General features: G+C 40.4%; 4 protein-coding genes across 9 annotated transcripts; 1 reads left to right on the top strand and 3 right to left on the bottom strand.

Moving 5' to 3' along the window:
- Positions 1 to 10,807: 10,807 nt before the first annotated feature.
- Positions 10,808 to 46,637, bottom strand: mcamb (melanoma cell adhesion molecule b). Of its 4 annotated transcripts, none has more exons than XM_058634653.1 (17): positions 46,425 to 46,637; positions 21,577 to 21,701; positions 21,253 to 21,484; positions 20,434 to 20,504; positions 19,723 to 19,810; positions 19,408 to 19,584; positions 18,716 to 18,846; positions 18,369 to 18,507; positions 18,151 to 18,266; positions 17,733 to 17,874; positions 16,848 to 16,975; positions 15,872 to 16,013; positions 14,599 to 14,655; positions 13,859 to 13,885; positions 13,251 to 13,374; positions 12,590 to 12,701; positions 10,808 to 12,478 (listed from the first exon to the last, which is right to left on the bottom strand). In XM_058634653.1, the coding sequence occupies exons 1-17, from the start codon at positions 46,486 to 46,488 to the stop codon at positions 12,476 to 12,478; spliced, it is 1,878 nt and encodes a 625-aa protein (XP_058490636.1). In that variant the 5' UTR covers positions 46,489 to 46,637; the 3' UTR covers positions 10,808 to 12,475. The 4 variants fall into 4 exon arrangements, with proteins under 4 accessions (XP_058490636.1, XP_058490637.1, XP_058490638.1 ...); XM_058634654.1 differs by having other exon boundaries at positions 13,859 to 13,882; XM_058634655.1 differs by lacking the exon at positions 13,859 to 13,885.
- Positions 46,638 to 58,174: 11,537 nt separating this feature from the next.
- Positions 58,175 to 61,620, top strand: rnf26 (ring finger protein 26). Its single transcript, XM_058634803.1, has one exon. It carries the CDS (start codon positions 58,683 to 58,685, stop codon positions 60,033 to 60,035), a length of 1,353 nt encoding a protein of 450 aa, XP_058490786.1. The 5' UTR covers positions 58,175 to 58,682; the 3' UTR covers positions 60,036 to 61,620.
- A 6,496-nt stretch (positions 61,621 to 68,116) lies between these two features.
- c1qtnf5 (C1q and TNF related 5) lies at positions 68,117 to 72,332 on the bottom strand. Of its 2 annotated transcripts, XM_058633232.1 has the most exons (4): positions 72,176 to 72,317; positions 71,138 to 71,188; positions 69,860 to 70,116; positions 68,117 to 69,176 (listed from the first exon to the last, which is right to left on the bottom strand). In XM_058633232.1, exons 3-4 carry the CDS (start codon positions 70,101 to 70,103, stop codon positions 68,656 to 68,658), a joined length of 765 nt encoding a protein of 254 aa, XP_058489215.1. In that variant the 5' UTR covers positions 70,104 to 70,116; positions 71,138 to 71,188; positions 72,176 to 72,317; the 3' UTR covers positions 68,117 to 68,655. The 2 variants fall into 2 exon arrangements, with proteins under 2 accessions (XP_058489215.1, XP_058489214.1); XM_058633231.1 differs by lacking the exon at positions 71,138 to 71,188 and having other exon boundaries at positions 72,176 to 72,332.
- A 2,473-nt stretch (positions 72,333 to 74,805) lies between these two features.
- Positions 74,806 to 112,480, bottom strand: kmt2a (lysine (K)-specific methyltransferase 2A). Of its 2 annotated transcripts, none has more exons than XM_058634511.1 (34): positions 112,159 to 112,480; positions 103,099 to 103,171; positions 99,665 to 102,969; positions 98,880 to 99,057; positions 97,975 to 98,203; positions 97,175 to 97,857; positions 97,001 to 97,074; positions 96,658 to 96,894; positions 96,404 to 96,550; positions 93,940 to 94,038; positions 93,567 to 93,687; positions 93,276 to 93,389; positions 92,841 to 93,025; positions 92,567 to 92,743; positions 92,297 to 92,407; positions 91,848 to 91,921; positions 89,513 to 89,727; positions 89,312 to 89,406; positions 89,091 to 89,228; positions 88,837 to 88,995; positions 88,637 to 88,748; positions 88,458 to 88,536; positions 88,176 to 88,336; positions 87,924 to 88,070; positions 85,118 to 87,779; positions 82,428 to 85,007; positions 82,023 to 82,091; positions 81,719 to 81,942; positions 81,396 to 81,470; positions 81,095 to 81,269; positions 80,626 to 80,733; positions 80,364 to 80,444; positions 80,078 to 80,207; positions 74,806 to 79,645 (listed from the first exon to the last, which is right to left on the bottom strand). In XM_058634511.1, the coding sequence occupies exons 1-34, from the start codon at positions 112,402 to 112,404 to the stop codon at positions 79,370 to 79,372; spliced, it is 13,539 nt and encodes a 4,512-aa protein (XP_058490494.1). In that variant the 5' UTR covers positions 112,405 to 112,480; the 3' UTR covers positions 74,806 to 79,369. The 2 variants fall into 2 exon arrangements, with proteins under 2 accessions (XP_058490494.1, XP_058490495.1); XM_058634512.1 differs by having other exon boundaries at positions 89,513 to 89,724.
- Between the last annotated feature and the right edge of the window lie 481 nt (positions 112,481 to 112,961).

Below are 112,961 nucleotides of genomic sequence, written 5' to 3'. Positions count from 1 at the left end.
TTGACTGATTTTGGACGACATACTATACTATGACTTTTTTTTTAATTTTTGGACGTCATACTATACTATGACCTTTTTGTCTCATTTTGGACGTCATACTATACTATGACTTTTTTGAGTCATTTTGGACGACATACTATACTATGACTTTTTTGACTGATTTTGGACAACATACTATACTATGACTGTTTTGACTCATTTTGGACAACATACTATACTATGACGTTTTTGACTCATTTTGGACGACATACTATACTATGACGTTTTTGACTCATTTTGGACAACATACTATACTATGACTTTTTTGTCAATTTTTGGACGACATACTATACTATGACTTTTTTTTAATTTTTGGACGACATACTATAGTATGACTTTTTTGTCTCATTTTGGACGACATACTATACTATGACCTTTTTGTCTCATTTTGGACGTCATACTATACTATGACTTTTTTGAGTCATTTTGGACAACATACTATATACTATGATGTTTTTGTCTCATTTTGGACGTCATACTATACTATGACTTTTTTGACTGATTTTGGACGACATACTATACTATGACTGTTTTGACTGATTTTGGACGACATACTATACTATGACGTTTTGGACTCATTTTGGACGACATACTATACTATGACTTTTTTTTTAAATTTTTGGACGACGTACTATAGTATGACTTTTTTGTCTCATTTTGGACATCATACTATACTATGACTTTTTTGACTGATTTTGGACGACATACTATACTATGACTTTTTTGACTGATTTTGGACCACATACTATACTATGACTTTTTTTCTCTGACTTTGGACGACATACTATACTATGACCTTTTTGTCTCATTTTGGACGTCATACTATACTATGACTTTTTTGAGTAATTTTTGGACAGCATACTATACTATGACTTTTTTGACCACTTTTGGACAGCATACTATACTATGACTTTTTGTCCATTTTTGGACGACATACTATACATTTGACTTTTTTGACTGATTTTGGACGACATACTATACTATGACATTTTTTGACAGATTTTGGACGACATACTATACTATGCCTTTTTTGAGTCATTTTGGAAGGCATACTATACTATGACTTTTTTTCTCTAATTTTGGACGACATACTATACTATGACTTTTTTCAATTTTTGGACAACATACTATACTATGACTTTTTTTACTGATTTTTTACGACATACGAGTTGTTGACAGATTTTGGACGACATACTATACTATGACTTTTTGTCTCATTTTGGACGTCATACTATACTATGACTGTTTTGACTGATTTTGGACGACATACTATACTATGACTTTTTTTTTAATTTTTGGACGACATACTATACTATGACCTTTTTGTCTCATTTTGGACGTCATACTATACTATGACCTTTTTGTCTCATTTTGGACGTCATACTATACTATGACTTTTTTGAGTCATTTTGGACGACATACTATACTATGACTTTTTTGACTGATTTTGGACAACATACTATACTATGACTGTTTTGACTCATTTTGGACGACATACTATACTATGACGTTTTTGACTAATTTTGGACGACATACTATACTATGACGTTTTTGACTCATTTTGGACAACATACTATACTATGACTTTTTTGTCAATTTTTGGACGACATACTATACTATGACTTTTTTTTAATTTTTGGACGACATACTATAGTATGACTTTTTTGTCTCATTTTGGACGACATACTATACTATGACCTTTTTGTCTCATTTTGGACGTCATACTATACTATGACTTTTTTGAGTCATTTTGGACAACATACTATACTATGACTTTTTTGACAGATTTTGGACGACATACTATACTATGACTGTTTTGACTGATTTTGGACGACATACTATACTATGACTTTTTTGACTGATTTTGGACAACATACTATACTATGACTTTTTTGACTGATTTTGGACCACATACTATACTATGACTTTTTTTCTCTGACTTTTGACGACATACTTTACTATGACTTTTTTTTTTATTTTTGGACGACATAATATACTATGACCTTTTTGTCTCATTTTGGACGTCATACTATACTATGACTTTTTTGACTCATTTTGGACGTCATGCTATACTATGACTTTTTTGAGTCATTTTGGACGACATACTATACTATGACTTTTTTGACAGATTTTGGACGACATACTATACTATGACTGTTTTGACTGATTTTGGACGACATACTATACTATGACTTTTTTGACTGATTTTGGACGACATACTATACTATGACTGTTTTGACTGATTTTGGACGACATACTATACTATGACTTTTTTGACTGATTTTGGACGACATACTATACTATGACTGTTTTGACTGATTTTGGACGACATACTATACTATGACGTTTTGGACTCATTTTGGACAACATACTATACTATGACTTTTTTTTTAAATTTTTGGACGACGTACTATAGTATGACTTTTTTGTCTCATTTTGGACATCATACTATACTATGACTTTTTTGACTGATTTTGGACGACATACTATACTATGACTTTTTTGACTGATTTTGGACCACATACTATACTATGACTTTTTTTCTCTGACTTTGGACGACATACTATACTATGACCTTTTTGTCTCATTTTGGACGTCATACTATACTATGACTTTTTTGACTCATTTTGGACGTCATACTATACTATGAATTTTTGAGTCATACTATGACTTTTTTGAGTCATTTTGGACGACATACTATACTATGACTGTTTTGACTGATTTTGGACGACATACTATACTATGACTTTTTTGACTCATTTTGGACAACATACTATACTATAACTTTTTTGACTGATTTTGGCCCACATACTATACTATGACTTTTTTTCTCTGATTTTGGACGACATACTATACTATGACTTTTTTGAGTAATTTTTGGACAGCATACTATACTATGACTTTTTTGACCACTTTTGGACAGCATACTATACTATGACTTTTTGTCCATTTTTGGACGACATACTATACATTTGACTTTTTTGACTGATTTTGGACGACATACTATACTATGACATTTTTTGACAGATTTTGGACGACATACTATACTATGACTTTTTGTCCATTTTTGGACGACATACTATACATTTGCCTTTTTTGAGTCATTTTGGAAGGCATACTATACTATGACTTTTTTTCTCTAATTTTGGCCGACATACTATACTATGACTTTTTTCAATTTTTGGACAACATACTATACTATGACTTTTTTTACTGATTTTTTACGACATACGAGTTGTTGACAGATTTTGGACGACATACTATACTATGACTTTTTGTCTCATTTTGGACGTCATACTATACTATGACTGTTTTGACTGATTTTGGACGACATACTATACTATGACTTTTTTTTTAATTTTTGGACGTCATACTATACTATGACCTTTTTGTCTCATTTTGGACGTCATACTATACTATGACTTTTTTGAGTCATTTTGGACGACATACTATACTATGACTTTTTTGACTGATTTTGGACAACATACTATACTATGACTGTTTTGACTCATTTTGGACAACATACTATACTATGACGTTTTTGACTCATTTTGGACGACATACTATACTATGACGTTTTTGACTCATTTTGGACAACATACTATACTATGACTTTTTTGTCAATTTTTGGACGACATACTATACTATGACTTTTTTTTAATTTTTGGACGACATACTATAGTATGACTTTTTTGTCTCATTTTGGACGACATACTATACTATGACCTTTTTGTCTCATTTTGGACGTCATACTATACTATGACTTTTTTGAGTCATTTTGGACAACATACTATACTATGACTTTTTTGACAGATTTTGGACGACATACTATACTATGACTGTTTTGACTGATTTTGGACGACATACTATACTATGACTTTTTTGACTGATTTTGGACAACATACTATACTATGACTTTTTTGACTGATTTTGGACCACATACTATACTATGACTTTTTTTCTCTGACTTTTGACGACATACTTTACTATGACTTTTTTTTTTATTTTTGGACGACATAATATACTATGACCTTTTTGTCTCATTTTGGACGTCATACTATACTATGACTTTTTTGACTCATTTTGGACGTCATGCTATACTATGACTTTTTTGAGTCATTTTGGACGACATACTATACTATGACTTTTTTGACAGATTTTGGACGACATACTATACTATGACTGTTTTGACTGATTTTGGACGACATACTATACTATGACTTTTTTGACTGATTTTGGACGACATACTATACTATGACTGTTTTGACTGATTTTGGACGACATACTATACTATGACTTTTTTGACTGATTTTGGACAACATACTATACTATGACTTTTTTGACTGATTTTGGACCACATACTATACTATGACTTTTTTTTTATTTTTGGACGACATAATATACTATGACCTTTTTGTCTCATTTTGGACGTCATACTATACTATGACTTTTTTGACTCATTTTGGACGTCATGCTATACTATGACTTTTTTGACTGATTTTGGACGACATACTGTACTATGACTGTTTTGACTGATTTTGGACAACATACTATACTATGACTTTTTTTCTCTGACTTTTGACGACATACTATACTATGACTTTTTTTTTTATTTTTGGACGACATAATATACTATGACCTTTTTGTCTCATTTTGGACGTCATGCTATACTATGACTTTTTTGAGTCATTTTGGACGACATACTATACTACGACTGTTTTGACTGATTTTGGACGACATACTGTACTATGACTGTTTTGACTGATTTTGGACAACATACTATAGTATGACTTTTTTTCTCTGATTTTGGACGACATACTATACTATGACTTTATTGGCCATTTTTGGACGACATACTATACTATGACTTTTTTGAGTAATTTTTGGACAACATACTATACTATGACTTTTTTGACCACTTTTGGACAACATACTATACTATGACTTTTTGTCCATTTTTGGACTACATACAATACATTTGACTTTTTTGACTGATTTTGGACAACATACTATACTATGACTGTTTTGACTCATTTTGGACAACATACTATACTATGACGTTTTTGACTCATTTTGGACAAATTACTATACTATGACTTTTTTGTCAATTTTTGGACGACATACTATACTATGACTTTTTTTTTCAATTTTTGGAAGACATACTATAGTATGACTTTTTTGTCTCATTTTGGACGACATACTATACTATGACCTTTTTGTCTCATTTTGGACGTCATACTATACTATGACTTTTTTGAGAGATTTTTGGACAACATACTATACTATGACTTTTTTGACCACTTTTGGACAACATACTATACTATGACTTTTTGTCCATTTTTGGACGACATACTATACGATGACTTTTTTTTAATTTTTGGACGACATACTATAGTATGACTTTTTTGTCTCATTTTGGACGACATACTATACTATGACCTTTTTGTCTCATTTTGGACGTCATACTATACTATGACTTTTTTGAGTCATTTTGGACAACATACTATACTATGACTTTTTTGACAGATTTTGGACGACATACTATACTATGACTGTTTTGACTGATTTTGGACGACATACTATACTATGACTTTTTTGACTGATTTTGGACAACATACTATACTATGACTTTTTTGACTGATTTTGGACCACATACTATACTATGACTTTTTTTCTCTGACTTTTGACGACATACTTTACTATGACTTTTTTTTTTATTTTTGGACGACATAATATACTATGACCTTTTTGTCTCATTTTGGACGTCATACTATACTATGACTTTTTTGACTCATTTTGGACGTCATGCTATACTATGACTTTTTTGAGTCATTTTGGACGACATACTATACTATGACTTTTTTGACAGATTTTGGACGACATACTATACTATGACTGTTTTGACTGATTTTGGACGACATACTATACTATGACTTTTTTGACTGATTTTGGACGACATACTATACTATGACTGTTTTGACTGATTTTGGACGACATACTATACTATGACTTTTTTGACTGATTTTGGACAACATACTATACTATGACTTTTTTGACTGATTTTGGACCACATACTATACTATGACTTTTTTTTTATTTTTGGACGACATAATATACTATGACCTTTTTGTCTCATTTTGGACGTCATACTATACTATGACTTTTTTGACTCATTTTGGACGTCATGCTATACTATGACTTTTTTGACTGATTTTGGACGACATACTGTACTATGACTGTTTTGACTGATTTTGGACAACATACTATACTATGACTTTTTTTCTCTGACTTTTGACGACATACTATACTATGACTTTTTTTTTTATTTTTGGACGACATAATATACTATGACCTTTTTGTCTCATTTTGGACGTCATGCTATACTATGACTTTTTTGAGTCATTTTGGACGACATACTATACTACGACTGTTTTGACTGATTTTGGACGACATACTGTACTATGACTGTTTTGACTGATTTTGGACAACATACTATAGTATGACTTTTTTTCTCTGATTTTGGACGACATACTATACTATGACTTTATTGGCCATTTTTGGACGACATACTATACTATGACTTTTTTGAGTAATTTTTGGACAACATACTATACTATGACTTTTTTGACCACTTTTGGACAACATACTATACTATGACTTTTTGTCCATTTTTGGACTACATACAATACATTTGACTTTTTTGACTGATTTTGGACAACATACTATACTATGACTGTTTTGACTCATTTTGGACAACATACTATACTATGACGTTTTTGACTCATTTTGGACAAATTACTATACTATGACTTTTTTGTCAATTTTTGGACGACATACTATACTATGACTTTTTTTTCAATTTTTGGAAGACATACTATAGTATGACTTTTTTGTCTCATTTTGGACGACATACTATACTATGACCTTTTTGTCTCATTTTGGACGTCATACTATACTATGACTTTTTTGAGAGATTTTTGGACAACATACTATACTATGACTTTTTTGACCACTTTTGGACAACATACTATACTATGACTTTTTGTCCATTTTTGGACGACATACTATACGATGACTTTTTTTCTCTGATTTTGGACGACATACTATACTATGCCTTTTTTGAGTCATTTTGGAAGGCATACTATACTATGCCTTTTTTGAGTCATTTTGGAAGGCATACTATACTATGACTTTTTTTCTCTAATTTTGGACGACATACTATACTATGACTTTTTTAAATTTTTGGACAACATACTATACTATGACTTTTTTTACTGATTTTTTACGACATACGAGTTGTTGACAGATTTTGGACGACATACTATACTATGACTTTTTTTACTGATTTTTAAAGACATACTATACTATGACTTTTTGACAAATTTTGGACGACATACAAACACAAAAATGGTCAAAAAAGTCATAGTATAGTTTGTCGTCCAAAATGAGACAAAAAAGTCATACTATAAGTATGTCATCCAAAAATGGACAAAAAGTCATAGTATAGTATGTGGTCCAAAAATGTACAAAAAAAGTCGTAGTATAGTATGTCGTCCAAAAATGGTCAAAAAAGTCATACTATTGTATGTCGTCCAAAAATGGACAAAAAATCATACTTTAGTATGTCGTCCAAAAATTTACAAAAAAAATCATAGTATAGTATGTCGTCCAAAAAATGGACAAAAAGTCATACTTTATGTCGTCCAAAAATGACAAAAAAGTCATACTTTAATATGTCGTCCAGGAATGGACAAAAAATCATACTTAAGTATGTCGTCCAAAAATAGACAAAAACGTCATAGTATAGTATGTCGTCCAAAAAGGGTTAAAAAGTCATAGTATAGTATGTCGTCCAAAAAATGGTCCAAAAAGCCATAGTATCGTACGTGGTCAAAAATGGTCAAAAAAGTCATACTATAGTATGTCGTCCAAAATGAGATAAAAAAATCAAAGTAAAGTATCTTGTCCAAAACTGGTAAAAAAAATCATACTTTACTAGTCGTCCAAAAATTGACAAAAAAGTCATAGTATAGTATGTCGTCCAAAATTTGTCAAAAAGTCATCGTATAGTATGTCTTTAAAAATCAGTAAAAAAAGTCATAGTATAGTATGTCGTCCAAAATCTGTCAACAAAGTCATAGTATAGTATGTCGTCCAAAATCTGTCAACAACTCGTATGTCGTACAAAATCAGTCAAAAAAGTCATAGTATAGTATGTCGTCCAAAATCAGTCAAAAATGTCATACTATAGTATGTTGTCCAAAAATTGAAAAAAAGTCATAGTATAGTATGTCGTCCAAAATGAGTCAAAAAAGTCATAGTATAGTATGCCTTCCAAAATGACTCGAAAAAGGCATAGTATAGTATGCCTTCCAAAATGACTCAAAAAAGCCATAGTATGGTATGTCGTCCAAAATCTGTCAAAAAATGTCATAGTATAGTATGTCGTCCAAAATCAGTCCAAAAAGTCAAATGTATAGTTTGTCTTCCAAAAATGGACAAAAAGTCATAGTATAGTATGTCGTCCAAAAGTGGTCAAAAAAGTCATAATATAGTATGTCGTCCAAAATTTGTCAAAGTCATAGTATAGTATGTCTTTAAAAATCAGTAAAAAAAGTCATAGTATAGTATGTCGTCCAAAATCTGTCAACAAAGTCATAGTATAGTATGTCGTCCAAAATCTGTCAACAACTCGTATGTCGTCCAAAATGAGACAAAAATGTCAAACTTTAGTTTGTCGTCCAAAAATTGACAAAAATGTCATACTATAGTATGTCGTCCAAAAATGGTCAAAAAAGTCATAGTAAAGTATGTCGTCCAAAATCTTAGAAAAAAAGTCTTAGTATAGTATGTCGTCCAAAATGACTCAAAAAAGTCATAGTATAGTATGACGTCCAAAATGAGACAAAAAGGTCATAGTATAGTATGTCTTCCAAAATCAGTCAAAAAAGTCATAGTAAAGTATGTCGTCCAAAATCAGTCAGAAAAGTCATAGTATAGTATGTCGTCCAAAATCAGTCAAAAAAGTCATAGTATAGTATGTCGTCCAAAATCAGTCAAAAAAGTCATAGTAAAGTATGTCGTCCAAAATCAGTCAAAAAAGTCATAGTATAGTATGTCATCCAAAAATGGTCCAAAAAGTCATAGTATAGTATGCCGTCCAAAATGAGTCAAAAAAGTCATAGTATAGTATGTCGTCCAAAATCAGAGAAAAAAAGTCATAGTATAGTATGTCGTCCAAAATGACTAAAAAAAGTCATAGTATAGTATGTCATCCAAAAATGGTCCAAAAAGTCATAGTATAGTATGCCGTCCAAAATGAGTCAAAAAAGTCATAGTATAGTATGTCGTCCAAAATCAGAGAAAAAAAGTCATAGTATAGTATGTCGTCCAAAATGACTAAAAAAAGTCATAGTATAGTATGTCGTCCAAAATGACTAAAAAAAGTCATAGAATATTATGTCGCCCAAAAATGGTAAAAAAAAATCATAGTATAGTATGTTTTTCAAAATGAGTCAAAAACGTCATAGTCAGTCAGTCAGTCATCATCTACCGCTTTATCCTCAACCAGAGGGTCGCGGGGGGTGCTGTGCCAATCTCAGCTACATCGGGCGATAGGCGGGGTACACCCTGGACAGTTCGCCAGTCCATTGCAGGGCCACACACAGATAGAGACAAACAACCATTCACTCTCACACTCACTCCTATGGTCAATTTAGAGTGTCCAATTTACCTAATCCCCACTTTGCATTGAAAATTGCAGTCAAAATTTGACAAAAAAGTCATAGTAAAGTATGTCGTCCAAAAATAAACAAAAAAGTCATACTTTAGTATGTCATCCAAAATGAGACAAATAAAGTCATACTATAGTATGTTGTCCAAAAATTGACAAAAAAGTCATACTTTAGTATGTCGTCCAAAATGTGACAAAAAAGTCATAGGTTAGTATGTCGTCCTAAATGTGACAAAAAAGTCATACTTTAGTATGTCGACCAAAATTTGGAAAAAAAGTGATGGCTTAGTATGTCGTCCAAAATGAGACAAATAAAGTCAAACTTTAGTATGTCGTCCAAAAATGGACAAAAAAGTCATAGGTTAGTATGGCTCCTACAGTGACACACTCTGCTGAAATCCGGCCCGCGGGCCAATCAGGGCCCTCAGTGAGATTTTGTACAGTATTATTTATGGCTAGGGAGGGACTTGGACAAAAATCGGCCTTCATAATGTGTTCCGCTGGTAAAGAGATGTTTTTAGGAATCAGAGTCATGGGTTTAAAAGCAACCTCCGGCAGTTAGAATACTTTTTTCTTTTTCTTTTCTTTTTTCACTCCTGCTGATTTTGTTACATGGACATTTAAAATTGATAATTGTGACAATGAAAATTACATTTTTAATTAAACAGTGCATTTGTATGTAAAAGTTACTGTTAAAAAAGGTGTCAATTGACCGTTGGCCCCTGAGCATCTTCAAAGTATCAAATATGGTCCTCGTTAAAAACAACTTTGGTCACCCCTGGTCTAAATACTTCAAGTTTTAAAGGTGCAGTCCACCCAAAATCGGCAGCAAGAAATTTCGCCGCAGAATTTTCTAGTTATTATTATTGTTGTGTTTGGCCTTACACTGTGGTGCATTGAAAAAATTCCCTCAACATTAAACAAATAACTACTGATGTTTATGTTTATCAGTTAAACAATGCTCCAATTGAAATGACATACAGTAGCTTTGGCTGTAACCGATATAATAAAGTACATAAGTCTTGGGACCACCAGTTTCTCTTTTCATTTAACATTCAATCTTTATTTGGTATACTTTTCAAAACTACAAACAATGACTTTGTTGGTAAAATGGGTTTGATTGCCATCACTGACAAGAATTAAAACTCCATGGTATTAAAACTGCATTTTTAACAGATCTCAAACAAAACAATTTAAATAGTGGTAAGTTCATGAAAACAGCAAGAACAGAAAACTGACAGACGGAGGACGGGATGGGGGGAGTCTGAGAAGCTGCACGCAGCATGTTGATTGTTTATTGTCGTCCGACTTGATTTGCATATTTTGAGTCCCATTATTCTCCACTCCTCAGTAGTCGTCTATGTTAAGGTGACACTCGTGTGTCGACACGACGTTACATTTAAATGAGAGTAGAGTTGATGTAAGGCCTGAGGGTGACGCTCTGTCTTTGATCCAACAGATTATTTCAAGTTTCAGTCAACACAAGGAAATTCATTCAACAGAAACAGGTCAACTTCATGCAATGAAACATACTCACCCTGGACCAAATCTGTTCTGCCCTCATCACTACAGTAATACTTTTCGTTCACATACAGTCACATTACATAAAACAACCCTTTCACATTAAAGAAACACAACTGCATGTCGGATAATAACAAAGGAAATCAGTGCACGGAACATTAAACATGACCCAAGTACAAAAATGGAGAGTTTCTACACAACTGTCATTTCTAAGGCATCTACAACTCTTTTTTTTTTTTTATTTGACTGTTGGCAAAGCTTGAACTCAAAACACACACAGAAGATATCAAAACTAGATTGTGAAGGAAAAAAAACAACAACAACAACAAAGTAACAAATAAATGTTAGCCCTTCTAAGGCAAATCCTAAACAGAGAATTCACCTTTTTTTTCTTTAATATGCACAAACTGGGGGCGTGGAAAAACCGGAGTATACGCTGTAGAGGACAAAAACAAATATAAGGCAAAACTTTGGGCAAGGCTGGATGTGGCGTATGAGGGGGACATTGTTGTGTGCCCAAAACTTCAGTGTGGAGACTTTAGCAGAAAAAAAGAAAATACAACACAATGACTAAAACTACCTCAGCTCTCCCTGCTCTCTATAAAAAATACCAGAACAAAATAAAACACTATCTGCTCATTTATCTGTGGCGGTTTTTCTGTTTTGTTTTTATTTTGTTATTTTAAATAAAGAAATATATATACACGGATTATATAATATGTACACTTTTGATAAAGAGCGGCTTCAGGCTGTGGTTGCTCTGCCTGAGGTGTTGATGCTCAGTCAGGTATAAAAAAAACAGTTGTGCTCTAATGTTTGTTCTACAGTCGGTCAGCATTGTACGAGGCTCACACAGTTTAAGGTCGGTCGTTGGTTTTTAACGAGTCGGAAGATTTATTAGCGGGGGGCCCTGTGTCGTTAAAGCTCTGGGTGCATTTCAAGAGAAATGTGGCGGGAAGTGAAAGCACAGTGAGCAGAGGTCGCAGCTTGTATAACTGGAGTCTCTTTTGTTCCGTCAGGACGTTGACGGAGCATTTTCCATGACATAGGTGGAGGAAAAGAGTTCCCGGTGGAAGCTTGAAGGCATCGGCGGGTATGAGCCTGAGAGGGAAGAACAGGGGCAGCACTGGGTGCGTCTGAAGTCACCTCCTCACCTCTGCACATCCAGGTGCTTACCACCCTTCACTCCAGAGCGTAAGCACAGACAAAGAGAGGAGAAGTGGAGGAGGTTTAATTATGTTATTGGCATAATCACATCGGCACAGACAGAGTTATTATCGAGAGCAGATGTCCTACCTGGTCGCTGGGAGGTTGTTTTTCTCCGTTGACCCCGAGGAGAATCGCCTCCTCCGTGTTGTCGCTTTTCATCTCCACCACGATGTTGTCTTTGCTGGACTTCTCTTTGGAGCTGCAAAACCAACAACGCGTTTCAAGTCAGACACACACACAAGTGACATTCTGCTCAACCCTAATCTGTCGCGACTTAGGCTAGAAAACAGTATCATCTTGGAAAAAAAAACATCACAACTAAATGAAGAAAGCCCTCGCCCCTTATGCTTTACATTATGCCTTTTAAAAAATCATCATTTAAAATTTTTTTAAAAAAAACATATTCATATGAACGACTCAAGAAACAAGTACAGGAAAAAGAAAAGAAAAACATTTAGGTTGACATGACATGATCTACACGCCCTGTGTCATCATATAGTAATAATTTGGTTTGATTGTCATAAAAACATAGACATAGCCTTCCGTTTTGCCAGGTGAGGCTAATTAGAAAGTAGGAATTTATTTATTTATTTGAACTCAAAAATGTGCCTATTTCTCACTTGCTTTATAGCATAAGTCAACATTTTCCTCCAAACACATAGTCAACTTTCTAAATGATAAAGCACAGCTACTATTCCACAGTTTGACCACTGTGATCACGTCCAGCGACTCATCTCGTCACACTCACAGGTCTTGTTTGCCTGATCGGCCGCAGATCTTGCCCTTCTTATAAAGGAAGTAGAGCACACTCCCCAGGATGGCCAGCAGCAGGATGCAGACGATGATGACCGCAATGATAACGCCACTGCCCTCTGGTGGAGAAGAAGCACAGGAACAAGCACAGGGGTTATTAAAGCGCTCTCTTGAACACAGAAGAGAGAGAAACACGGGATCGCATTTGGCAGATGATGCAGCATTCCACAGTGTGTGAGAAGAGAAGAGAGCATTTCCACAGTGCAGTGCAGGACATGCATGATTCACTGTGAAGGAGGAGAGGCGTGCGGTGGCAGAGCAAGTCGTCTTTCAACTGGAAGGTTGTGGGCTTTGATTTCCGACTCTGCAGGTTTGCATGCCTTGTGTGTCCGAGCATGTGAATGTGTTTACAACAGCATGACAACCTGCAAAGGGGAAGGTGTTTTAATCATCATCATCATCAGCAGCAGCAGCAGCAGCAGCAGCAGAGAAATGGGGAGCGTGTGGAGAAAAGGAAGGTGCAGCAGAGGAGAAGAAGGTGGAAGCTTTTTGCCTCTGAGGTCGAGAGGTGAAGGAGGATCTGCAGCAGCGTCTCATACAAACCTTTCTTGAGTTTCTTTGGTGCTTCTGCTTTAAGTTAAATAAAAAACAAAACCCACAAGAGCACAATATTATCAGTGAGTGACTGGGTTAACTCGTATCAGGACACCTAACACACACATATATTCACACAGGACAATTAGAGCTTCAGCAGACGCCCCAAACTGCTTATAATAGATGTTCAACTTATCATCCGATCTTTTTTTTTGGCATTTGACGCTGATTTGTGGCTGTGTGTGTTGTGTATATCTGCACGGTATAATGCAAACAAAGATACCCATTACGGTTTGCGGGCGGTCAATCATGTTGGGGATCTTTTTCTAATCTAATCTAATAATTCATCTGATTACTTTTGTCCCGTATAAGAACAATGAGTGCAATTATAACCTTAACGAGCAGAAAATAGAAAAAAACACACAAGGACTGCGCCTACACATGAGTCAATATAACGCCTTGCAGCATTTAAAAGGTCTCGGTTATGTTACACGTTCAAAGTTATAAAACACAGAGATTTTAATGAGAGCAAACACTGATTCTAGTTTGTTTTTTTTCCTCCTTGTCTCTGTGACTCACTGAGGAGGAGGATCGACGTGAAAATATCCTTTGCTAAAAACTAAAGCACCGCGCTCAATACGACTGCTTTCTTCCTCGTTTACTCATGGCATCTTAACTACGGTAGCAAATGTATGAACATTAAGTGATGGATTTCAGGCTTGATTTGTTAAGACTGACTATCGTCTTACCTGTGTTGGAGGAAATAGTACTAGCAGTGGTGGAGGCCTGTGTGGTGGTGTGTATAGCTGAAAAAAGGTAGATGCACAGAGGGGAGGACATTCCCTGTTAACAAACTGGGGGGGAAGGGGTGAACATGGACAAGCCACACAGCTGCGAGACACGACATTGACAAATGAAACGTCCAAAAATCAAAGGCAAACACTTTAGAGGTCAAGGTCATTCGACAAAGTAAAAATAACCACGACGACGACAACAAGGAGGGGAAAAAACAAAAGGAAGGACAAAAGGGGTCTGATGATCCAAACTAGGATCAGGGATTAAGCCGGGCTATGTTGTTTATCCTGGCTGAACTTAGCCTCAAGTCGGTTGCACGAAATTAATCATCACACAGCACAGAGGAGTGAACTCGCCACAGATGATCTGACAGGGATGACATCATTATTATTATTTTTTACATTTTCATATTGTCACATTTAAATAAAGGCATGATTTACTGCACTATCACAAGTGTACGTGATAAAATCAGTGGCTCATGTATTTGTGATTTCTCTGCATATCAATACAGGAAACTTTATCTTTTCACTCAGCTCTCTTCGGTAACTGTATGCAGAACACCCAATAGCACCTCCTACTGGCCATAAACTGCTATAGCACACAAGTCACTCAATAAGAATATGAATCGGTAACTTCACATATAATCACGTTGTCTAACAGTCCCAGTGGGGAAACTTGTGTTGTGTTACTGTTTTCTGGCGTGTGATTGGTCACGTGACTGAGCGAGGAGCTCATTAGCAGAAGTTGTTTGTGTTGTTTTTCCTTTTTTAAGTTTTATTTGTAGGATACCTCTGCTTTGTTACATGAAATCCTGATGTATCCAACCTCAGTTTACAGTATAGAACAGTATAGAACAGTACAGAACAGAGAACAGTATAAAAACGCCTACTTTGCTCAAATAAGCTCTGTAAGTATTTACTTTTTCTCTGATCTTAGTAAAAGCGACTGTATTGTATTTTTTACACATCAAGTGTTTCACCTTATCATAAGTTTCCAGTTCTGTATCAGTAAATCTGTGATCGACCTCACGGTCTACTTGAACGTGAACGTGCACGTGCCAGGATAAATTACACCTGGGTTGACGTTCGTGCAACCGACTAAGTCAGGATGAAGTTAGTAGCATAGGTCAAGATATCCTGGATATCTTAATTCTACCAGGTAGAGTCATACACATACTATACATTAACAAAAAGGTCAGTGACAGGAAGGAGACGCAGCGGGACTCACTGGCTTTGATGCTGAAGGTCAGCGCTTCCGTGCCGTATTCATTGGAGGCATTGCACACAGCAGTGATGTCGGACATGACCTTGACACTGACCACACTATTGACACTGTCCTCAGTCTCCTCTTGGGACACTGTCTTGAGGACCTGGCGCAGAGACACACAGGTGAAGACAAAGAGAAATGTTCAGGCACAGACAGAAGAAGAACAGTGTTAGTTTAGGTCAGTCAGGGATTTAGTATAGAAAATTGGTCACATGATCATGACTAAGCCTGATTTATACTTCTGAGATCAGATTGTGTAATTTCTATGACTCGGCAGTTTCCTTCCACGTCGCTCACCTGTTTTTCTCACTCATACATATTTTGTCATTTTGTTTTGACTATTAGACAAGTTTTTTTTTTTTGTTTTTTTTTAATCTTTCAAGAATAATGTCGCACAATCTCAGATGATCAGCTGCAACCTGCGTCAAGATGACAAACGCGGAGCATTTCGTGAAGTTACATTTTGATTGGGGCTTCACAAATAAAAAATACTTAATAATTCTGGCACATTATCATGCTTTATTCTCCTAAAATTACCACTTTATTCTAGTAATATTATGACTTTATTCTTGTAACATGACTTTATTAACATTACACCTTTATTCTCCTAAAGTTAAGACTTTATTCTTGTAATATTATGACTTTTTTAATATTACGACTTCATTCTCGTAATATTACGACTTTATTGTCGAAAGATTTATTTAATATTTTGTTTCTCTTCAGTATGGCCCTTAATATAGAGGTTGTAGGTTAGAACCTTTTGCTGAAGCATTAAAAATTGACATGAACATCACAGCTGAATCAAGATCTAATTAGATAAGATAAGATAAGATAAGATAAGATAAGATAAGATAAGATAAGATAAGATAGCCCTTTATTATTAGTAAATTATAAAAATCTGCAGATGCATGAGTTTAATGAGTTCTTGTTCTTGTACCTGTCCATCAGATGTGGTCCAGGTGATGCTGGGAACAGGGAAACCTCTGACCATGCAGTTCAGGTTGACTGACTTCTCAAAACTCTCCTCTATGTCTGTGTTATCAGGCCTGATGATCTGTGGTTGTCCTGCAGAGACAGAGAAGCGAGAAATAAGGTTAACATGTTCTCCCATGACAACTCCGCTTTAACTACTGCTACTGCAAACATAGTGCCACACTAATCTAAAAAATAAAATGTTGATAATAGTAATAAAGTCCTTTCAAAGGGCTTTACAATAAAAAGGAAAGAAATACAGCAGCGGTGGCAGCATAAGGGACATAAAAGACATAATAAAACACAATAAAAACATATAAATGGAGAGGTAAAAGAAAGAGAGAGAAAATTAAAAGTTGCAGTTATGGCTGAGGTGCTCATAGTGCAAATATTTTTTGTTTTTATTTAAACACAGTGGTAAAAAGGTAGGTTTTCAGGCTCGATTTAAAATAATTAATTGATTTAGCAGGCACATTCTCTCCTGGGAGCTTTCCCATGTTTAATCCTGGTTCTGGGAACACAGAGCAAGCTTGACCCAGTTAACCTTAGTGGTCTAGATCTCAGAGCGTGAGTTATGGGCTCCATTTTTTTTTGGTCTTAGTGAGAACACGAGCAGCAGCGATCTGAATCAGCTGCAGCTGTCTCATGGAAGCAGTGTTGCACTACACGGTTTCTGTGGTCACACTTAAACACTCATCTCGAGTCAGGGATCCAAACAAAATGAAGTAAAACTCAAAACAAGAAAAGGAAAACCCATATAAATCCATGTACACAAGTTACATTATAACATGTTAAGCATCTTTAATTGACTTGAAAGCAGCGCATTGTCAGTGTTGGTGATCAGACTTACCTTTGACTGTGACGCGTAGTGTGCCACTGGTCTCCATTCCCTCAATCTCAGCAACAGTCACCACACACACATACGTCCCTGCTGTGCTGAATGTAGTGTCCTTCAGCTTCAAAGTGTGACCCCTGGATATCTCCCGCCCATCCTGCACACACCAAACAGGAAGAGGCACACTTTTAACCCACACACACAAGAACGACTACCGCTGTAATAGTTTTTAGTAAATTATGATCACAAGTGAACCAGTTTCTCTATTTTAACAGATGTGTGGCATTACCAATTATCATTAATCAATGATCGAGTACATGAATGAGTAGGACAACAGTTTTTCTACATGCATATTGCAGTGATTAAAAGAATGTTGCTGCTGTTTCTGAAGTCATATTGTGTGTGTGTGTGTGTGTGTGTGTGCATAAGTGACCTTAAACCACACCACTGTGTGCGTCAGGGGAGAAGAGAGGGCATTGCAGGTGGCCACCAGCTCCTCTCCTTGTATCACGACAGTGTCATGAGGAATCACCACAGCAGGGTCTAGATCTGCACGCGCAGCAGAGGAAAAGAAATGACAGGGAAATGACTGCACACACTGTGACACCACGAGTAAAACTGTAGGTGTTGTCATAGTCACAGATTTCTTACAGTTGACAAAAACGGTGGTATTTCCTGTGACCTCCTCATCGGATTCCAAGTCCAGAGAGTTGCAGTGGTAAACTCCACTGTTTAGACGAGTCACGTTACTCAGCACCAACCTATTGTCCACCAAATTCTCCTCAAGGCCCTACAGAAAGCCATTGTAATCTGATTAGCACATAAACAAAACGCTTTAACTCAACAGGAGCTCTTGAAAAGTCTTTCCGTCGACTGAGGAATTTGAACGACACAGTCAAAAGCTGCAGAACAGCGACTAATGGATGTTTATGCGGCGAAAGACAACATCGTTGTTGAATGAATCGTGGGATCAAAAGTGCTGGTAAGTGCGTTCTTACGGCATCGTGATTGATTGTTAAGACAGAGAATGGAGAATTCCCGTCGCCGTGGCATTGCAACTCAATCGTGTCCCCTTCCTTGATTTTGCCTTTCGGTGACTCCACCCACACCTTCACAGCAGTGGAGGGGTCTGAAACAGAGAATGAAGAGCACAAACTTGTTGACACGTTAAGGTCCTGACTTGGTCAGCCTGATCCTTAACCTGAGATCATTTCGTTTTCTGTGTTGTTCTGTGGTTATTCAGGTACCATGGTACTGCTGTTCCTTTGTTTTTATAAAAGAAATCAAACACAAGACGTTTTCAGACAAATGTCAAAATGTCAGGAGATTGAAGTTCATATTTGGGAAACACGTACAAAAGCAATATTCAGAAATATTGCAGAAAAGGGCAATCAGAATTCTAAAATTTCCAGATCTGATTCAGTTTAAAGCAAATAATATTCAAAGCAAGAAATCATTTACTTCCAAATAAAATAAAGACGTGGTTTTGAGAAAAACGACACAGGGAATATAATTTAAAAATGCAGTGTGTGCCAGGACAACTTTAAAAAGTATGTGTGTTAAATGATGGAACAGTCTCACAGATGAATTGAAGCAGAATAAAAACATAAAACAGTTTAAAAAATATCTATCTACAGAAAGGAACAGGAAGAGAGTAACGATATTCAGCAAAGTTCATACGTGAACTCACAGTTCACGGTGATGTTAATACGGTTTGTCTCCGTCATGCGTGTTCCCCCGGGAACAAAGTAGTTGACCTCGCAGTAGAACTTGGCGTCTTTGTCCTCCTTCGTGACCATCATGCTCACTTCGCTCTTCACCGAGATCAAACCCGAGGATTCGGAGGTGATTCTGGTCACCACCGACACTGGAGGACAGCAACGTTTACAGAGCACACACGACGAGGGATGGAGAGAAAAGAAACAAAAAAATCTCATTCAATCTCATTAAGTATGATTCAATAGTGGAGCACTGGGTGGCAAATGTTGGCGTGAATCTGTCTCACCGCCATGATCATTGCGCAGCGGCGTGTTCTCTCTGTACCACGTGATGTTTGGCTTCGGATAACCATTGGTCACCTCACAGACTCCGATCTATGACAGGAGAGAGAACGAGAGTAGAAACATATTCATAAACAAGTCAACGTGCGTCAGTATGAGTCATATTTCAGAAAACGGCCTGTTAATGAGAGTTAAGAATAATCTAATATGACAGCTGTCTGTGTCGGCTGTTTATCTTGCCACAAATCTTACTACTAACAGTCACAGGAGAAGCAGGGACAATGATTTTCACATTTAAGTTTTTTCCATGATTTATTTTTGTATTTTTTTTCAATGTTCAATGTTTCACTGTTTAATGTTCAATGTTAACGTCTTTATATACAACAATAAATAGACTCATAATAAAGCAGTGTTTTATTGCTTTTTAGAATAGCAGCTGAATTGCATGTCTTACAAACCACAGTATTATGATAATGTGAATAAACTTATGTTGATAATAATTTGTTGGCAAAAAAGAAATGGCAATTACATAACCCTCACAGCTACACAACTAAGTAGTTTGCTTTTTATAAGTACTTTGTTTATTCATTTTACATGAATTAAGCTACATATTGTGTTATTAAAGCCTGATTTAACTTTTTTTTGCGCCCCTGCCCCTCTATAATCATGTGCACGTCCCTGATTCCAGTGATGTTCTTTATTTAAAGTTTGTTTACCTTGGCTTGCTCGAGGTCATGGACTGAGAACGCTGTTTCAACGCCCTCGATCGTTGGAAGGTCTGGTGTTTCTGCATAGGAATCAAAAACTGAATCATGAGCTGAAGAGGCAAAAATGACGCGTGTGTCCTGACAATTCTGGCATTAATATGTTAGGATGTTTGTTGACAAGCAAACAGTGAAAGTCAGTCAGGTTTTAGCCGACTCTTGGAGACTGGTGGAGAGAAAGGAAGCAGATGAAATTCTGGAAGTTGCTCCAATAAATAACTTCTGTTGCCTTCCCCCGCAAACAATGAGTGCAAGGAACAAGCATTTTGTATAGTATTTAAACTATTAATATTTCAATCAGCATTTCTAGCTCTTAAATAAGCAGCTGGAAGTAGAAACAGACGTGAACTGAGCTTCTGCTGACAGAGATGCTGTACCCCCGGGCTCTGGAGCCTCATGTGGCTCTGCAACACCTCTCCCTGTAGCTTTGAAAAAAATGATCTTTATTTTCTTTCTTTTTCTTTCTTTCATTATTTCTTTCAAAGTGAACATTTGTTTTTCAGGGACCAAGGCAATGAGTACCACATCATGTTTATGTGTGAATATGTATTTTGACATCATTCAACGCAACGTCTGAGTTGAAAAGACAAAAGATAAGGAAACGAGGGCGGGGTGAAACCTCAAGAAGGAGACAAAGTAAAAAAAAAAGAAAGAAGAAGAATTAAGAATATCCATGAAAACATACAACAAGACAGAATATACTGTAAATCCAGAGCTTTTGCGAAACATCTACTGGTAACTTGTATATGTTAAAACATGACAGAATCTTACCAAACACCCTTAGCTTTGTCCGCCCCTCCCCTGTCCCGTCTGTCAGACTTTTGATGAAACAGATAAATTCCACTTCGTCCTGCAGCTGCACGTCATTGATCGTCAGCACCACTACTCCGTTGGCTCCGGTTCCGTTCACACTGATCCGGTCTGAGTACGGTGTGCCTTGCTCTGTGATCTTCATGGTGGAGTCCTGGAAGTAGATTTGCTTCCTCTCACCCGTTCGTAGCATCTAAAGGTCAGAGGTCGAATCAAACATCACTTTCATGTCAACATCCAACTTCTATCTGTGTGTGTGTGTGCATTAGGCTTCATGAGACTCACATAGAACCACATTATGGTCACGCCACCGATGCCATCGGCTGATGTAAACATGCAGGCGATCTGGGCAGTGTCTCCCCTGAACACCTCCACTCTGTCCTCCATGTTCACGTCCACCGCGGCCCAGGCTGCAAGACAGACACGGAACACGGTTGTTGAAAAGGTGAATTTTCAGGTTAAAGCTTCTGTCGTTTGACCGGCCAATGTCAATGTCCCATAAAATGCTTCATTTAAAAAGTCCAACCAACTGAACGAATACAGATGGATGAAAATATCCATCTGTTTGTCCAAAATATCCAATAGTCATTTGACAAAGGTCTTTATTTATTCACCAAACCAAGGCTTCAGTCGAGGACTTTCTTCAAACTTCTCTAATTCACAAATTAAAAGTGAACGTGTAGTAATGAATGAAAACATACTGAACAAAATATTGCAGATGACACATTTGCGCAAGCACACTTTGCATTACAGTAATTATCAGCAAAATTCCAAAGGTTTCTGAAAGCTGAGAAGTTGCAAGTCAAAGTCAACGTGTGGTTATTACGGTAATTATTACGGTAAAAAAGTTGGAAAAACATAAGTTCAAAAATTCAAACAAATGTTATTGTAAATAACGTTTTATACTGTTCAAATTTCAAATTGAACACACAAAGAAATCTATAGTGTTTTTTCGAAATAAAACTTTTAGTTTTTCTCCATTTTAAATTGTTAATACACTATTTTAACATACAGTAATTTGTTAATGACTGCCAGATATCGAAAGTTATTCTGGAAAAAATGGGAAAAAGCACTTCGTTTCAGGACATAGTGCATCTCGAACACTGGAGAGGGTGATTATTTATCCAGTGACTCACATCTTCTAATAATTAATGGCATGTGATATTTCATCCCTTGACCTTATTTGTGTGTCAGTGCATTCTATTAATTGTCCATGTAACTTTAAACTGTTGTAAATGATGTATACATATACATATATATATATATATATATATATATATATATAAATATTTATCACAGTAATTACAAATACTGTTATACTATATCCCTGTCCTTGAATACATTAAATAGATTTAATGTAGACTTATAAATCGCAAACCATGTCATAAAGAGTAATGAATCCACTGTAATACATAAGATTATATAGTACTTAACAAATATATTAGACCAAAACGTATTATGCCACAGCTGCCCTAAATTAAAGGGCAGTTTTACCTATTTTTTCCCACTAAGTCAAATGAGGAATAAACTTAAAATCATTATGATGCTGCTGTGTTTGTTTAATTCACATTCAATTACAGTCGGATCAAAAATAAGATTATTTTCAGATCTTATACTCATAAAACTTGACCGAAACACAGTAAAGAGCAGTGTAGGGCTTTTATTTTCTTTGATGGAGATGATTCGACGTTGACTTTTTGTCAATTGTATTAGATTTTTTTCAATCCGAACGTCCTCGGCTGTTAGAACCGAGACTTGTGTCTCCGATCCACTGTCTGATGATCTAATAACATATTTATCTCTGGGAATCTCTGGGAAAAAAAAAAACTGTTTGTTGTTAGGGTGAAGTGGGGATTTTTTATGTTTCTGTAATGCTTAGTACACCAGTTTTTAGAAGAAATTATATTTTTGAAGTTTAAAAATAGTAAAGCACATTATTATTTTTTGACTAAGATGTCAAATTATAGTTATTTACTTGCATTCCTGAACAGAAATGCTAGTTTTAGTGGTTGAATGTTATGCTTGATTTATTTCTGACTTCTCAGATAACCAAATTTGGGAATAAAAAGGTGAATTCAGTGTGTTATTTGCCAAATAAGTAACAATAAAAGTTTCTCAGAGATTTCTAAAATATTTGTTTTCTCGTTTTTATGACACGTGGTCTAATACATTCGTTAAGCCGCGTCTATTTACCTGACCGTTCAAAACCCAACGCCAATAAAGCTGCATGGCACTCTGTTAATGAGAGTTAAGAATAATCTAATATGACAGCTGTCTGTGTCGGCAGTTTATCTTGCCACTGTTGCTGATCCAAAATATCTTCTATCTTCATGACAGAACCGGACTTCTGCATCCATACATCCTGCTCATACAAAGTCAAAGGAGACACGCATATGCAGACAGACGGAGCCATGTTGTGTCAAAGGGAAGAAAAAGATGCTATGACAGGAATGAGGAGCCCACCCATGTCCACATTAATGTGCTGCATTCCAACATGTCACCCTCTCACAGGAAGAAAGAGTCAATTTACAGGCGGCATAGTAGCTCCACTGTTCCTCCATTATGTGTTTCTGAGGAATGAGTGGTTTTCCCCTTCAAGGGTTTCTCACCACAGCACGTCCTCCCTCTAGTCTATAGGAAGGACCTCCAGTGACATGCTACAGACCACGGCTGTAGCTGCCAGGATGGATTTAGCTTTTCCTGAGTGTCAGTGTGAATGCAGCTTTTCTTGTGGCAATATGACAAGAAATATCCGAGTTTATGTCAAGTGCTGCTTGAGGAAATGTAAATGTGAGTCGTCCTGTGTCCTGCGTTGACCTTTATTTACTCATTTATTTTTACTTCCACACTCATATATACTCTGAAGACCCATCCAATCAGACAGTGTCTACCTCTTTATCCTCCACATGAGGGTCGCGGGGCTGCTGGTGCTAATCCCAGCTGACATATAGGAACAAACAACTCACACCTACAGGCAATTTAGAGTGTCCAGTTAACCTCTGCATGTTTTTAGACTGTGGGAGGAAACCAGAGAACCCAGAGGGAAAAAAAGAGAGAACATGCAAACTCCACACAGAAAGAAAGAAAGAAAACGAGCAGTCTTCTTAAGACAGGCCTAATTAATCCTCACAACACATTATATAGTCTCATGTGTTATCTACATGTATAATTACATCATAAAAACTGATTTTTAATAGAAACGTCCCAATACCACTTTTTTTGTGTCAGATACCAATACCGCTATCACAAACTCGAGTTTCTACCAATACATACCGATATTATTCCGATCATTTATGAACTATGAAGCTATTGACAACACATTTGTGCTCATTTCAAAGACAACATTCTCCAACTGTGTAACAAATATTGTTCTCCCAAAAATAACAAAAATAAACAGCCCAAACATGACTCAGCTAAAATGTTTTTGCTAACTTATTTACATCTTCACACCCTGTGGTGCACGCAATATGTAGATGTAGGATTTTTGGGTTGTATCGGATTCTACATTTTTATCCGTCTGATATCCGATCCAGTGATTTTGATCAGTACCGGGCCAATACAGATTCCCATCCCTAATTTTAAATGAATAATATTTTTTGTAAGTTTCAGAACAGAAACTAAATTCAAACAAAATAAGCATTCATGATCGAAAGCTTTCAACTGCATCTTCAGCAAAAACAAGTTTGCTCAGTTGTCATGACAACACGAAACACATCCACTGAAGAAGAATATGTTTTGTACGTTTGATAACAGTGGGCAAAAAAATAAGCCTTTATTACACTGGCTCAATTTCCTGACCTGAAAAATGACAGAATCTCAAATGTCTAATCAATGACTGTGGGACACAGAATTGATAAAAAAGAAAGATAAAAAAAAAATAGCTCTTATTATCTTATACTATTTCAATCCGGTAAACTTGTGCATATGCAGTGTGTATACGAAGATATCCAGACTTTTGTTTACGATGTACTTATTCACTATCTACCAGAATCCCACCACCTATAACTGAATGAAATAAGCAAAGAAAAGTGAGCATCATTTGTTTTAAATGTTCATTTGTGTACATTTTTCAGCTTTATAGAATATAAAGGAGCTTCTCTTTCAGATATCATCAGGTGCCTCTGCTTCACTGGTGACATTTCATTTTATTCTACATGTTTACTCCTCTGCACAGAATGATAATGATGCAGCGGTTGCTCGTTCACAACAAAAGTGTGACCTCTGTCTTATTTCATCCCCTCCTCACTATCTCCTGCATCTCTACCTCTCTAGTTATCTCCCTGCTGCCTCTCTGCTCTGTATTGCTATTTACCACTGGCTAATGGAGCTGGACAGATGCCTTCCTGTCAAAGAAATCCAATTAGTCTCTCCAACATACGTTTTCTGGCCATTAGCGATGGAAGGACAACGCTGACTCACTTGCACAATCCTATCCGCGTTCTATCTGCAGTGAACGAGAGGCACAGCGTGTAGTCTATTTTGGCATTCAGACCAAACATTTCTCAGACTCTTCGCTGTGTTGTCTAACAGCTGAAGTACTTTTGCTCCTGGGAATCTCAATCAAATTTCATTGGTAATTTGATCAGCATTCATCTCCACAGTGCATCATTCAGAGACGCTGGCACTCCAAGGCCTCAGATCGATCCTTCCAGATAATGATAGTGCAAAGTCCATGCTCGCTGGATAATTGCCCTAAATCAGTATGACAGAAGATATGCTGAGCATGCTCGCTGACAGCTGAGAAAACTCTCACTGAGACAACAATTTTACAAACCCTGTTTATGACAAGAGATGGCAACGGATGCTGTACATTTGCTGGTTCTTGAAAGAAAAGGAGATAAGAGGAGATATAAGCCATATTAATGGAAAATGAATGGAAAATAATAATTCACACTACTCTTGCTTTCACAGTAAGAAGATCTAGGTTCAAGACCCGATCAGAACAAGGGCCTTTCTACATGGCGTTTGCATGTTCTTCCTGCGTGTGCTGTGTTTTCTACAGGTTCTCCAGTTTCCTCCCACAGTCCAAAAACATGCTGAACAAAAAGATCTGCTTCTACAAAAAGAGTCCCACACCAAAGGAAGAGGAAAGTCCTGCATTGTTTATGTTCCCACAGAAACACAAGGAAATGTCAGAGAAAAAGTTAAAAGGGAGATTTTTTTATCTGATTGACCCTAACACAAAGCTATTTTCTCAGGTCAGCCTAAACAAAACATGATACCTAACCTTAACCATGACCAGCTTCTCCCTAAACCTAAACCTAAACCTAAACCGGTTCCTCAGCAATGAGGTTCTGCCACATTAGCACCAGGTTTAATGGTCCTGACAAGGTCAGTGTTTAAGCCAGAAAATGAGCTTGAGCCGAGGGTGCAGGTTAACTCTTAGTTCAGTTGTTCCCTCCTTAAACCCAACCCATAAATAGCGTGTACTGCAAATAGATGCACTTGAAATTAAAACAAAATAAACCCCACAACTCGTCCTCGAAGCAGAACAGAGCAGATAGGAAGAGACCATTTTTTAGGGGGGCGGGGTCAGGGTCGTATCAAAGACATTGTGTATCCTGACAAAATGGCTTTGATTTCATTGTAGACATAACAATCAGTTTGTGTCTGTGGAGTGCGATGATAATAAAACTTCCTGCCAGACGCTGAGCTGCTGTGGCTGCTGATCCAAAATGTCTTCATCGACACATAAAACAGTCCAACAGTCTTCACGTTGGACAGCTATTGTCAGGTGAAGAGCAGACGTTCTGGAAATCAGGACAACTTATTTTTAAACATGTGCGTGAGCACATACTTCAAACAGATGCTTGGGTCATCTCTCTCTGACAGGTACAGTAGAAAGATGAGACATAGCGTGCGTTTGTTCAGAGGCTGGAATCTGTTCGGACTTTTTAACTATGAGAGGTACTCGGAGGCACAGCAGAGGTGCCTTCTCATACCACAGATGGTCATCGTTGAAGGAGACAACGTCTACCTTCAGCACATGGACTGACATTCAAAACAGATTGTGCTCTCCTCGACCTGAATCTGACTATGACCCCTAAAATAAAGTGGGAATGAAAGAATGATGACATTATAAGGAACTGCACTGGTTAAAACAAGAAAAGGGTTGTGTTTTGAGTTTTGGTTAAATGACATTAAAGTCAGAGGTGGAAAGTAATGAATTACATTTACTTCACCCAATTTTAAATCACATCTGTTTAAAATCAAATTAAAAAAATATATATAACATAAAACATTATGTTCTTTGCCGTGAATGATGAGAAGAGGAAAAACAATTCACCCCAAGAAAAAACCCCAAGCTTGGTAAATTAGTTAACTACTTTTTTACTTTAACTTGAGTATATTTTTAGACCAGTACTTTTACTTGTACTGAAGTAAAAAATGTTTCCCACCTCTAAATTAAAGTTGCCTAAACAAACACGTTATTACTTTGCTGTCAGCTGAGATTGGCACAGCAACCCCCGCGACCCTCCGGTGGAGGATAAAGTGGTAGATAATGGATGGATGGATGATGCTCACACTACTATAACTAATTCACTCTAACACACTCTGACTGTATCCTCGTTTCAAACCAAAAAATCTATTGTTGCAGATTCGTGGAGAAACTACTTCCACAGGGTCGCCTTTAAGGCCTCACCAGCTGCCTCAAGAGAGTTTAATGTTCAATACACCATACAATGTGAAAACACTCCACAGGATACAGAGGGGCTGAGCAACAGGAAAGGTAATTACAAAAGGGATGTATGTCCCCTTCAGCAAATTCCACAGCAGTTTGGTCATCACATTAAGAAACATCCTGTGTGTAAACTTGACATCTGACCTGATGGGAACGCTGATGGACTTTCTGAAAACACTGAATTAAGATCACGACTGAATCTGTTGATTGGATTAAAAATGACCTTTTGGTGGAAAAAAGTGGGGAAAACTACCTGATACTGGTGCTAAAGGAAAGTTCAGAAGGTCAAAGGTCACACTGGGAACGTCGCCTTTAACGTCAGACGGCCCATTATCAGTTTCCTTAGGTCCTGCTGCTGGAGGAGAAGAAGCACACTCTTAAATCTGAGAAAAGCTCAGATCAAAGCAGCAGCAGCAGCAGCCACTGGCAGGATGATCAAGAGGAAACAGACACCTACACATAAATAACCGGCCAGTTTTCTGTCTGTCTGTCTGTCTGTCTGTCTGTCTGTGGAGTGTAAGGTGAACACACACTGTGACTATGCTGTATCCAGCTCATACATACCAGAGGCCCACGACTGACCTGAACTCAAGATTAACTACAACACGAAACACATTTGCAACTGTCTCAGAGCGCAGCGATCACATGATCTCAAGTCATTTCATTCACGACTTAAAAAAATGTACAGTATATAATCTGTGTCTTCTATTACTTAGGTTAGATTTCAAGGTAGTGAATTAATATATCTCCTCCTGATTTAGTCAGTATGTACTTAGTTGTTAAGTCGTTACAACCTACTGTTTTCTGGCAGAAACACCGACCTTGTCAGGACCAGTGATCCTGATGGAGAAAAAAACCTGATCCTAATGAGCAAAAACTTAATTTCTGAGGAACTGTTTTTTTTTTTTTAATTGTGGTTACGCTAGGTTAAGTTTAGGTTAGTTAACACTTTGTTTAGACTGTCTTAAGAATACTTATATTGACCAATTGTCAAGCAAACCTATATTAATGAGGACATTTTGGCCAATCCACACAACTTTAACAGGCTTTTTGAGGATTAAGACCTGGTTTTTGGGTTAGAGTTAGAATAAAGTTTAGGTTAAAGTTTAAATTTAGGACTTAGGTTAAGGTAAGGGGCAAGGGGAATGCATTATGTCTGACACAAATAATGCCAATGTGTGTGTGTTCCACAAACGTCGTTTTATTGCCTGCCACTGGCTTTGTAATTGCTAATCACCTCACAGGACGTCAGGTGATCAGCAGTGCTGAAAGAACGCTTGGACATGAGGGCAGCAAAAAGGCAGGAAACACGAGGGAGCGCGATTATAATCCTTTTAAAAATAATTCCGCCCGTATTGCATTTGATTAGAACGAAATAAAAACGACACAGTTTCATACTGAAACACGCGGCAGAAACCTATATGTGTGTGTGTGTGTTTCGTGGAACCAAATTTCCTTCAACCAAACACTACTGTGGCAAAATGAAATGACAGCTCGGGGACACGATTCCAGACATGTCACATCTAAGAATAACAGCGGCCTATCAAGCTTGTTTGCTTACATGATACAGCAGAATTACAGTGCCACTGACCTGAGTGGCACCATAAATAGCAGCTCTTCAGGCCAGAGTGTGACAGAGAGAGGGAGCATGAGAAAACACAGGGCCCTAGCCAGGCTGCTAAAGTTTTGGATGTATATAAAGAAAATTACGGTGAATAGAACCTGGAACAGTAAATGTATTACATTAATTATTTACTGTTACAGGTTCTATTCACCTTCCTAACCTTCCTAGGAAGAAAATATGGAGGTAGAGGAGAAATTGATGTGGCATGTTGTTTATCTAGTGTTTGGGTCTCCAACACTTGCTTTGGCCTCTGACATTTATCATAATGATGGCTTAATGGTGCACTTACAGCATCTTGTAGAGAGAAGGTAACATTATCACGCTCTTGTGTGGAGAGAAGAGAAACACGGAGAAGTTCACAAGCTCCAGGCTGCACGATTTATAAAAGCAATGCCACACACAAATAAATTTAAAGGCTGCATTTGGTAAATAGAGACATTATTATCATTATTATTATTATTATTATTATTGTTGTTGTTATTATTATTATTATTATTATTATTATTATTATTATTATCATGATTATTAGTACTATTATTATTATTACTACTACAGCCACAGAAGTGTAGTTGTTTAACTGTATAATTCTCCTGCAAGCTAATAACAAAATTATCATCACAGCACGTCACACTACTTATACATGGAACATTTTGTTTGAAATTCTTTTAAATATTAATATAGTTTAACCACTGTATACATTTAAAAAGCTGGACTGTCAGGGATTTTACATCCACCACCTTCAAGCTGCACAATCAACCTGTCTCAGGTGCAACTTCAGCTTAAATCTCTGAAAAATCCTATAATCAGTTCCGACCCACTGATTTCTGAGTAAGTATTATTGTATGCATTTAATTCCAATTCATATATACATATATAGCAGAGACGGAAATGTGTCAGTGCATCTAATCCATCAGTTAATCTACAAAAAAGTTTGGAAATGTTTATATAATTGTGTTTTACAAATTAGATTTAATTTAACATTTTCAGTTGTTGAGAATTGAGGTGATTCACAGCAAATATATTCATTTTGTATGTTTGTATTTTGTCCTTAAAGCGTCTTAGAAGAATTGAAGAATTAAAAAAATGCAGGACACATGGTGGAGTAGTGGCTGGCACTATTGCCTCATAGCAAGAAGGTCACCAATTTGAATCCTGTGTGCGTGGGTTTTCTCCAACAGTCAAAAGAAAAAACATGCAGAGGTTAATCACGTACTCCAAAAGTGACTGTAGGTGTGAACGTGAGAGTGAATGGTTGTTTGTCTCAATGTGACCCTGCGATGGACCGGTGACCTGTCCAGGGTGTAACCCACTTTTACACCCTACGTCAGCTGGGATTGGCTCCAGCTCCCTCACAACCCTCATGTGGAGTATACGGTGGTAGACAATGAGTGAGTGAGTAAGAAGAATGCATCAAAATATGCCTTCTATAAGAAAATAGAACACATCGAGTTGCCTTTAACTTTGTTCTTATAATTTCTCCAGGAGGACTGAGAAGAAACGATTTCACTCTCTTGCACAGTCCCAAAAGAATGTTACAGGAAGCTCTTAAAACACTTGAGGTTTTGTCACTTCTTCATCAATCACATTATTCCTGTGACGCACACTGAGGCATGTAAACAAAAAAAAAAAAAAGACTCACAATACGAGACTCTGGGATTGGATTTGACTTATTCATGAATCCCCCGCACAGCTCATGTCACCACAGACACACTCCATGAACACACACACACACACACATACAGCACAGTGTGTAATGCCACAAATATGTCACACAAACAAAACAAAGACTGACTCATTTTTATATGAGAACCCACTTTTTAAAGATGGTAAACTATTGCCAGCCAATTCGCAACACGAGCGAATATGTGCATAACATTTTTAACATAGCATTTCTGTAAGACTTAGTTGTAATTATGCAGTAATTTACTGCTTAATCATGATAATACAGACACAACAACTGTAAAGTTACAGTTAAATACTGCCTTGTAAACCACAGACTATGTTAGGGCATAACTACTGTGAACTTACAGCAAACAGCTTGTGATTTGCAATCATTTATTATAGTAAATGTTATAGTAACTAACTGTGAAAGTACATTATATATGACACGGTAATTTGCTCTAAATATACAACCAGCATTGCCGTGAACAATGCCATAGCTATAGTTGAATAAATAAATGAATAAAATAATAAATACAAGATGCATATGTTATTAAACACATATACAAATAAGTCTTGAGTAGACGGCTGAAAAACAAATTGCACATTTATCATATGGTGTCATACCCTATATACATAATGCATTAATATTCCACAAATAGCAATTGTAAGTTTTTGCTTAATCTTGAGAGATTAATCACTGGCAATGTTGAGACAGTTATTTAATATTCTCACTATAGTCCACATATTTGCTGGTTATTTTCATGTGGAGAAAAGCAGCGAGTGCGTCACTCTTCCAGGCTTAATCCACTATTTTCTTTGGCAGGAGGAGGGACAAACTATCTGTGAAATCACGGGGTAAAACAGCCGCACAGCTGTCACAGCATGTCATCTAAAAATGAAGGTAAGATTACTCGTCTGCATTTGACAAAACTGTCATTTCTGATATGCCCTGCTATTGTGACGACCTTCTCCCAGTGGATTGATAATTGATTTAGACTGCTAAAGCCGCACTGTGCCTAATGTGTTTAATCGTTTTTATCACGACCAACTGAGAGAGGAATACAGAGAAGTCATAAGGAGATACTGTGGGTACAGCTCTAATGAGATATTGTTCATTTAGCCGAGTATGTAGTCCTGATGTGAGTATATCTGTGGCCCAGAACAACTCTGAAAGTCTCCAGTCTGAGCGATTGGATCACAAATGCGTCTCGGTTGCACATGTGATCAGATTACCCAAGATAGTCAGAACATGACCAAGACATGAACCATTAATGTGCACTTGCATGTACTGCGTGTAATTGGCCTACACGACACTGAATGACACATTGTGCTGCAGCAGGAGTTGTGCCTGGTCTAACTGTCTTGTTGCCAGGCAACCCCAGATTGTTTTGTTGGGGCCACATACATTAGCAACCGTTGAGTTGAAAGTAAAGACATGCATTTCAACTTGGCTTCAGATTGGACAATTTTCTAACACATTCTTTCATATTTCTCTGGCACACAGAGATTATGTGACGTGTGACAAGGGTCTGAGCTCCGAGACAAACCACTAAAGTTGCAGCTACAGAATTATTACTCACTTGCTTAGAATACAGAGTGGTAGAGTAGAATACAGGGAGCCTTTGAGCAGTTCAGGTGATGTTTCAACTGCTTTGTGCAGACAATGAGACAGACAGAGGCAGCTGCAGCACGCAAACTGCACATTCCCACAATGCCTCAGAGAAAGCGAGGTCAACTAGTCTCTCGCTGACCTGCCAGACACTTTCCCCAAACACAGGGAGAACGAGAGAGTGTGAGCTGGAGCTGAATGCCAGCAGTATCCTCTCAACATGCCATCGATATTAACGATTTCCAAAAGGGAATGGGAGTAAAGTATACAAAGAATGTAAATACAGTGGACAAGATCAGAGTGGACCACACAACAGGGGAGACAGGGAGAGAGTCACGTAGCTCTCTGATTTCTCCTGGTGATTCAATGCTGTATTCCATTACAACAGACCACCTGTTGCAGAGATCAACTCCAGTTAGACCTGGCTCGATCCTGAGCTCACCAGGCTCCAGTCAATCCATCATTCTTGGGGACTGTGTTGATTCACAACAGTTACAACAAGTACATTAGTCTGACTGTGTCTCTTACAAAGGTCCCCTCTAACAGCAGTGGTGGTGGAACATAAGATGCAGGGCATTACAACCCTAAAGTTACGAGCAATAAGGTTTTCCAAAAGCGTGTTTACATGTTTTCAGAAAAAAATGATGACAACACTACAACAATTAACTCGGATGCAAGAGAGAACAGACACAGTCAGACTCATCGCTATTATGTGAAATATGGCAGGGCAAAGAATCCAAAACATAGATCATCTTGAAGTGTTACTGGTGGTCCAATAGCTATAGCTCTTATCCATACAATAATACTCAATCACTGATGGTTTCTTTCCTCCCCTCTAGGAATACCATGAAAGATCTCCAGATCTTGTCAAAGACAGGATATTTACCCTTCATCATGAATGCTCATCAAAACGTTTTTCATGCACAGTTTGGCACACTTCAATGAGCAAGAATAAAGAAGTGACGTAGGGGGGGGGGGGGGGGGGGGGTGACCATGACCATGATACTGTGTGTAAATATGTGGTGAAGCGCTATCCAACCCCGATCTGATCACAGATAACACTTTCTAATGCCAGGTGTGACAGGTCACCCAGAGCATCCAATCCATCTCTGAAATGCTCTACCTGGGCATGTGAGTGGGAGTGAGTGAAGAGCAGGAGCCGAAGGGTTTCTGACTGGAGTGTGGAGCAGTATACAAAAATGTCTTGCTTTACTATCACTCACACTGGCATTTGAAGTATGTGTCAGAAAGAGTTGGTTCCAAATCTTTTATATGGATCAAATCTGTCCTGTGCTTCTATAAAATCAAAACCAAGGTAACTCTTGAGATATTGCCTTGTTTTCTGTTGAGTCTTTGGTACTTTTAAGTTTCTCTGAAGTGATATTTTGTTGTATAGATGCTGACTATAGGAACACGATCAGGTATAGCTGCTAACTGACCTAATGAGACTTGCTTACGCAGTAATGGTCACAGGGATGTTGGTAATAAATAGCTTTATACATTTAAAGGTGGACCAAAAAATGGGTTTTAATTTGAGTAATACCGAGTTCTGATTATCCAGAGTGTGTGATTGGGATTTTCAAAATGTAAAAGGCACAAATATCATTTAATAACCTGTCAAGATGTGCGCCTCCAATGTGATCTCTGGCACGGACCCCAAGTTGGGAACCATGGCTCTAGAGAATATGCAGAACTGTCATCGATCAATCATGCAGGAATTATTGATCGATAATTCCAAAGAAACTCCTGCCTAAGGTTACTTTAATGAGTCAAAACCCTGTTAGGCAACAATTGCAGTCTTTCGCTATGTCTCTAGAAAATTAAGATGTATAAACCACTGAAATACTAAAACAGAAACCATTTGAGAGAAGTTTCAGGACATAAATGATTAAAATATATCCACCCACAGACCCTCAGGAGAGTTTTTTCTAACCTGATGCTAATTCCTAATTCCTCTCTGATAAGCAGTTCTTTGGTCCTCGCTCAGCAGTTGGATTTCACAGGGAAGTCACTCTGTTCTCAAGCCTTTTTTGATGACTAGTTGGCAACAAAAGTGCCCCCTCCCCTCCCCTCCGCTCAAAGTTTCCACACTCCACCATTGTGATATGCCGACACGCAGAGAGATAATAGGCATTAAATACATGACGACGTCTGACTTCACACAGGATGCAGTCATGGTTCCCACATCCGAGCCTTAAAAAAAAAGAAAAGACTCTCCTCATTTTAAAACAAAACATTTCGAAATGATTCACAGTGTTTTGTGCACGTATTGTTTGTATAAGTGTGTTTTATAAGTGAGTCTCTGAGGGCCGCCCCCGCCTTCCTCTTTCCCACGTCCATTTACTATAAAATTGTGTCCACTAAGGCCAGTCTGTGAGCAGGCAGTAATGAAAAAAAACACAGCGTGGAAGTATGGGAAAGGCCACTGGAGACTGGGTCATTTTGTCTGATTGTGACCATACAGAAACACAGAGAGAGAGAGAGAGAGAGAGAGAGGGCGAGGGGGGAGAGAGAGGGAGAGAGAGAGGTCCCATGACATGGTCTCACAAGTATGAGATGTGCATTGCTTGCTGTTGGCATATTATGGCTAAAGATAGATTGCAGATACACAGACTGAAAGCTTTTTACCCATTGACGCACAGGATAAGGTGCTCAGCAGCAGCTCTTTTCCTTTTTTGGTGGCAACAATGAAAAAAGGAAATACTGCTCATTCATAACAAGACATTCATATCGTAACTTGAGTGTGTATCACGAGCGGATGAGGCTTTTGTTAAAGATATGTGTGTGTGTGTGTGTGTGTGTGTATACTTACAAGACATTGTACTTATACACACATTGTACCCAAGCCTTAGATTAAACTAAAATGTCATTGTTTAAGTGCCAGAATTATCAAGACGAACAGTTTGATGGATAAAGGGCAGAACACTTGATGCCGAGGTAATAGTATGTCAGGAATGATGTATTTTGCATAAATGAAAAATGTCCCTCGATACATTCCTTCCATGACCCGATGTAGAAGTTTAAAAAAAAAACTCATCATCAGTAAACTTAAGTTCAGTTAGTTAATTTCATTAAATCCATCCATTAACCCATTGGTTATTGACTGGACACGTATTATTTGTGTTCAGGTGAAAAGCTGATGGTTGCACATTTTTGGATGTGCATTCCTTTATACACATATTAAAGATATCTCTTTGTTTACTTTTGAAAGAATGAATGAATTGAACTGATCTGTCATCATTGTGTATTGTATCAGCCACGTGTCCTGTTTCATCGGCATCACTGGAAGTTCTTAGAAAAAAAATGAATCTCTCTCTCTCACATGCTTTATTCATCAAAAATCTTGCCCACTGAATACAAGGGTTGATTTTCAATTTCTCACATGCTGTGTGATGTGACATCCCGGGTGATTATGCAGCAACCAGGCAATGAAAACAATGACACACTTTCACTGCATCAGCTGTTCCTGCTTGGAAACGGTTCATTAAAATGAGGAACTGACCTAAATCTCTTTTTATTTTTATTTTATAACCCTAACCATTTTACTGAATATCTGTTACATCTTGGATAGAGAGAATATTCCAGTTTCATAGGGTAAGCACAGGACTAATGATCTGCCATATCAAAGAACCATATACCTAACTTTGAGATATAGGACTATAAAAAAACAAAGTGAGAGAAGAGCAAACCATAAACGTTAGCTGCCAACCGTGATCCACTGTAACTAAACCCTGTGAAGCCACAGCAAACACAGCAGCCTGTTCTATGGAGGCAGTGGTCATAGTGAAAGGCGGAGGGGTTGCATTAGGTTAAAAGGATCCTAATGTGCATTAGATCAGCACAAAGCATTTCAGGAAAACAGCATCTATTATTAAGCAGGGTGTTGAACAACGAGAGAACAGACAGAAACCCTGACAGGACTCTAGTCTCCACTCCAGCTCCCTGAGGACAGGTTCAGATCTAAGGCTCAACAAGGATCCATGCTCCTCCAGCTTCCAACTCTTTTTAGCACTCTAGCACTCAATCAAGTTTCTTCACAGGCTCCTAGACTTCAATGATCTGCAGCCTAAGTAAAAACTCACATATGATCGACAAATCCTCAGCAAATTAACAAGAAACAAGATGGAGATTTTACATGAAAACAAAATTCTACGAGAAAAAAGAGAAATATTAAAGATAAAACCTCAAACCTGCTTAGATTTTGTACAGGTTAGCATAGCCTGCATTACACCTAGTCAGTCACTTACTCCACTAATAGCACTGTTAGCATGTGTTATGCTGTGTAAGTTCTGGTTGTTGGTTGTTCTGCGGAAGTCCCGAGGGCTACTGTAATGACAGGTAATATGGGAGCTGTTTCGCTGCTTTCTGGTATCCATCCATCGAGGGTCACGGGGGGTGCCGTGCCAATCTCAGCTGACATAGGGTGAAAGGTGGGTTCACACCCTGGACAGATCACCATAGTTTTTGAATTTTCTAGATATCACAAATGGTCCAGGAGTTACGGCGATGCCAAATCCTGTCTGCGATTATTATTTCAATACAATTTTACACTAAAGTAACACGCTCATGGGAAGTAAACCCTCCTAAATGTTACACTGTGACTGGACCTGTAATTGAGGTGTTGCAGTCTCAGGGCTACAGCAGTTTTAGGTTCTTAAACCCTGGAGCTGGAGCCACTCGTGTCTTTTTTGTTGATCACTTGATTTGTAGTGTTCAACTGCCAATATCCACAGAGTTTAAGGCCGGTCTTTTTTGTCTCAACTGCATCGTCTAGCTTCATTTCTGTGGACAATTCCCCCCACAAGAGGAGGCACGGTGATACATCATACTCATCTGAGCCCTGTGCAGTAATTAGCTGGAGTCTCATCTTTATCACACTAAACAGCAGAAGAGACAGAAGGGGAGAGGAGAGGAGAGGAGAGGAGAGGAGAGGAGAGGCGCCTCGGCCCAGCAGTGGGTATATTTCTCACATTGACAAAACTTAGCAAAGGGACAGAGAGGAGTCTGTGAGAGTTTGACCTCAGAGCAGGGACGGGATGTGGAGAAGGACATAAATCACAGCATCAGAGCAAAAAACAGTTCATATTAATGTATGTGATTATTCTGCAGCCACTTATCAAATATTTGTATTCACACCAACAAAATTGCACTTTAAAAGCAGAGAAACAAAAACAAACGCTTAATATCTTGTTGTCCCGCAGTTAAACACCAAAGCAACAAACATCAAAGGGAGCCCAGAAAGTTTGAAGTTTGAAGTCCTCTTGGCTCTGGTTACAAAATAACCTTTTGTAACTCAGTTTATCATCTGAAGCATGAGGTCTGGATGTTTTTTCTCGTCAGGGCTGTGAACTGTCCTCATGAAAACACCAGTGCGACTGTAGATCATACTGGATGAAATCAAATAACACGCTGTAACAGCCTTTCAAATGTGATTAATGCTCAAGTCAGGAAACCACATCTCTTCTGGAAAATTATGATTTGAGTCCATCTTTGCAGCCGGATGTTGTTACAATCTGATCAGTATAAGACACAATGTCCACAGGTACCGTCTTTGACCCTTTATTTGTACCCGCACATAGGTACATTTAGGCGCCAGAGGCATCCTTTAACATCTTTAAAGAACTTCTCACAGACTGCACAATTCTTTACATCTCAAAACTATAAGCTTTCGTCCAAAGGGAAGAAGCTCAAATTCACTGTAGCAATCCTGAAATCAGCTGTGACTCACCAGTCACCAATTTCAGATGTCACTTTAGTGCCGGTTTGTCCTGCAACTCTGTGAATGCTCTGCTTTGACGTGAAAAAAGAGATAAAGACCTGGAAATGACGCATGAAAACGTAATAAAATCCCCCATCTTTTATCTGAACATTTGTCAATCCAATTTAAACGATACAAGGAAATCCATTATTACATGACAGACGTGGGTTTTAAGACTCCTGGAGTTAAGAAATGAAGAAAAGTGGCACTGATTACTTAATATCGAGTCAGCTTAAACTTGTGTGCAGGTATCTGTGCCTGATCGTCTGTGTAGCTTTTGAGGCCCAAGCTGTGGAGTTAACAACTATTATTATTTAATTTAATTTGGCTCATGAAATCTCTCCACATTTTATTCCAAAAATAGTCTGAGGCAAACAGCATCGGCTCTAATCGTGTTGGTGGAGAACAACAGTGGAGACATTTAATGCAGCTGGTTTCAGGACGACGATGCATGAACAACTTTAAACAGATTTCTTCCAAACTTTGAGGAAATGTGTCACAAATGAGTCACAAAAATCCCTGTGGAAAAAAGAGGTGTAAATATATGTGCATTTATTGCAACATGAGGACATAAATGATTTGTTTTTCTAACCAATGACGGAAAGTGTGAGTTTTAAAACGTCACTGAAGTTGATGAAATTTGGGACAGATGCCTTTTCTATTAGTCATAAGGCTCCATGCATCATTCCTCTGACATGATGGTGTCAATTTCAACATTTTGGGCAAACTCCACACCCATGTAACGCCTTGTAAAGAATGTCAACCATTTCGCAAAGCCTAACGACCATGAAGAAACCACCATTCTGACACTGGAGTCAACGTGACTGACACGATGGAACAACTGGCTCATTTGACTGGGGGCCACTGAACTACCTATGGTCCAGAGTGAGAGAAAAAACCTGAGAATTTACAAGTTAAAAAAGACACCAGGTCCCAAAGAAACTACCTAAAACTGGTCATACAACCAAAACCTTGTAACTGGGCATCGATTTGTGAAGTAACCCACTGTTAATGTGCAAATTACAGAAAGATGCAACATATGGCAATTGCTTTTATACACATAAATACAGTTTTTACTGGAAAATAAGACTTAAATATTACTGTGTACTCTTACTGTAGCAAGGCAAAACATAAGAGCATGGAAGTAGAGAAGTGGAATCTACGTATGACTCACTGAGACAAATTGTAATATGTTAATAATTTAGCATCATTTATTTAGTGGAGTTCTATTTTGCAGCTAAAAAATACCCCATCATTCTCTTCCCAGAGTGTTAAAAGAACATATATAGCCTTCAGTTACCATCAAATCTCCAAAAATGTTAAGTTTATCCATAGTGAGCAACTGTAAAACCATGGCGTTGACCTCTGCAGCTGATCTGGCTCCTGATATAAATATAAAAGGTTAATTCTGGGGTCATAAAAAACTATGATAACTAATAATACAAGATGACTGTACACTTATATAATACAAAGTATATTTTAAAACTTTAAAGCTGCCTTAAAGTTTGAAACTAATTTTAGATTTCACCCCTCTTACATAAGAGTTAGGGTTCTTCACCCACAGAAGAGTTTTCTGAATTACTTTCATTTGTTTGCCATTTCAAATGTGACCAACGTTTAACTTTGCAAGTCATCCCACAGAGGAGAGTTACACTAAGTACAGTAGCCTCAGTGAACCTACTGAGCAGAAGTCAGGCAGATAAGATAAAATAATAATCCATTTAATCCCACAGTAGAGAATTGTGCAGTTACAGCAGCAAAACAAATCAGATTCCAGCACAGTCGGGTGGGGGAATGTATAAGAGCAACTGTTCACATTGTAGGAGAACAGACCAGTAACTAATGTTACTAATTATAAAACAAGTTTATTAATAAATAATTGTGAAAGAAGTGAGAGAAAAAAAGTTCAGGTTTGATAAATAATACTTGTTGTCCATATATGGTCAAAGCTGCATGGACCAAAACTCTGCCCTGTGATTCTTGTCCAGTGAGAACTGAAAACTGACGACACGCAGATGATTTGTTTTCAACTGGATTTTTTTTTTTTTTTTTTTAAACAGCACACTGATCTCCCTTAATATACCTTCTTACTGTAATAATAAATGTCTGAGGTCACTGCAAAAAAGTACAGGGGGGATTTTAGGGATGTGCCCTTGCACAGAGGCAGAATCAGAAAAGGGTTTTAATGCAGAAGTTCAGTTCACGGATCAGCAAAGGTACCCAGAAATAACACAGGCTGAGTAAGAACATGACGACACAAGAGAGGAAAAGGGAAAAAAAAGGAACACAGAAACGATACGCGTCCCATCAGTCGTAGAAGGAAACAATTAGGAACAGAAGTTACACTAAACAGACGCACAGGGAAGAAATCCCAGAAAGTAAAACAGGAAATAAACAGACAAGCTCCAAAAGAAATCTGCCGTGATAGTGGCTGTGGAACACAGTGTATAATCAAATCCTTTTCATTTGTTATTAATGAGATTACTGACTTTATAAATACTTATAGTGTGGCCACAGAGACATCAACTTTTTATTAAAGATAATATATTATACCAGCCTCATCACTCAGAGTAAAACTTTGACCAAGAATGGAACTCACTTATACTCAGCAGTTAACAAAATAGTCAGAGTTTTATTGTGTGTTACAATGTAGTAGTAATTACAGTTTGGTCAGGAGAGGGTTCCTCCCAGTCCTTGATGGCATTTTAGCGATTTACCCACTTGAATGTAACCAACCTTTTCTCACAGCTCATTAACAACCAGTTTGTGGGCAGCTGTAAAAGTTATGCTCTGCTGCTTCATTTATGATGAAGGAAGGACCAGTAAAGCACATGAAAGCACTAAAATTAGTGTCTTTCCACCAAAAAGAAGAGAAAAAAGAAAGAGAAGTCACAGAAAATGTTATGTTATATGGTTTTAGTGTTGTTGGAAATGGCACATCACTGGCATTATCACGTTCTCCCAGGTCTTACACCAAATTTCTACTACCCCATTTAAACCTGGGATACAACTGTTTTTTTGACCACCTAGAAACATCCCAACATTCCTCTTTCAGAGTCAACACTGAATCAACAACCTTGCTTTAAAGATACAGTGTGAAGGATTTATCCCTCACCTCACCCTGGTCTTACAGGCATGTGGGAGAACCTATAGTAGCCTTGAGTTATCATTAAAAGTCAAAGGTCTTTAGTTTGTCCATTGTAGGCTACACTGTAGAACTATAGTGCTCCAACATGGAGTAAATATAAATTCTATGATGAAACATGTCATCATACATGCAAACGATTGCACACATATTTAAAAAAACCAACAATTTAACCTAAAACTTTCACACTGGACTTTTAACAGAAGTAACACACACAGGGACAAAAGGCCATGTTTGTGTTTACATCATGTGTCAGTGAGTCTTGGTGGGGGGGGGGGGGGGGGGTCCTGCTTGGCAGTGTGTTGTCACTGTAGGGGACTGTAGGGGAACTAATAAGTGTACTCAGCTGCCCATCTGATCAGGGAACTTCAAAGCATGTTGGAGCAACAGTGAGTGGAAAGAGTCAGAGGGGAGTTGCCTCTTTAGCCGCTGTTGTAGCTACAATTGATCTCTAAACCCTGTGATACAAGTGGATTTTCCCTGCAGCCAAATCAGCAAACTGAGCTGAGGCTTCCAATGTGATTCACAGGTGAAATCCACAACAAGCACATCTATATATATAACAGTGCATATCACTGATGAATATCAAGCTGTACCTAAGGATGTTGCAAGAATATTTTTTTTCGCTTTAAAGAAACATTTTATTCCTTCTGATACACTATGCATTAAAAGTCATGTTGCTATGACACCATTAACAGAAATGCAAACCCTGCAGATAGCTTCTTTGCTCGAGCTACTTTAGACAAACAATCATTTGCTGTTACTCGGGGAAAACACACACAAAATGGCCCCCGATGACAACAACACAAAGACCTGTCAGCTTTTTCCGCCAGAAACAGGCCCGACCTTCTCCATCACTGCTTGGCTTTATTGACCCAAGTAATGGTGATAATGGATGTTATTCACATCAATAGGAAGATCAAACAGTAAAAGGAAACCTTTTGCTTCTGCAGTGTGTGCTCCCAAGTACACAGCTTCAACCCATTACTTGTTCCTGCAGGGAGTTGCTGTTCCCATAAAAACACTCGAAAATGTGGATTTTTCTGCTGCTTTCATGGTCCATCACTCATCGGACTAATCTGTTATGTGTGTGTGTGTGTGTGTGTGTGTGTGTGTGTTGTCATTTAGCTCACATGGTGTATGCAGGGCTAAGCTAATACGTTACTCAGTGGAAAAGAAATCAGTGGATCTGATATGATCTGTAAACACTAAATGTGTCATCAAAGCTTCACTAAACAAAAACAACACGCTGTAAAGAAAGGTGGCAAAGAGTGAGTGTTGTGAGCCACACAATTTATATTGTTATGTATTTCAAATGCCTGGTTAAAGCTAGGTGGTAAACGGCTTATTAACAACTATAGTTGGATATTGGAGTGATATTGGTATAAGCAGATATTCAAGGTCGGAAGGCTGTCCTTAACCTGAGAGAAGCGGAGTCAAGTTTCATGTCCTCTTCCCTGACGCTCACTCCATCCGTCCACAATGTTCTTGGAAAATCTGTACTCTAGTTTTACCCACAATCCCACTAACCAACAAACATACCAGCAGATAGAAAACATAACCTCCTTAATAAAGGGTAATGTACAAACATGTGATGACCATTCATACCATACTAATGCTGTTTCTCTCTCTCCATCAGAACACTATACGTGTCCCAAACTTTGCATATTTCTGTTTGGTTTGCAATTTTGCTTGCATTCATGATGATGAACAGAGAACGCTGGGCAAACCAACACCAACAGTATCTCACCTTTGCTTTGGTTCAGTTTGGTGCATTAAATGCTTCCAAAACTATTTCTTTCTTTGCCTTTAAGGGTCATCGTACTACAACATGTAATGGCACAACACTAATGTTCACTGGGCTTTGTATGTGTTTCCTTTCCAGGTTTCACTGGGGCTCTGGATAACGTTCCACTAATACTAACAACAGTAAATTCACCAAAACAATTTTAGACAATCTCCAGATTGATGTAGCACTGTCACGGCAATGATCACAAACAGTGGTGGACTGCTCCCTTTTCTGTGGGTCGTCCACTCACCAGTCTGGGAACACAAACACAGAGTGCTCGAACAGCTCAGGGCAAAGATAAGACACCAAGTGTCCCATGCCAAACTTTCTCGGTAATGACCTGGTTCTAGAGCACCATCAATATTTCTATCTCCTGGTTATTAAAACATTTATGTACATTTTCTGCATGATTCTGCTTCCAATGAATAACTTTTGTGAGAGCAGGAAAAAGAGGAATATGTCAGAACAACCAAAAACATGAAAGGCCCCCACACCACACCATATTTTACAAAGTCCGACATAACCTACCAGCTGTTCATAGACGTGGAAATGAAAGAGTCACAGTCTCAGGCCTGCTCTGCTCTACTGATCCTCTCCCAGATTGCTGGGCCTCAATTTTCTATGCTGTGGTCGAGACACAACAAGGACGTGTATTGTCTGTGACTAGCTCACTTCTTCTGAAGAGCACCAGTTGATGAAGCTAAGTCTCAGCGCCTCAGCTGCGGCCGAAAGTGGTGACCTTTAAAATCGAGCGAGGTCTAATGTGGCTGCTCTTTGGCTCGGCTTGATTAGCTGATGTCACAGAAAATGAATAGTATCCTTATCGAGGGTCAGTGGTGCGGCCCAGCAGCATGTCCCTCTCTCCTTTCATATGCCATCACAGTCTGGAGACAAGAGGGCTGGCACCGACACAATCGCCCTCATTTGCACCCCCATGTTGCACATACATGTGCAAGTATTCAGACAGAGCGTCTATGCAGTCCCAACAGTGACTGAGTGGGAGTTCACCAACATCATCAAATGCTTGAGATAATAACTTCTGAAGGTTTTGGAGAGCGACAAACACTCAACAATAAATCTGCTGCGATTTCTAATGCAAATAAAAACTGTTGCAGAGTTTGCAACTCAAATGTTTACATATTGCGTTGGTAGGGAAGAACGCAATACGTGGAATAAGTGAAATATCCATAAAGACTCTGCATTTATTTGATGGAGATTAAATGTTATTATGATGAAATTCTGGAATTCAACGGCCCAAAAATCTTGTATCACTGTTTTACTGTATTGTGTAGCTCAGAGTTCATCTCATGTTCATATCAGACATGAATCCTTTTTACGTAAATTATTTTTAAAAGATTAATCCAAACTATTAGTTACAACCATACAATCAAGTGACACTGGTCTGTGTTGTTGACACACTCCTTCACCAAACATATAAACCCAGCACAGTGGAAACAGCCTTATATAGAAGAACTGATGCCTAATCTCTGATATGTTCCAACAGTGCAGTGTAACACAATGAAAGGCAAGGTCAAACTTGTGAAGGCGAGAAAGCCACAAGTCCAGGATGTGAAATTGACTGAGGTGCAGAGCGAGCTGGAAGAGATCACAGACAATAGTGGGGCTGAACATTAAACAGGAGATCAACACAATACACAGAGGTAAGGAAGTGAAGTGGTCAGTGACAAACAGGAATAAGGAAGGGAGAAGAAGGGTTGTGGGGTGTAAGAGGAGGGAAGTGAAGCTCACAGGAGGGGAAAGGTGGGGAAGTGAGGCGGGAGGGACACACACTGACCTGAGTGAGGAGCAATTCAAACACCACAGAACTTGTTTAAAATAAAGCTGGAGAGCAGAGGCAGAGTTGTGCCCCTGCTCACCCGCATAGCACCTCATATATAAAACTACACTCACACGTCACCGGAGCATAAACATGCCCTACATCTGCATCTTAACATGCATCGGAGAAAGAACTCCTGTCATCTCGTTAAACGTGTGGTCTTTTTAGAACATTCCCTGCATACGTTAACATTTTTACACATTAAATACAAATATCTCAGTGTGGTCCTGTGCAGTCAGAGCTCTGTATATCTCACTGAGACCATGTGTTTGACTGCGTGTGTGTGTGTGTGTGTGGACAGAAAGATAAAGCTGAAGTTTTACCAGACAAGAGCTGACAGAGAGCAGAGGGTGAGCTCCTTCACTACAACCGCACCTCTATGCATGTCAGGAGCTAAAAAAATACAAACAGCAAACTATTCAAACTAAAAAAGAAAAAGATAACTTAAAGTGTAACTAACTTACTCTGACACGGCGGATGGTGCTCATATCTACGTCACTCATATCCTTGTGAGGTCTGAGCACCGTGGAAAGTAGCAAAGTGTGGCATCATGTTATTTCAATTAGAAAGTCTCACAAAAAAGCTGCCCACGTAAACAAGATAACACAGTCAAACTGAGGCAGAGAGGGAGCAAAATGGCAAAGCCGCTTTCACACTACAGGCCAATCATGAAGGGTTTGATAGAGATTCTTACCACTGTGTGTAATATGCAGCCTGCATGTGACTGCAGTCACCAGCCACTGTTGGTTTTAAGTGAATCATAATGTAAGCAAGAGGAGATGGTCTGTGTAACATCACATCTTTGCAGATTAGCAGCTGCTCCAGTATCAACTCTGCACGGAAGTGAGATTTCACCACACTTTTCTCTATTAGAGCAGTACAAAATAGAACAGTTACAACTGTTCAGAGACAAAATACATTTCTTCTAGCACGTGATGTCCCTTGGGACAAAAAGTTTGCGAAGCACCTGCACTGCACATCATTCACTCCATCACCCAGAAGATGATGGCGTTAATCAGGCACTCACCTCCCCAGGTGTGAACGAGGACCAGGAGACCGAGGAGCAGAGAGGCAAAGTTCCGCACAGCCATGGTTGTTGGACGGTGTAGGAGCTGTCTGTGCTCCGGTGTGTGTGAGAGAGAGAGAGAGTGAGTGTGTGACAGCGTGTCTGCGTGTGTGTGTGTGTGTGACGGAGTCAGGGACTACTCCTGCTGGAGAGAGAGAGAGCGAGAGCGAGAGAGAGAGAGACGGTGAGGCGCAAGGAGGCAAATGAAGAGCCCGGAGTTCTTCCACTGTAAAAAGTGTCTGTGCGTGCTTGTCATTAAAGAGATAGTTTAGTTTTTCAATGGGTGATTGGCTCTCTGTAGGACTGACACGCAGTGTGTTTACATGTGTGTTAATAGTCCCATTTTAGTCGGACTAAAGACAATCATTTGTTTTTCTTAATGTCATGTCAACACATTAGTCTGACTAAAATCGAGCTAGGACTAACTTACCTGCATAATGCGATTCATAGTCCGATTACTCCTGCATGTATACACTTAGTCAGGCTGGAGTTGGACCCGTATAAACTGCAGTACTGTTGCCGGCTGGGGGCGTCTTTCTTCAGACAACACAGCAACCACAAGAGCCATGCTCCATCTAATTGGTATAGTGATTAACATATACAGCAGGTATGAAACATACAGAACCACAGCACGATCCATCTCACTGTTCACTGTTTGTTTTTCTGTGACGTAAAGGTCAACAGGAAACTGATTCAGTACACACTAGCTTATAGAGAGATACAGCGCCACCTACGGAGGCGGAGTCAAACGTACATGGCCAATAAATCGACTTTCTCCTCTGCACGTATACTCGGTAAGTTGTCCCATTGCCTGTCTTAGTCAGACTACGGCCTATTAGCTTGATTAAACTGTGCATGTAAACTTACTAAGTGATGATTTTCTGTGTGTTCACACCTCCAGTGCTGGGATAAAGCACTAGAGTCACTCACTTTGTTAGCCACTTACCAAAATGCTCAACTAGTAAACAATACATAAAATGCCAACTTAAGCTTAATGTTTGACAGCCTTGTTTGTAATGTGTACTAAACCACTCACTCCTTAAACCAAAGTCCACTAATAAAAATAATAGAATGACATATTTAGCATGACAGAACACTGGAATTGTCGATGCACTGCTTCCTCCAGTAGGAAATTCAAATGTGGGTTTTTGTGACTGCACTGGCAACTCACAGAGTATGTGTAAGTTTGTCATTTAACCACACTTTTAAAAACCCTGAACATCCCCTTTAAGGCATAGGTAATGCAACATGTTTGACTTATGACTTATTTTTGTGAACGGACACAAACGTCAGAGTTGGAGGCGGATATTTTTTGCAGTGTGCGGAAACCCCAGCGAGAGCCGGAGGGCGGAGGTCTGCAGCGAGATACACAAGTTATGATTTACATTCTCTTTGTTGATGCAACACTGTAATAGAGCAAATTTCCTCACGATGAGTGCAATAACTTGTGTTTTCTCAACGGGAAACCGTAAGTGTGTGGTCAGCAGTAATTCAGCGTGGTTTTAGGAAGCGAAGGGTGTGGCTTTGCTGTATTGCATAACGGGACTCCATCCTTCACCACTCACGGTTATTTAAGTATCAGCTGAGCGTCATTATGAGTTACAGTGACTTCTGTAAAAAGGACTTCACGCTGACGTCAGGGCTTGTGTTTGCAGTACTGCGTTGGGCAAGCAGCGGATGTGGGCAGGACCATCACAATCTGATTCATTGTCCATCAGTGACTCTCAGTCCACACATTAATGTACAGATAATGTAAATACACTTCAAGGGAGTGTTTGAGGCTGTGGAAGGCTACAGCCAACAATAACATGCATCACATGATACAGGCGTGGAGGAAATACTAATAGAGAAATGTTAAATGCATCACTGCAAGTTAAAGTACTGCATTAAAAACCTTCATGTACTGGTTTGGTCCCTGTGACTGATATTCTATTATTATACACAGTATATTAGGTCACTGGTACAGCATGTCACTGCTTTATCTGAGGTGAAACCACTATAAACTCATTTTATATGCACAGGAACACCAGGTGAGCATGAGTGATTATGAGATGATTATGGTGGCCCTGACAACCTCACACAAATGCAAAAGCCAAAACTCAAATGCAAAAGCCACAGCACTCTTGTCTTCAGGGCCACCGTAGTACGATCGATGGAAGAGGGAAAATATAAGTGATATCACATGGAATTTAACATTGAACTGAGCCACTGAGTGGACAGTGAGACAACTTTAACTGATAAAAAATATTGAAAGATTCATTTTCATATTCATTTGAATATTTCATATTTAGGTATGCTAAAGAGCAGAGCCACACTTTTCACACCAGAATAACTGTAAAATATCAACACTGCAGATCCACATGTGGACAGTCAGCTCTCTCCATCAAAGGAAGTCATATCTGGAAACGCCTCAAGAAATAAAACTGATGAAAGATGTCAAATCTTTCACTTTGAAGGTTTAAGAACTGGCTGAAAACAAAATAAGATTCTATCCACTTTTAAAATGCGTAGTCTCAATAAGGTCGGACTGTTTTGAAGTATGACTGTGTATGTGCATTTTTACATTGTATTATTAGGTAGACGAGAAATAGGTCTTTTATTATTTATTCATACTGTCTTATATTGTTGTTTTTATGTTACTCTGTAACAGGAGTTGCAAACTAGCAAACTTCGACATACTCTTTGTGCAGTGCATCAGACGCACTTTATGTCCACTGCATTGTTAAGATCGATTGATTATTGAATGACTCATTTCACCAAGCCAATATACATCTTAAAAATGTATTGACGCTGGTTGAAATACAAACATTCCAAACATCTGGATAACATTCTCAGACCGTTCTCCTTTAGTAGTAAGCAAAAATACCAAAAATACAGCCAAATGAGGAGAACGTCTCAGTTTTCGGTTCCCTCAAAGTTTAGGGAACATTACGCTCTTGCAAAACCCTGAAAACTGGTTTGGTTCGAACTAACCTTAGGAGAACCATGGGCTAACATTCTGTGAACGGTTTGTGTTAGTAGGGTTCACATGAAACCATGTGTAGCAGTTAACAACTACATAAACAGTTTTAGACTTAAAAAAACAAAAAACAATATAACATGGAAATACTTGAATACACATTTGCTTTTGCAATACTGAAAATTGTACTATGCAGTACTTAAGCAGACATTCCATGACTCCTTTGTACAATAGATTATTTGTATTTGTTTGAGAAGCAGGAATAAAAGAAGCGGTGTCGCACAGAGGAGTAGGTGGCACTGGGGAACTTGTGGTTTTGGTTTACAGGGATCAATAGCACCTGCAGGGGAGAGAAGTTTCAGAAAAAGCCCATTTTTTTCCTGGCACATGGCAGAGTGGAAGGGAATTGGGCTTGTAAGAACGATGACTAAGACGTGTAAAACAGGCTCAGCAGCTCCTGTGGCAGACCATACCTCTGAATTATGTCCTGTGCTTGGCTGGATGGAGTTGATGTTGTAGGAGAGGATCAGTGATGGAGCTGGACGCAGAAACACAGAGAGGAATGAGGGCTAAACATAACTCCATCTTGGACTTAAATCCTGTGCACTCCATGGTGAACGGATGCAGCTGCAGAGTGTCTTTAGTCTCCAATTCACTGCCATTACCATCGAGCTGGAACACTTAACCCTCAGTCTTGTTTTGCTGTTATTATTCATCATGAAATATACAGTTTCATAATGGAACATAAACATTAGCTTCAAAAAGCTTTAGACATTTTAAAAAACAAAAGATGAAAAGATACATATATATCCTCCCAGTAACACCTGTCCTACAGCAGCTCAACTGGCTCCCAATACGCCTCACTTTCAAAACCATCCACAACCTTGCACCTCCCTTTCAGAGCTCCTCCACTTTTCCTTTCCTGCCCTCAGATTCTCCTCCATCCACCTCACTGTCCCTCGAGCCTGTATTGTCACCATGGGCAGCAGAGCATTCAGCCGCTCTGCTCCCCAGCTCTGGAATTCCCTTGCTCCCTAGTGACCTCCGCAACACAGACTCTCTCCCACATTTCAAATCCAAACTAAAGACTCACCTGTTCAGAATGGCATTCTCCCAATAACCACATTGCAATGTCCAATTTGATACGTCTTTTATTTTATTTGTTTGCATTTTATGAGTGTCGAGAAAGGCCCCGACAAATAAAATGTATTATTAGTATTATTATTATTATTATTATCATTATTATTATTATTATTATTTTTAACCTCTTAACCAGTGTCAGCTGAGACTGGATTTAGCTGTTCCCACGTCCCTCAAAGAATAATCAGAAGAAAATGAATAGATATAAACTAGAATCACAAGAGTTTGTGTGTGTGTTTAAGGACTTAATACTTTGGTCGATGCTCCAGTGCCATGAGGCCAAGTCTGAAGTGGATCTATAGCAGTTGGTTATAATGTGTAATATGTGCACAGCATCCCTTAACTTGCCCTAAATTTAAATTGAATAATGATTTTGTGATTTATATTACATGAAGAAATGAATTTATATACATTTATTGTTGTCACAGTGGGTGTGAGTCGACCGTCTTATTTGCATGTGTTTAATATATTCTGTCCAAGTTTTAATTCAAGTAGATTTCTCTTTTATGTACTCGGCTAAATTTTGCTCTTAACAACAAATAATCTTAATCTACATCTAGAAACTCATAAAAAAGCAAACACGATCTCTGTGTGCTGATTTCAAAGCGTATTATGGACATAATAAAGGAGCAGATATAGAGTGACTCCCTAGAGCAACATGTAAAATCACAGTTCTTACCAGGAGAAATCATATTGCTTACATGACACCTCTGCTTTGGTCACAGGACTTTGATTTGTAAAAGAGTTTATAACACTGTGAGAGAACACCCTGATATTATAATGCAGACATAGTACAAAGGGGAGCTGAAGGAAAATGGCACAAAATAATGTGCACTTAACCAGATAACAGGTGGGTCCAGTGTGCCTGATCCATGTCTGCATCACTTATAGATTTAGTCTACATTGACACAGACTTGTCAGAGTTTAGATGAGTAGACGGTGAGTCTAAGCGTGAAAGCCAAAACTGAACTGAACTGAAAGCATAACATGAACGTAAAAAATAACTGGACTTTGTCGATGGTTTTGAGTGAAGTTTGCTGATCAAATATAATTCCAGGGCCGTTGTTGTTATGTTGTTACGACAGATAAACCCTGGTGTTTGGTTGTGACCGGATCAGAGGACCTCTGTTACGAACAACACAGTTCCACTTCCTTGCTCTCTGCACAGATGGCGATAAAACTTCAAACTGTCTCTACAGTTAAAACAGTCATTTAATCTTAGTATTATTTGATCCCGTGTGACCTCTGACAGTCTGTGCAGCTGGACTCAGATCAAAGACGGGCAGAGCATGTCGTTTACACTTTGAGACCTTCAGTGCTGGAAAACATCACCGCGTCTCTACCTTCTATCTGTGCCAAGTGGGCAGAGCAGGGAGGAGCAGGCCGTGATAGACGAACATCTGCAGCCTCAAGGAACTCAGAGGAAAAGACGGATTTCCAGATGCATGGAGCAGCTTTTATTTTAAGGTTTCCCACAACTTTAATGTTTTGATATGACTTGTAAAAAAGGAAACAAGGACAATGCCATGCTTATTTGCCTCTTCTTTTTTTTAGCTTCACATAAAATCTGAGCATCAGCCTTAATCCTTGAGGTGCACAGCTAGATTGTAAACCAGGCTTAGTCAGTAACAGGCACCTCACACAAGTGTGATGTGGAAACTTGACGCTTATAACACATAAAAAGTGTTCTGCCACTGATGCAGGATATATCTTGTTTCCCGCAGTTAAATTCAAATGAACTAGAAAATGTTGAAGATAATTGAACTGAAAGTGATATCCATGTACTAATCTAAATCTGTGGGAAAGCAAATAAACATAAATATAAACCTCTTAATTAATGACACACTCATGGTCTCTCTGCCAGGGTCATTTCAAGAGTCTTGAACAAAAATGAGCCAAAGGGGCTACAATGACTGAAGCTTTGCAAGCATGTGGCACTGGGCCCAGTTAGGGGTTCTAATCATGGTGTCATTGCAATCTCCTTACATAGCCAATATCAACATTTAAGGGGTTTTTCACAAAATGGTTGTTGCTGTAGCCTGACATAATCTGCTGTTCTCAGGGCCCCTGCTTTGCCTCTAAGCTGTTTCAATGCAAACCTTTACTCTTGGAGGTCTGCAGTTTTTAAAAGTTCAAAAGTAGATGGACAGCAGAAGTAAAACAGAAGCCATGAAGATAATGTGTGTGCTTACAGAGTGGACTGATATCATTTTATCGCCATTGTTCTGTTTACTCTCCTTCCTAATGCTATCAGACAGGATCTGCTGTTGGAGATACGAGCACTATCAGTGTGTTTTGATGGAAATATGAGGCCAATACTGATAACACATCCCAACATCTGTCCCCTTTTTCTATCTCTGACCTGCTGCGATGTTGTGTTAATTGGGTCTTGTGTTGTGGGTGAAACCAACACAACATCCTCTCTTGGTTGCTGTTTTGCTGTTACTGTCACTGCTGCTACAGTGAGGGAAACAATCACAATTGTTTGACCTCTCACAATGTCCTTTACAGACACTGTGCTTTGTGATGTACAGTACTACAGTTCCTGTGAAATTACAGATACACTACTTAAGTAAAAACTATCAAGTGTCAAACGGAGAACATCCGTCAGCCAAAGTACACAGAAGTGAATGTTTATGGGATTACAAAAAAAAAGTGTAAACCAATGTTGATGTTGTCACTTCCTTTAGGGTAAAGCACAGCCCTTATGCTTTCCATTCATAGCAAAGAACTTACTGTTCTCAAAACAAGTACATTGTTCTGCCACTCAAGGTCAGTAAATCATGGCTGAATCATAAGAGGTGCCATGCGACTTAGGGTGCGGCACAAAGAGAATGGGTACAGTATATATATATATATATATAAACATATGGGAAAAAAATGGGGGGGGGGGCGTTTTTTTCCAATAGTCCTCTTAAAATTCCTGGAGGACAAATTGCAAGAATGTGCCCTTTGTGGCCCTTTATTTAATATGATACATCCTGGACAGGGCGTTTGGGAATATCAGGGTGCAATGGGTTTGGGAATGAGACTGAATGAGGAAAATAGAAGCAGGAAAAGCCCCATACCCTCCCCCACACAGTTCCCAGGGACTGCACTGCCCTGCAGCATGCTCAGAGACCACATCTCACAACCTGCTGACAGGGCGAAACCTTATTCAGATATAACTGAAAAGTCTTTAACCTACTTTCAGTTAATGGTATATATTAAATTAGTAGTTGTGAACATGTACTGTGTGAAAACAAGTACACGTTTCACCGTATGATACTAATCCATCAGATGACCAACCTTGGCTGTTTTATGCATGTTTTTACTGAACTCAACTTAATTAATTTAATTAAAAGAATTGAATTGAATTAATTAAAAGGTTAATTTAAAAGAATAGTTTTGGGCACTGGGCCAAATAAATTTTTGTTGTTGTTATTGTTAAGGGTTAGATAAAAGGATGGTACCATTCTCTGTATCAGCTGGTAACCTCCAGCTGTATGTGTGGCCAGAACACATACAGTTTGTGTAAAATACAAATGTAATTATGTTGGACATGGAAACCTCTGTTAGTGACAGCACAAATTATTTAAAATGAGTCCAATATAAAACAATATCCGGTCATTTTTACACTTGGTGATTTTGTTTCCTCTCAGTGGCTTCACCAGTGTTCAGGCTTGGCCGTAGTGATTGTGATCTTTTCATCTCGCTCTCTTCTTTAATAGAAAATAGAATGATTAACTCGCAAACACGTCATTTAAAGATTAACACCTTTGTCGCAACTGTGAAGTTTTACCTGACCACATTAATATTTCCATCACTGATTCCCTGATGCAAGTGTCCTCGCCCTGTTCCCCAGCACGTGTGCGCCACCCCTCAGTGACTTATCTCACCAGCACTTACAGCGCAATGCTCATGTCCTGATGGAAGGAAACGGAGGAAAAGAAGTCATTCTTTCCAACCCAGTGAAGCCAGACTCAAGAGCAAGTCATTTTGGGGGTAGACTCTCCGGTATGAGAGGCAGCTATTGTCCAAGTTGCTCCAGAGGATGGGGGCTTTTCATCATATACTGGTATGGCGAGGGGGCTGTGGGGAAGAGTGGGAGAGAAATTTGAATTTCTGCTCAACTCCATCACAGCAAGGGAGACGGTGACAAAGAGACACTGTGATAACTGCATGGGCCAAGATGTGAACATTGCTTCTCCATGGTGACTATATGTAATAGGGGCATTAATCACAATAAATCCACCCACTGACATTTCAGCCTGGGAAGATTCTGGAATTAAAAAGAGATGTGAAAGATGATATTTAAAAAAGGGTTTATAAAGAAGAAAGTTTGATTATTACCACTGCTTATAGAAATTATAGCTTAAGTGCGCCTTTTGATATTTTAGAATTAACAATGTGCTTATTTCCTAGAGCCAGAAAACCTTATTATTTGTTGGAAGAAAGAAGTCCATGCGGCCAGATTTTGGTTTAGGGGCAGCGCTTCCCAAAATTCAGCAAACAAATATATATATAATATTTGTCCCCTTACCAATTAATATATTATTGCAAACACTTTGGTCATAATTGAGAAGGTCTGTGTAACTCCTGCATATAAGACTTACAGTATATCATTAAAATGTCAATAACAAAAAAATCATATTCTAGAATAGAAGAATGTCCTTCCATGACTTTAACAAATCCAGTCTCAGACGCAAAACACCTCCAAATCCCACCACTTAAAGACTTACAGCAACGGTTTGCGGCATGGGTCTGTAAGATACAACAATTTCTTTCCTTCATTCATTTTGCAGATGTATAAGTGATGGAAAAGCTTATCAGTTACTGCCCCTTGCTAATTAAACAAAAAAAGATCTAAATGGAATTGTTTGTGGCACAAAAGCACTGTAATGAGTCATGAAACAGGAAGCTGCTACTGCATCCTGCAAACTCATGGACATCCTTTGCAGATGCAAAGGCAAGGTCCTGAGAAGACGACTCAAAGAAGAGGAATGTCACGCTGAGGGACCTCCACAGTCTGAGTCATCCCATTCATATCGCTCTGAGGCACGCCAGTAAAGTCATCATTAACTCCTTTGTGCAATGATTCCTCTTGTCCTGCTCAGTTTGCCCACTCTATCGGAGTGCCCCCCTGAGTGCAGTGCAGCGGTAGCAGGCTTCAGGCAGAGGGTTCCTGTGGAATTCTGGGTCTTGACCAGTCTGCACTCCAGTGATTTCTACTGTTTGGAGTTTATGTTTTCCCAGAGAAGCTTCTAGTTTGCCGCCTACCCCCTGTCCTCTTTCTAAAACACACATGAACACATATTCTGGATTTATGTAAGACCAGTGTCCTGGCCGAGAGCCAAAGACATCACTGAATCAAAGATCTGAACTCTGAATCCCAAAATAAACCACACAAAATGTGGGAACACAGCATAAACCCCTCCCAGATCCACAGGATTGTGGGGACACTGGTTTAACATAGGTAACTAGACAGAGAATTAACAACCATTCAAAGACATGCTATGTTCTAACCCTTTTTGAGCTAAAATCCCATGTGGGATGAACTAACGAACTAACTAACTAACTATGGCCCGTGTATTGATCCACTGACTCCAAACAGTGCCAAACTGTATTATGACACTACACAAATAAGAGACACCTATTTGTATGTATTGTGCTTCTCATAGTCTGTATGAATGCCAATTTAAAAAAAAAAAGAATGAAATGAAAGAATTTCGCAATGAGAACAAAATGACTTCCCTCTACAATCCTATCCTAGTATTGAGAGTATGAGGAAAACCATACGACCACATCCATGCACAAGCCCCAGAGAATACATTATTATTTTGTGTCTAGGATTTTTTTTAGTATAATGTAGCATTAAATCCAAAATATTTGTATAATAAAATAAAATCCTAGGGTAGAAATTAATTTGCCCTTGGTGTGGAGTCAGTGGGTCACATGACTTGAAAGCTATTGGAAGATGACTTAGGGGGAATACTTGGAATAGTGATATTCAGAATGTGTGTGCTGAACTTGTGCTATTATCTGTTTATTTATTGAGAGTTGGATTAGAAGATCAATATCTTCAAGTGCAGCACAACGATTTGAATGAAAGGAAACAGCCAGCTTTGTACAATTTCCTTTAACAAACAAAAAAGAATCAGATGGGGAGGATGAAGTTTAGGGCAAGGAAGGAAATGCTGTTTATATTGTTCAGCATTATAAAGCTTTTGTGTTTCATTGTCACTGAAGCAGCTGAGGTTATGATACAGAAGAACCAAACAAGAGATCGTATCACTGTAAATGGTGTAAGTTGGAGAAATGGGAGAACGAACTGAAAGGAGGAATATGAATAGTGTTTACACAAACATGTTCACACTCAGTCAGCGCTTCTATACATACCCGTTGTCATCATGTGTTATTTTTGATGAAGTTTTTCTTCTGCTGGTATTGCTGACAAAAAGAGGAATCCTGAAAGCGTTGAGAGAAAAAAAGCATTAACTCTTTACATCAACAATATGTGCTCAGTGTCATTTTCATTTCCTCCACCAAGGATTTTATGATTTGGGGTGTGATTGTGATTTATGAGGAGAACTCAAAGAGTAAAGAATAGATTTGGTGACACTTTCCTGTGGATGTAAAATATGGAAAGATCCAGATTTATATATAGATTTATTGTAAACTAGGGGATTATGTTATGTTATGTTGTGTTGTGTTGTGTTGTGTCGTGCCGTATCGTATCATATATCATATTATATCATATTATATTACATCACATCACAACACATCACATCACATCACATCACATCACATCACATCACATCACATCACATCACATCACATCACATCACATCACATCACATCATATCCTATCCTATCCTATCCTATCCTATCCTATCCTATCCTATCATATCATATCATATCACATTATAGTATGGTCTATGATTATACTGCATTAATTTACCTAACAGGTGGTTTTTCTAAATGCTGCACAAAATGCAGACCAACAACATTTTATAGTAATTAGTTTTATTTATTATCATTATTAATTTACATTGAATAAGCTTTATTCAAGTAATAACAAATAGTGAGCGGTAGAGAGAATAGAGATACAATAATGTACAATAGCATCAAATTAAAGAATGATTAAATCAAAATACAAAAAAAATATTAAAACAATAAAATAATAGACATGAAAAATAGAGGAAAAGGACAGATGTTCTGTGTAAAATTCGGTGACAGAAAGGATTTATTTTAATTATTATTATTTTGGATATACTTTAGAAATTCGAGGTAATATTATAACTAATAAGATGTGTTTGATCATTTGGATTTGTGAATATGAAATTGTCCTAATAATTAAAAAATATATATTTTGAAAAAGATAAACCCAGCAATTGCGTTTCTTCATTCGATACATGTTTTATATATGGAAGAGGATTAGGGACACAGAGTATTAATATAAAATATAAATATTTGAGTTCTGACTTTAAACTCAGAATTTGTGACTTTATTCTCAGAATTATGACATTAAAGTCAGAAGCTGGTATTTATACGAGCTATTATCTTTATTTATTTTTATTCATTCCTGCTCTTTATGTCTTGCGATGCATCGTCTTATTTTGTAAAACTTACCGGAAGTACATGATGAGGTCAGCTAACGCGTTCAAAACAAACATGGCGGCTGAGATAACGACAAACCACAATCATAGTTGAGTAACGTTTAAATGTTTTTCTTCGTCTTTCTTGATTTCGCCGTTCGTTTTTACATAATGAATTCTTTTTGCGCAAATAATAATTAAAAACAATTCCGGGTAATTTTTCTGAACCGAGAGAAAAAACTACAAACTATCAAACGGAAGTGTTTGCCTCTCGTTTGAAACCAAACATCCGCTTCTTTAACGCATGTGTTTGTGGTGTTTAGCTCGTCGTTTTAGCCGAGAAGAGATGGATTAAAATGAAAGACAAATCGGTTTGTGGTGATACGAGACGAGGAATGGCTTTCGGCATCGGCTAACACACCGTATGGGGAAAATGTAACGTGTACGTGCGTCGTGCAGAGTGAGTTATTAAGTGAGAAAAACATGGACTTTACCTCGGAGACACCCTGAGAGTGAAGATCGATACGCTACAGAATCATCACAATGGGACTGGTGAACTTTGTCATCTCCACACTAGTAAAATGTCTGGACGTGGCCTGCTTTCTCCTGGACCTGAATTTTGTCCTCGTCCACAGTGTGGTGCAGACTGTGGTGGCTGTAATCACCTTCATCACCAACCTGCCCACCCTCCTCCTCACTTCACTGCTGGAGCTGGCAAACTTCATGGTATTTTGTCTGATGTCCACAGCAGAGGCGACTTCAAACGTGGCCCAGAACACTGTCACTTTGTTGGGCAGTGTGGTTTTGGCTCTGGAGGGGCTGCTGGAGAGCCTGAAGATGATGGGTTATTTGTCCATGCACGTCCTCCTGCGGGGGAAGGAGCACCTTTGTCGAGGTCTGCTGTGGCTGCTGGAGGGTTGTGGCATCGCTGTCAGTCTGGTGGTCTATTTTACAAACACAGTGGTTAACTTTGTGCTCATTGCCACTCAGAATGTTTACCTGGCTGTGGTTGGTTTGTGGCACACAGTGTCCAGCCCACTACAGAAAGTGCTGGAGCTTACACTGACCTCCCTCACCTTTCTCTACAGTAGCCTGGTAGGAACATCTGCTGTCCTGTGGTCGCCCTGCAAGCTCGTTCTGGACTTTATGGTTTCTCTGGCACACATGTTCATCAGTATCTTCATACTGAATATCTATGGTTTCATACTTACTGTCTCTATCGCTCTAACCACCACAGCTTACCTGAACCCAGAGCTTACGCAACATGCTGCTGCACAAATCCTGAACTACATGAATTCATTTCCCGCCCTGCGCAGACTTTATCGCACTCTCTGCCGACTTGTTTCAGCCATGCGTCGTGTGCCACATGTGGTGTATGTTAACACACTACACTTGCAAAGAATACTCCATCGCCTCAATGTACTGGAGAGACGACTTTGGCGACGGCTGTCTCGACTCAGCAGCGAACTCGGCCTGGTGCTGCGAACACACCTCAACAGGAACAGGAACAACAACAACAACAGAGTGCGAGGGGATGGCGATACTGTGGAAGAGCGGCGGGGTCCACCAGATGGAAGAGCAGGCGATGGAGCCCACCAAGAGCTGCGGGACCTCCCCTCCTCTAGCACAGACAGGCCTCTAAAGAAGCTGTCATCTTCAGGTGAAGGTAGTAAACGTCTGCCTGCCGAGGATCTGCTGACTCTACTAAAGGAGCAGGAGGAGAGAAAGAAGTGTGTCATCTGTCAGGACTGTACCAAGACGGTGGTGCTGCTGCCGTGCAGACACCTCTGCTTGTGTAGAGACTGTACCAACATCTTGCTGAGGCAACCTATCTACCAGCAGAACTGCCCACTGTGTCGACACATGATCCTGAACACTATGGATGTTTATCTATGAGGAGCCAGTGGAAGTGGATCTACAGGCTTCTGGAATTAGGGAGCCAAATAACCAATCAGTGTCTATACATAAAGTTTTACCTTTCACTGCAGAAATTGTTTTGTATATGATGTGTTTTTGTAGGCTGTGTTAGAGGATAAGTCTGGTGATACTGTATATATTTCGTGCCGTTGACAAATTGCACATTAATAACATGAATAACAAAGAGCGGTTTAGTCCAGCGCCCAGTACTTTCCTGCCTCTCTTCCCTGACTGTGACACTCAGTCCTGTTTATCCCCAGTAAAGTAAGTATATAATTTTATTCTTTTTAAAAAAAAGACAAATAAAAAAGTAGTTTTTATCAAATTGTACTCAAGCAGGTATAAATGGCCTTTATTACAGACAGTATGATCACTTCTCATATTTATGAATTAATTGGGTTTTGCTGATAATGGAAAAAAAAAATATATATATCACCAGACATAACTTCTAACTGCATTTCATGCACATACCATTTCACATGTACACAGAAATGATGCATGTCAGAAAAGGACGTTACAATACCACTACCAAATAAAAAGTCCCGGGTTAGAGTACTTTCTCATGATCAAAATATCTTCCAGCTCCAGTTTTTGATTAATTACGTAAATGTACTATGTGAAAAAATAAGTGGTGGGGGGAATCTAACCACTTTCCTATTATTTTATGTTACCAACAATGTAAAACAAATTATACAGAACAGCAAATGTTTATGAAGCAAAAAGGGCTAATTAAGGACTAAAATACAGTATATGCAGAGTGAGTGAGTGAAATTGAAAAGAAACTGAAAAATGCTTTTCTAAAAGTATCTTGTTTTTGTTGCTTTTCAAATGTGAATAGATGATGTCCTAAAATCCTGCTCCTCTGTCACTGTGATGCACATGTTTCAATGGTCCTGCATTGCCATGTTGAGTCTCAGGTCTTGTAGCCACGGTAACCAGTCAGTGCCGCCCGCCCCCCCCCCCCATCTCTGATGCTGAAATATTTACCGCTGCTAATGTCTTAAAACTTTGTGCTTTTAAAGGACCAAGCTGTGAATACGAACATTGCATGAGTCTTACAAATGATTCCACACATGTACGTATATCAAAACTATACCACAACTCTTTTTTTATATACTTATGTACATGTTTGTGCTGCACAGAGCCGTGTAAAAGGTTCTCTGTATTTGAGGAAAGTCCTGTATAATATTCCAGGCAGTAATGGTAAAGTACGGCTTTATTACATTTATTAATTCTCTGGGTGGGGCCAATTCCTGTCTTGCATTAGGTTACAGTCACCACCTAACGCATAATCCATAAAAGGTTTTCCATTTCCTTTTGCCATTGTAATAAAACAGATTTATATAAAAGGACCATAAGCTGATAAGGCCTCACAATTTAATTTGCATTTGTTTTTCATTTGTAGCCGAAGTGTTGATATCGATCGGTGTTTAAAAAGTTTAAAGGGCAACATTTAGATTCCATTTACTGTATATTATTTCTGTGGGGAAAATGCTATCTCTCTTGTTTTTGTTTATATAATTTGCATGATTTGGAAAAAAAAATAAAAAATGTCTGCATTGTTTTTGAGCTTCGTAATGCCACTTACTGACATCACTCTGATGCTCAGTGCATTACACGGATGTCATGTGATCTGGATGCCAGTTTTTCTTAAGGTTTAAAGTGTTTCTCGAGACCAGACGCGAGTCATTTCAGAGTACAACGTCTCTCAGGTATCTCTTAACATGCCACTGTTTAGCAGAACTGATCACTGCTCTCATGACCATCATCTGTTGCTGCCTGCAGTGTGTATGACGCCGTTTGAAGACATGAATGTTAAATGCTCTGGCTGCCATATAATGGCAGGTCTTATGTTCATAATAAAAACGACCGTAAGAAGTTCGTCTTTACGTCATTCACCACTAAAACACTTTACACATGTAAATATATACAGTATTTTCTGATAGATTATATATTATATACTTGATGTGGACTTAAAGTAAGGTCAAGATTGGATTTTCTCAGAAAGTCTGAAACAAAAACTGTATGTTTATAAAAAGCTGGGTGCACAGCCAGATAGTGAGAAGCTGTTTACAATGAAGGCCAAATATAGACCCAATATTTTCAAGCACAGATGCCGGTAACACACCAACAGGACTGGAGGAGGATTTCATACCAGGTCAGGTCACTCTCACAGAAACAGACACATTGTATATCAAATACAAAAGTTGTATTATATTTAAAGGGTTGTGATATTAAAATAAAAATCCGGAAACAAAAAAAGACAATGTGTAGAGTTCACAGTGACAATTCAAATGTATTTTTGTTCCAACAATAGTAGCAGTGGTAGCATAATCAGCACTGATTCATCATTAATACAAAGATATCGTCCCAGCCACAGGAGCTGTATGTGTACATCAGAGCTTCAGTCATCCTGCAGTGTGTGTGAGTCCCTGAGACCTTCCTGAGTTCAAGTCCTGAAAATAAAATAACCCTACTGTATTCTGTCAAATTAGTGAATACAAATGCATGTTGAAGCGTGGATTTCACAGACAGTTGAGCGGTCACACCTCACCTCTGCAGCAGAACACAGGGTTCTACAGTAGCACGGCTCCAGTGACAGAGGACAGAAGACCCTCGTTACCACGAGGGGCCACGAGGGACCACTTCCACTCACACGTGAGCGCTGACCAGAGCTCTGTGGTTTGTAAAGCAGCCGAGGTTCATTCCTGTTCCCAGTATTCCCTCTCAAAATATCCCCGCGCTCCATGCTGAACATCTGCTGAGATAAAAGAATGCAGTTTGATGCTATTAATGACACAACATGACATCGTCGGCATCTTTTACTCATCATTCAAACCTCCCCCGATGTAATAATTGTGAGGTTTCTACTAAACACGCTGTTGTCCTGACTGTGAGGTGTTTATGGGTGGGTTGTTAATGAAGATTGGTGTTAACGGAGCAGAGGAAGTCTGAGGTCAGAGGGAAGAGCAGTGAGGAGTAAACCACGCAGAGTTTTACACTCTGGGGGTTTGACCCCTTCGCTGTGACCCTGGTCGTCCTGGTTGGGAGCAGTGTGGGAAAATGTCAACCTCAAGTGCATTTCTATCTGCCTCACTCAGGCTCTATTTTTTGTTTACTCTGTGCCATGATTTCTATATCATATCTATATTATCTTTACGTGTGGGAAAACCTCTTAAAAATACCGAAGATTTGAGTCATCAGAACAGTGATCTTCTGTGCCCCTAATATGTCAGAGATGATGGATCTCTACCCCGCAACACCCTCTGACCCCATGACCTGTGGGAGGCTCTTAAACAATGAACTTCCCTGGAAAGATAAACCACATGAGAGTTTTAGCAAACGTTTCTATTTCTGATATTGACGCGCGTGAAGTGACAGGACCCTCATCACCACAAAGGGGAAAACAATTGTTTGACAGTAATGTAATGAAGTAAAAATGAAGGCATTATTCCTCACAAGTGGTGGCCTTCTACGACAACTCTGCCCACCGGGATGTTTGTTGTAATCAGCACAGCGGTGCAGATTTCCACAGCTGATAATCCTCATCCTTCCATTCTTTAAAGAAAGTGCAGTGCAGAGATGAAAGCTGCTGATGGGGGTCGCGGAGCTGATAAGCAGTTGAACTTTCACCTTTTCAGACCGAGAGAAAAATGAGATGCTCATGAAATGTCCCACTGTTTTCACGCAAAAAGAAACAGGAGCAGGCCTGTGGGAGGAGCTACAAACAGATACTCTGCTACTGAGGGAAGGACATTGGTTCACAAGATTGAATCTGTGATTTAATGAGGTTTTTCTGACTTTGATCAAACTGAACCCAGATCTAAACGGACCAAACTTTCACCTCTTTAACTGGATTCATCACAGATGCAGTCATGTGAATTCAATGTAGTAAAATGGAGATCACCTGTGACTGTCAAGTCAAGCAGTTAAGCAGACTCTAAAAGCAGAACACCACCAAGACTGAGTTTGAGGTTTGTTTGAACAGTTGCTGGTATGCGAGTGGTCAGTGGATCTGAGGGATTGTCCAGGTGTGAGGAAGGAGATATACATATATATATATATATATATATATATACATATATATATATATATATATATATATATATATATAGTATATGGAGGTTGCTTGAGCCGTGGGAGGAGGGTGAGCAGGCAGGAGAGTGACTCGAGGAATTAACTAGGAGGCACAAAGTAAGACTGGTAAGTACAAACAGTGAGTGAGTAACCTGATTATAACCACACTGGAGAGGAAGAAAGTCTGGCAGAGACTGGTTGCTCCTGCGGGTCCTTAATGAGGCTCGGTGCAGGAGCAGGAACCAGAATCCACCCTGGTTGTGTCCAGAGTGTACCCCACCTTTTGCCCTTTGTCAGCTGGGATTGGCACCGAGGGATGAATGGATAGATGGATGGATGGAGATCACCTTGTATTGTCCAACTAGAACACAACAGAAAGGTATACAGTGACAATGACAAACGAGTGTTTTTGATCGCTGCTTAAGTGACAGTTTGAGTGTGTTTGATTACAGTGTGTAGTAAAAAAATAAAAAAATAAAGGTCAATGTTGCATCTCGATCTTAATTCCCTCCAGAGACTGGCCTTTGCATTTCCAATAACCATACATGAAGACAGAGATTCAAAGATTGTGCTCCAGCAGCCAAAGTGAATCTTTGTTCTGTGCAATGTTTTGTTTTCATTTCAGTTGTTGATCATAAAGTCGAGTCCTAAACACAAAATGCTCCCATTTTTGTAGAGATAACCTTACTTTCTGTTTTATACCACCGAGTGCATCTAAACACGGCTGTAAAGGAAGACGTTCATGAACGCCTCGTCCTGAATAATGTGATTCAAAGTCATTTGTGCCACGTTCACCAGAGGCTGCACCCAATGATTCATGTTCGCTGACGATCTGCAGACAGTTCAAAAGTCCATTCATTATTTACAGGTTTTTCAGAGTTTACACACGTTTATGAACAGAGACGAGCACTTTGAGGTCGACTTATTGATCCGTGTGTTGTGCATCTGAGCTGCTTCAAAAAGGTGACTTAATGGCATGCAAACTCTTCCTTCCTTTCGATGATAATGTCAGTTTAGGTTGATAATGCGTTGATAACCTTGTTCTAATCGTGATTTTCCAGGTGGTGGAGAATGATGTGCTCAATTTTCTGCAAAAGCGTTGATATGATCTGACTTTGATGACTTTGATCTGATATAAAATTCATTCCTGCACTCGCCGTGAAGTCATCTCAGGACTCTCAGGACAGTGGACAGCCTCAACTTTACCTGCAGATTCTAATACGCTGATGCAACACTGCCCCCTGCTGGGTGAAGTAGAACCAGCAGCCTGAACTGACCCCCACTGAAGAAATCACAGCAGAAAACAGTTGACGAGAGCATATCTCACTTCTGACTCCAAATACTTGGCAGGACTGTGTTGTAATGTATGTTAATTTCAATTTGAACTTAGAAACATAGCCTCACTGTGAGTGAGGACAGCGAGGACACGTCTTTAATATTGTTTCTCTTAATTTCAAAGATCACACTCTGAAGATTCTGGCGATGCTGTAATGATTTTTAATTAACAGCTTGATGGTGGAGCTGACTTCAGCAGATTAGTTTGACATTTTAGGGAAATTAGCTCTCTTGTGCTGAGAAGATTGATCCCACTCTTGCTGAATTTATTACATAAATCTGCCTCCCGTCGTGTCAATCAGTAAGTAAACTCACTCATTATGTTTTTCTTTTTTCTTTTTTTATCCAAACAAAAACTGGAGTTGTTAAATCTTATTATTTATTCGTTCGTTCAAGTGAGTTCCTTTCTTTCAATGAGTCGAGTGGGAGTCAAACTGGTGACCATCTTGCTGTGAGGCCACAATGCTAGCCACTGTACCACTAAGTGAGCTTTAACTAAGTTATCTTTTTTAAATAAATGAAAGGTGATTTTTTAAGAAGTTTTGATAAATGCTTTGTATTCACGCTGTTTTTCCTTTGACATCAATCCTGCTTGTGAATTTTGTGTGTTTTGAACATTACTCGATGAATGGATCAAAAAGATCAAGATAAAATAATACACATTTCAACCTTTATGCAGGGACGTAAAATATAATCCAACAAAATTCAGTGATAATACCATATGCAGTAAATAAGAATTTAAAGAATAAATAAAATAAATCGTACATTGGGGAATTTTTACTGGGGAATTTGTTTTCTACAATCCTGATGCACACACACTATGATGCACATCTTGCACTTCAGTCTACTTTTGTCTGTTAAAGTGGCATCTTTTGGGTTTTTATGACACAAAACTTATTATCACCTTTTGGAATCCTGCACCTGGCAAATACTCCATATTACAAAAAACCCTAACCCAAATTAACATTAAAACTAAGAAAAAAACTAAACTAAAATTGAAAGAACTAATGAAAAATCCAAATCTATTATTACCTTGACACACACACACACACATACATACTGTATTTTCTCTCTAAACTAAACCCTCCCTGGATCTGAATTTTAATCCAGATGTCTTACCTCACTTTCCTTCGCCCCAAACAAATCTTCACCCAGCGTTTTCAGAGAGTGATGTCACTGTCTGTTTGGCCATCAGCTTCACTTTAGACGCTGTGAACTAATGGAAATAGGTGATTAATGCCAGAGGACGACTGATTAACGCTCTGCTTCTCTCGTTCTGCCCCACAGACACAAAGTTATGGGGTTATGTCTCGAGTCTAAATGGGAAAATAACATTTCCTCCCGTCTGAGGTGGCATATTTGACAGGCACAGGAAGTGCTTGGTGAGCTCTGGTCTGTGTTTACCTTCCTTAAAAAAAGAAAAGAAACACATCAGGAGATATTCAGCTCAGTAAACTGTGAAAATAACACATGTTCTTTTTGATTTAAGCTCCAATATGGGAACATGGGGAGGAGGAGGTGACATTGACCTCAGTGTTGAAATGTGTGCATCAGTCCCGGTGTTTTTAAGTGTTTGGTGAATTCGGCAGAGCAGAGATAAACAGTGTGACTCCTGTGGAAAATTAATATTTTCACGGATTTATTGATTTGGTACAGTGCTCTGCCTTTGGGAATAGAAACTGGAAGAGAGAGAGAGATTTTTATTAATAAAGATGGAATCCTTTTCAAAAAAAACAAAAACAACACATAGAGACACTCACACTTCACTCTCACCTATGGTCAATTTAGAGTGTCCAATTGACCTAATCCAGAATTCTGCATGTTTTTGGACTGTGGGAGGAGACTGGAGAACCATGAAATTCTCAAGAAAAGTGAGAATTGAACAAAAATACCTGAAACTAGTTTGCCTAATTCCGGTTACAAATTGTAACCAGAAGGTCGGTGGTTCAATCCTGGGATGGGCCCCTGAGCAAGGCGCCCAATCCCCCATTGCTCCCCAGGCGTAGATAAGTGCTGCCCACTGATCCGGTGCTTGTGTGAGTTCACTACTGCTGTGTAAAAAGAATTGGTTAAATTCACTGTCAAAATTACTTATTCTAATTCAGTTCTGGGGTTTAAGGAGAACAGAGATGTGAGATGGACAGCAGGGTCTGTGAATGGAGATCATTTACACATATTTCACTTTTTCATTTAGGGCTTTAACTTCAGACTACACCAAGTTCATCAAAAAACACCAGTTGAATAAAGACATCCTAAAATACTCAGCCAGATGTAAATAAACAATGAACCCCAACTAAATAACATCGAAACAGTATTAACACTAATAAATTCACAAATTCACATCCATATTCACACCCTGTCAGCACAGATGCCATCAATTTGGGATTTGAGGGTGATGTAAAAGTCTGAAAAGACATTTCTATTTTCGGTTCAATTCCAGTTTGCAGCAATTTGATTATAATTCCTTTGTGCTTTACCTTAGAATCAAGAATATTTGACATTATTTGTTGTATTTATTGTAATATTGCATTACAATACAGCTGTGCGTATGCAGGCATGTCTTGACAACGTGGCTTAAAACTCTTATTATTAATAGTTGCCCCTCTACAGTATAGAAAATCAAAAAAATATGTACAGTAAGTCACGTGTGTTTTAAAAAAAAACAACAACCCCAAACTGTTTATTTCATGTTCAGTGAGCAGAAGTCAGTGAGACGCAAAGTGCAATAATGATAATAATAATAATAATGATAATAGCGCAACAGCTGTTTTTGGTGGCCTGTTGGCCGGAGTCTGCTGTTTTAACATCTGGAGAACGATTTAACTGTCGCAACGGTTTAAAAACTACAAGTGGAGAATAAACATTACAGCTCAGTGTGTGAACCTCACACTTCACCAGTACAGTATGTGCCATTCAAGTTACATTAACGGGTGTGCGCACACACACACGCACATGTGTCTTTAATAGGCTGTGAGGACAATTTAAAGGGTGGTAGATGGTTAATGTTGGAGTACGAGACTATGGAATGAATGATGTCTAAGTAAAGAGAGACACGTATGTGTGTGTGTGTCACATTACAGCCAATTAACTCCAGAAAGTCTCAATTAGGAGAATAAAAGGAGCATAAAAAACGTGTTTTTGTTCATCACCCGCGGGGAAGCATCACTTTGCGTTGTCTGTTGTCATGTCATGCAAACACCGCAGAGTTTTTCCAGTCAGAGTACACCAGGAAGCCAGTGAAGGTGCTGTCCGTCTTGGTGCTGGAGTAAAAGCCATTGTACTCTGACAGAGCCATCTGGACCCACACCTGATCTCCGGGGACAAGGTGGAGCATGGAGCCGCCCGACAGAGACGCCGGTTTGGGCCAGTTTCCAAAAAACTGGAAATAAGACGCCACGGAGTGTCCGTTCTTCATCAGGTCAAACTGCAGACTGGCTCTGTAAACCGTGGCATGGACGGCGAAGTAGTAAACTCCGGGGACTCTGCAGGTGAAGCGTCCGGTCTCAGGGTTGTAGTCGCCCTGCTCATTCAGCACGATCTTGTTGAAGGAAACTGCGTTGCCAGCAGTGAGCGGTAACGTTTGGCCCTCAGAGACTTTGGCACTGAAGGCTGATTTAGGGGCCACAGCACACTCTCCTGCCTGACCCTTCTCACCCTTTCCTCCCAGGTCGCCTCTGTCACCAGTCAGGCCTCGCACTCCTGTCTCACCTGAGGAAGAGGAGAAGACATTAAAATGCACCACGGAAAAAAAAAAAGAACTAAAATTGTAGTGAAAATGTGTTCATTCAGAGGTGGTTGTTCATGTGTCCTATTACACTTTTAAAACAGCATCTTTTGCTGGGATTTTATGGCACAATACAGATTATCTTTTTGAATGTTGCACCTGGCATATACTCCATATGACAAAAAACTCAAACTAACACTAAAACTAAAAAAAAAAAAAACACTCTAAAAACTAATTCAAAACAAACACATTTTAAAAACAAAAAGTCAAAACTAAATAAAAACTAAAACTAATGAATAATCACCCTGACACACACACACACACACACACACAGGTTTGCACAGCTATTCTTCTGGGACACTGAGGTGTCTTTAAGGCAGGAAATGTCCCCAAGAGCAACGAATATAAGTACACACATACATACAAACACACATACACACACACACACACTGTTTTGTACAACATTCTTAGTGAAGACACACAGACATACAGCTACAACCCAATTTTAACCCTGAAAAAGTACTTTAAAATTGTAAGGCCCCTTACATGGTCAAAATGTCCCACAAAGATTTGAATCAAAATGTGTCCTCACAACCTACTACAAACATGTACACACACACACACACACACACACACACACACACTTTGTGTAATTACAAAAGACTACCTGGAACTCCTCCGTCCCCTTTCTGTCCCTTCTCCCCCGGAGCAGCATCTCTCCCGTCCCTCCCGTCTCTCCCTGGCTGACCTAGACTTCCATGAACTCCAGGAGAGCCCGGTATTCCAGGCTGACCAGTGCACAGACTGGGAGGGATCTTGTTGTCCTCTAACTGGTGGGAAAGGTGGACGACGTGCAGGACGAGGAGGAGGAGGAGGGCGTGCGACAAAAATAACAGCCTGAGTGAGCTCATTGCAGTGTCACAGCTGAGAGACAAAAAAAAAAAAAGACATGTTTCATGTTTTAGACTCAGATAAAGGAACGTTGCAGTTTAAAAAAACAGGTTAGTGCCGGAGTAACAAAGGGAGTGTAAAGTGGACCACACATAACATGTGCACAATCAACATCGAGCGGAATCAAACATTATGGGATTACAAACACTCGGAGAGGACATATAATTATGACTTTGAAGCACGTGAATGTAAACGCACGTAATTGAAGGGCTTACATGCAACTATTTTGTATAAATTGTCTCGTTACAAGCTCATTTGCGATTACTACTGTAGCAGAAAGACGTCCATGAGACAAGTAATATTGTCCCAAAACTGTCCCGTTCGTTTGGACAAATTAAAAAAAGGAAAAAAACACACAACACATACTTTTCTAAATCATTCGACCACAATGTCAAAATGTTATTTGTTTATCGGTTTGGACAAAAACAAAGTGAGAATAAAACACATTTGCTAGACTAGGGTTGCAGCTAGTAAGTCATGTGGATCAGTGGGAAGATAACATACCACAGCATCCCACATTACTGAAGTAGGATTATCACATTTTAGTTCAGCACATGCACATGTGAGGTGTTTGAAAAGTAGAACTGGGTTGAGATTTGACTGGAACAGCATATGCATCACACATTTGACCTGGTGATTCCGCTTCTGCAAATAACTGAGCCTCAGTCATGACACTGAGAACATCATGGTCTGATTTAGGCAAGACATGTGGAAGGAAGTGACTAAAAAAGGAGGGGAAAACTCCCAGAGATGTCAGGTCCCTCTGTTTCGTTCTTGCAGAGAGTTAAATCTTAAATCGTCCTAAAGTCCTTGTATGTTTTGTGTTTTCGTCTTTTCGAAACCATTGGTTTCACTATCAGCCTGTAGAGCAGGACAAGCATCCATGTAGACGCATGAACTGCACTGATGAACTGAACAGACTTCACTTTGGCTTCCTCCTCGTGCCCAACTTATTAAAAAAAAAGAAAGAAGAAAAGACGTGTCTGTCGTCTACCTGCAGGTCTCCTAATTACCGAGAGATTACTGTAGTCTGCGTCCACAACAGCTGTGGGAAGAGAGAGACGAAGACAGACAGAATAGCAAAAGAGAGGAGGGAGGAGAGTGAAGTGAATGTCAGAATTCCTGGCAGACGAGGAGCACAGACAAGAGGACAAATACCGGAGAGACTGAACAGCTGTCTGCCTCCCTCGCCCGCAGATGATTCAAAACATGAACGTTCTCAGAAACGCTGCCGTTATTAAGCTAATTACATGTTTAATATTTTAAAATCGAGGCACGCAGACAAGTTAAACACACTCTTTATGATACTGTATTTGTTGTCAGATGAAATCCAGAGTTATGAATCATATTTAATCAAAACCACCGAAATGGAGCCTTGGATGGTTTGTTTCAGTGCAGTCTCTTGGATTCATCTGTGTTTGTGTTTTACAGACTGTTTTTTTTTTTTTTTTTTTTAAGGATCTGATCTCAGTGTAAGACCTTGGCAGCCATTTTGGAAAAGTTTGGCATGTGGCCTTATGACCAGCTGGAGAGAATCAGTGTTATTCACATTTACTGTAACTTGTTATCAGCAAAGCAAAAAATGCATTTATCCAATCTAACAATGGGCAATTTACACTTCTTAACATTTCAGTTGTACCACACATGGAGGTTTTGTTACTTTATTTTGCACCCACTGAGATTAATTTGACACTGTTTTACATATTTATACCTAAAATATAACAAACTATGATGCATAGCTACTGTGTACAGAAGAGAAGTTAGTTGTACACTATAGCTTCATGACACTCACTAAATGTTGAATAATAAGTTATTTTAATTCTTTTGCTTCTATTATAACACGTGTTTTAATAAGATTATAACGGAAGTAAACGGTCAGAATCTTTGTTCTTTGCCTATAAATGTTCAAAATGATCAAATACAGAAATGTAGTTCTTGTGCCAGTACAGTTGTATCAAAACACTGGAGAGCAGCTTAGGTTGACAAAGTCAATACAGAGTCAAATAAAAAAAAATGATAAAACGTGACTTACAAGCTTACGATCCAGTGATGTCTTGGAGGATGTGCCTCTGCAACTGTCTGTCTCTGATGTTCCCGAGTACCCGAGGAGAATCCAGTCAAAGTTTTTTCCTCCCAACCAGAGAGTAAAAAACTGAAGAGAGAAATGGTCGTGAAAGCCAATTAGAGTCTGGGGTGGGTGGGCTGAGAGAGAGGGAGAGGGAGAGAGAGAGAGAGAGAGAGAGGGAGGGAGGGAGAGGGAGGGAGGGAGGGAGAGAGGATACAGAGGAAAATATGTGACGATAATCAACAGAGAAAAAAAAGTGACAAAAGTCAGAATGAAGGGAGGGGTGTGGTTTGGGGGATGATAAATGGGGGAGTGTTTGGTTGCATAACAGTGTTTGAGGAAAGTGTCCAGCACAGATCCACAGAGTTCACAGAGCTGTGGTCAGAAAAGACGGGGGAAAAAAAAAGAAAAGAAAGAAAATAAAGTCAAATGCCAACACAATGAACTGCGGCTGAAAAACGAGCCAAACTGCTCACTTTATTACTGTGAAGAGATGGAAAGGATAAGACAGACGGACAGAGAGAGAGAGACACTTACTGTGGGATTTGTCTTCTCTATTCTGTGATTTTTGTTCATTATTAATTGGATTTGATTGGCTCCGACAACATAACATACAGTGCAAGGCACTTTACATGGTCAGGTCAAGACGAAACAACCAAAATGAGCAAGCACTTGGCAACAGTGGAGACGCTTATATTCTATTTTTATGATGTAATGTCTTTTATATGTCATTTTGCAGGCCAACCTTGACAAAGAGGAGGAGGACGATGATCTGCGTCCAACATGAAGCAGTTTGAAATGTTCAGCTTCCAGTTTAAGTAAGACTCTAAATCCCCTTCTGATTGTTATCCTCAGAGCCAGAGTCAGTGAAATCTAACAGTCCTAAATCATTAAAGCATGATGGAAACTGAGCTGGAACTGTTTTTCGGAGCTCCCTTCAACAGTGTTACACTATTCATCCTTGACCCTGCTTCGCCTCATCACTGTTGACTCTCTACGCTCTGCTATTCCCTCCGTCAACAGTGAGTCCATTCTCTTTCATCCAAGGAGGAATCTCGTCTCTTTCCGCACTGACCAGGTAGACGATGCCAGTAAATGAAATGACACACTTAACTAGTTCATCACCCACTCATGTGATTACAACTGTACCTTACAATGTTTTTACAAGTCTCTTATGAATACCATGTTATGATTAATTCATGTTGATTTAGATGGGACAGTGAACGTACAATAAATACACAAAAAAGACATACAAACATAGAAACAAAAAACAGTGTCATACAATATGTAGTATATGTAGTATAAATGTAATTAAATAGTGCTTTTTTTAAATCATAAAGTGCATCCTTTTTTTCATGCCTATTTTTCATGCGGCGTATTCTAATGTTTGCATTGTCAGTTGCTATTTATCTATGTTTTAAGCGGTTTCTTGAAGCCACAGGAAACGTATTCCAACTCATGCATCCTTTGACACAAGATAAAACATTCTGTGCAAAAGTGGATTTTCTGGAGGCTGACCTGGTGTAAGTTTAGCTATTTTTGCAGCCAGGGGTGGTGTCAAAGTCAAGTTATGTGACCCTAATGTTCCGCCTGTGATAACTGGCTAGTTAATTCAAGATATGCCTTTTACATAAAGCCTATATATGTTTTCCTGTTTTGGCCAAACGTTGCTCATAAAGCTGAGCCACAGTTGATGCAGAAAACCAGTGTGAACACTTTAAAAAAAGGCCACCAATTATCAACCAATGGCGTAAGATAATAATTAAAACACTCGAGTAATCACTTGGACAAAATGAATGCATGCTTGTGAACATAAACACTCACCCCTCTACTTCAAGCATGAAGTATTTTGGCTCAACGTGGACTTGTCGTGTCTCACTGAGAGCAAAGGGCGAAACAGCTCGGTCTCCACAAGAGTCTGCTTTGTGTTTTAACAATAAAACACCGGTCTTACAGGATGTAGTGACTCGGGCAGTGGGGTGTCGGCAGCCAATGGAGGCGTTTCAGCGGACTCCTGTGGAGGCACCGAGCTGTAACTGAGAGAGACAGCTGAGTTAAGACATGTTTTTAATGAGCAGCACCAGGTACAGTACATTCTCTGTCTGACGCTCTGTCATTTCCTGTAATAATGCGTAAAGTGCAAGAAGTGCAGAGGATTTATGAGTTAATTAGGACCAGAGCTGTTCAGATTCATTTGTAATGGGGGTTGTGGTGAAGTTAAAGCAAGAAAAGGTACTAACTGAGTAACACTGTGATTTGAGTGGATTACAGATTCAATCAAAACAGATATAAAACCATTATCCTGTGCTCAGACACTCTGTGAACACACTTTCTGTGCTTCTTTAAATAACTTAAGTGTGATTTCCCAGAACATCTGGTCTTGGTGGGGAAAAAAAAAAAAAAAATCTGTTTTGAACATTTTACAGTGCCCAAAGATAACTGCCTCGGCCAATGGAAAACCCCACTGCATGGGTGTTTTAAAGATTTACTCTTGCTCTTGGAAGAAAACAGTCTCTCCTTAAAGGTCAAATAATAAAAGAAAACATCGACAAAAATACACTCTCCCAACCACACAATGATCCAGTCATGAAACATGACAGAGTAAAGGAGACATGTTTATTATTTAAACTATCACTTAAATAAAAAAGTGCATAGAAAATAAACATGATTAGAAACTTTTCTTTTTACACGTATGTACAACTTTGTTTCCTAATTATACATTCAACCAAGTTTGTGGTTTATTCTCACTGTGGTGGGTTTTTTTTCCTTCATTTCGTTGATGTGTATTATTGAAAACACTGTTTAAAAAAAAACAAAACCAAAAAAAACCCGGGAGAAAAGTGTGACTGTGGAACTCATGGATACTGTTATTACAGCGAGCAGGAGGAGGAATATTGATAAGACAAAGGTATATTCAAGGCATAAGAAAGCTAGCCCCCACCGCTCCCTCTATGACACCACATCCCATCATCGGCTGAAGACTTCTATACACAAGAAACAAGTACAAAAATTACAAATACATAATATTATTAAGTATTTGTCCAACCTTTCCCAAACCTTGACACGTGAAAGAAAAATTCCCGGTGGATGCTGCCCAAAAAATAAATAAATTAACTGTTTGAACATCAGCATTATGACTTTCTATAGAAACAGTACATGATAAGTACAACCAAAGCTTTAGAGGAGAGACGGTGAGAGAGCGAGAGAGAGAGGAAGAGGTGGTCAGGGAGACATGACATGGTGCCATCTTTCAAACCCCTGATCAGTCTCCACAAACTACACTCTTCATTTATACCACATCAATTAAGTCGTCTTGAAAAAAAAAAAAAGACCCTGTTAAAACGCACAAAGGAAAATCGGGAAAAACATTCACTACAACAACCAGTTGAGGGTGGGGGGGAACAAACGAATGATGAAGAAAAAGAAAAAAAAAGCTGACCTCAAGAAGTTTACAACCACATTAACACGGGTACATTTCTCATCACATAAAAAAGAAAAGAAAAGGAGAAGGAGCGTTCGCTGGTGAGGGAACGCTCACAGACACAGCAAAAGTTGGAACTGGATATCAATATACAAAAGAATGATGCACATTAGTTTAATCTGATAGTACTGTAACACAAAACCTTTATAGAGTACACGGAAACATTGCTATTAACCATTTTAAATCTGCTGTTTTGCTACTGTAACTAAGTTTGACTGTCCATTCCATATATTGTATATATACTAAAGTACAAGAAATTACTATGTATGTTTCTGTATATTATTGTTATGTATTTATACTATAATTACAGATAATGACAGAGAGAAGGGCCACTGGTGTGGCACGGTTAAAAAAAATGAAGTCCAAAGAAACAACGGAGACAATTTTCCTTATTGTATATTGGTGTGAAAATTGAAATCGGTGGACTTATCGTTCACGGTGGGTCTCGAGAAGTGAGTCGAAGTAGACAGAGCCCTTGGCACCGGGGGAAATGTTTCACCGCCGATGCTAGTGTGAACTGTTGAGTTAACTCAGTAAGAACCGGTCGTCCTGCAGACAGACAGAAATGCCACTGCTGTTCACATGTCAGTATTATTACCAGTGCTGAAATAAAAACGGCTGTTGCCCAGTTTGAGGTCACACCTGCACATCCTCCCTCTCATCTACCAAGGCTGCCGACGCAAGAAGTGAAAACAAATGCGGATGACAAAGTATCGACATCATCACAGAGTCTAGGTGACGCGGAGGAGGAATTTACATTCATTGTTGACCTTAGCAGCAGAACCCAGCGAGCCCAGTGTAGCTGCAGCTGTACAAGCGCGAGGCCGACGCCCGTCTGTGCCGACAGAGACACAGACAAGACCTGATCTTGAGGGTCTAAATGGAGAAGCACAGCCAAGGCTTGTACAGACTGCACCTTCAGGAAGGAGAGGGCCGCTGGTGTGGTCCCTGCCTTCACTTTGTTGTAAAAAAACAAACAAACACACAAACAAACAAAACAAAAAAAAGTCAAGTGCACTTCGCTAGAGCCTCAAACACCATTTTCAGGAGTCAAGAGACCAAGTTTAAGTCGACTTGCTAGGGTCTAACACACACACACACACACACACACACAAACGCTGAGTTTTCTATGTGTGCTTGTGGTTCCAGCACTGGTGTCGCGTCATCTGTCGGGAGACAGTACGGAGATTTCCTATGTGCCTGTGTCACAACTTAAGTGCAAACAATGTGTGGGTCTCGTGGGTCTCTCTTTTTTTTTTTTTTTGTTTCAGTTGACAACAACAGAGGGCAGTGTGGGACAAACTGCTGATGGCCTTCGGGTGATAAAGTCAGTGTGAAAGGCAGGAAAACAATAAATGAAAATTTTTTTGCAGGACCAGTCTTTTTAAAACAGTCCAATTAAATACTCGCTCCAGCACATGAAGGCTTGTAAAAGAGAAGCGGCATGCTCATTTACAACTAAGGCAAACCACGAGGAGATAAACCAGGAGGACAAAAACTGATCAACAAATGCTGGTGAGCGCCGCGTGGTCACCAAATAAACAGATTGGCTCCACAGGGATATGTCGAATGATGTTGGTAGCTCAAAATAAAAGCACCTCTAAACTACAGACCGCACGGGGACAAAACACTTAAAACTGACAGGACTCTGGTTGGATTTTACACATGTGAATACTCTGTTTAAAAGCCAGTCGGCTCCAAGTCTGCCAACCAACGGGTTTATTAGCGACAACGCTGCCTGGTAGCAGTCTGTGAGTGGACTTGATTCTCTGTGTGGTGTGGTGTGGAGACAATAAGGCTGGAGAGAGGATATATCTGCTATGGATCGTCAATCTAAACTCTCTCAAGTGCATAATAGAAGTTCATATAACTGCCACACTGCCAGCTACGACTGGAACAACGGAAAAACATGTCAGCTCTGACCAATCAGCCTGGGATGGATAAAGAGCTACTGGTGGACTGATCTAAGAGGGGACCAAGCCGCAGACAAGCGTCAGTCTTTGGAATCAAAGAAAACATTCGAGCTACAAATTAAAAAAGAAAGGTAAAATTACAACAGAAACAACTTTGAAAAGGCAGTAGAATACAAAACATAGAGACCGAGCATTAGTGTCTGTAAACCTCTATTTCCTACAAAATAGCAATAAAATAAATACGTTTCTTTTAAAAATATAAATACCATCATTAAGTGCTATTCACTAGTGAGTGCTTTTAAGTCTTTTGGTAGAAAAATATACATTATTTACATTTGTTTTTTTTAAAAGCAAGCACATTACTTCCCTGCCCACAATAAAAAGACAAGATAATAGACAAAACTTGAAAAGACTTTACAAATCAAAAAAGCATTTTTCCATAGTAATGTTACCACAACAGGCCAAAAAGGAAACAAGTGGTGAGAAATTTCAATTCAAGAGTGCGATGTTTGGTTCTCTTTGCTGCTGTAATTTGGAACGTGATTCAAAAGTCTGAGCTTATGCAATTACCAAAAACAAGTCTCGATATAAACAACAGCATGCACAAACTTGCAACACGTCTGTCTGCATGTTCCTCTGAGATCCATGGCTGTTTGTCGATGACAGCCCCAAAAATGTGTTATAAATACGTCTACTAAAGCACATCAGCAGGGTTTTACAGTCCCTTGGCTGTCAGTCCACCAGCATCTCTAGCTGCCTCACTCTCTCAGGCCAGAGGCTTAATCCCATCGACATGTTTTTGTAGCTAACAAGCTGTCAGATTAACCTTAGTTAACCTTAAGTACAAAGCATCAACTTCAGCTATCACCCTTTACACGTAGACCCAAAAATAACTTTTTTTTTTCTGAACAAATTAACATTTCTATGCCCTGCATTTTTTTCTCCTCTCTTTCCTCCTGTGGCCACAGCTCCTCCTAGTGTTTCCATCTGTACAGCACTAATTGGGGCCCGAGCAGCTCCTATTTACAGTGTTGAATGTACATACACTACAAGCTTTGCAAAATATCCCATTAAGGTAAAGGTTTCAGTAAAGAACAATGGCTCTGAGGCATCGAGGGACATCCACACAGGAAGATGTGCATTGACAACAGCTGACACTGAGGTTCAAATACAAACAAATTCAAAGAAGTCTAATTTTTCTTTCTAGTTAACTTACTGTTCCTAGTCCCTTTAACAAATTGCACTTTGGTGTAAAATGGAACCAAGATCTTTGTTTTGTTTGCTGCTATAATAAAATCTCAGCATTTATGGACAATAACATAGTTCTAGAAAATTAAAGAGGATGGGCCAATGTAAAAATAATAGTGGGGCAATTGTATAATCCAAATGCAAATCAAATAAAATTGTAATTTAATATTGTGAAGGTTCAAACTGTTTCATACCTCACCTCTAAAAGGTAAAACTTCCCATGCCAAATGTAATAAAAGGAGGCACAATATGTTGGAATTTCTACTAACGGCTCCGTCCGCTAAAATCGCCTTTTCTGCATATACAGTATGACCCACAATGCATCTGCCGTATTCTGCAGCAGCAGCATATGCACTTACAGACCTTGTGTGCTGTTGGCAGCTGTGGTCCTACATGAACCAGATTCAGGAGGCTAGAGTCACGGCAAAAGCCCCAGCAGGGGGCGTGCTTTGAACACGTGGCCCTAACTGTTCAACAGACCTCCAGTCCCTTTTTCCAACTGTTGAAAAGCTGCAGGCATCAGTTGAGGAACTTTCGACACTTCTTGGCGCCACAGTTGCACGGCAGCTTGTTGGTGGCGTCCTCGATAGGGAACTTGTAGTCATAGGTGAGTTCCTCTCCACAGTAGATGCGGCGGGAAGCAAAGATGACGATGTGCTTCTGGCCGTCCACGGTGATGACCCGAGAGTAGCAGTTGGGCTCACAGGAGTGGTTGATGAAGCGGGCGGCGTTGCCATGCACTGTGGCGTCGACCACCTCGTAGTCGTCAATGCGAAACATGTAACAGCCAATACCCTGTGAGGAGAGAAAAGACATCTATGAATCTTATCTATGAAGTTCTCAATACACAAGAAACTTGTCTCTTGTGTATATTGTCTTGGGTTTTCTCGGAAAGCAAAACTCTCAGCCAAGGCTGCTTAGTTTCCCACGATGTCAAAACACTCTCCAATTTTACAAGGTTAACAAATGTTTGTTTGTTTTTTAAATCCTGAATACAGATATGAATCACTCATTCACCCATTCCCAGAAATAATCATCGAAATCCGTCCTTTACTTTTTGAGTTACTCTGCTCACAGGCACAAAAACAGACAAAATAAAAGTTGTGATTGCACCTATTGCATTAACTCCAGGTTGTGATTGTGTGGATATATTAAGAGGAAGTCAACCTAACCTTCTTGATTGAGGTATTAACTTTTAAACTCAAACTTCATTCCCCCACACCTCACCTTTCCATCATAATATTTCTCCTGTTTGTCAGTGAGGATAGAACGAATGACATTTCCAGAGTATTCAATCACCATCTCCCCAACGTCAATAGTTTTCTTGCAGAACAGCCCTCGGCCATGAATGGGAGACCTGCAGAGGGATACAATAAATAACAGTAATGTTACTTAAGTCTGAGTATGAAGATCCAGATACAATTCTCTGTCATTCTGTTTTTTTAATAGCTTCATTCATATGAAGTCTAAAAAAAGTGTACAGCATATAAATAAAAAGAGAGACTGATTTGACCTGTAGACTCCAACAGTTTCCCTGGAAGTGGCTTTGAGCTGTATGAATCTCACAGCGAGCGGTAACTCCACAGAGGCACGCCTATAACAACAGCATGAATGAGCAATGTTATGTTGATTATCGAGTTTGTCTGCAAACAATACACGTGTGTGTATTTTTGTACGTGACACTAATATTTTAGAGCTGTCAAGTCCAGTTAAATGTATTAACTGTAAGAAACCAAAACTAAACAAACATGGATTTTGTGTGTGCCTTGTCTGACCTGGCAGTCCTGAGCTGCCCTTCCTCATCATCGTCTTCATGTGGCCTGTACCGAGGAGGCTGGCGGTGTTTTGAAGCCAAGAAATTGAACATGTCAAATACAGACCTCCTGGAGTGCAGACAGGTGGAAAAGACAGCGGTCAGTAAGTCACACATGGCAGAACAACACCATTATTATGTTAGTCTCTTCACACTAGTACATAAAACCTTTTTTGTGTTGCACCATGTCATTTTAAATGAACACCATATCATTTTCACAATTGCTGCGTATTATGTGTTTTTAGAGCAAGTAGTTGTTGTTATAGTGTGTCTGATTTGTGGGTATAGCATGTTATATCCATGTATGCTAAATGTGTGACTCTGTAAACACCTGAGGTACCGACGCAGTACGTCTGATTGCTGCAATAAGCTTTGGTAAAAACCACCCATGTCCTACAAGTATGTTACAAATGTGTAAGTCTCTCCCGTACCTGTGATGAATTTCTGCGCGGGCTGAGCCATGGGGGTTGATCGGAGGTTCGTCTGTTTCCTCTGGTTTGTGGAAGCGGAAACAGTAACTCCGACAGTGTCTGGAGCCATACAGCTGCTCGAGCAGGAAGACTACGGCCTCATGAACGACTCCCAGCATCCTCAGTCCATTCACACCTGGAATGAGTGAAAACAGACCTCCAAAATGAGTGCTAGCCACTACACCACCATGTGACCTGTCACCAGACTCAAAAAGTACTATTATTATTATTATTTATATAAAAGGTCATAGTGATAACTCACCTTCAAAAGAAAGCTCTTCAAGCCGTGCATTGGAACGAGCCTCCTGTACCTTATCAGTCAGGGATTTCCAAGCCTCTGTAGCAGGACAGGCAGTTACAGGACGACAATTAATATTTTTACATTCAGTGTATGATTCAATTAACATGAAAATAAGTAAAAAACAAAATAAAGAAGCAGATAACAGAAGAATATAGTAAATAACACTTGCAACACTGATGCTAGTTTTGCATTTCTCACAGAGAAAATCCCATTCATTTTGTATCTGCAATATAAAAATACATTTTCATAAAAGTTTCAGAGTGCAGAAAGTTATTCTGTCTTACCTTCAATACTCTCACAGCGGATGTGGAAGCCATCATCACTGCAGATTTCAAAGATGATGCCCTTCTTGGGTTTGCTGTCCAGGCCAGTGTCCCTGCTGTTGCCGTCCTGGTCAGGTGGCGAAGCCACAAGAAGAGACCCTGCTCCAACTGCAGAAGGTTTATCTTTTCCTACTATGTTCCCCGGTATAGCATGACCTTCAGATGTCTTCTTTTTCCCAAGCGCACTGGCAATGATACAAGACAATCATAAGAACTAAATTGCATGATTCATTTGAAAATGTGTGTAATTATTAAGACTCCATACCTCTTGTTGGTTGCCTTATCTGCAGGCTTGCCAGTGTCCATGGGTTCAGGAGAAATTAGCTCTTTGGAACTACGTACAAGAAGATGGGAAATAGGGAATATATTTTAAATTAAGTGCTTGACACCTGGTGACATCAGCAAGAAGTATAACTGGATGGTTGTTGCATTGTGTTTAAACTAGTTTATGGGAGAAAATGTTCAACATACTCCGGCTATCTTTTAGTTTTCTTTGTCACAGGCTAACATCATTGTAGTGCCGAGCTATTACAAAGACAATTTTGTATAAAAATGGTTTGTGTATTGTGTGGAAACATTTAATAATAAATAAACCTATGAAACGAATTGAATTGTTTAGTTTGAGAGAGAAAAACACTGTCTCCTTCTACCCCACATATGATTGTCTCACCTTGGGTTTGATGCCAGTCGTCCTGCAGGATTGCTGTGATGCTCTTCTGCCTTGAACTTCTTCCCGCTGCTTGTGTCTGAGCACTGCCTGCTCCTCTTGGGTTTCTGTTTACTCTTTTCTGTTCCTGAACCTGCTACCGACACTTCTGTGGTGGAGTAAGGAGGCCTTTGTTCTGATGGTTTGGAAATAGGAGTCGTCCTGCTGCTCTGGGAGTGTGCAGAGGTTTGCGTTTGAGTGAAGACACCAATGACATGCCCTTTGGCAGGGCTTAGAGGTGTGCCAGAGGCTAAAGTAACGTTGGTATTTGGACATGAGTCCAGGGCTTTGTTAACAGGTTGAGAATGATGCTGGAAGTGGACATTACTGGCTTCTGTCTCTCCCTGCTGGGTAACAGCCATGCTGATGGTCTGTTGGGAAGGCAGGACGCAGATGCTACTGGCTATAGATGTCTGCACGGAGGAGCTAAGCTGAGACATCAGAGGAGCTCCTGATTGAAGGACCATTGGCTGATCTGATATCCCTAAGCCATGAGGACTTGCCTTGAACAGAAGGTTGCTAATTGGCCCTGTGATCTCAGTAGAGCTAAGTACAGGGGTGGAGAGGGAAACTGATCCTGGAGCAAGAAGACCAGTGGCACCACTAGGGGGCATAGACACAACATTTAACACTGACTGACTGGTGTTCAGACCAGAGACTGTGCAAGGCAGGAGATGTGTAGAGGAATCATGACCCAGGATGCCAGGCTGAGCAGTACCAGAAATCCTTTGTGGAAGGAGAGCAGTGGGGTCAAAATACATAACCCCACCTGATTTTGGTCTCTTGATTATATTTGGGACCTTGCTCAATTCAACCAGGCCACCAGGTTGTCCAGGGATGCTAGCTGTGATCTGAGAGGAAGACAGGTTGATGAGGGTCATGTTTGGAGGTCCCACTTCAGACGGGGCCAGAGTGGGCTGGCTACGGGAGCGCACCAACTTTTTGCTTTTTCTTGGCTGCAGGCGAGAGATAGGCCTCTTTTTGCCATGAGCAGAGGCCAGTATAGTTGGCGAAGAAGTGAGCGAGGAGGGACTGGACACTATGGCAACACTGGGACCCAACTCATGTACTCGACTAGCCTCCGAGACTAGAATTTGAGGTTGGTCATGGGGCTGAGAGGGCAACCCAATGAGGAGCCCTGAGGTGGTGCTGGGGATTCCTGTCTGGAAACCTGTCTGTGTTGTTGCTGCAAAGGTGTGAATGTGAGAGGGGTGAGGCATTGTGCCCAGGACTTTGCCACCAGCAGGAAATATTGTCTGGCCTGCAGATAAACCAGTATTCAACCCTGTGGTAAGTGTCATGGAGCTCAGCACAGTAGAGGTGGTATCCAACACTCCTGTAGCACTAATTTTTTGGGTGACACCATTAGGGACTGTCTGGAGGACATAGAGTGGCTGAAATTGTTGATTGACCACAATGAGCTTCTCAGGACCCGATTTAATGACTGCTGGGCTGGAGACCTGAGTCTGGGATGGCCCTGGTCCGGGGACTGTACTAGGGCTAGTCGCAGCTGGTAGGTACTTCTGACCCTGAAGAGGCAAAGATGGAGAACTTGGCAGACCAGAAGTACCAGAACTCCTTGGACCATCCTGGTTTCCTGGAGGATCAACCACCTGGCCAATAGCAGGGCTTGAAATAAACTGCTCAGGAGTCATGTGACCTTCAGTGACAGGTGTGTCTCTGTTTACCAAAGTTCCATCGTGATGATTCTCCGATGGTGACACACCTGACCCTGCCCTTTTCTTGTCCCCACTCTTTTCTCCGCTGATAGTCTCTGGCTCAGAGTTTAAGCCGAGCATGGTGCGATCTGAGGTATCAGAGATAAGACCTCCAGCAGTGTGGTTCTGACTGGTGCCGACAGCTGGGCTGCGTGTGGTAAGAACAGAAAGGTCGGAGGGCAGCTCCAGTGGAAGATAAGGCTCCTCTACAGATATGGAGCTGTTCACACTGCTCTCCACTACACCTCCACTCTCAGCACTGGGAAGTGGCTGAGAAAAGTCATCAAACAGAATGTCTTTGCGTCGGTTGACATCTACTCCAACATATCCCTCATCCAACAGCAATTCTGAGGAAGACGGCTCAGACTGCTGACCCAGAGCCTGCATTGACATGGATGGTGTGTTCAAAACAAACTCCATGATGTCTGAAGGCAAGATGTTTCCACAGTCATCACTGTTGTTGTTGTCCGAGTCTGATTTCAGCAGGTCTGTGCCGAGAGACAATTGGGCTTCAAGGGGATCCTGACTCTGTGGTTGGGACTTGACTCCAACTCCTAGAGGAAGACAATTTTCTTTCTGGTTTTTTCGTCCTTCTCGGGTGTTGCTACTTACTGCTTCTCCACTGCTGTCAGCATCTTTACTTGAGTCATGAGAGTCAGGTTTCTCAGCGTGCCTTTCTCTGCCCCGTCTCTTGGGAGTGCTCTTATGTGCGGTGGAAGAGGAAGTGGCTGTAGTAGTTGTGGTGCTGGTGGTGCAGATGCTGGTATCACTCTCAGAGCCATCATCAACTCCATCAAGTTGCCCAATACGCTGCTTGCCTAATGTCCTGTTATAAATACAAGGAAGATGACAAAGATAGAAACATTTATAAGAGGTCATAAAACAAAGTTTAAGATTTTTGCTGATAATTTTAACAAAACAGTGGTCTATACTTACAAAGCACTGAGTATGTCCTCTTCAGCTTTTCCTTGAGCTCTCTGATGTTGCTGCTCCTCATCTTTTAGAAAGCGTTGAAGCTGGGAGCCCCTTCCAAGACACTGATCTATCCCTTCAATAGACGGTAAGCCCTCACCAGGGTTTATTACTGTCCGGGTGAAGTTATAGTAGTAAGGGTCTTTACCTCTCGGTTTCATTCCACTCTCTTCATCCTCTCCACTGTCCCCTGATGAGGAAGATGTGCTTATATCATCTGCTCCATCCACTTGCCCCTCAGCTGACTTCTTGCAGCCACCAGTCCTCCTTTTTACCACAGCTCCAGTTCCATCCCCACTACTGTAGAAGGCAAGGTCTTCTTCACCATATGAGCGAACCCCATAGAAAGGAGTGAGGCCAAAAAACATGTTGGATCGTGCACGGGCACTGCGACGAGGGTAACGTCTCTTAGCTGACCCCGACCCGTCACTGTCATCCTCTAAATGTTTATCATCCATAACTCGGTCATGATCGTCATCTGGGCCATCACCCTCATCTTCGGGGCCTTGAGTGAGGAGGCTGTGGTGGTCTCTGAGCTCACTGCATGGGTGCTCCTTGTGCAGATCAACATCCTCTGTCTGAGTCTGGGTATCAGACTCAGAGCTGTCACTGCTGCTGGCAGAGGGGGAGGAGAAAAGTGCAGAGCCTGCAGAACGACAAGTCCCCTGGACAGCAGTAGTGACAGTGGAGGTAGTGGTTATGGCACAGGGAGAAGACGAAATACAACTGAAAGTGCTGGTCCCATTAGGATCGGTCTTGATGTCACTCTTTATTGGAGTTACAGTGGAAAGTTTCACTGATCGCCTCTCTCTAGAGGACCGTGACAGCTGGATAGTCCTTTGTTTGGAGTGAGACTGAGAGGATGTCTTTATACCTTTCTCTGGAGCTAAATTAGCCTGCTGCAGCTGCTGTAAGTCCAGAGTGGAGCTATTCTTCTTTTCAGGACAAGAGTAATTTTCACTGCTCTTTGAGGATGTTCTGTCTCCTTCCTGGTTCTCGTGCTTTTCCCCCTGAATCTTCCCATGGACTTTGGTGCTGTTTACCAGCCCTGGGACTTTGCTGTTGCTACTGTTGTGGGTATTGGCATTTGACACATGTGTGTTGCAGCTGGCAGTGGCTTTAGTAGTATTGTTAACGGGGGAAATTTTGTTGCTGCTGTTACTGTTTTGGTGAGTCTTTTCCTTGTCACGGTCTTTGGACAACTCTCTGCTGCTTGCAGTCTTAACTTTGGGGTGTTTGTCTTTGGCAGCTGAGGCTGCAGCTGGGGAAACCAGGTGCATGGAGCTTCGCTTGATGACATCATCTTCTACCACTGCCCTTGATGGCCACAGAGGCTTCGTAACTGCTGCTGAAGCTGATGAGTAATCATTAGATTTCCGTGAATTGGACTTTTGAGGAGGGGGCCGTGTGGAGCCAGGTTTTCCAACAACAGGGTCCTTATGATGTGAAGTTGACATTAAATTTCCAGTGCCACTGCTACTCTCCTTCCCTGAGCTGGGCTTGTCCTTAGACTGAATAGTGTTTGAGGTCGGGGATGATCGGTGACGAAGCAACAGACCCAAGTTTGAAGTGACATCCTGGTCTTTGCCTCCATGCTTTCCTGCCCTGTCTGTCTGCTTGTTGCTGCCACATCGCGGCTGCCCTGTAAGAACAGCAGTTCCAGGAGGAGGGGAGGACTTGCCTGAACCTGCAGGTACCAGTCTAATGCTCTTATTCTCACCTTCAGCCTGTTTGGAATGACTGGCAGGATTGCTATCTTTCCCTGAGCCAGAGTCTTTGTTTCTCTCTGTACTTCTATAACTAGAATCTCTAGAGGAAGGTTTACCCTTGTCAGAGTCTCTGCTGGATGGTCTGTCTTTACTCAAGTCTTTCCCGGTTTCTCTGCTATATTGTCTATGCTTTTCTGAGTCCCTAAATGCTGAATCTCTACAGAGTGTCTTAACTTTGTCCATTTCTTTACAGCTGGAATCTCTAGAGGATGATTTGCTTTTATCTGTTTCCCTAATGCCCGACTCTCTGCTTGCCTGTCTACCCTTCTCAAAGTCTCTGTTTAAGTGTCTCCCTTTTTCTGAGTCTCTTAAGGGATCTCTACTGTGAGGTCTTCCCCTCTCTGATTCTTTCAGACCTGAGTCTTTACTCAAAACTCTCCTCTTTTCAGGTTCTTTGGCTGGTTGAACAGCCTTGTCGGAGTCTTTTTGTCCAAGCTCTCTGGATGATCTGTTCCTCTCAGAATCCTTAGGAACTTGGTCTCTACTCGAGAGTCTCCCCTTGTCAGGATCTCTAACCCCATGGTCTCTGAGTGGTTGCTGCCTGTTTCTGTCTGAGGAGAACAGTCTACCTCTTTCATCATCTCTCAGGACTGGACTCTTTGCTAAGTCTTTGTTAGGGTGTTTGGACTTTTCAGGATCTCTGGCAGGAGAAGGGATGAGGGGAGGGGGTGAAGTAAGGGGTCGTGACAAAATCTGGGGAGTTGGGGAGGTCACCCTTCTCTGTCTGTTTGGCTGGAGTGGAGGAGGAGAGAATGGAGGGGAGCTGTGGTGATGTGGGTCAACATTCCGCAGGCTTGGGTTAACCAGGGAGTCTCCTACTGTCACAGTCTCATGGCTTTGAGACTGAGAGGTACCTCCTGCAAAATAACAGTGGAAAGCAGAAACCATTGACAATTCAAATAAATTTAAATTTAAATTTAAATAATTAAAATGTTATCTTTATGACAAAATTCTTAAAAAAAATTAAAATGGTATTGAATAAAAACAAAACAACTTTTTACCTGGAGAGGGCATAGGTCTGGGGCCTAGTAAGCGCTGACAAGGTGGGTAGCTGGGATGACGGTTCCTGGTGTAAACCCTGAGCTTCGAGTTGTTGGAGGGCGAAAGTGTTTCAGAACGCCTTGGAGATTCAAATGGATCAGGAAAGTCTAAATAGGAAATAAAAAAAAGAGACAGAAAAAGCAGTTAAGTTTAACATGTTGGAGTCACAAACATGGTGCACACTGAAAACTGAACTATAGTTTGTAGGTTACCTGCTATGGGAGGTGGACTGTGTGCTATTGTACGATTCTCCTCTGAAGCGATCAGGTTCTTTAGGTCCAACTCTGCCACTGTAGGGTGGCAAACTAGGATCCTACAGGTATACACACAGCGCTTTCGAGCATCTAAAGTGCTCCAGTACACCCTTGAACACCTGGAGAGGAAAAAATTGCAGTCTTTATTCATTTGTCAATTTGGATTTCCTTAGCAGCTACATGTACTGTGGGAGAACATAATGATGGCATTTAAAACATAAATGAAAGGGGGGCTCTTACTGGTATCCAACAGGGAAAAGTTTGCGTTTGCAGTCAGAGAGTTCAGTCAGTGTCCCCAAACAATCAATGGTCATGGAGCCTGAAATAATGTACAAGCACTCAAGAGTCACTTCAAGTAAGACAAGGAGTGGTGTAACTGAAAACACTTATGAATCAACATTTATCAGCTGTTGGCCTACCTATCATCATGTGGACATTCTCAGGCTCCAGTCCTGTAAGCCACTTCCTCCTAAGACGAATCCCCTCCAAGTCCACCAGGATCCTGCGGGTCACCTCAAACCCAGACACCACCTGGAGGGAAATTACACAGAGCAAAGGTAAAGGTTACTTCCCCTAACTGAAGCTTGTAATTAAAGAGTCAATTGTTTGATTTCCTTACTTCTCCTTTGATGAGCTCCCTGTGCTTTGGACAATAGACTTTCTTGTCCTCCAGGAAGACGCAGTGGCACTGGCGGGCGCACATGAAGTGGTAGTTACTGGTGCAGGAGGTGAGGCAGCAGCTAACGGTCGCCCCTGGCTTTTGACACTTCTCACAGTGCTGTGCAGAGAGTATGATGGGTTGTAAAAATGTATCCAATAAATATGCATTAAAACAGACTAGGAGTTTCTGACGGACAAAGTGACCAATCTTACCAGCTGTTTTCCCCTGAGAACAGCCATATGAACATTTTTCAATGCTCCATCATCATCCTCAAACACCTCAGCAGACCATAGGGCACAGTTCACATGGGTCCACTCGTTTTGGCCGATGTACAACAGCCTTCCACCCTCCTAAAAACAAACAGAAATACTGGAAGTGACATGGATTTCACCTTGCATGTGTTTAAGTAAGCCCAAACAGATTTCTGACTCACATTTGTATTCTCGTCTCCATACTTCAGACATAGAACACATTGCCTGTTATCAGTAACGCCTGGCGGAGGAGGCAGCTCTGGGCTGTCTTCGCGGTCTGAAGAGGAGACCTCAGGTTTAGAAATATAAAGTAACAGAAACAGAAGCGGTGCAAGAAAGAGTTGACATGCAAGTACTTGAGCACACATATTTTTTTGTCTTACCAGGTAGGAGTGGGGGTGGCGGGGGTAGAGAGTGCGGTAGTGGAGGAGGTGAGGCTGGAGAATCTGGTTCACCGGGGGTCTTGGGTCGGGGAGCTGGTATGATCTTTTTCATGAGGTGGGGGAGCTCAGCGCGGGAAAGCTCCTGTCTCTCCTGCCACTGGGCATAGTTGTGATCCAAGGATGGAGGCAGGACAGCATTCGGGAGAAGCCCACTGCTGGGAAGGAGGGTGATGCAACACAGACAGGCACATTCTGTTAGTACCACTGTTGATGAAATGTGAAGCTGTGGTGGTTTCATTGGCAGAGCCCTGCTATAAACAACAGAACTCCAAACTTCTAAATAACCACAGAAGCCATTTTCTGAATTTACGACCTCAGTGACACCGACAGACATTAAAGACTCCCAGAACATAATTCAGACTAACGTATTTGTGGCAGGGGCCATTTTTATAATGAACAATCATTACCTGTCAGAATTCAGGTTAAAAGAAAGAATTATGCACTCGAACCACTGGTTAAAAAGTCACTTAGTCTACTTTCATGATTATTGGTTTTTTAGTAACTTTTTGCATTTATGTAGGAGCAAATCGAAGACTGTCAGTGTATGTTATTTTAGGTTCTTAATAAATGTGTGAGGGTCTTTAATCCATCACTTCTATCATACAAATTTAAACAATGGTAGCATTTTTATTTGTTTAACCAAGATGTAACATTTGTCCTAGTAGAACATTAGTTGACACCAGCAAGAAACAATCACATTAAAGGAGCTCTTCTTCATTATGTTTTGAGTTTTTAATCTCGCTTTTAAGTTTGTATTCACACAAGGCTGGGTAACTGATGTGATGTCAAGTCTAATACTTAAGAAGCCAAGAGAGGCATCTAAGCAGGCATTCATCCAGTGATGACCACACAATCCACTGGAGGGATCATTGGTTTTCTGGACGGAAGCACTGATGCATCACGCAAAAGAGAAAACTGACAAGTGAACCACAATTAGACCACAAGAATGTATCAAAGAGCCATCCAGTGAAATGTGACACTATTATGGTTTGCTTCCCTCGTTGCCTCAAGGCGAGGAAGAATAAACGGTCCAGAAAAGCAGACCGTTAAATCTGAGTGAATTAGTTGAGTGAGGGAGTGTGCTGTGATTGAGTGTCTGTAAAACTATACTATTCATTTACAAAGTGAAAGGTCCACACTACCATTAACTGGTGAGCTATGAGTCATTCTGTCTAATGATGCCAAATGTCAACACTGCTATCTCTGTGATCAATAATTCGAAATGATCATTTTATCATTAATCACTGATGTCAAGAACAATAAAACACTATATATTGTCATTTATATAACAGCAACTGTGGAGGGATTTGATTGATCGGTTACCATGTAGACAGATGATGGTGTTAATTTGTTACTATTTCTAATAATCACATTAATTATTGTGGGTGTGTGGGCTTCCAGTCATCCATTAACCACTTTTATTTAACACTAATCTGCTCAGTGGGTTCATTAAATCAGAGATTGTGTAATCAGTGTCACTGTTGCTGTTCTGGGTTAAGGTAGAGTGGGTTAAAAAAAAACACTTCACTCATCTCTTGAGTAATCTGAGGAGGGTTTTTTTATTTCTATTGTTATGGCAGGAACATTTTTTCAGTAGTGATTCACAAAACTGAACAGAATGTAACTTGCAAAAAAAGATGATGTGATGGCTCTAGTTTCTTAGGGGTTGCTGGTAAAGTCAGCCCACACATTTTGTAAATATTACTTCACTGCTTTCTGGTTGCCTCCTATACACAGATGATGGTGCAGCCTCTCTCAGAGAAACCACATCTTTCTCCTCTTTTCAATAATTACAGACCTACAGTTTTTCAAATGTCAGTTCTTCTCTGAAGGTTTTTGGACAAGCTCACATTACAGGAGTATTAAAGACAACATTTCGTCAGTGTAATTACAAACATGACTTGCACTTTAGAAAGCAACAGCACATCACAAACTTTGCATTACTATCAAGGCTGAGAACAGTGGCTGCTAGGATGTATTGCTTAAATATTGACTTACAGACTGTTCTTATTAGTGTGAGCTTCTGCCTACTTTCACGTCAAGAACTGTTGCCTGATCTGACAGCTTTAAAATGACATCAAAATGTCAAACAGACTGCTACAGTAAACAGAAAGAAACAAGTCATAACTCTGTAAAAGTAATCGAGAACCAACTGGTAACATATGATAGCTTACGTAACTCTAATGAGTTACTCAGAACAGTTGGATGCTGCCCACTGAACAATTGTGTAATCAGTACAATCTTTTGCATTGACTATGGTGTGACAGACACTCACTTGGCAGATACTTTTTGCCTTTCCCAGAACCTGGACTCTTTTACTTTGAACCATGGGAAGATTCGGTCCATTTGCTGAAAAAGAAAACATGCAATGAGGTTTGCACGTCAGCCTGCTAAAGTACTCGCACAGTCCTACATTGGAGTCAAGAATGTGGTGAGTCATACTGTGGCTCTATAAAGAGGTTCTAGCTTAATTATGGCATACCTTGCCTGAGATGTTTAACCTGTTCCTGTGTGTGAGTGTCAAAAAACAATGTGGCATGTTATAACTTCATAAAAACAAACTTAACAGCATAGTGTGATACAAAAATGTGTTAACCAAGTGTTATTTTGGAATTGCAAGAACATGTGTGAAATGATCAGGAATGTTAGGTTATGCTTTTAGGTGCTGAGGTGACGGGATTGATATGAAAATCCATCAATCCAGCACTGATTTTACATTCTTACCCGAATAAAGAAAGACTTGACCATGCTGTTAGCTTTCCTGCTCTCAGGCTGGCCACCGTCACTGTTGATAGCCGTCTGAATGATTCGCACGATGTCATCACTAAACTCCAGCTTGGAGAGAAATGGCGAAGAGACACAAGTATCATAAACAAAGTGCAAAGTACAATTTCACCATTTTAGCCCTGCCTCAAACATTAACACACTTTATCATAGGGTTTTTGAAGACAGCAAAAGATAAAGAAAAACTAGAAAAAAAATTAAGATATTAACCAATGAATTGTAGCGGCATTGGTCCATCTTTTTTTTAACAGACTCCAGGTCTGGAGGAGAGTCACTGGGAGGTGTGGGGGTGACTTCTGTGAGCACTGGAGGATCTGGACCCTCTGGAGAGCGACGAGATGGTAGACTCTCCTCTGTCTCTGGATTCAGCTCCGGAGGCTTCACCGCCTGCCACAACACCAAATATTACAAACTGGGTAATATCACAATTACAGATGTCGACTAATTATTCTGACATCGCAGAAGAGGCAAGTGTTTTTCTAACCTGTCTGTAGCGCAAGAGGTGCGTGGATGTATGCGAATTGAGCAGTGCAGTAAGGATGTGGCGAACGCAGCCCTGAAGCTCCCTCTCCAACGTCGTTCTCCACTCAGCTGGATGATGGTCGGTACATTTGGTACAAGTGTAGGTAACACTCTCTGGCAGATTTGACAGTAGCTCATACATTTCATCTGGAGGACAATAAAAGATGACAGGTCATTACTGTGCCCATTATGAAGTTTATCGTCTTACAGCATCTCATCAACATGACAGCACTCCTACGGCAGCCAGTCAGTCTGCTTCACTGACACAGACAGCCGACAAGATAAATTGATTTAAAGGCAACAACTGCTGAAAATGATTAAATACAGAGCTCTACTACATTAACTTAAACTTCATACTTAATATTAATCTTGTACTTGCTTTGTGTGGCCTACTAACCTGTCAAATTTTCACACTTGGCATGAACCCAATGTTTGCAACGAACACACTCCATCATCTTGCTGTCGTAGTCATCATCATCATAGCACTTATCACACAGTGGGCAGAAATTCCCTGATGAAGAAAATGGTAGCAGGTAAAGTCAGATAAAACCACTTCGTACAGTATAAAATATGATATATAAAGCTTGGATTCAAATGTCGGTTACTTAATGGCTGTTGCCTCAAAATATAAAAACAGACTCTCAAAAACTTGTCTTGCATCCATGTTCATTGATGATTATTGACTCACCTTTAGCAAAGAGTTTGGCACAGTCATGACACATGGAGAAGTCATGTGACCACTGGGCATCCCAGGACTTTCCAGGTTTAGTGGCCCCACAGCTCTTACAGCGCACACATTTGAAGCAAACCTGAAAACAAAGAACACGTAAGAGAGGCGGTGACTACAAGGCAAAATTTCACAAGCGGCGGTTTAAAGAGTAGAGATGGTGTAAAGGTGACACTATGAGAGGAGTAAAATACTTTGATAGACACTGCCTGTGAGAGGGTTACATGGTTGCAAGTCACACAGTGTGTTTGGTTGGGAAGTGGTGCAATTGAGATAATTAGAAAAAGTTGAAAAGGTAGAGGATGTCTGAAGGACGAACGGTGAACATTCATACCCAGACTCTCTTTTTCTTGGCGGGTCTGGTGGGATGGTTGGGACCCAGGCACTCCGGGTGATAACTGTTTCGGCACTTATTGCACTCCAGCAGCTGCTGCTACAGTGACAGAAACCAAATGTGAAATGAGATCATTTAAAAGATAAAAGAGGCCATATTAAATATTTCATGACCAACAATCAACTTGGTTATATTCACTGTAAATCAGTATAATAATTAAAAAACAAAACAAAACAAAAAAACGTTTCCTGGTTTTGATGTGTAATGATATTCACCAAGTTTGTTGCATTTCATAAGATACATTCATTCAACAACACTTTTGTATCCATCTATAAATTCCACGTCTGTCTGTTTCAAGTTTGAGTTTGCTTGGGTGCGTAATGCAAAAGATATATTTAAATATATCGGTAAAAGAAGCATACATTGGCTTTCACCGCTCTACTGTAGCCACTCCCCCTTTCACTCACACAGCACTGTGAGTGAGTCAAGGCGTTCACCGCACTCCCCTCCGGGAGGCGTTACAGGTCTCTCTACACCCGAACCAGCAGGTTCAGAGGAAGCTTCTTTCCTGCAGCTGTCACCCTACTGAACTCTAGCTCTGCACCTTGGTGACAACCAACCAACTATTATGCAACCATGTAGTTAAATTGTCCATATGTATTGTATGCCATTATGTCAGTATCAGTATTTGATTTCTACCATAATACACAAATAAAAATGTCACTGAACTTTTGCTGTGTAATAGTAACAATGAGCATTCAAACACACCAAACCACAAAACACACAAAAAACCAGAGTTTGCACAGGCAATGCACCAGTATATTATAATTAGAGCTGAAACAATTAATCGATGAATCGGTTATTAATCGATTACTAAATAATTGATTATTATTATATTGTTTAAGCTTCTTAAACGTGAATATTTTCTTCATGTCTTTGCTCTGGATAACAAAGACATCATTAAAAGTTAATCATTTTTGGTTTGTGGACAAAACAAGACATTTGAGAACATCATCATTTCCAAGGTTTATGGTTTTCTGATATTTTATAGACCAAACGATTAATCAGTTATGAAAATAATCGTTAGTTGCAGCTCTAATTATAATATGGGGTGCATTTCTTAGTGGGCTCCATAGATAAATGGACATTATAATCAGATTCCAAAGCAGCTACAGTGTTGGCTGTATTGAGCTGAGTTTGTAGAGAGACACTTAAGGTGATAGGGATTTTCTTTTTCCTGTGGCTTTGAGTCAACACACTTAGCTGATGTAAATGCTTTGCAACATTCAAATAATGTGCTGCAGTATCTTTTCCCCATTCTCGATTGTGAGCGTTCTGCCATTTAAAAAGAAGAAACAGTGATGTGTCCTAGATGAGATACCAGCTTTTTCAGCACCACTGTCGTTTTGTTACAAACAACCACAAAAACAAGCAGGAGAATTCCGGAAAACAAACTACTGATTTTTCACAGACAGCCTCAGTCCGTATTGAATTTGAAACAACAAGCAGAAAATTTGTGAACGTGCTGTCTTAAACATGTTGGTATTGTGTTGAAACAGGTGAGTGGCACTCAGTAGTCACACCACACAGCCGTGACGCACAGTAACCCAGCAATGGGTTTTTTTTTATTATTTGGTACGAGGCAGAGGTGTGGAGTGTTGCGTACTGAAAATCTATTCTTTTAATTAAGATTTGACAATAAATCAGTGTTTATATTCTTACCTACAAAGCAAAATGTGGTTAACCTTCTTGACAAATCTCACTTCACTTTCATTTCAGATTGAGTCAACGATATGTCTAATCAAGCTGCCTCATTCTTTCAGTCTGTGCATGATTGCACGACATGTCCTTCAGAATATCTGATTAAAAATAAAATCTGTAAATGGTGGGTTATTAGGCTTATGCTGGTGTATGGTCTTTCTCAACAAAAAAAAAACCTTGATATGAACCAAACCTTGGATTTTGTGAACCATTCCACCAAGCCACACTCTGTTGAGAAGTCAGAGAGTGCCAAAGACCTGCTGCTGTTCAGTTGGTCACAGATAAAACCCAATAAAAGAAAAAAAAATGCTTAACGCTCTTTGTACAGGGATTTGTTTCAAAGAAAGAGCTACAACAAATCAATTTCCTTCGGAGTCACATATTGTGCCTTGGACTTTAAATAACCAATCGACTGCATACAACATCTCAAAATGTTCATCAGAAAAAAATATCCAACAGTCATTTGATTGTGTTGTGCAGAGGAAGTATGTCAATATATGATTCTGAAAAAAACAAGCATGAAAGACTCATGCCACGATAATATCGTGGCAGCAGTTCAAGAAGCTGATTAAGTGCTGTCTGCTGGCAGAGCTAACAAGTCCTTTTAAAAGAAGATTCTTCAACCCTTTACACTCTGTCACTCTTAACTAAGCCTCTTTTGTGTACAACTTCAAAATGAACAGAGGAGAACTGAATGGCTTACTTTTGTTTTCTGGTGCTGGCGCCCACAGACCTGGCAGAATCTGCATCTTCGACAGCACCAATTCTCAAACTGCTCCTTCAGAGGGCGCTCTGACTCCCCCAGGCAAAAGAGATGGAATGGTTCACAGCATACCTGGCAGAAGACAAACTAACAAAACGAAAGACAGGAATAAAGACAGTTAGTACACAGGTTTAGTTATCACTCTGACTAACAGACGACATTCAAAAGTATTCATGTCAAACACTATTTTTTACCTCAACATTACCGCTGCTTGCACATAAGAAGCAGAGTACCCTAGGTGTGACAGGCACAGAGGTGAGCAGGCTGAGGCCACCAGCCTCCCACACCTTCTCCACATCATGGTCCCTCTTGAAATCCACTCTGATACGATGCACTCCGTCGCAGGGCGCTCTAGACTTCACCTGGCCCCTAGTCGAGGGAGTGCTCAGCCAGTTTAAAGTACTGCTGCTGGGGGGTTTAGTGCTCAGCGGCTTCATGGGATTATCATACCGGAGAAGAGATGCAAAGGAGTGTGAATGAGAGAAATTGTAGTTGGTATATGCAGCAAGTATCGCTAACCCTTAAATAACAACATACCTTGTCTTTTGGTTTCTGTTTGTGAGATTGTGGAGCAGTGCGAGAAGATGGCTTTTTCACCTGTTTCAATTCAACTATGAAACAGAGATAGGACATAATGTTCAATTAAAAAAAACAAAATGAACTATATACTGTATTTTTATCACAACCTAAATGTTATTCAGATATGGTTACCTGTTTCAGAAATATTTGTAGCTGGACTCTGGTGTTGTAATGAGTGCTGCTGGGGCTTCTTCTTGGGCTCGTTCAGAGGAACCTTGGGTGGGGCATCTTTTTTTGGCTGTGCCTGACTCAAAAGAGCCTGTTGTTGTTGGGATGATTGATGAGACTGCGTGGACTGAGAGGGGGAATTCTGGGCTGATGACGAGGATGAAGAGGACGAGGATGAAGACGATGACGTGGAGGAAGAGGATGATGAGGAGAGGGATGTTGGTACACTTGGTTGTGGCTTGTGTCCCTTCTTACTGGCGACACTGCTCGTGACTGAGGGCTGTCTGGGCTCCGGTGTCGAAGCTGGGGAATCAGCCTGGGCTGTGACTGTGCTGGAGGCCTGAGGTGGGTCTGTTGGGGCAGGAGAGAGTGGGGGGCCTGGAGATGACTGCTTTGATGATGGTTGTGGTTTTGATTTCTCCTCTCCCTGCTTTAGAGGAGGAGTTTCACTCTTTCTGCGTGGAGGCTCTTCTTTTGGTGGTGCAGGAGGAGGTTTAGGACCAGACTCTGAGTTTGGTCCTTTAACCGGATTGAGACCGTCTCTCTTCTCGGACAACTTGTTCTTCTTCTTGTCTTTCTTGCCTTTGCCTTGCTTCTGAAGAAACATCTTTGAAGGCATCCACTGCAAGTTCTGACATTTCCTCATCCTACAGAAAGTGACACAAACAAACATCAACTTAAATATCCAACTAAAAACTAATTTGTAATAACATCTTATTAACAGATGTATTGCTATAACAAATGGTTCATCAGATTAGACTTACTTGCAGCACTGCTTTTTAATGTTTCGTCCTCCAAACTTAGGTTTGTCGAGACAGTTAGTACAGACACCACAGTCTTCTGGAACCTGACAGCCTGGGCACTGGCCACATCGTCGTGACCGCCGCCCCTTCTTGGGAGGAGCTTCATGAAGTGGCTTTTGCCGTGTTTCCCGTGGCTTTATGGGTGGAGACTGAGGCTCTGCCTCTTCAGAACCTGCTACTGATGACTTGTCTGAACCAAGAATCACATCAAAGAGGACATCATTAATGACACACCACAGTGCAGTAAAGGTGTTGGACATAAAAAAGTAATTTGACCTTCTGTTGCTATGCACACTTTCTGATTCTCCCAGTCATTATCAAATGTAAAAACTGGATTGATGAATGACATGACAGCTAAGAATTTTTCTTACTGAGTGAACAGGGCATGTGAGTGGAGCTGAAGGAAGCACAGGGCAGGAGCTGAAAACTGAAGCATCTATCTCTTGCTCTGTCTCACTCTCACTGTGTATCTGAAGCATGTTTGAGGTAGAGGGGGATGAGGGAGAACCTCCACTCACAGGTCCAAGTGGAAGTGATAAGCAGTACTTTTAAGTGTACAGCCATAGAGCAAGTTAAAAGTTAAAATTGTTATCTCAATTAGTTACATTAGGGGGTAAAAGAAGCAGTAATACATCCTCCAGATCAAATAAATTCTTACGTAGTAGTTATGTTATAAATACTCTCAGACTGTTGTGTTATACAATGAATTTGTGATCACGTCACACTACTCTGTAGAGCAGTGATGCTAACCAAACCCTCACTCAGAATAAATAAATACATTGCACTGACAACATTGACAGAGAAGCCCAGATCTAATAACAGTGAAGTGAGAATTAATTGAGTAGAATTAATTGAGTATGCCTCACCATCATTCCCCATGGAAGATAGGATCTTCTCTCTCTCCTCCCAGGGCAAGGCACTAAGTGTGGGCATATCATCAGGGAAGACTGCCCTATTACGGCCAAGAGCCACAGCTGCACGACGACATACATGCTTGATGCGTGGACCACGAACTGAGGTCTCTGACGAGTCACTCTCTTGACCCTGCTCACAAACACAAGACACCAGAACGAGTAAAATACACATTTGAAGAACTTCATAATAGTAAGTATGCAGCCAATCGCACCACATACATGTGAGAAAAAAAGCCAAATTAAGAGGCTCCATCTTGAGAATGTTACGCTTCTTTAGTTGAGAATGCTTCACTGAGCGAAACAAAACTTTAATCAGTGAGCAATGTGCAAATGTGCTGATGATGACAAGATAATAGAGGAGAAGGGTTGGGTTGAGTTCAACTGGGACAGTTGAAAATGTGCAGTCACTGCCTAAACCATATAACCTTTAGATTAACACTGAAAGAACTGAGTATTTTCTCTTGAGAGGATAATACTTTTAAAAGAAAAGCCAGTGCAATGTTCTGCATAATGTATGAAGCTAAAAGAATTCCCCTTATATAACACCCTCTGTGGGACTTTCCGATTATCAAGTTTCAGTTTGAGTACAAACACACATTTCTATTTTTAACAAATATTCATTTCAGCATGTCAAAGCCACTTGCCTGTAGCTATATAATGAAAATACAAGAAACAGAGAACATTTGGTTGAAGAAACTTAGTAAATATGAAGGTGGTACATGAACAGGATAACTGACCTGGACCTTGGTCTGGTCTGCAGACTTCAGCTTACTCTTCTTTATCTCGAAGAGTTGGGCTTTGGCCTTCCTCAATAGTCCAACTACCCGCTTGTCAGTCACAGACACAGGCTGGTTCTCTGCTTGTGCCAACACTGTTCCAAGAGAAGAGACAGGAAGCTGTTGTTTGCCAGGTTGACCTTGAACACTTGCCGTCTGCTGGCTAGGAGCATTTTGTTTCTCCTTCTCCTTTTCTGGATCCTCAATCTCTGCAACTTTCTCAGAGGGTCTAACTTTCTTCGGTAAACGTCCTTTTGCAATAGACACAGGAACAGAGACGTGCACTTCTGGAGAGGCAGTGTCAGAAACCATGTCAACTGAAGTTGATTTTTTTCTCCCTGGAACCTTTTTTGGAGGGAGAGCTGAGAGAGCATCTTCTACATCCCTTCCATCCTTCCTCCCATCCTTCTTATTCTCCTTCTCTTTTTCTCGGTTTTTTTCAGAATCCCTTTCCTTTTCCTTTGGAACAAGTTCCTGAAGAGCTGGTAAGCTTTTTTCTTTACTTCCCTTTCCAGCTCCTCGCCCTGTGTCCTGGGCACTGGAAGGAAAAATAGGGAAAAGTGGGGAGGAAGAGGATGATGTGGTAGACAAAGGAGATGGGTTTCCAGCAGCCCCTCTCCTGCTTTCAGGTGTCCCTTGTGAGGCCAGACCCATTGATCCAGTGGAAAAGTTGCTGAAAGGAGCAGGAGTTAAGGCACTAGTGGCTAGTGGACTTGCAGAGACCCCTGGTAAAGAGCTGGTGTTACTATTGGAGACAGAGCCCGTCAGCACAGATACATCAGAGGAGCCTTTCCCTCGGGATATCTGGCCCACAATTTGGCTGCTGCGTCTGGTCATTGAGTGAGAAGGAGATCGTGGGTGGCCACGTAGTGCTCCAGTGACAAGTCGTCTCCTGCGCCTAAAGGTTCTGCTGGAGCTGGAGGATGTCTGATTTGGGGAGAGAGAGCCAGAGGTGCTCCTAGGGGATGACTGCAGGGTAACAGACTCAAATATCCGAGAGTGGGCCTCACTGGGTGTAAAACGTGGAGCACGGAGCAATGGGCTGCGCTTCTGGAGTGGTGCATCAAAACGGGATGAAGAGGGATGTTGGTGGTGGGTATGGCCATGAAGAGGGGCAAATAGACGAGTTCCTGTTCCTGCTCCACTGCCTGGTGTAGGGAATGACACTGGTGTAGCTCCCCCTGCTCCACTGACACTTTGTGGCAGAAGCCCCACATCTTGAGCTGTGAGAGGAGGAGGGCGGAAGTTGTCAAATATGGGCTTACGGATAAGGCCCTCCTTAGCATATTTAGCAGAGGAAAAATACTGCTGCTCGGGATGAGACAGGGATTTCCAGCGGAAGGTGGGTTCTCTCAAAATTGAGCGGTTTCGTTTATCTGCTAGGCTAGACAGTACTGATGGTCCAGGCAGAAACTGAGGGATGGAATGAGGGATCCAGGGTGACTGAGGGAGGTGATCCCCGATTGCAGCTGTATTGGAAGAAGCTGACTGGGGAGGCTGTGGAGGGGTGTGGAGAGGGGGAGGTGGAGGTGAAGAAGAGGAGGAAGCTGTGGATGAAGCTTGCTGGGAATTTCCGAGTGTAGAGGAGGACATCAGCACTCCTGTTGGTGGGCTGATAATAGGCTTTTTAGGCCCAGTGGCGAGTGTCTCTCTCACCCTGCGGTTCTGACTTCTACGCTCAACCGCTGGTTCTCTCCGGCCCTGTCGATTCCTCTCTGACAAAACATGTTCAGGTTCTGGCTCTGAAGGAGGGGATGGAGGCTGTGAGCTGTGTAACATGTTGCCCTCTCTCTCGCCTTGTGAGGATGGAGAGTGATCCTCTGGATCTGACAGAGCCTGTGTGGCCTCAGAAGCCTGGGAGTCACAGGATGAGTCATCCAAGGTTGGGCTGCTGGACCTGGAAGACTCTGCAGAGGAGAGCTGGGAGGAATGCTGCGACACAGCACTTGAGCCGCAGGATGCTGCGCTACTACTGAATCGCCCATTGGTGGCATTGTTGCTGGTGTTGGTGTTGAGCAGATTGGCAACATTTGATGGAGCAGTGGGGGCAGGGGCAGGAGGTGGAGGAGGTGGGAGTGAGTTATTTGGCGCAGAAGTGCTTGTGCTAGTAGCAGCTGGTGTAGATGAGACCTGCACGGGAGAGGGGGTAGAGGATGTGGTGGAGGTGAGTTGGGTAGATGTAGAGACAATTGAGGGGGCTGTTTCTATCCGTGGTATCTTCATATGAGGAGGAGGGGTTCCAAAGCTACCCTCGTCTTCAATGAAGCGCTTGGGGGTTTTGATGATACGAAGGGAAACAGTGCTGACCACAGGCATGATAAACTGTCTGATGTTCTTCAGCTGGGTCTTTCTGATGCCAGCTTCAATGACTCCTGTCCCACTACTCTCAATGGATACAGCTTCTTTCTCCATTCTCTTCTGTGCTCCTTTCTTAGCACGCTGCAGCAGTTGTTTAGCAATAGTAGCATCAGTGCGTTTAGAGGGGGGGACAATCCTGACAGGCTTTCTGTGGCGAGGACTTTTCCTGAGGCCCACTGTCTTTCCTGGCTTGGAGGGAGATGGGGAGGCTGGTGGAGTGGAAGAGTCCTGATCCTCAGTTCCATCAACATTCTGCAGCATGGACTGCTGAGGAGTGTGTGGTTCTGAGACTCTGTCCCCCCCTCTGACCCTGAAAGCCTTATGTTTCCCTTCCCCACATTCAATAGAGGTAGACAGCTGTGCAGCAGCAGCTGCTGCCTCAGCTTTAAGCCGCTCTGCTGAGGGCGGTCGCCCACGTCTGCGTCGAGGTACACCAGGCAAAGTCTTGAGCCGTGACTTAAGAGGGGAAAGTTTAGTTGCTCTCAGCCTCTTCAAGTTGGTAACTTTGGATTCAACCCGTCCTCCTTTGGGAAGCTTTGTCTCACTGTCATGAGGCTGAGTAGAGCCCAGAGGTGTCCTCTTGGTACCCTTTCTGTCCTTGTCCTCCTCTGTGTCCATGCCCAACTCAGACCCAACCTGCCTCCTGTCCTCCCCTGCTGCATGGCTGCCTGTACTCCAGGCTTTCTTACTACTTGAAGATGGGGGTCGACCTCTCCTCTTTTCGCCACTGCCAGGTGGCCTTCCAGGCAGCCTTTTCACCTTCTCAGCTGGCCTTTCTGGACCCTCAGGTTTTGTCTGTGAAGGGGTGGGAATGGGAGAGGGGAAGGGTAGACCTGAAGCAGCTTTCTGGGCACTCGGGGCCCGTGGTGGTCGGCCTCTGGGTTTCTTCTCCTGTATGGGTGGGTCCTCTGATATAATCAGGGGGAAAAAAACAGTAAGTTTACAAAGCATGGAAGCATCAAATGTAGAAAACCTGTACATGAATAGGGACATCAAGTCAACTATGTGTCCCTGAGGCTAATAGGTAGTTACTTTACCTGAAGAGGATGTTGAAGCACACTGTACTCTTTTCTGCTCAGCAACTATTCCAAATCCTCCAAATGCTTCTTCCTACAAAGAAAATAAACAAAATCTTAATAAATCAATGGCACTCAATATTTGTGATGCTGAAATACAGCCAAGCAGCCATGGTAGGACAAAGTTACAACATCTTTCATGCTACATTGTTGTCAGTTAGATGAGCAACATTTGAGTCATTTGACTAAAGCTGAAAACCAAGTGTTCAATCCCACTTTCTCTGGCTGGCTTACACTGGATCTCTCATGTTTCTCTGGCTTTTGGGATGGTCATGTATGCAGTTGGAGAATGGTCAAACCACAACACACAGTATGAATTGCACATCCAAATCTTACTGGGTGACTAACACATCACACTGCATTCCTGCTCCCTGAAGGAGTGGTGAAATTCTAAGGTAGTTGGTCACAGCAAAAACACAAATAGGATGGGTTTCCTCAGCCAACTGACCATCAGACTCACTTCGACATTAAATAGTACAATTAATTTATCTAATAGTTTGTATGGTTTACACTACAATTGCAGAAAGACAAACTCAAAATATTGGCTGAAAATTGAACAGTGTGAAACCGCTGAACTTTTTTCACTACTTCATTCATGACAAACAAGACCTGATCTATTTTGCAGGCACTGAGTCTTTATATATAAGGTTCACCCACTGAACTTAAACATGCTTTAGTCTTCTCTGTGACTAAATTTTCATGTGAAAATGTGAGAAAAATCAAGAAATGTACAGAAAAATACTCTCTCCTCCCATGCCTCAGTAGAGCATTAAGATGCAAAATATTCACCAGAGGATGATTAACATCTCTAGGATTCTGTGTGTGCTACTACTTCTTGCAATCAGTGAGTAGTGGAGGTGAGTATGTCATTTCATCATGTTTATTTATAGCAGCATGCAGGGATGCAGTTGAGGTCTCATTGGCCCAGTTTGTAGAGCAGCTGCTCACCAAGTGTGTGCACACAATTACATGAAAACTGATTTGCACCAGCCAAGAGTTGCACACATCACAGTGTAAATAATTCACTCCAAAATGTGTTTGAATCACACACACTGTGGAATTAAATTGTAAACATCTAAATCCCAGGAATTCTTTTCATCTCTTCTACATATAAACAAACAAGAATCCTGCTATTTATACTAGATAGAAATACTGTGAGCATCCTTTACTCTGCACAGTGCTTCAAAGCCTCCTTTTGCATCTCTCCACTTTCACTCTGTAGCCTGCAGTAATGTTAGCATCCTCTACTCTCTGAGCAAGCTCCTGCACTTGCTTGGTGTTATTGCAGAGCTGGGGAGGGGGTACCAAGAGACGATTCTTACTTGCTTAGATATTGTGAGTAGCAGTCAATGACATCACAGAATGCGTCTGTAAACACATGAGCATAGAATGAACCGCGCATGCTCATGATGCACATGCACAGTTGAACATGTGCACATGTGCCTTCTGATGCTGTCAGCCACACAAACACCTCACTCGCTGATGTAAAAAAACTGCGCATGAACTACACAGGAAGATGTAAACAAGTAGAGTACACGAGTGAGATTGAGGGGGAGGGGAGCCCAGGCAAGACAAGCAAGGAAACCAGAGCAAAGAAAGAAGGAGGGCTGTGGGAGGAGGGAAAGGAGACGTAAAGAAAGGGACAAGGAAGCAGCATCTTGACCACATGTACCATCAACAACAGAGTGAGAGCAGCCATCTCCTGGGAGTGGGGATAAAAGGGTTTTGGGGGCTTCAACATGCAGAGGCAAAGGCTTGCCAAATCTCAATCTAACCAAGCCTCCCACACACGACAAGGCACCCCCTCCCGTCTGTGCCATGCTCCTAAACAGATATTCAGTCACTCACTTGCACACTCACTTGCTTCCCACCTACTGACTGCTGAGCACCAAGTAGCAGCATGGCAGCATGTGAAGCACAAGGCTTACCATGTGCCCAATAGTAATGCCTCTCTGCCTGCTTCAAGGCAACACCTAGATGTAAACAAACACTGTACCAGAGCAGCAAGTTAGAGGTTCATGTGCTGTTTTGCTTTGCAACATGCAAGGGAAACAAATGTTGCTGAAAGGGTCTGAGTTTCACTTGTCTCCTCTTTATTTGATCTCCTCAGCTGAGGAATGTACAAGAACATTTGAGAACACAACTACTTAAGTTCTTCTGCCACTCTCACCACAAACTTTTATGGAGAGGAGCACGGCTTCCCACTTGTCTGTCACATCTCATGTAAATGATCAATTCAAAAATGACTGGATGTGAAATCACCAAGTAAAGAAAAGGAAACTGGAGTCATTGTGGAGGTTGCAGGGGACTGCCCCAGACATTTATGAGATGAATATGAATTTCATTCAAGATAAACCTCTCACACTGAGAGAGCTAATGGGTCTTTTACAGTCTTTCAAAACAGCATTTAGGAGAAACAACCAGTTTCCTGGGAAGGGTATAAGCCAGGCTTTTAATGTAGAGAAGTTTTTCCTTGATTAATGAAGCAATGATTTATCCATAATCACAATATTCCCAAACCAAAAAAGATTGCAGCTAAAGCCGTAATCATAAGTTCCATGACAGTTTACTATCCTACAAAGAATTATAGGCAATTGGAGCAACATATTTGATTTTGACTACCAAGTAACACAAAAGAAATTAGCTGCAATTCAAGTCAAGAGGGATTTACTTTTAAGATGGGAAAATATTACATCTGTGGAGCAAATAATTAAGGAGTAAAATCTGAAAAGAGTGTTTCTCTGGTGTGTCTAAAAATATGGCTCCATGACACACAGGAGCCATAGCAAGCTTAACTCCTCCTCAAACGCTGTAGTGACATTACTTTTTGAGCAACTGCACCTGCTCCACTACTGCCTTTGGTTTGTTAGCTGAGATGTCTTTGTCCTGAAAATGTGTCGTAGCTCAATGTAAAAACACACAGAAAGGCTCTGCCACTTTATTTAGAATTCCTAGGTTATTCCTAGGTTATGAAGTACAGAAGAATAGAAAAAAAGCGGACTGCTGCTGTGAGGCTGCCGGTACTGTTGATAAAGAAGGAGAGGACTGTAGCTCAACCAGCTTTGTGTTTGTGTATAATATAATGGAAAATTGCAATTAAAAAAGAGAAAATGTCACTTGTTTGGATAACTGGTTGGATACCAGAATATTTACATTTATATTAAGTACACACATTGATGAAAAATAATGTTTGCACTTTGCAGACCCTGGTTCTAAGTTAAGCAAAGTAGACCATAATGTGTGTGGCAGTTAGGAGGAGAGAACAGAACTACTATAGGCTATAGGAGAAGACCAAAATGAATGTGTGAGGTGTGCAACGGCTACAGTTGAGGCCAATATTAGTCAGACTATATTATTGTTTCACTTTACAGGGACTTTACGATGGTGTCAATCATGCTGATACTCTTCAGATATTCCTCCATACTATTCTCATAGGTAAAGAAAAAAACAACCCATGGACCTCATATCTTACATTTACGATACAGATGTAATGCATCATCCCTTACTGGAAAAAAAAAACTGGTGGTGAGCTCATACGCCTATATAGCCCTCTGATGACACATCTCTCCAAAAAGACCATAAAGGATTTCTAAGAACTGTGCCAAGAACTACTATTGATTTTACAAGCAGAGAATAAGAATAATAAATGAATGAATACTACGGTATAATATCCTTTCACTGTTTAAAACATCTATTTTTCTCCAGAAGAATGGATTACACTGTGATGGTACTGCTTTGTGACCCCCGACAGCCCCAACCAAAAGGTGGACATTTGTTTTTTCAAGTGTCCAAACACTAAGTGCAACTGTTCCACATCTGCTCGACAGCAACACAAACCAAAACAAACAATTTCCAAGGAAGGATGCCCCCTCTGCCTACACCTCACACAGAAGGAGGCCCGTTTAATAACAGTCAGTGGACAAAGACAAACAGACTGATTGGCATGTGTGCATGGTGTCTCACTTACTGCTAGTATATACACAAACACACACACACACACACACACACACACACACACACACTGGCAAGCACCCACAGCCACACACCCCCCTACCCACCCAAGCAGGCAACACGGATTGAAGTCCTAATCAAAATAAAGACAAAGAAGGCATGCCTATATTCTGAGTGCAAGAAGGGACATAAAGTCTAGGGGACAGCCCTTCCACAACAGACACACACATACAAAGAGTAAGAAGGATGACACAATTGCCGCCTTTCTCCCGGTCAAGCAACTCCTTATGCAGGGGTGAAAGCTCCTTGCCCGCCTGCTGTAGCACTATAAAGCCATGGATGGGAGGGTCTGTGACTAATTCTCCTCCCAGCGATGTCCCATTGGGAGGAGGGGTGTCGCCCCACACCCTTTGATATCCCTGCCTGCTCTCTTTCAACCGCCTGCACTTTGTGAGAACTAGAATAAAAGCAGACACAAAGCTTCCTGCTCCAATCCACACGCTGTCTCTGGGATGGGTAAGCAGGTGGGGGGGTCGTCTTCGATATAAATAGGCCAAACACCTGCTGGACTGAAACCCCTTCTGCTCAAACACACCATTTCTCTCACAAGCCAGTGAGGCAAAGAGACTTTTAGTTTGCTACATCTATTCAGTTGCACATCTGTTAATGATTATAAAGACTGATAATTTGTGGTTAGGACAAGAAAAAAATGGACCAAGAACATATAGGAAAGTGATGCAAAGTGATACCCAAGTACCTGGACATTAAGGAGGTTGAGGCTGTGAGGGTGATAAACTCACACACATTTAAAAGTTAAGTTAAATTGGACTACACTCAGCAAAAAAAACAAACGACAACAATGTGGCCGGATCAAGAAAATGAATTTCCTACACACATAAATGCCTTCATTAGGACAGCAACGGCTGACAAGCACCCTTTTGAGCCACCCCAATAGGCTTAGTAATCCATTCCAAAGTGGCAGCTGTCAGAAGAAAAGTTGCTCTGCCTCTCAGACAGCGTTGTGTGTTTGAAGTGGATTTGGGTTTTTCTGCTTGGATGGAGGAAGGAGGGGAGACCAAGTGTCAGGCTGGCTCTCTGTTCAGGGTCACCCTGTAAGCTCAGCAGGCTACAGTGAGACTGAACAATCCTGCCCCGTTCTGGCCAGACAGGCACTACACTACTTCTCTATTTAATTACCAGGCTGTGTCCACATCTTCTATAGGCATCAGGTTCCATGGGAATATAATTGTCCAATCTGTCACCACACATTTCTAATACTGTAATCGATTCATTCATTCATTGGAGTGGGGGAAGATGGGATTCTTGCATAATTATGACACTGTTTATAAGGATGCTGTTACACATAAAAGTATTGTTACTCAACAATACCATAAGCTTTAATTTAACACACAATTATAAATCGCTATAACTATGCCATGTCAACAGTAATTTTATGATTGAAGTTGCAATGGCATTTGTGATCCACTCTGCCTCTACAGACTGCAAAGTGCAAATACTGTTTTACCCACACCAACAATCAGTCTAACACAAAGGGGGTTGAAGGAGAACGCAAAAATATCAGTGCAAGTAAAATTCTGTCCTTCTCCAAAACACCATAAACATTTGATGTACATTTCATATCTTCCATACAATTTAGCTTACTAGTGGATATCTTGGTCCAGTCTGTTCTCACAAACCCAAAATAAATAATTATCATTATCAGGCTTTTGAAGTGAAAGCAGAACTTTGCAAGTCGGGTCGCTTTTTCACCTTTAACTCTATTGCGCTCCCCCTACAGTTTCAGGGTTAAACATTTTATGACACCATCGTAAACATCCATCCATTGTCCACCGCTTTATCCTCATTGTCAAGCTCATCACTGATGTGATCTTATAGCCGGTACCTGGCTAGGGTGTGTGTGTGTGTGTGTAGTGCCATGAAGCCATTTGTGCTTCTCACAAGACCTCCTGATTCTGAGGAATCCGGGTCGGTGCCCCTAATCTTACAAGGCTGCTTTTCTACTAACAGACGGTAGCTCCCAATCTCTCTGCAACAAGCCATTTAACCATCACAGTGACTCCGAAGCTGTTAAATCAAGGTAAAAATCCTGCTTAGTTCTACTTTAATTAGATTTAATTAGATCCAGATTGGTTTTTAAACTTTAGGGTGTCTATCTGGATGCTCTGGCTGCTCAAACTGGATTTCAAAAAGTATTTTGCGTCACTCTTAGAGGGTCACACAATGACAACTATAAAGCTGGTGATGGAAGTACAGAAGACTTCACTTACTGCAAAGCAAAGTCAGCCATGAGATCATTGTTATATATCAGTCTCCTCCATCACTGAGTTTTTCTTGCAAGAGCAAGGTGGTGCACCTCCATTTTTCCTGCCTTCGTGTCTGAAAGCCACGCTACAAACATAGCATTGGTACATAGGTATACACCTACGTCATGCAATCGCAATTCCAATCGCTCAGCCCTACTGTATATTGCACAGGATTGTTAGACAAATAAAACAAGATGTTCCAGACCCAGTTTGTGTGAGGAGATTTTCTCATCTCTAAATACTTGAATATTCTTGCCTTATATCAGTCATTCATAGAGACTAGGTCAAAACCCACAGATGAGTCATGGGAGATTTTTGGGGGGTTGCCAAAATAAATTCGCAGATTTTATACTGCAGTACACCTGTGCATTAAATGTGATTAAAATTTAACAAACATATCCTCACAGGCTACTTTGTAAGGTACATCTGGTGAATAAGGGTTAATAATTATATTTGCACACAGTGATTTTGAGAATGAATGGTTGTTTTTCTCTGTATGTTGGCCATGCGATGGACTGGCGACCTGTCCAGAGTGTACCCAGCCTTTCACCCTATGCCAATCGGGATGGGCTACAGCCCCTGACCCTCATGTGAAGGATAGACAATGAATGAATAAATAAATAAATAAATAAATATTTACACACACCCCAATCAGTGACCATGAATATAATAACTGCTGCACTGAACTCCCCCATTTAACATCCATATTACACATGTGTTATTGCCACCTTTAGGGTTTACAGAATGATGATCACAAAAATTATCCAGTGTGCAGCTGTTCTGTGGGTTGATGGTTGGTGCAAAATGATAGAAGGACAACAGTAACTCAAATAACCACTAATTACAACCTAGGTGTGCAGACGACCATCTCAATCCAACATTGAAGCAGATGGGATATGGTAGAAGAAAACCACATGGGTGCTACTCCTGCCACTTCATTCTGTGCCCTAATAAATAATGAAATATCAAATTGAGTAGATGGTGCCTCTTGGAAATGGATGATTTAGCTATTTAAAATATTAGGTTTCGCAGAAATTGCATCGTATTTCAAGTTGAAAATTAATTTGCCAAAAAAGATAGCAAAATGCCAAAGTGCTATGTATGTAAATACTGCTGTGCTTTAAAACAAACATAAGCCCAGAGGCAGAGGAGTTGGTGGTAAACACAATCTACTCCCACTGCAATGAACGCATGCTGCTCATCATGAAGAAGGAAGATGGTAGTTCGCTAAAGCGAACACACCCCCACATCACACGCTCAGTCAAGAAGGGGCTCGTTGTTATTGTAGCCAGCCCTACATGCGCTACTGTCACACTACCGAGTCTCGCTTCTCTAATAAAATCAGGCAAATTCACAAACCAAAAGCCCAGCGATTTATTTGTATCTGCGCTTGGACGCAGTTGATTCTGAAGCGTGGCTGTGCATCAACCGTCATCCCGAGCGTTATAAACGCGATATTATTTTAATACTAGCTACGTAGTAGCTGTGTAGAGAAGGGGGAAAACATGTCCACCTCCCATTTTCCTATGCATCAGCAATAGCCCTAGTAGCTAGCGTGGCGTAATGTGTAGCATGGTAGCTGCCCTAGCTTGCCACTGAAATACATTACTATTATGTATGTGCTGCACCAACTTCAGCTACAAAGCTTTTACCCACTATGGTGTGTGGTTGGTGGGAGGTTAACTGCGTAATCCTGCAACTTTAACAAGGCTCGCGTCGGGGAGGGATAATGGTGTAGTTTTAGCTGTAGACTGCTAGCATGTGAGCTAGCCAACGAGCTACGTTAGCCTAGCCTCGCTGAAAGGATGACACCTCCTTGCAAACAGAAAAAGGCATTGATCTATTGGTGTAAATACTATTTAACTCGCAATTGCGGCCTAATATAACACTGGGTACAGGCGAGGTTAATATTAAGCAGCCCATTTATCTTGGGAGTCCCTTCAGATGGAAGCTAAGTTCAACATCAGCTAGTTACAAACCACAATTGTGTACTCTCGCCTCTTTCAAGTTGACAGACATGTCTTGTTTTCAAACACACTACACGCTACCTTGGAGGTCCCGGGGCTGTTTCACCTACAGCAAACGCGGTTATAACGAGCACGGATGTGTAAACACTGCGTTACTGTGGAATAATAACATTAACACTTTTATGGGACGATAAGTTCCAATGAGTGTTGATGTGACAAGCAATACTGTGGGTTCACGTTAAAGCTAATGTCAAGTAGCTACCGAGAAAGCCAGTTAGAACGGCATAGTTACACATTTAGCAACTATGTGCTAACTTTCCTGTATGTTTTCTTTCCTGTAAGCCCCAGTGTCTCTCTGCCGTGTTTTGGTTCTGTTAGCAGACTAAAATTAGCACCAGAGCATCTATACTGATGGATGTAGCATGTCCCCCAAACACTGAGGAGGAAACTTTCTGTCTTGAAGAGCCGCTGAAATCAGAATTCTGTTTACTACCTGGGATGTGTGTTGTTTCTAATGTTAATGTAATGTAATGTATAATAGTAGGTTTCAGCAGAGTTTTAAGGCCGCACGTCCAACTCTAAGTTAACTGCTGGCAATGACAAGTTTGCTCACAGCCCCAGTGAGAGGAGAAGATGGTCATGGTTCGGGCAAAGAGTAACCGTTAGCTCTTCACCTGGGACGCGAAAGAAGCAGCTCTCCGAGTGAATCCGCTCATGAAGCGGAACAACCGAAGCGAAGCATCGGGCTACCCCCCCGTCCGGTCGTATCTTGTGCTTACCTCCCCGCTGCTCGAGTCGCTCGATTCCCCCAAAACATCCCGAAATTTCTGCAGGTTGCTCCCGATAACCGAAGAGACCTGTAGTGCAGCATCAAACCCGGGTCCGAGTCCAGCTGCGTTGGGGTGGGCTCCGGAGATACTCCATAGAGAGGCAGTAACCCTAATTCGGCCCGCTCTCCTCCCGGTACCGGAGTTGCTGCTCCCTCCGGGCCGAGCGGGGAACCGCCACCGACAGCTGTGCGCCATTTTACACTCTCTGCCTGTGTCTGTCTACCCTGCGCTCACAGATACCTCGGTGGGCGGAACCCTAACCCAGCACTCCACATAAACAACCTCCACCACAGCGCTCTGCTCTCACTGGCCGACACTTCGTTATGCATGTTTCGGGGCGGAACCGAAGAAACCCCCGACAATGCATTTTCTTAGCGGCTCCATTCAGGCACTGCATGGCTGAATCCAAATCAGGCTCAGGGGCTTTGCCCGGGAAAGGAGCTTCGCACTTGAATCACAAGAAAACGCAGGACCGTTAGCTCACAATGGATTTTCTTTAGCAATTTAGTCAGAAGCTTTTTGTGAACAACTTTTTATTGCTTTTTGTCACATATAGTGCCACAAAAATGGTGTTTATTCATACACATACATATGTGTATGAATAAACATACAAACAAATTCATATGCAATATTATCTTGCAGAATGAAAAGTATGGAAAAACAAAACAAATCAATGAGTAACACTCACAAGATCATTTAATTAGTTAATTGATTACTTAAAGGTCTGCCATTTGACAATGAAGGAAGGTATA

Source organism: Solea solea, chromosome 7 (assembly GCF_958295425.1).
Source record: "Solea solea chromosome 7, fSolSol10.1, whole genome shotgun sequence".
NCBI lineage: Eukaryota > Metazoa > Chordata > Actinopteri > Pleuronectiformes > Soleidae > Solea > Solea solea.
Note: the sequence above shows the minus strand (reverse complement) of the source record. Positions and strands in the feature narration are given on the sequence as shown.

Bases quoted from the DNA above. Each gene is read 5' to 3' on its own strand.
- mcamb (XM_058634653.1), bottom strand. From the start codon at position 46,488: ATGGCTGTGCGGAACTTTGCCTCTCTGCTCCTCGGTCTCCTGGTCCTC. The intron at 13,886-14,598 runs GTAAGACGATAG...TTTAACTTAAAG, and splicing joins TACTATTTCCTCCAACACAG to CAGAAGCACCAAAGAAACTC. The intron at 12,702-13,250 runs GTGAGTGTGACG...TTGGTTTTGCAG, and splicing joins CGATCAGGCAAACAAGACCT to CTCCAAAGAGAAGTCCAGCA.
- rnf26 (XM_058634803.1), top strand. From the start codon at position 58,683: ATGGGACTGGTGAACTTTGTCATCTCCACACTAGTAAAATGTCTGGAC.
- c1qtnf5 (XM_058633231.1), bottom strand. From the start codon at position 70,103: ATGAGCTCACTCAGGCTGTTATTTTTGTCGCACGCCCTCCTCCTCCTC. The intron at 69,177-69,859 runs GTAGTCTTTTGT...CCTCTTCCTCAG, and splicing joins AGGGGACGGAGGAGTTCCAG to GTGAGACAGGAGTGCGAGGC.
- kmt2a (XM_058634511.1), bottom strand. From the start codon at position 112,404: ATGGCGCACAGCTGTCGGTGGCGGTTCCCCGCTCGGCCCGGAGGGAGC. The intron at 99,058-99,664 runs GTCAGTTATCCT...GTTTGTGAGCAG, and splicing joins CAGACCAGACCAAGGTCCAG to GGTCAAGAGAGTGACTCGTC. The intron at 88,996-89,090 runs GTAAGATTGGTC...CTCTCTGCACAG, and splicing joins TTCTCAGGGGAAAACAGCTG to CACTGTGAGAAGTGTCAAAA.